The 143,450-nt window shown below is 35.3% G+C and overlaps 9 protein-coding genes across 16 annotated transcripts; 4 read left to right on the forward strand and 5 right to left on the reverse strand.

Annotated features, from left to right (window-relative positions):
• Positions 1-773: 773 nt before the first annotated feature.
• Positions 774-1,465, reverse strand: LOC127795591 (auxin-responsive protein SAUR78). Its single transcript, XM_052327371.1, has one exon. It carries the CDS (start codon positions 1,442-1,444, stop codon positions 1,097-1,099), a length of 348 nt encoding a protein of 115 aa, XP_052183331.1. The 5' UTR covers positions 1,445-1,465; the 3' UTR covers positions 774-1,096.
• Positions 1,466-8,680: 7,215 nt separating this feature from the next.
• LOC127794557 (17.4 kDa class III heat shock protein) lies at positions 8,681-10,859 on the forward strand. Its single transcript, XM_052325738.1, has 3 exons — positions 8,681-8,845; positions 9,342-9,554; positions 10,157-10,859. Exons 2-3 carry the CDS (start codon positions 9,366-9,368, stop codon positions 10,406-10,408), a joined length of 441 nt encoding a protein of 146 aa, XP_052181698.1. The 5' UTR covers positions 8,681-8,845; positions 9,342-9,365; the 3' UTR covers positions 10,409-10,859.
• A 52-nt stretch (positions 10,860-10,911) lies between these two features.
• On the reverse strand, positions 10,912-34,399 carry LOC127794556 (protein SLOW WALKER 2). Of its 2 annotated transcripts, none has more exons than XM_052325736.1 (16): positions 33,667-34,399; positions 32,119-32,194; positions 26,058-26,177; positions 25,716-25,791; positions 17,301-17,369; positions 17,104-17,184; positions 16,732-16,803; positions 15,729-15,821; positions 15,362-15,517; positions 14,609-14,692; positions 14,316-14,463; positions 13,275-13,360; positions 12,987-13,069; positions 12,532-12,897; positions 12,132-12,354; positions 10,912-11,881 (listed from the first exon to the last, which is right to left on the reverse strand). In XM_052325736.1, exons 1-16 carry the CDS (start codon positions 34,325-34,327, stop codon positions 11,279-11,281), a joined length of 2,997 nt encoding a protein of 998 aa, XP_052181696.1. In that variant the 5' UTR covers positions 34,328-34,399; the 3' UTR covers positions 10,912-11,278. The 2 variants fall into 2 exon arrangements, with proteins under 2 accessions (XP_052181696.1, XP_052181697.1); XM_052325737.1 differs by having other exon boundaries at positions 13,275-13,364; positions 14,320-14,463; positions 33,667-34,398.
• A 470-nt stretch (positions 34,400-34,869) lies between these two features.
• On the forward strand, positions 34,870-37,553 carry LOC127794558 (40S ribosomal protein SA). The gene is made up of 5 exons (XM_052325739.1): positions 34,870-35,089; positions 35,819-36,081; positions 36,255-36,452; positions 36,653-36,872; positions 37,258-37,553. Exons 1-5 carry the CDS (start codon positions 34,954-34,956, stop codon positions 37,374-37,376), a joined length of 936 nt encoding a protein of 311 aa, XP_052181699.1. The 5' UTR covers positions 34,870-34,953; the 3' UTR covers positions 37,377-37,553.
• Positions 37,554-43,545: 5,992 nt separating this feature from the next.
• On the reverse strand, positions 43,546-60,438 carry LOC127794559 (phosphoinositide phosphatase SAC2). 2 transcript variants are annotated; one of them, XM_052325741.1, is made up of 16 exons: positions 59,959-60,438; positions 58,751-58,955; positions 58,502-58,667; positions 57,657-57,879; positions 57,129-57,205; positions 56,550-56,737; positions 56,371-56,468; positions 56,086-56,219; positions 55,872-56,000; positions 54,566-54,917; positions 53,413-53,534; positions 52,773-52,886; positions 51,889-52,080; positions 45,256-45,432; positions 44,185-44,296; positions 43,546-43,986 (listed from the first exon to the last, which is right to left on the reverse strand). In XM_052325741.1, the coding sequence occupies exons 1-16, from the start codon at positions 60,052-60,054 to the stop codon at positions 43,915-43,917; spliced, it is 2,457 nt and encodes an 818-aa protein (XP_052181701.1). In that variant the 5' UTR covers positions 60,055-60,438; the 3' UTR covers positions 43,546-43,914. The 2 variants fall into 2 exon arrangements, with proteins under 2 accessions (XP_052181701.1, XP_052181700.1); XM_052325740.1 differs by having other exon boundaries at positions 54,566-54,923; positions 59,959-60,437.
• Positions 60,439-65,276: 4,838 nt separating this feature from the next.
• Positions 65,277-87,642, forward strand: LOC127795951 (GDSL esterase/lipase 1-like). Of its 5 annotated transcripts, none has more exons than XM_052327937.1 (6): positions 65,279-65,575; positions 74,297-74,335; positions 86,368-86,489; positions 86,575-86,802; positions 86,905-87,166; positions 87,323-87,642. In XM_052327937.1, the coding sequence occupies exons 1-6, from the start codon at positions 65,353-65,355 to the stop codon at positions 87,583-87,585; spliced, it is 1,137 nt and encodes a 378-aa protein (XP_052183897.1). In that variant the 5' UTR covers positions 65,279-65,352; the 3' UTR covers positions 87,586-87,642. The 5 variants fall into 5 exon arrangements, with proteins under 5 accessions (XP_052183896.1, XP_052183897.1, XP_052183898.1 ...); XM_052327938.1 differs by lacking the exon at positions 74,297-74,335 and adding an exon at positions 81,950-81,988; XM_052327940.1 differs by lacking the exons at positions 65,279-65,575; positions 74,297-74,335 and adding exons at positions 73,942-74,104; positions 81,752-81,988.
• Positions 87,643-92,569: 4,927 nt separating this feature from the next.
• On the forward strand, positions 92,570-95,088 carry LOC127795412 (GDSL esterase/lipase 5-like). Its single transcript, XM_052327072.1, has 5 exons — positions 92,570-92,928; positions 93,075-93,202; positions 93,967-94,197; positions 94,316-94,571; positions 94,669-95,088. The coding sequence occupies exons 1-5, from the start codon at positions 92,637-92,639 to the stop codon at positions 94,902-94,904; spliced, it is 1,143 nt and encodes a 380-aa protein (XP_052183032.1). The 5' UTR covers positions 92,570-92,636; the 3' UTR covers positions 94,905-95,088.
• A 250-nt stretch (positions 95,089-95,338) lies between these two features.
• LOC127795248 (uncharacterized) lies at positions 95,339-97,305 on the reverse strand. Of its 2 annotated transcripts, XM_052326804.1 has the most exons (3): positions 96,172-97,305; positions 95,679-95,768; positions 95,339-95,588 (listed from the first exon to the last, which is right to left on the reverse strand). In XM_052326804.1, the coding sequence occupies exons 1-3, from the start codon at positions 96,763-96,765 to the stop codon at positions 95,526-95,528; spliced, it is 747 nt and encodes a 248-aa protein (XP_052182764.1). In that variant the 5' UTR covers positions 96,766-97,305; the 3' UTR covers positions 95,339-95,525. The 2 variants fall into 2 exon arrangements, with proteins under 2 accessions (XP_052182764.1, XP_052182763.1); XM_052326803.1 differs by having other exon boundaries at positions 95,339-95,768.
• A 144-nt stretch (positions 97,306-97,449) lies between these two features.
• Positions 97,450-100,269, reverse strand: LOC127795247 (ethylene-responsive transcription factor RAP2-12-like). The gene is made up of 3 exons (XM_052326802.1): positions 99,805-100,269; positions 97,870-98,816; positions 97,450-97,720 (listed from the first exon to the last, which is right to left on the reverse strand). The coding sequence occupies exons 1-2, from the start codon at positions 100,076-100,078 to the stop codon at positions 97,918-97,920; spliced, it is 1,173 nt and encodes a 390-aa protein (XP_052182762.1). The 5' UTR covers positions 100,079-100,269; the 3' UTR covers positions 97,450-97,720; positions 97,870-97,917.
• Between the last annotated feature and the right edge of the window lie 43,181 nt (positions 100,270-143,450).

Consider the following 143,450-nt stretch of genomic DNA (forward strand, 5'->3'; position numbering starts at 1 on the left):
TTATGATAATCTAAAGATGCATAATAATTTTTTATTTAATTATTTTTTGTAAATAAAAAGTTCATTAAAAAAATTACAAATCATCTACAATTTATATTGGAACATATCAAGAGCAATACGATAAAAAATATATTTAAATTATCAATTTTAAAAAAAAATGTTCTTTGTATAAAAAAATATATACAAATATATATAAATAGTAAAAAAAAAAAATTCAAATATCTTTATTTTAAAATTCAAATTCGCGACCTTCATTTGTATTTAAATAGATATTGAATAAATAAGATTTCAACTAAAAATTTATTAGATGGCAACTGAAAATTACAGGCTATTTAGTTTGTAAACAAAATTTAAATAAAGATAAGATTTAATGAGTTGTAAAATAGGATTATTTTAATTTTAAGGTCATGAATTTAAAATTTATTGATATAATTATTTTTTTAATTTAAAATTATTAAAAATATATTATCAAAATTTAACGAGATTACAAAAAAAAAAAGGTAAAATTATTATGAACGAACTAACTCAAAGTTTTAGTCAAATTGAATATCGAGCCTCGCTCATTTGCTACTTTAAAAATTATTATGAATCAATTTCTTTTCATCTAAAATATAGGAGAAGGAAGAGCTTAATATTTTTTTAATAATTAAAAAATATTATATTTATAAAAAATTAATATATACAAATAAAAATTTAATATTTTAATTATTAAAAATTATTATTTTTAAATTTTTATCGAAACATTAACGCGTCAATAAATGTATCTCTTTTTTCGCGTACCACACTGTTTTAAACTTTGTTTAGGGATTGTAAATAAATAAAATCTGTGATTAAAACAATTTCCATGATCACATTGGTGAATTGTTGCCAAAAACAAACTACTGAAGCACTGCAGTTGGAATTGGGATCACATGCAACATATAGAGCGACGAATCGTCGTCGACGTCAAGATCAACCTAAGCTCAACGCTAAATCGCTAATTAATCAGATCTCATCACCATCATCATCATCATCATCATCATCATCATCTCCATCTCTACCTCCAAACTACTGCAATTTACCGCGAAGAAGATTCACGTATATAATTGATGGATAATCAATAGCAACTGTAGAATTCGACGAGCTCGTCCGTTGAGTCCAAACGCGAGTCACCGGCGGTCTCCAGCATCCAGAGCAAGTGATCAAAAAGCACCACCTCGCACGCCACGCTGATCACTCCGTCGGAGCCGTCCGATCTCTCCACCAGGACTCGGAACAGCGGGTGCTCCATCACCTCGGACCGGATGAGGTACCGTCGCCGAGACCTCCCGACGTACACGGCGTGGAGGTTCCCGGCGACCCTGGCTTCCTCGGTGGTGGAGTCGGAGACGGAGCTGTCGACCTTTCCGATGGACGCCCGCCTCTTCAGTGCAGACCTGAGCTTTGTGAGCTTCAAAATCTTCATAGGGTAGAGAGAGAGAGAGGGGAGAGAGAGAGATCTCAGTGCGGGGAAAAGGAGGGGATGGCGCTGGTATAAAAACAGAGGGAGCGTAGGGGTAAATTTGGAAATTTAGACTTTGAAGGTGCGGGGCCCAGTTTCTGGATATTTTCGCGGGCAAAATACTTGCGGATTTTCGATTGACAAAGTCGGTCGGGGGGAGTTCGGATTATGCACTACATTCATAGTTATAGGATTTTCTGATATATGACCCCCTTCTCCTTCTCTCCCTTCTACCTTTCCTTCCCATGCATCAACAACTGATTTTCTTGTTGCCCAGTCACCTCTTGCGACTATATCCTCCCTCTTATAGTCGTTGTACAGAGAAAAGTGTGTGCAATGACGGTGAGAGGGATAATGCAGCGACGAGAGAGAATTGTTGGAGCAAGAAAATGAGAACGAGGTATTTTATAATTGAGTGAAAGGTATTTTTCTCATTTAAGTTTTGTGTACGCCAACCTGTAATGTACAAATAACAAAATTTGGAGAGTTAAAAGTTAAACCCATGTGGCATCACACGTAAGAGAGAGCAAAAGTTTAGTTTATCTGAATTAATCGAATTAAACTAATAATTTGTCAATTCGGTTCAATTTTGATTTAGTTTGGTTAATTTTTTTTCAAAAGTTTGATTTTTCAATTTTTAGTTCAATTTTTTTTATTAGAATAACCAAACTAACTAAACTGATCGAATTTTAACATGATATTTTGATATTTATAAAATGATGTCATTTTCGTTAGTTTTGTATGTTTTTTATCAGTTACTTCTGATTTTTTTTTTCTTCAGTTCATATGGTTTGGATTTAGTTTTTTTACTTATCAGTTAATTCGATTTTTCGAGTTAATCGATCAATTTGATTCGATTTTACTTCTCGATTTAGTTTAATTGGTTAGTGGACCATTCGGGCCCAATCTCGGCCTTCTCCTTAGATTGGGCCCTCTCCTTAGGTCTAATCTTGGGCATTTTATTAGGCCCAATCTTAGTCCTCCATTTAGGTCCAACCTTGGCCCAGTGCCAGCCTGCCACGGCATCATTGCGACTCTCACTGGGTATTCACGCGGTCGCCTCAGACCCTACCCTCATTAATGGCGGATCCCATTCACAATAATGAGGGTCCCGTCGTCACCATATTTTCACCTGGGAACCTCCACCGGCACTGGATAACTAGTCCCATCACTTGCAAACGCATGACGCATGCATGCAGAAAGACATCTCCTCATCCTATATCAACCAGCTCTCTTCAGAGTCAAGGTATGTTCTGACCTCTGAAATGTTGATACACTGCTTCTCATTACTCATTTACTCACTCGAATGTCAGAGTGCTTGCAGGTGTCAGCCGCCCCTCGGATGGACCCGTCGCCGGAGCCCACGCCCCGCCTCCTATCGTCGTCTCTTGGTTAGGAAAGAACATCTGGTGCCCACCGTGGGGCTCGGTAAAACTTACCTATCCCATAACTTCATAAGAGCCTCTTAACCCAACCCCCTTACCTTGCCATGGTGCGAGCCAAAAATGCCTTTGCTCAGGAGCCAAACAACACCAACCACCTCCCGCAAAACCTAGCTATTATGGAGGTTCTTCTCTGTCCAACAACTTCAAAACCAAGTCATTAAGTTAACCAAAAACCAACAGCAAGCTCCAAGACTTCTGTTAGGAGCTCGAGATCCACCAGGTCTTCACCTTAGTCGAACACTCGCAGACCAACAGCCAAGTAGAAGCCGCTAACAAGGTTATCTAAGCCGGTTTAAAAAAGCGACTTGATGGCTCCAAATTCACATGGCCAAAAGAACTCCCCATGGTGTTGTGGTCGTATCACACCACAGCTCAAACCTTGACCATGGAAACACCTTTTTGACTCATCTATCGGTCAGAGGCCATGATCCCTGTAGAGATTGAAGAACCTAGCCCCAGGAGACAACATTTTCGTGAAGACACCAACGATGAAGAACAACGAGCCGACCTTGACCTTATCCAGGAAACTAGAGGCCAAGCCCAAATCCACGAACATGCTACCAAACAAAGAGCAGCTCGAAATACAACAAAGAGCAGCTCGGTAACGGAGCTTACTACTTAGTTGAACTCCCAAGAAGGCCCTTGCCCAGGTCATGGAACGCGGCTAGCCTATGGAGATATTATAACTAAGCAACTATTTCCTTACTAGATGTAACGTCGGCCACTCTTGCTAAAGATAGCCTTGTATCAAATAGGCATTGGCAGACCTCGAGCTTCCTCGGTCTAGCCCCGGTCTTGAGTAACCTCGACCACTCTTGCTAAAGATAGCCTTGTATCAAATAGGCATTGGTAGACCTTGAGCTTACTCGATCTAGCCCCGATCTCGAGTAATCTTGGCCACTCTCGCTAAGATAGCCTTGTATCAAATAAGTATTGGCAGACCTCGAGCTTCCTCGGTCTAGTCCCGGCCTCGAGTAACCTCGGCCACTCTCGCTAAAGATAGCCTTGTATCAAACAGGCATTGGTAGACAATAGACCTCGAGCTTCCTTGGTCTAACCTCTGCCTCGAGTAACCTCGGTCACTCTCGTTGAAGATAGCCTTGTATCAAACAGGCATTGGCAGACCTTGAGCTTCGTCAGTCTAGCCTTGGCCTCGATAGAGTAACCTCGGCCACTCTCCCTGAAGATAGCCTTGTATTAAACAAGCATTGGCAGATCTCGAGCTTCCTCGGTTTAGCCCGGCCTCGAGTAACCTCGGCCACTCTCACTGAAGATAGCCTTGTATCAAACAGGCATTGGCAGATCTCGAGTTTCCTCGGTCTAGCCTCGCCATCGAGTAACCTCGGTCACTCTTCCTGAAGATAACCTTGTATCGAATAGGCATTGGTAGACCTCGAGCTTCCTGGGTCTAGCCTCGGCCTCGAGTAACCTCGGCCACTCTCGTTAAAAATAGCCTTATATCAAATAGGCATTGGCAGACCTCGAGCTTTCTTAATCTAGCCTCGGCCTCGAGTAACCTCGATCACTCTCGCTAAAGATAGCCTTGTATCAAACAAGCATTGACAGACCTCGAGCTTTCTTGGTCTAGCCTCGGCCTCGAGTAACCTCGGTCACTCTTGCTGAAGATAGCCTTGTATCAAACAGACATTGGCAGACCTCGAGCTTCCTCGGTCTAGCCCTAGCCTCGAGTAACCTCGGCCACTCTCCCTGAAGGTAGCCTTGTATCAAACAGACATTGGCAGATCTTGAGCTTCCTCGGTTTAGCCCCGGCCTCGAGTGACCTCAGTCACTCTCGCTGAAGATAGCTTTGTATCAAACAGGCATTGGCAGACCTCGAGCTTCCTCGGTCTAGCCCCGACCTCGAGTAATCTCGGCCACTCTCGCTGAAGATAGCTTTGTATCAAACATGCATTGGTAGACCTCGAGCTTCCTTGGTGTAGCCCCAGCCTCGAGTAACCTCGGCCATTCTCGCTGAAGATAGCCTTGTATCAAATAGGCATTGGCAAACCTCGAGCTTCCTCGGTCTAGCCTCGGCCTCGAGTAACCTCGGCCACTCTCCCTAAAGATAACCTTGTGTTAAACAGGCATTAACAAACATAGAGCTTCCTCAGTCTAGCCCCGGCTTCGAGTAACCTCAGCCACTTTCCCTAAAGATAGCCTTGTATCAAACAGGCATTGGCAAACCTCAAGCTTTCTCGGTCCAGCCCCGGCATCAAGTAACCTCAGCCACTCCCTAAAGTTAGCCTTGTATCAAATAGGCACAGCATAAACAGATCTCGTGTCACCTCGGACTCACTCGACTCGCTAAATATAAGGTAGCTAAGAATTTTTCATTTAATTACTCGTAACTTATTCAATATAAGTATTAACAGGACTTTGGGCACCGCCCCATCATTGCTCTAGGGCTTCCAGTTTGCCACAGCCCTATTGAGCCACGCCTTGTATCAGACATGCGCACAAGACCTCGAGCCCGCCTCGGTCCTCTATTTGCAGTGCTCTAGACCTAGGTCGACACAGTCAGTCACAAGACCTTGAGCCCGCCTCGGTCCTCCATTTGCAGTGCTTCGGACCAAGGTCAATATGGTTCGTCACAGGATCTCGAGCCCACCTCGATCCTTTATTTGTAGTGCTCCGGACCTAGGTCGACGCGATCCGTCACAAGACCTCGAGCCCACCTAGATCGTTCGCTAGCAGTGCTCTGAACTTAGGTTGACGCGATCCGTCACAGGACCTCGAGCCCGCCTTGGTCCTCCATTTGCAGTGATCCAGACCTAGGTCGACGCGGTCCGTCATAGGACCTTGAGCCCGCCTCGGTCTTCCATTTACAGTGCTCCAGACCTAGGTGGACGCGATCTGTCACAACACCTTGAGCCCACCTCGGTCCTCTATTTGCAGTGCTTCGGACCTTGGTCGACGTAGTTCGTCACAGGACCTTGAGCCCACCTTGGTCATTCTTTTGCAGTGATCCAGACCTAGGTCAACGCAGTTCGTCACAAGACCTCAAGCCTGCCTCTGTCCAACTTCCACTCTAAAGTCGTACCTTGTACCAGACAGGCACGCCGAACCTCTTGTCTACCTAGGCCTGACTCCAAAGTCGTGCCTTGAATCAGACATCCAGCTTTCCAAAACTAGCGTATGCAACAAAAATCGTCCAGACTTCCCATTCTTTAGCTTGAATGCTCACTTCTCGAACATCTGACCTAGGGGTTGTGGACTGTCTGGGCCCAATCTCAGCCATCTTCTTAGGCCCAATCTCGATAATCTTCTTAAGCCCAATCTCGACCCTCTTCTTAGGCCCAATCTTGGTCTTCCCTCTGGACCCAGCCTTGGCCCAGCGCCAGCCTGCCACGACATCATTGCGACTCCCATTGGGTATCCACGAGGCCACCTCAGACCCTGTCCTCATTAATGGCGGATCTCATCCACATTAATTAGGGTCCCGTCGCCACTATGCTTCCACTTGGGAACCTCCACCGGCGTCGAATAGCCAATCCCATCACCTGCAAACGCACGACACATGCATGCAGGAGAACATCTTCTCCTCCTATATCAACCAACTCTTTTCAGAGCCAAGATATGTTCTAACCTCTGACCTGTTGATACACTGTTTCTCCTTACTCCTTTACTCACTCGGTCGTCGGAGTGCTTGTAGATGCCAGTCGCCCCCCGAATGAACCCGTCACCAGAGCCTGCGCCCTGCCTCCGATTGTCCTCTCTTGATCAGGAAGGAATAGTTACTATATTTGGGTCGATTTGGTAACCGAACCAACCATTTTCACGCCCTACACATAAGTTCAAGTGGCATCAAAATTAATCTTAAATGTTATTTATATATTTAGAGTAATTTTTAGCATATTATATATTTATATTGATTCGATATATAATATAATATATTAATATAAAATTAATATTTTTGAGCATTCAAGTAATATTTTTTAAAACCTAGATCTCCACCACCTTTCTTAAGACTAGCCCACGAGGGATTTCACCTTGCACCCAAGACTAGCCCATGAGATAAGATCAGTTCACTTATGTGGCATGATTATGGCCCTTTATTAGTTTTACAATATGTTTATATAAAAGTACAACTTTCAATGACTAGGTATATCATTTATTGCATATTGTTATTTTGTTTTGTTTTTGTTACTAATATTGACTTAATCATCAAATATTGTATGGCGAGATTGAGTTTTGCTCTCTTCTTACATGTCAAATAAGGTTTGTTTACAATACTAAAAAAATATTTTTAGTTTGTTTTTATAATTTTAAAAACGTCTCAAGACTATTTCATAATATTAAAAAAATATAAGAAATGCATTTCTAATCACAAAGTGATTAGAGATGGAAACATTTTATCTCTCACTCTAATTCAAAAATTTTAAATTTATTACTTGTATTATATTTGATTATTTTTTATTTTTAATTAATAAGTCATGATTCATAATGATAAGAGTTTATGTTTATTTTTTAATTGAATAATTATTTTTTTATATTAAAAATTATATTTACAAAAGTATTCTTAAGCCCGTTCGCATTGGCCCGTTCGGCTGTTTGTTTAATTTTTATTTTTTGTTTATGGTGGGCTTATTGGGCCAATGTTCAGCCCGTTCGCATTTGGGAGGCCATTTATGGGCTCAAAGCGTTTAAGAGATTTATATTAAGCCCATATCAACTAAGAAATGCACGTTGGGTGGGTCATATTGGGCCTTGGACGGTTAGGGAATTAACTTCGGGAGAATCAACGGGCCGACTGGCCCAAAATGGAACTAGGTGAAGAATCGGCCCAATCAAGGCTGGTCGGGGTAGCGGGCACTCACCCCCACAAATAAAAGGTCACGAAACTTTTTAATCTTACAGTTCAGCTAGACCCAAAACGTTAAATTGATCCGGTCTAAATTTATATTTATATTTTTATATTTTTGTGACATAATTATTTAAATTTTTATTATTTTAATTACATCTATATAATTACACTTTTCACTTAATTTAATTCTTATATTTTAATTTTTTTTATAAAGAATATAATTAAAATTATAAAATGTTCGAGTGATCATAAGAAGTCCCTTAAGATTACCCTAATCGTCAACAACAAGGTTGGATGGTTGGAATTCCCAAGTTCAAATCCACTCCTTGCATAATCACTGTAGATCAGACTTAAATTTATCTCTCATGCCAAAAATTATAAAATTGAGCGATAGGAGTCCAAAGGATATTTTATAAAAAAAATATATATAAAAGTACAGAGATAAAAAATACATACAAGTTTGGCTAATCTAATTAAATTCACAAATTTGATTCTATTGAAGACCAAATTGTTCTATCTAAAAATTTTAAAAATTAATATTTAGTCTAAGCCAATCCTAAACTCCATAAATAGGATCAAACTCACCATCTTGTAATATTCTAAATTTCTTAGTGTGTGTGACAAAGCAAGTGATGTTAATTTGCCCCGTGTTTAAAAATTATGAATTATTTAGCATTTTAGATAAAAAAAAATAACATGAATTATTTTTTGTGAAAAATTAATTTTAATTAGTTTTTAGTGAGATTAATTTTATAAATTTAATTTATATATAGTTTTGTTACTTTTTATATATATTTTTTTCTCTGAATCGAACTGATATAATATAAGCGGCACCCGAGGCAACCTTTACACGTGGCAAATAATAAACCCCTTCACCTTTGGTGATCATAACGTGGACGGCTGCGATCAAATCTAAGGTGTGAGCATTCCCTTACAATGCCAGAGTCTTCTAGACATTTCCCTCAGTGCAGTAATGTTCCAAGGATAGACTGCCGTCTGCCCATTACGAAGTTGCTCTTCTAGTTTCCTTCTGAGCCCCGTAATTTTCTCGCCCGTTTCTTGCGAACCAAACAGCTCTTCCTTCTTCTCTTCTGCAGATTATTTTACCTTTGAGAGGTAAGTTCGGCAGGTCAATTCCCCCCCCCCCCCCCCCCCCCCCCCCCCCTTTTTCTTTCGTATTTGCTAATGTCATGCTATGTCTGTTTAGATGTTAAAGAGAATTCTGGGATCTTTTCACTTGCCATGCAAACTTTCTCGTAGTTTCCTAGCGTTTTCCCGGCAGCCAAACAGGGGATTTGGGGGTTTCTGCCATCAATTCTGGGAATTTATAGAAGAAAACGAAATAGGCATTAAAGTGTCTCTCTCTGTTCTTTGGTCTTGCGTACTTCCTGCATTCAACTCATATCTCTGATTTATTCAGCTTTTTACAGTGAGGCCTTATGTGAAAGGGATGACTATCATCTCATGGAGAAAGAGAGAAAAAGAAGAAAAAACTAGATAGCTCCAAATTTATTATGTTTCCAAAATTTTTCTCTGTAACTGTTCTAGGGAAACAGTTTCGAGAGTCGTATTTGCAATTGGGTTGCTAAGAAAATACTGTAATACCATGCAGAATCTGTTAATTTTCCCGAAAAAAATGAGCTCTGTGGTGGATTTTGATCACCTGTTAAACTTCCCGGAGAGTGTGGGGAAACTTGTATTTCCTTCAGGGGTGAATGAGACAGAGAACAGGGGAGTCTATGGCATCCCTGTTGACATTATGGACACTCCCAAAGAGTACATTTTCTACATGGATGTCCCCGGATTATCCAAGTCTGAAATTCAGGTATTCTTTTGCTTTCCTCATTCTGCATTAGCAAATTGATCAAAATTCAGTCTTCCACCATCACTATAGCATTTAGTCTTCTCATCTGAATTGAAATTTGGTTCATTAATCAACAGTTCGGTTCTAGTTTCATTTTTATGCTTTCTGAGTTATTGGATTTAGATTTCGTGATGAGTTATAAGGGTTGTTAAAATGATTAGTGAATTTGAATTTTTATATCCAACAAGGCATGGTGGGATCAACGATTGATATGATGATGTTGGCTTTAGATTTCATGATTGGTGAGATATAATCCATGTAGTCGATTCATCTGGTGGAATTGAGACCTGATATGTTAATTTTTTTATTGGCTTTAGATTTTGTGTTTGGCAACTTTAAATTTGATATAGCTGACTCACTTAGTAGCATTAAGACTTGATATCTTATTGTTTCCCTATTAGCCTTAGATTTTCTAGCACCATTGCCACTTTTGGATGGAAATGCGAACAACTGGATTCAAAGTGCGTGTGCTAATGGGTTCTTAAATTTTGAACTGAGAATGAGAGTAGATTTTGGCAAGCCATTTGGTGTTGCTAAGGATTGGAGATGTGCAAATGATACAGGTCACTGTTGAGGACAACACCCTGGTGATCAGGAGCCATGGAAAGAGGAAGCGTGAAGAGGATGAAGAAGGCTGCAAGTACATCAGGCTTGAAAGGCGGGCACCCCAGAAGCTGCTAAGGAAGTTCCGGTTGCCCAACAATGCCAACAACTCTGCCATCAGCGCCAAGTGCAAAAATGGGGTGTTGACTGTGGTTGTGGAGAAGCTGCCGCCGCCACCCAAGCCCAAGACTGTTGAGGTTGCCATTGCCTGAAAGGACTAGCTGCATCTCCAAGTTATCTGTTGGTTCAACTCTCATCATTATAACTTATTTATAGATAGTAGAACTTATTTATAGATGGTTGTCTCCTTTGGGAGTTATATTCAACTCTGTTGTCGGTAGGACTTATTGGTAGATAGCAGCATCTCCTTTGGGAGTGTAGCTGGATCTGGCTCTAGTTTTTGGGATCTGCATGGTGCTTTGGGGATTGTTTTGCATTTGCAAAATTCAAGATGGCTACCTTAAAGATGTTCTCTACCAAGACTAAGTGACATTTATCTCTCTCTTGGCTATTGATGTGAACTCATAAATACTTGTAAACTTATTCAACAGTCCAGTGATCATGCCAACCAAGGGTGTTGGATGATTGCGTGTTAATTTACTCTCAAGGGAGATTTATATTGTGATCACAGGAGACTATTATAACATCTCACTACTAGGTCAATCTCGATTTGTCCCTGATTTTTTTTTAATGTTGGGATCATGGGAAGAAACGATTTAGAAATGGGGGGATTCACTGCAAATGCCTCTTCCACTTGAGAAATGACCAAATGGGGTAATCAGTCAAAACAAAGTTCTTTTGTGTTTCTTCTAAAGGGATTTAGAGTACAAATTACAAGTCTTACATTACACTAATTCCCATGAGTGGCAGCTTTCACGCACAAATGGCCAAAATTTTGGAGACCTTTAAACCCACGATGGTCTAATGGTCGGCAATGTTAAACCCCAGGAAATCTATTTCCCTTTTCCCCCTTCCTTTTCAGGCAAGTAAAAGGATGCAGTAGCTTACCTGCTTAACAAGCTTGATTTGACCTGAAAAATGGGAGCCCAGGCAAGCCAAAGCGGTGGGGAAGTCTCTTTCAATTACTTCTTTCGCTTCTTTGATCTCGAGTTCTTTCTTCCAACAGACTTGTTCTCTGTTGCAGTCTCGTCATTTAACAGATGCTCGAACTCTTCAAGACTTGCAAATGGAGAAGCTGCAGAGTTCCCGATGGACTTCCGCTTCCTTTTTCTTTTGCCGGGCACATCTTCACCATCACTTCCACCGTCATCTACTCCTACATCAACTTCTTCATCACCACCATATCCATTGTGATCATCCTTTTCGTCGGCAATATCTGAAAGAATGTCCATCTCTTCATCACTGACATTACCAACCAAGTCATCGTCTTCCTCAATAGCAACATTGTCCAAATCATCGTAATCATAATCACCATTTGCCTCCAAAGAAGGATCAGCAGCGTCCAGCATGTTCTCAATCTCTTCGTTGTCACTCTCATCGTCACCAGCATATAACTCTTCAGCAGCAGCATCCTCTGCTCCTTTCTTCTTTTTCTTTTTCTTTGGCTTCTTTGAGGAACTCATTTTGTTCATATAGAACTTGTGGAAGACAAAATCTTCAGGGGGTACATCCAATTCCGCCAAGGACAAGATCTCTGACCCAATCAACTGGTGGTTCAGATCAGGCTGAAGACAGACAGAAAAAGTCAAGCAATCTCAAATCAATATGGCAGACCAAACACATGCCAAACATACTTGATTGAGGCAGAATAATCTATTCACATGCATCATAATTGCTATATTGGACTTTTACCAGCAAATTACAATGGGGGTATAAGACCATAACACAGGTCAGGTTCATTGCAAATGACCTGGAGAAATAACATCCGGAAGCTTCATAGAGAAAACAGGAAAATTTGTTGTGCAAATAACAAACCTTTTTAGCAGGCTCAATCTCGGAACCACCATGCCATGTGCTCTGCTTAGGCTTCTTCTCCATGAACTTGTCCAAGAAAGCAGTTAGTGAAAGGTCATTTAATGGGTTTCCATTGTACACTATGTTTGCCCCAGAGAGAAGGGTTCCGGCCATGGTAGCGACTGATGGGTGCACATGTGAAGCCAGTACTGTCAGCTCCCACCAGCTTACTCGATCTGCGTTGCTGTTGATACATCAAACAGAAATCAACAAAATATTTTTTATGGAAAAATAATTTTGTGATAAAAGGAATCTAAAGGATCTAGTTAGAAAATGAACCAGTGTTGCGTATACAAGCCCAAAAATGTACCAATTTTGAAGCGCACATATTCAAATGCAATACCAAGAAAGATGAAAGTACCAATAAGAAGGCTCCCTGTGCCGTGGGTCATATCCTCCCGGCAATGAAGACCTCACGTCAGACACTTGAGTTTCCTTCCTACTTTGATCAGGCATTGGTTTGGCTTCCTCAACATCCTGTAAAGCTTCTCCAACAAGCAAGTCATCTTCTTCATCTGAAACATCACTTTTGGAGTCGGAAGAAATAGAAACACCTTCATCTTGCGAGGAATCACTGTCAACACTGTTACTATCATCAATGGGGACATTTTCAGTAGCATTGTTAGGTTTATTGAACTTGGTGGTAGTTTGATCTTCGGTTTCCTCCACAATATCTTCAAAATGCTCAAGATCTTCATCAACTGACTCATTCTGAAGCAACATGTGCCTGAAGTGCAAGAGTGTAGTGTTAAATGAGTCTGAAAAGTTATGTCAAGCACGACAAGACAACACTTTGGAATGTGGCAACCCTGTTACCATAGAGGTGGCCTTGCTTTAAGGACTTCAGAGAGGAGGAAAAGACAAGCACAGGCATATTGCGGTGGCTGCTGAAGGGCAACCTGCAAAGATTTGAGCCTGTCAATATTCTGAGCGGAAATGGGACAAAGTCAATACCTTGACTGGAGTGGCATATTGCCTGCAAGTACTTTAGATCAATAATTGCTGATTTACCATTTGCTTAAAATTTTCAAAATGCTTTGAACAGGGGCAAAGAAATAATTCTGAAACATAGCAAAAAAGGCAAGAATTCATTTCATCACTAACCTGCAATAAACGCTTTGAGAAGGCTGCTACTCGCTTTAAATTAATATCATTTTTCATAGCCCTCAAGAGCAGCCCAATAAACATCTCTTCCTGAAAGGGAAAAGAAGGAAAAATAATTAGAACATTAATTGGCTTCTTGAATGCCATTCTGCTTGTGTAAAAGAAGCATAACAAAGGAATTTTAAATAAAACATGAGAATGTGACAACCATGCCTAGTGGAAAATCTATTTCGTAACTTGGAATGAGGTAACTACTAGTCTATACCTAAGGAAACAGCAGCCACATCTCAATACTAATACAATGAATGTCTTTGTATATTAGTATTAGAAAGAACAAAGATTTGAGGGAAGTTTACGTGATCCAAGCCCTCTTTTGATAGGTAATGATAAACTTATTGAACAGGAACTAAGAAAGCAATGTCCATATATGTCTGATAATACACCTATACCAGATATACAGCCACCAATCCATAAAATCAATCAAATTCAACAACTGATTCATGTATGGGTCACAACCACCAAAGGTCAAACTACACAAAACAGATTGTTCATATTGATGTACCGTACCAACTCCAGAAAGTGATCATCATTCAGCCTTTCTATTAATGGGTGCCAGTAATCACAGAAGAGAAGGGGTTTAGAATCAATAGTGAAAGCAAAAGCTTAGAGGTATGGTTCCACATGTCCAAACAGAACAGTTCTAAAAACTCTAATCTGAATCCTCTCTTGGTCGATATCGATATAAGCAAAGCATCAAAATAGTGGATGTGGCAACTCAAGCCGGAGAATGGAAAATCTTTTGCTTACTTCCATGCTAAGTTATGTTGAGGTATTCGATGTTATTGAAATCACTAGGAATAAAAAGGGTATATACTATGGAAGGCAGCTCAGATTCTTATTTGATATAGTTAGCAAGGAATTCATAAATTCTAAACAGAAACAGTACTTCCATTGTAGGCATGAAGTCCTTTGCCATGTATACTTCCAAAGCCTAAAAAGCACATGTCCCTGCAGTATATTCAAACAAATAAAACAAACAACTTGCCTTCGAAGAATTCATTGCAGCTGGAAGCAGAAGTTTCGAGTACAAGGCACGGTAAAATCGATCACTAACAATCTGATTTTTGGATGAGATCTTATCAAGAAGCATTAAGGCTTGAACTCCGACATTGAAGTTCTTCGAGTGAACCTGCAGCGTGGATGATAATTAAGAGATTCAGATTCTTATATGACCTTGAGCCATGTTAAATTCACACCTCCAGTAGCAAATTGCAACATACTATAAAAGAGAACTTCCCATACACCTAAAGCAAGCAAATTAAAAAGCAGCTCACCAGCCTGAAGAGCATTGGAGTTTGCACCTCAATAATGTCATCAGCTTCAATACTAGAAACAAAGGGAAATGCTCGATTGACTCCCTTAATGACAAGGAAAATGAACAGCAGTAAGTCTTAAATAAGTGTCCAACCAACGTTTCTTACAGCAAAGTAAAACACAACAAATAAAAAAAAAAAGTAAAATACAGCAGAATAATGTAAAAAGTGAAATATGTGTAAATCTATCATCATATGACAAAGACATACTGCCATTTATGGGCCTTTCCATATTATTACTTTTTTATAACAAGCAGCCTCATCCTTTAAGGCCATATGTTTATGGTTACCAGATCTCTCATCATAACCCTTAAAAATGGCACTAGCAGGGTTGGGCTCGCCCTGCAGAAGTACAACCACCGCAGAATGTCCATAAACAATAACCCTTCTCAAGCCAAATTCCTAAGTTTTAGGTTTCTACTTTTAAATCATAGATCTCTAAGCAATTAAAATTTAGGTAAAAACTATAGCATCCAATGAACATAAATCATCACAAAGATGTTAGAACTCATTTATATCAACCTTTAAGAGAGGTGAAACAACTTGTGAAAGATAAGAAAACATCACATGGCTGCATGTATACGTGGGCGAGTGCACCTGTGCTACTTAGGATGGTAAATATTTTTTTTATAACTGAGCAGCAACTTCAAGCATTGTTCATAGATTGCACATAGACAAGTATTTTAGGAAGCAGCAAAAGTCTGTTGGACTGACTGTCAGGAGAGCTGTTAGCAACCGTGAGTCCATTTCAACATGAGATTCTGATGACTGACTTTTCACTTTGCCATCTTTGGCAGAGCCCAAAGCTCTTCTATCCTCCTCTCTGTTTTTATCTGTCTTAAGAGCCCCGCCAGCCTCAGAAATAAGTACCTGAAAGGGAGAGTTGAGACACTTTCAGAAAGCAGCACAGCAATAATGAACTTTGTAATTGTGTTCCATAATAGGCATGTTCGGATATTGAGACGGGGTAAAAAAAATTTCACTAGATAAAAATATAGAAGTGATTGGGTATAGAGCCATACGCCCAACCATTAAAAAAAAAAAAAAACTAGCACAAGAAAGGTATGGATTCACTCAATACCTTAAACAGAGCAAAATAAACATCAATTAATCGCTTTGCCACCTTGGGTCCATCTCCTTTGTGTCTGAGACGAATTTGGCTCAAGAAGTTTACCTTCACATGAACAGAGCAAAATAAACGTCCATTAGTAAAATATCCATGGTTTACAACAAAATATTAATGACATCAATAGCCATTACAAACCCATATTTCTCAGTTTCTCCGTCTAATATCAATAGAATATCTGAATCTTAAAAAGGAGAAGATTTTCTTCTCAAGGAAATTTATAGCCTTTTAAACTTTCAAAAATGTACACATACTAAGAATCCAACATAACAGCATTCTTGATACTCCTCCTAAGTGTTATGACACGATTCGTTTACACTGCTTCCAATGACAGGATAATAATAATCGATTTATCTTCTATCATCTTAGCTAGAAATAATTATTTCTGCTCAGAATAAAGATATTGTAATCAATACACTAGCATTTATTTGCTACAGATATCTTATGGACGAGCATATAGAAATTCTTCATTCCCATTGTTCACCAACAAAGAAATTCAAAAAGTGATCCACAAAGTGGAAAACCAAGGTAATTTGTTCATGGAAACTTTAATGCAAGAAACAGTATATGACATGGCTTCTTTGAATTCAGTTAGATATGCTGTATTCAGAGCTTCAACCAAGTTTTTCCTATTATTTTTTTATTTATTTTTTGAAATACAATTACCTTAAAAACCCTTCCTGGATACAAGAACAAGAAGAGGTAAACTACTGAGATCATATCTCTGCAAATCTTTCCTCTTCTTTTTTTATTTTTTTGGAATAAGAAAATCATTTATATTACAATTGGCTTTAATATTATCTCCCCCCCCCCCCCCAAAAAAAAAAAAAAAAAAAGAAAACCACTAAAATTCATGTAGCCGACCTGGATACGTTGTTGTTGTTGAAAACCACTAAAAATTTCATTATCCTAAAGACAAAAGGCAAGGCAAAACTAGCTGTAACTGATTTAGACATACAGCATGGTATTTAGCTCGTAATCCCAGATGAGGACGAAAGAGAAAAGTATCAACTTCGTCAATCACCACAACCTGCACAAAGAGAAAGAAATAAAGCAGTAAAATTGCAATTTTCTTAGCAGAAAAACATCACCAGACAACACCTTAAACAACCTATTCCTTTCTCAGTAAGCCCTAATTGTTGGACAGCTAGCTTGCCTAGTACTACAAAATAGTTCTGATTTCTAGCTGTCCATGTTATTATTATCCCTATAACAAGTCAAAGGAGTGAATTTGATACTCTAAACAGTCCGCACCAAAATAAACAAAAGATATTTGGTTGTTAAATAAAGGACTATAAAAGATACAAATGTAGCTAAACTAGATACTTACCTTCATATTTGGATGATCAGTCAAAAGCTTCGATAAATGAAAGTCAGCATTAGAGGCAGCTTTATTTTCAGGATCCCCAAGCTGCAGTCACTTGAAAAATGAGTTTAAAGAAGTTAAAAGAGTTGACAGAAGTTCAACTCACAATGATAACATGACAATCCTATTTTCGGGCAAGACAAGTTTCAACAATGACATACTTTGTTAACTAGTGCAGAAAGTAACTTGCGCTCTTGCTCTGATTTACTCCTCAGCAACGCATACATGGTCTGTACACGCCAAAACATAAGAAAGCTCCAAAAGAACATGTTTGATCTTAAATATACAAACAGTGAGAGAAATGGAACAACACAAAATCCAAACTGTTGAACTTCAGATATACATGACAGTAAGCATGTGATTTCAAATTGAATCAAAGAATATAACGATAAGAAGTAATAAGAACTGTTCAGGCTTCCCAGCAAATAAAAAAAAACTGTTCAGGCATTTCTAATTTCAACCCAAAAGCCCTAATGGGTCAAAAAATGCAAATTAAAGGAAAGAGAAACTAATGTAAAGCAAAATATCTGAGAACTACAGTAAGAAATTGTTAAGAACCTGAATATACAGCTCCATCTAAAGAATTTACCTACCACATGTATTTTGGGCTAATCATAGATAAGATTCAAGTATCAAGACCTTTCTGAGTAAAAAGCTTTTTAAAAAAATAGCATGGAAGTCCAAATTGAAATAATTATTAGGCATCCTGTTAAATCATTTGTCTTAAAAGGAGCAGGAGGATATTGGTCAGGGATGTATTCAATATTTCAAGGGTTAGTTTCTAGAAGGTTGGTTAGTATTTTAACAGCTATTATAATGGCCGGTTTGTTACCTTGTAATGTCCGCTCCTTTTGTATTATAAATAGGGGGTCGGAGGGGTCTCATTTGAGACATTGATTTTTCTATCTTGAGCGAGAAGAGATTGAGTATGTGTTGTGTGTGAGAGAAAAGTAGTCTGGCTTTGTAATCTCAAAATTTTGTACAACTTGCGTGTATAGGGCTATGAGAGAACTGTGAGCAACACATGTAATCATCTACTGTGTTTTCAAGATAGTGGAAGAAAGGCCAAAGGCAGTCTGAATGTAGGTTCTTCATTTGGAGAACTGAACCAGGATAAAATCCCGACTTCTTGTATGTTTGTTCTGTCTTTATTCTTTTCTATATTCTGTGTTTTCTCTTTCGTGTGTGGAGTGTTTCCTATTGTTCTTGTGATTGAGAGATTGATTGTGTGAGGCGGGAGAGTGGGATTACAATTTGGTATCAGAGCAGGTGTTGTCAACTTTCAAGAAATCAAGAAACTCACGAAAAGGGAATTGATAAGGGTAGTTGATCATGGCTTCTTCTTCATCTGTCTCAAGACATGACATTGAGAAGTTTGATGGGCAAAATGACTTTGCCCTCTGGAAGATAAAGATAAGTGCTCTCCTTGGCAATCTTGGCCTTGAGGAGGCACTGGAAGGAGAATCTAAAATGCCCAAAACCTGCACGGAAGAACAGAAGAAGGATATCCTCAAGAAGGCCTACAACACGATGATTCTAAGCCTCGGAGATAAGGTTTTAAGGGAGGTGTCCAAAATGAAGACGGACACGACAATGGAGATTTGGCTCAAGCTGGAGAGTCTCTACATGACAAAGTCCCTTTCCAGTTGTCTCTACCTAAAGGACAGGTTCTTTACTTTTAAAATGCATAATAATCAAAGACTTCAAGATAACATAAATGAGTTTAATAAACTCTGTTTTGATCTTGAAAACATAGATGTCAAATACGATGATGAGGACAAGGCTTTAGTGTATGGAGCTCAATGAAGATATGACAAAAGACAGAAATACATGGAAGTCTAGAATTCATGTAGCCGACCCCACATAGTGGGATAAAAGCTGGATATATTATTGTTGTTTATCTTGAAACATGGTAGAGATGGTTTAACATTAGAGGATGTGATAGGTGCCCTAAATTCTAAGGATTTAAGGATCAAGGTGGAGGGGAAATCCTCCGCAGGGGATGTCCTAACTATAAGATATAGAAGCTTTAAGAGAGACCCTAGAGGTAGGGGAAAATTTAGGTTGAGGTCTAGGACAGGAAATAATCCTATAAGATGTTACCATTGTCATGAAGAAGGCCACATTAAGAGACATTGCCCCAAGAAAAAGGACTTTCTCAATAAGGAGAAAGCCGATGGGGGTGTAAATGTGTGTGAATTTGGGTATGACAGTGCTGATGCACTCGTAGTTTCAAAAAAAGCTGAGTCTAATGATTGGGTTATGGACTCTGATTGCTCTTACCACATGACCCCTAAGAAGCATTGGCTGCTTAATTATCAAGAAATAAATGGGAGAAAGATCTTGCTAGGCAACGACCATGAGTGTAAAGTATTATGAATTGGTGATGCAAGGCTGAAAATGCATGATGGATCATATAGAACCCTTATTGCAGTGAGGCATGTTCTAGAACTCGAGAAATTTAGGTGGTATTCTCTTCATGTTTTAGTTTTGAGTTTTGAATTCATTTTCAATTTTGTGTTTTGAGTATCTGTTTTGAGATTTTTGAAAACACGTTCTTTTTATTATTTTGAAAAACTGTTTCTTAAAATAGAAAACTAGAAAACGCGTTTTCTTTGAAATTTTGAAAAAACTTATTTTATGATATGTTATTCAATGAATTTAATTGTTAAATAACAAAATTAACTCTTTTTAATAAAATTCTACTATTAAAATAAAATAATAAATTTGATTAATAAATTACTGACATACATCTTAACAATAATTTATATTAAATTATACACTTAATAATATACTATATGTTATCTTATATTTTTAATTATAATATAGATATACTACATTTTTTAAATTTTAAATAAATATATAATTTTATTTTCAAAATTTAATAATATATATATATATTTTTTTCCCTTCTATTAAGATTAGGAGCTCTTTAGATACTCAATCAATACTTTATTTGCCAATTCACTCACCACGTTTCACCCGAAATCAATCAATAACATAAAATATAGATTGTAAAATACAAGAACATTATTTAACAATGAAAGGAATGAAAGAGATACAACCAAACCAACACAAGAGGCGCACAATGTATCCAAGTTCAGGCCGCAATCACAACTCTACATCCAACCACAAGTCCCAAGAGAAATCCACTAGAAATCCAGAGAAAACAGTTTACAAGAACCCTATCCTCTATCACACGAGTACACTGCCACACAAAGAGATTACAAAGAACTCTTCTTCTCACAAAGCCTTTCTTCTCTTTACAGCAATCTCACTCGCATTCAGAGACCAAAATGAATGATAGTTTGTGATATATTCGACTGCCTTGCCAACGTCTTCTATTTATAGACTGTAGGAGGCATTATTTACAAAGTCTTTTAATTTAGCCTACACAAAGACTAAACTAACCCTTATAATAAAACATCTAAGTTAACTTCTCTCTAACTTAGAATTTCCAGTCGCATTTATTCACTTAAGGGATCTACTGTCTTCTTAATCTTCTAGACAGATTCCTCAATGCAAAAACCCAACATCTTCATTTATTTTTTTCCTTTTCTTTTTTCTTCTCCATTGGCGCCCTGCATCTTCTCCGTCGCCAAAGACCACTACCGGTCAAAGATTCACACGATCAGAGTCTACCATTAGAAACTCCAAGCCAAAGGGGTTAACATACACAAAAATGGGCCAGATTTAACGGTTGGATTTTCGTAGATCTAATTTTTAATTTTCAGCCACAAATGAAAAACGCACTGCCAGTTGCCACTAGCCACCGTGGCCGGTGGTTTTTGGCGATTAAAGGCAACCACTCGACACCCAAGGGCCCATCGACCAACATAACCAAAAACTAGCAAGATCTAACAGCCAAATCTCCTTAGATCTAAGCTCAAACATTCGACCCACCCGCCTATATACGCATTCCTAGTCGCCACCAGCTATCGTGGTTGGTGGTTTCCGACGATCAGAGGCAACCACCAACACCCAATGGCCCATCGACCAATGTAACCAAAAACCAGCAAGAGAAGGAAGAGAAGAGAGGAGACAAAACCAGCAAGATCGAACGCCGGGGGGCGGTTGACGGCAGCTTGCGGCGGTGATGGTGGAGGCAGGCGAGGTCGACAACGACTTGTGGCGGTGATGAAGATGGCGGGCACGATCGACAATCGAGGCTTGAGAAGGAAGGGAATAGAGGAGAGATAGAGAGAAGAGATGAGAGAGAGACGAGAGATCTGGGAGATTGGGGGGAGGGGGGGGGGGGGGCTGTGTTTTTCGCATTTTGGGTGTTTCAGTGTGTTTTGGCTAAAAACACCTAAAACATTTGTTGTTTTGGGTTTCTTTCACAATTTTTTTTCTTGTTTTCGAAAATGCATTTTTGAAAATAGCAAAGTAAATGCATTTTCAATGTTTTGGAAAAGTGGAAACTCAAAATGAGCTTAAAACAACAAAGAGAACACAACCTTAATTTCTCTTGGTAAGTTGTATAGGAATGGCCTTAAATTTAAGAGCGAGGGTGCAGTATTGAAAATATCAAAGGGATCCCTAGTATGCATGAAGGCAGTGCTGTAGAATGGCATATACCTTCTGCAAGCAACCACCTTGAGTGGTGAAGTTGCAGTGGCAAGCAACAATGTCCAAAAAAGGCAAGGTTGTGGCATCTACAGATGTCACACATAAGCGAGCAAGGGCTCAAGGAACTTGCCAAGCAAGGTATTTTAGGGCATGGTCAAGTTACCGGACTAAGTAAATGTGAGTCCTGTATCTATGGCAAAGTTGCCAAAGTAAAGTTTAGCAAGATAGCCATTCATTCATCTAAATCACCTCTAGATTATATTCACTCGAATTTGTGGGGGCTAGCTCAAACCCTAACCCATGGTGGCTCTGAATATTTCTTATCAATCATTGATGATTACTCTAGAATGTTATGGGTTTATGTCTCAGAAACAAAGGATCATACCTTTGAGGTGTTTAGGGCATGGAAAAAGATGGTAGAGAACCAAAAGGGTAGGTCTATCAAAACCATAAGAACTGATAATGGGCTTGAATTCTACAATAGGGAGTTCAACCAAATGTGCAAGGATAGTGGGATTGTTAGACACTTGACTGCCCTGGGTAACCCTAAACAAAATGGGTTGGCCGAAAGAATGAATAGGACCCTATTGGAAAGGGTAAAATGCATGCTCTTCCATGCAAATATGCCCAAGTCATTCTAGGGAGAGGCAGTTTCAACTGTAGCCCATGTGATAAACAAGTCACCATCAGTTGCCATTGAATTTCAAACCCCTTATGAAAGATGGATAGTGCATAAGCCAAGTCTAAGTCACCTTAGGGTATTTGGATGCTTAGCTATTGAAGTTTGCACTCAGGTCATCAAATCAAAATTAAAGGCATAGAAGAAACTGGAGGACTGTATGTTTTGTTTTATGTTTTGTTTTATGTTTTAATGTTGTAACGGTAACCAACCATGTAACAGTTAGTACCGGTCTTTTTTTTTTCCTCGGTTATTTCCTTGTAAATGTCGCCTCTATCTTCTATAAATAGAGGGCCGACCTATGTTTTTTAAAGGTCTTCTTATCGTGTACAAGTGAGAGAAAAACCTAGAGTTGTTTTAGACTTTGTAATCTCGGATAGGATAGCTTATGAGAAAGAGGGTTGTGCGATTGTACCGATTGTATCTTTTTGTGAGATAGTGGACTGTGTTGTCTTCCTTAGTCTGGACGTAGGACCATTGATTTATTCATGGTTTGAACTAGGATATGTTTTTTTTGGCCTCCTATACATTCTGTTTTTTTTTTTTTTTTTGCGTATTAGAGTGTGAGATTGTTGTAAGAAAGGCGATTCATCACTCAACATTAGCCTATGCTCATGTGAAACAAGGCAAGTTGAAAGCTAGGGCCAAGAAATGCTTATTCATAGGATACCCCACTAGTGTAAAAGGCTACAAATTATGGAACCTTGAACTAGAAGGGCCGAGAACAATAGTCACAAGAGATGTGACATTTGATGAAGGTTCTACCATGAAAACAAGAAATAAGGAAACCCAGCCAGACTTAGGGAAAAATGCTAAGTCATAGATGTGGAAATTAAAGGAGTAGTATTTGAAAACACCTAAGAAATATCTGAAGAGAATTAGGACCAGGACTTAACTCAATATGAAGAGAGTGAAGAAGGTGGTGATGCAAACTCCAGCCTAGGAGATCAGCCAGACACATCTAGATACAGTGTGGCTAGGGACAAGCAGCAAAGGAGCCGAAGCCCTCTCTAGAGATATGGTTTCTCAGACTTGTTGGCATATGCACTATCAAGTGCATGTGCATCAGAAAGTGTAGGAGATGAACCCCTCACCCGTGAAGAGGTAGTGGCCTTTAAAGAATTAGGAAAGTGGATAGAAGCTATGAAGTCAGAAATTGCATCCTTAAGGAAGAACTAGACCTGAGATTTGGTTGATAAGCCAAAAGGATAGCGTATAGTGGGCTGTAAATGGCTTTACAAAATAAAGGAAGGTGCTGGAGATAACCTTAAATCTAAGAATAAGGCTAGGTTGATTGCTAAGGGCTTTACCTAAGTTCAAGGAATAGATTGCAATGAAGTTTTCGCACCTGTTGTAAGACATACCTCAATCAAAGTGCTGTTGGCCATCACTACTCACTTAAACCTAAAATTGGAGCAAATGGATGTAACAACTTTCCTTCATGGAAACTTAGACGAGAGAATTATAATGGATCAACCTAAAGGCTTTGAGTCTAGAGGAAAGGTGTGTTTGCTTAAGAAATCCCTTTATGGGCTTAAGCAATCTCCAAGACAATGGTATAGAAAATTTAATACTGTTATGATGAAACAAGGGTATTCCTATGATTGTTGTGTTTACTTTAAACATATCTCACCTAACATCTCAATCTACTTACTTCTCTACGTTGATGACATGCTCATAACAAGTCAATCTGAGCAAGAGATTCAGCAATTAAAGTTGAGACTAAAATTTGAATTTGAGATGAAGGAACTAGGTGAAGCAAAGAAAATTCTAGGGATAGGAATCTCTAGAAGCAAACAACAAAGGAAAATTTATCTATGTCAAAAATCCTATCTAGAAAAGTTGATATCTAGGTTTGGAATGACAAATACAATGAATGTGCCATTTGCCTCTCATTTTAAGTTGTCCTCGGATCAATTTCCCAAGGATGAAGAGAGTATGAAGGAAATGGAAAATATTCCATTCTTGAATGTTGTGGGAAGCTTAATGCATAGTATGATGTGTACTTGGCTTGACTTAGTTTATGCAATGAGTGTTGTAAGTCGGTTTATGGCAAACCCAGGTAAAACCCACTAGAATGTTGTAAAATGGGTATTTAAGTATCTAAAGGGCTCATATAATACTGTTTTGTCTTATGGTGGAGTAAACATAGGAGAACCTGCTAGCATCATAGGGTTCTCGAATGCAGATTATGCTGTTGATTTAGACAAGAGGAGATCCACAATTGGGTATGTATTTAAGTTGTGGAACTCAACAATCAGTTGAAAATCAAGCCTCCAATATGTGGTGGCTTTATCTACAACCGAAGTTGAATACATAGCTGTATCGAAAGCTATAAAAGAAGCTATGTGGCTTAAGGGTCTAGTTAGCGAGCTCCTAGGGTCAGATGTGAAAGCCACTTTGATATGTGATAGTCAAAGTGCCATACATTTGTCAAAGAACTAGGCTCACCATGAAAGGACTAAGCATATAGACATTAGGCTCCACTTCATTAGGGAAATAATTGAAAAACAAGATGTTATACTAACCAAAGTTTCAGGTGAAGAGAATACAGCTGACATGTTTACAAAAGTTGTACCTATCACAAAGCTAAAGCATTGCATGAAGATATTGCAAGTAATTCAAGATGCTGAGTAAAGAAGAGCATGGCAATATGGGAGGGTGCAGGTAGCAATTCTGAGGAAGCCTAATCTAACTCAAATGGGTGAAGAATTTGTTAAATCATTTGTCTTAGATTAGTTAAAAGGCTCAGGAAGATATTGGTTAGGGATGTATTCGATATTTCAAGGGTTAGTTTCTAGAAGGTTGGTTAGTATTGTAACGGCTATTATAACGACTGGTTTGTTACCTTGTAATGTCCGCTCCTTATGTATTATAAATAGGGGGTTGAAGGGGTCTCATTTGAGACATTGATTTTTCTATCTTGAGCGGGAAGAGATTGAGTATGTGTTGTGTGTGAGAGAAAAGTAGTATGGCTTTGTAGTCTCAAAATTCTGTACAACCTGCGTGTATAGGGCTGTGAGAGAACTGTGAGCAACACATGTAATCATCTACTGTGTTTTCAAGATAGTGGAAGAAAGGCCAAAGGCAGTCTGAACGTAGGTTCTTCATTTGGAGACCTGAACCAGGATAAAATCCCTACTTCTTGTGTGTGTTTGTTTTGTTTTTATTCTTTTCTATATTTTGTGTTTTCTCTTTCGTGTGTGGAGTGTTTCCTACTATTCTTGCGGATTGAGAGATTGATTGTGGGAACCGGAGGATTGGGATTACGCATCCGTCCACAAAAAAAATAGAAATGCAAGGCATGAGATATAAATAGATCGCTGACCTTCAGTGCTTTGTCTTTCAATATAGGTAGCATATCTCTAGATGCTTCCTCAAGTGCAACAATAAAGCGTTCATACCTGCAGTAGCCAATTACATTCATGCATGAAAGGGCTTAATCTTATACGACGGAACCCACAATCCAGTTTCATATTGCACATTCACATGAATGACAACAAATCAAGGATTACTCCACCATCATTTCTGAAGTATAGCTTCATAAAGCAACCAATTACAAAGGTTGGACATCTGACACCTAACTACAGGTTAAGAAGTAAAAACAAATAAACAGATTTGGAAATACCTACGGTACTTTATTATCAAGAGAAGAAGGGTCCAGAAATACCTCTGCTTTAAACATTCCTCCCAATGCCAAAATAGTAGTAAAGAGTAACCATCTTTTGTCTCAGGAAGATAATTTAAAGGCCGCTGGAAAAGGGTCTTCAATTTGCAATCAGGCAATAGACTGGCAAGAAAAAAGTAGCTGCAGTGAATTCCTGGATCAACGATATGTACAACTTTAGATCTAAGAGAAAACCAGGTTCCTACTACTGCAAATCTACCCGTGTGCAAACCAAAGAATCACAGATCAGAGAATGTCTGATGCTGCCAGACATCATGTTGGACACCTACCTGCTTCAAACACTTGCTATATGTATTGGACACCCATCAAATGTATTCTACGGTACTTTAACTATCCTTTTGGACACTGGGGGGTTGCCTATGCCCATGAGGGATAGGGAGTCACCACTTGAACAAATTAAAGCCACATGTTTTGAATTTAAGTTATATTGGATATCCATCATAAAATCCTTCAAGCCTTTTAATTTCGACACCATCATTTGTTTGATACTACAAACAACAATATCATATCGTATGCTATCATTTTTAGTTTTTACAACCCAATACCTGGAAGTTATGCACATTATTGTGTTAATATGCATATTATACCAATGAAACATAATGCAACTGTTAGAATCCCAAAAATCTCTCCCAGAATTTCTATTCTAAATTTGTAAATAGCTTTAGTTTAGGGAACTATCTCTTTGATTTGATTTTCTAATTTGATACTTTCCTTGTATTTAGATCTCTGTCTATATTTAGAATAGATTTTCTTCTATATATTGTACAGCTCTTTTGTTAATGAAATACAAAGAATTCCCAGAAATCCTTCAGCAACCTTAAAGATGATAGCTTGGAATTTGGTGACCGAATAAGGAAAAAATGACTTTCCACCTATAATTTTCTCCTTTCAGGGGTTTCATTTTAATTATTATAAAACCATCACTTCCAATTTCTTAATAAATGAAGCATATAAAACAAAATATTGATATCATTCTTTTTGTAATTACTTTCCCTTATAAATAAATTTTCAATATTTTCACAGTTGCAAATAGAAGTATGCGTATTCATGTGTTGTCTAACGCATATTCTTTTTACTCTCTTTTTCTGTTGATTTAGACTTACTGGTTTAGGCAAATTTAGATGATCTAATCTCTCTCAAATATTCTTCTCAGTTCTCACACTCTCGGATCAACAGAAATAAATGTTAATGGAAACAGAAATTAAAGAATTCACAATACAAGACATAAATCAGAAAAACAAACCACAAGAAACCGATTTTATCCTGGTTCGGATTGCAAGTGTTGCAACCCTACATCCAGCAGTCAAACACCCCTCGAGCAGCTTTCTTTATTCAGTATGAACAATCAGTACACAGCTAGTTCCCTTTCTTCTATTCCCGAGTACATCAAGCCTTTGCTCCCCAAGATTACAAAGCTATCTCTCAAACACTAGCCTCTCTCTCTCGGAACAAACATTACTTGTTACAACAGAAAAATGAGGACCCTCTTTTCTCGGCTACCCCTTGCCCTCTATTTATAATAATGGGTGGACATCCCAATATAACCGACTGGGATTAGATAATTACAGTTTTAACCCCCTGAACATTTCGGTATTATTTCTAACTGTCTATTTAACCTTAGCCGACATAAGCCTCCACTGTCTTCACTGATCTTCTAGGATAACTTGAAGCAAACATATCAACATTTTCAAAAAAAAATTACCATGTTGACCAGTCCATATCAGACTGCATCCATGACACTTATCATATTTTTTTCTATTTCAATGACTATTCTAACTACAACACTACCAAGTTAATTTTGTACTCAAATAGCAGCAACTCGGAATTCTCTTTAAAACAGATTCACAAATGGACACTTCTTAGGGGTTGCTGTGCCTGGGTTGCCAGTCTGACACGTTGACACACCATTGAACATGTATGAGGTGTTTGATACTTTTTAAATTCTTTTTAAAGGACATGGATGGGAACACACATAGGACATGTGTGTCCCCTTTGAGGACACTTTCAAAAACACAAAAAGAAAATTCCCCTTTTCCGCATTTTCATCACAAGACTCTTCAGTTTTCATACTTTTCATGCTTACCATCCTCTTTGTCTTTGAACATCAACTGGCTTTTGTCATGCTTGTATCCTCTTCAGTTTGCATTTATTTATTTCCTAGCTCTAGTCTTTATTTTCTATGAATCATAAATACTTATTTTGGACCTTATGATGTATCTGAAATGTGTATTCATTAATTGTGAGTTGGTTGCTAATTAGATTGAAAGTTATTCATTTGAAATTTTGAATTAAGAATTTTAAATGCATATTTATGAGTTTGGAATATAGTTTTGATATTTTATTATACAATTGGAAATATAAAAATTTATTTTATTAATTAACATATCCCAACCAACTCCGCCTAGGGATCTTATCCACTGCCGGTCCCAATCTCGGATAAAGAAGGAGGGTTGTGTTAGGTAGCCGACAGCCAACGTAAAACTTAGTCGGATCCAAAACATGAATTCTAGACAAATTATGAAAAATCGTTTGGGCGTGGGCGTAACCTTTCATAGCGACGCGCTATACCGCCCGCGTGTAGTGTCAAGTGAGCTAAGGCTACTACATCGGCGCCCGGATGTAGTGACAAATGAGCAAGGGATCCTCGCATTTGCTTGGACGGATGTGGGTAAAGAAGCTAGTCCAAAATCAAAATCAAAATCAAAAACAAAATCAAATTCAAAGTCAAGGCCAAAACCAAAATCAAATTCAAAGTCAAGGCCAAAAACAAAATCATAGATTAAGGATTGGGTCATAGAACATAGGAACATTAACAAGCAAAGCTATGGAAGTGGTAGATGTGATGATTAGGAGAAAAATTAATATTATGTGCCTTCAAGAGACGAGATGGGAAGGGAAAAAAGCAAAAATTTTATCAGAAACTGGATATAAAATATGGTACACAGGAAATGATCAAGCAAAAAATAAAGTGGGGATTATTATGGATAAAAGCTTAGTAAATGAGGTAGTGGATATAAAGAGAATAGGGGATAGGATTATTATGGTGAATGTTAGTCTAGAAAGAATGACCATGAATATCTTTAGTACATATGCACCACAAGCGGGGTTAGGTGATGAGATAAAAAGCAAAATTTGGGAGGACTTAAAGGGACTCATACAAATGATACCAAGAGAAGAGAAAGTGATTATAGGAGGTGACTTAAATGGGCATGTGGGTAGAGACGGAAACGACTATAGAGAGGTACATGGAGGGTATAGATTCGAGAAAATTAATAATGAGGGTAAGTCTATTCTAGATTTTGCTATGGCATATGGGCTCATCATAACCAATACTAGGTTCAAAAAAGGGGACGAACACTTAATCACATATAAAAATATCACATCAAGCACCCAAATAGATTACTTCATCATGAGAGAAGAGGATCGGTTATGTTGTAGGGATTATAAGGTGATACCGGGAGAGTGTTTGACTACTCAACATAAACTTCTAGTACTAGACATCCAAGTAAGAAATTGGAAGAGAAAAAATCACATAAAACAAAATCCAAGAATCAGGTGGTGGGATTTAAAAGGGGAGAAACAACTAATCTTCAAAGAAAAATTAAGGGTAGAAGGGAATGAAATGGAGAAGGACAGATAAACCAAATGTGGAAAGAAATGGCTAACGCCCTGAGAAGCATAGCAAAGGTAGTCCTTGGAGAGACAAATGATAGAGCCCCTAACCTTAAGGAGTCTTGGTGGTGGAATGAAGAGGTACAGTTGAAAATTAAAAATAAGAAAACTTGCTATAAGACTGTATATCAATGCAACAATGAAAAAAATCAAAAAAATTATAAAGAAGCAAAAAAGGCAGCAAAAAGAGCTGTTAGTGAAGCAAGGTCAAAAGCATATGAGAATCTATATAAACGACTTGAAACAAAAGATGGAGAAAGGGATATATATAAATTAACTAAAGTAAGAGAAAGAAAAACACGGGATTTAAATCAAGTGAAATGCATAAAAGATGAAAATCAAAATGTATTAGTGAATGAAAGAGCAATTAAGGAGAGATGGAATGAGTATTTCACAAAATTATTCAACGATGTGGCGACACAAGAGTTAGGTTGGGACATCTTAGTAACTCTGAAGAGAACACGAGCTATACATTTTATTGACGCATAAGTTCAAATGAAATAAGGCAAGCATTAAAAAAGATGAAAAATCATAAGGCATGGAAATGCATAGAAGCATGGAAATGCATGGGAGAAGAGGGCATCTCTTGGCTAACACAATTATTTAACGCAATCATTAAATCAAAAAAGATGCCAAATGAGTGGAGGAGGAGTACTTTGGTTCCTATATACAAGAACAAAGGAGATGTTCAAAATTGTGAAAATTACAGAGGAATTAAGTTAATGAGCCATACCATGAAATTTTGGGAGAGAGTAATAGAGCAGAGACTCAGAAAAGAAACAAAGGTCTCGGAAAATCAGTTTGGTTTCATGCCTGGTAGGTCAACAATGGAAGCTATATACCTACTGAGACGCCTAATGGAAAGGTATTGGGATCATCAAAAGGACCTACATATAGTGTTGATAGATCTAGAAAAGGCCTATGATAGGGTCCCTAGAGAAGTATTATGGAGAGTTTTAGAGAAGAAATGAGTCAAAATAGCCTATATACAAGCCTTTAAAGACATGTATCACGATACAGAGACAAGGATCAAAACATGCGGAGAGGATACTGAACCGTTTACAACTACAATAGGACTGCATCAAGGTTCTGCACTAAGCCCATACCTATTTGCTCTAGTAATGGATGAACTCACTAAAGATATTCAAACAGATATACCATAGTGTATGCTATTTGCAGACGACATAGTGTTAGTGGATGAAACAAAAGAAGGCATGAACACTAAGCTTGAGTTGTGGAGAAACAATTTAGAATTTAAGGGATTTAAATTAGGTAGAAAGAAAACAGAATATATGGAATGTAAAATTAGTAAGAATGCAAGAGTGGATGATGTTATAATAAAATTGGAAGACCAAATCTTACAAAGAAAAGACCATTTTCGATATTTGGGATCAGTGATTCAAAAAGATGGAGAAATTCACGAGAATGTCGCACATAGAATTAAGGCAGGTTGGCTAAAATGGAGAAATGCTTCGGGGGTGTTATGTGATGGTAAAATCCCATTAAAACTGAAAGAAAAATTCTATAGAACAACTATAAGACCAGTCTTGATGTATGGCTCAGAATGTTGGGTAGTCAAATACCAGCATGAGCAAAAGACGAGTATAGCGGAGATGAGAATATTAAGATGGATGTGCGGCCATACAAGAAAAGATAAAATTATAAATGAAGTTATTCGTAATAAGGTAGGAGTAGTGCCAATCGAGGAGAAAATGAGAGAGACTAGACTAAGATGGTTTGGTCATGTGAGAAGAAGACCAAGAGACGCTCCTGTGAGGAGAGTTGATGAAATGGAACAATTAGTAAAAAAAGAGGTAGAGGCAAATCCAAGAAGACTTTGGGAGAAACATTAAAGTTTGATATGAAGTGTATAGATCTAAATGAAGATATGACAAAAGACAGAAATACATGGAAGTCTAGAATTCATATAGCTGACTCCACATAGTGGGATAAAGACTGGATATGTTGTAGTTGTAATTAACATATCCCAACCATGTTTGTGCTTCAGAGATTCATATTTTCCCACATCCACATTTTTGGAATAAGGAGGAAATTCGCTAAACAAATATGTCTTAAAAATGTTCTCCAAGTTTTAGTTACTTTTATAAATACCATATTTGGTTGTATATAACCTAGTGAACTCCATTTACCATAGTATTAATGGACCATAATTCACATATCATTTACTGATTTTGTGACCTTTGCTAGTGATTGGAGAAAAACCAAGGTAGATCTAGTTGATGGAAAATCCAATATTATTCTATCAGCATTAGGCACATTCACACCTAGAGGAATAAGCATGAGATAAGAGAATATAAAAGTTATGAGTTAAGCAAAACACTAAAAAGCATAAAAGAGCTAGTCAGGGAACCTTGAAATAAAGAGTTCTTTTAGTGCTTCAAAGCCTGTTAGCGCATGGCGCTTTCCCACTTTTGATGTCACCATTCCTGCAATACATGGTTTATTGCATTAACAGAAAAAACTGGGACAGGATGCTGTAAACCATCCATAATACAACAGAATTGGCAGTAACTGATGGCCAAAAAAAGTAAAATCAGAATATTTTATTAAAAAAATAACCATGAACACAGATGTAAAGTTATCTTGGCATCAACTGCCTAAAACAATATCTAGAAGGTAGAATGAATTGATCCCCCAAAAACTTTAACCAACTTGTACCTTCCAAGATGACTTTGTGTACTTAGTTCTCCAATAAGATGTAATTAGAAAATATTACTAACATGTACCATTACTTGCATTTTTGTTGAATAGAGAAAACTTAAAAAAGTTTTGGACAAATCAAGAACTTAGTTGTAACACTAGCATGCAAAGAAAATTCCAAAAGGGCCAAATTTTGGTACAGTTCAACAAGAAGTAAATATTTATTAAATATAAATTTTGTAAATAACTAATTTAAATTAATCCACATAGTTTTCATGATTCAAATTGACAAAAAGACCTTCCTTGACCAAACTAACATAAACAAGATGCAGAAAGCTGATGACCACCTACTCCGCTATTCACATCTGGTCCATCAGTGCACGTGAAACTCACCATAGCCATCCTTACCCCTCCCTCACTATGCTCAAACCTCCACAACCTCCCACAAAAAAAAAAAAAAAAAAAAATGAACCAACACAAATTAACAAATACTACAAATGTCAAGCAAGGAGCACTGTAATGTAGCAGGACCTACTCCACTTCGCCTAATCATTCTAGTTTCAGTTAGTTACACAGAAAAATTCTCTAGTATAATCCAGTATCAATTAACACCATCAATTAAAAAAATTACAAATTAATCCCCTCAATTAGGACAACACAAATGTGGTTTAACATTGTTAACAAAAAAAAAATGAAAGCCTGTTTTTAGCATTAACTAGTAACAATTCAAAATGGAAAGAAGGATAGCTTCCAGTTGCATGTCACATTCTTAATTTTTTAAACAATAAAGGGAAAATTTCCCTGGAAGGGCATTTTTTTTCTAAAAAGCATTTTTTTTTTTTCCTTTTTTGCTTTTTGGTCATGAGCAGGTCAAATGATAACATTTTTAAATGAACACCTAAAGGAAGGGGTAAACAGATGCAAATTCAATCATATAGATTCATTACTGAGGACCTCAGTGTAATTAACCCATCTGTTGCGAAAACGGCCTCTTCTTGCTCTATTTTTACAGAGCCAAAATTATTTCATTGGACTTCAGAAACCTATTAAACATCCTTATTAAGTTAAAACCATGGTCCAATGCTAGTAACTCCCAGCATTCTCTTCAACTTTTAAACAGACGCAGGACAGCTAGAACAAAACCCAGAATCATCATATAAAAAATGACAGTTACTACAAATTGAGAATTTAATGGGGGCAATTAACAGCATCGAATTGCCCACATCGTATGAAATGCTTAGGGTAAAACGAAAAATACCTAAGAGTGCATCAAGTGATCTGATATTAGCAATTGGATTCTCCCCAACCATGACTGAAAACGCAGACACCTTGTCTGCCGCCGTCCCCGACCTCTGTGTGGCGACCAGCATTTTGACGTCGCCGCTCTGGCCTCTGGATGATTCGTAGTCCAGCGAATACTGCGCCAACAACCTCTCAGCCAGCTCCTTCTTCTTCGCAACCAATTTCTTCCACTCCTCAACGTCCCGAAACTCAACCTTCTTCTGCGCTTCGCTTGCTATCACTCTCCCTTCCAACTCGGTCGCGTCCACGTACCACACCCCCAGGGAGCTCGCCTTCACGAGCGGCATCTTCGGCAGGTTCCTGAACTTATCAAAACCCCTCGAATTATCAACCGGTTGAAAAGCCCTAGCTTGTTTCGGCAGTCCTTTACTGCTGGCGATGCTACTAACTTTTTCTTTCTGTCTCTCTTTTGCAGGCCCATCGGACTTGGCCGGCGGCTTGATAGGGCCTGTTTTGCGGAAGTCGGAGTCGTCGAAGCCGGAGACGGCACCGGCACCGGCACCGGAGGTAGAGGAGAGACCGATTGAGGAAGCGAACGATGCAACATCGGATTTCAAAAGCTCTAGGTCTTCTGCTTCGGCGGTGCGTTCGGATTTCTTGGATTTTGAAATCGCCATTGTTTCATGCCAATCAATGTCTGAGCTTCACAAGAAGGGCCTCTCTCTCTGAAACTACTAGTAGGGTTTTAGGTAATTCGCGGGTCGCGGCGATGTTGTTTCGGGCAACCGGGGCGAATGATAAAAATATGGGCCTCAAAGTTTGGCTTGGAGGAGGCCCATGACCTTAACTATTAAATGGGTCCAAAAGTGGGCAAATCCTATGAACAGAGGGGCCCAACTGTAACTGTAAAAAAAATATTATTAGGGACCACACGATAGCTAGGGATGAGTATTTGAGCCTTTTGAAACTAAAATTTGAGATAATTCATTGATTTTTATTATCTAAAATTAATTAAAATTTGTTCTAAAACTAAAATCATTAAATTTTTATTTGATAACTTGCTCAGTAATTGAAGGATCCAATATTGGGCCCATTATTCTTAATTTAAGCCCAATGGGCTTTTGAGTTGATGGGGATATTCTCGAATAGCAGGGGTAGTTTGGTCAGAAAAGAACCTAGGGTTTTTACATACTAGAGGTGCTATAAATTCCTTTCGTCGCAGGCTTGGAGAGCCCATTTTGCGCTGAAGAGGAGCACCGAGAAGCCAAAGCGAAGCGCTAGGGTTTCGGAAGAAGCTGCGACGATGGCGACTGGAACTGCGAGGACTCTGACGACGAAGGAGGCCGATATCCAGATGATGTTGGCCGCCGAAGTCCATCTCGGCACCAAGAACTGCGACTTCCAGATGGAACGCTACGTCTTCAAGCGCCGCAACGACGGTTCTTTTCCTTCCTCCCTCCTTCTATTCTCGAACAACCTTCAGCACTCGTGTGTAATTGATGTATCCATGAGTGCGATTTCACTGCGTGTTTTTTCGTTTTTATGAGGATTCAAGCGAATTCCGTGTTTCGGTACTAAGTGATGGTAGATCCGGGGCAGAAGGATGTTGAGTTAGGGAATACGGTCTTTGGTTTGAGTCTCTGGAATGAATGTGTTTTTAGGCCACGAGATCATCTATTTGGTATTTGGACAAGTACTTGGAAACTATGTTCCTGAAATCGCTATTTTATTTTTGTTTACGAAATAGAGCAATTACAGAATAATTCATTTAGTTCACTAGTCAGGAATTAGTTAATGTAATATTGTTCCGTTTATAAGTTGGCTGTTTCTATTGGTTTCTTAGCAAGGCTTCTGATGCATATTTGACATTGAATCAAAATGGCGGCGTTTGAGGAAATAAGTATGCCGTGTCTAAGTTCAGTTTGATTATTCAGTAAGTTTGTGTCTTTGTGTTCCACTAAAGTTGGGGGTCGTCTAGAAAATTTTGATTCAATCGAATTGGATCTTCCATCACTCAAGGTAGTGCTATATGAAGACTTTTTTTTTTTTTTTTTTTTTTTTGAGGGGGGGGGTGGGGGAGTACTACCCTAACTTCAAATAAGGCAATTGAATCTGAGGGGGCATGTCATCTATTTTCTCAGATTATTTGTTTTCGTTTTGATGCTCAGGAATTTACATAATTAACCTTGGGAAAACATGGGAGAAGCTTCAGATGGCTGCCAGACTTATTGTTGCTATTGAGAACCCCCAAGACATAATTGTCCAGTCTGCTAGGCCCTATGGTCAGCGAGCAGTCTTGAAGTTTGCACAGTACACTGGTGCTCATGCAATTGCTGGTCGTCATACACCCGGAACATTTACTAATCAGCTCCAGACTTCATTCAGTGAGCCTCGTCTTTTGATCCTCACTGACCCGAGAACTGATCACCAGGTTAATGCTTTTTGCCTTTCCTTTGATGTTGGATTGATTAATAATTGGAGTTGACATTGTAGGATTATGGTCAGTGCACTTGGTCAACATCTACTTAAAGAAAGAGTAAACTTGTTTTCAATATTCTTTTATGTTTCAGCAATTTTAAGTCCTCCAACCTTAACTGTTTGCAGCCTATTAAAGAAGCTGCTCTGGGAAATATTCCAACCATTGCTTTCTGTGACACTGACTCCCCAATGCGGTATGTTGATATTGGCATCCCTGCTAATAACAAGGGGAAGCACAGCATTGGCTGTCTGTTCTGGCTGCTTGCAAGGATGGTTCTGCAAATGCGCAACACAATTCCGCAAGGACATAAATGGGACGTGATGGTAAATAGTGTTTGAAACATATACTGATGTTGAATTCCTCAAATTATTCTTCCTTGTTGGTGGAGAAAGAAAAGATTTAAGGGGGTTGCTGCTAGAAGCATTTCAGTTTGTTGATCTTGTTACGTTCCCTGCCCTGTTTTCCTTCCCATTTGCAGGTTGATTTATTTTTCTACCTGCCCTGTTTTCCTTCCCATTTGCAGGTTGATTTATTTTTCTACCGGGAGCCTGAGGAAACAAAGGCACAAGAAGAAGAGGAGGCACCTGCTGTCCCAGATTATGGAGATTTTAGCACAGCTCCATTAGGTGGTATCGGCGATCAATGGGGTAGCCAAATTACAGAAGCCCAGTGGGCTAGTGATGCAGTTGCCCCTCCTGCCATTCCTGCAGTTCCAACTGCCACTGGTTGGACTTCAGATGCAGGTGGAGGTTACTCTCTGGTTTTAGCTTTTATTGATTGTGTTCTCTTTAGTGTCTGTTTACCCCTAGTTGCCTATCTTAACCCAATGCAAAGTACTATTACGGTCAGTTTGTTGCTAGTGAGGTTTGTTGTGCTGGAGTCTTTCCCAACTAAATTCTCAATTTGGGACTTGACTTGTAGTCTTGTACCATTCTTCATTTTCATACATCCTCATCATGTTTGCTGTAGGGTTAACTTGGTACATGCTCATTTTATTCTTTTACAACTATGTTGATTTTTTTAAAAATTCATTTAGCAAAACACCGGTTACTCCAATCTCAGTTCTCCCTATCTATGCTGTTACATCAGTTTCTCTAATTTTGGTTGGACTGCATTTTAAAACTGCAGGGCCAGTTCCTGCTGATGGTTGGGATGCCGCAGCTCCTCCTCCAGTTCCCGGGCCAGTGCCAGTGCCCGTGCCCGTGCCCCCGCCAGAAGCTGGTGGATTGGGTGGTGGTTGGGAATGAGCGTAGCTAAGAACTTTTACTTCAGCTTTGTTCTAAACTATTTTAGGATTTATGTTATTTTCTGGTTGCTTATAATTTTGTCATTGGTTCAAGGGATTTTTTTGAAAGTTTTTGTTGTAGTTCATGAGTAAGCCCTATAAAATTTCGAGATATGTATGATTGTGCTTTGTTTTGTCATGCTAGAATTTTGTCTTTTTGATGGTTTCCAGTCTTATACTGGCTGAGCTTGTTTTACTGCTACTACCAGATGGGTTATTTCCTAGTTCTATCTCCACACTCAAACCACCTGAATTGGTTTGGATGCTTTAGTTAAGTCTTGTTGGAGCCTACTTTCACCCAAGTTGCCTGAACTTGGGAGTCTAGCTTTGTGAACACCTAACAGACTGCGCTTTGTCATTATGATATTTTGTCCTGCACATATTTTGAATATTCAGGATGCCTTCTAATCCTTTTGTTTTGGCATTTCGTTTTTTTATTGGGTCGATGGGGAACCCGGAGCGCATAGGGTATCCAAATGAGGCTATTCTGTTGTTTCCTGGAAGGGTATACTGGGTTCCTGCATAATCCATACACGGGCTGTTCAGGCTAGATGTAGGGTTGTGCCTGCATAACTATTTACAGGGGCACTCAATCAAATTTGGACATTTGGCCTTGTATTAATCTGGAGTGAAATCTATTGCGAGAGTCCTTGATAGCATAAAAAATCTCTATCCTATTGAGGACTGGAGACTGTATAATCAGGAAACAACCAAACTAGGGGAAGCTACTCACAAAATTGGAACACTGGGCCTCATGGGGACAAAACTGAGTTTTTCTAGAAGTACCACTATTTACTGACTAAGTTCTCAATGTAACAGGAAGGTGAAAATTGTGCTCATCGTTAGGGAAGTTCGTATGCCCCTTATATCTTTTGTTTCTATTTGAAGACTGGGTGACTTCTTGTTGCTGCCCGTTTGCGCGTCCAGTGGAATGCATGTACTGCCACATGCACAATAAAGTAGTAGTTCGGAAATTGTGATGTTTTTTAACGATGTAGAAAGGAAAAATGAATTAATTTAAAAATTTATTGGAAATCTACTGCCGCCTTTGTAGTATTATAGGTTCTTTATCTTGTTAAGCTTATAGTCTGTATGGCTTAGATGCCATTTAGACGAGAGAGAGAGAGAGAGATTGAAATCAGCATCAATACTTGATCTTGAGAATTTAATTTATCATTCACTATTATTAACTTAAACCCCATTGACAAAGTACTGTGAATCTGAGTTTTGAGTACATAACATTTGAACTTAGTGAACAGATAAATTTTTATATAAATGTAGTTTAAATATGTTAAGATAGTGTTTGTTAATTAAAATATAGAATGAAAAAAAATGAGATAAAAAATATTTTGAATAAAAATATTTTTTAATATATTTGTTAAATTTATTTAAAAATAAATTATGTAATTTTTATGTAAGATTTTTTAAATAAATTTATTTTTTTATTTAAATATAAATTATTTTAAATCTTATAAATACATAATTTTAATATAAATTTAAAAGAAACAATTTCCTTCTGGTCATTTTTAAATATTCAAAAGAAAAATTCTATTCGCAGTCACATTTTTAATCTTCACAACCATATTTTAATGTACCTAAAATACTCTTTTTTAAAAATTCATTTTACCCTCACAGTCACTTTCTCCCTCAGCCAGTCATACGCAACCACCCATCTATTCATATTCATAACGAAAACAATGCAACAAAAAAAAACACACCAAATTCGATACTAAAACGAAAAGATAGATAAAAATATAATAGTAGAACACATATATACACAAACACATATATATATTGAAAATCATGTATGCACTCAATACACAAACATATATATACACACACATACATACATATATATATATATGCAGAGGAAGCGACGGCCATAGGAGCAGCCATGGCCGTCGGAGGTGCACACCGAACCCCAGCGTTCGAGGCGCACTGAAGGCCCCGAACCCTAGAGTTCGGGGGGATTTGGCTCCCCCGAACTCTGGGGTTCGGGGCACACTTCCGGCGGCCATGGCTGCCCTTATGGCCGTCGCTTACTCTGTATATATAAATATAGGTTCGGGGCACATTGAAGGCCCCGAACCATAGAGTTCGGGGGGATTTGGCTCCCCCGAACGCTGGGATTCGGGGCGCACCGCTGGCGGCTATGGCTGCCCTCATGGTCGCCGTTTACTCTGTATATATATGTGTGTGTATGTATTAACTATAAAATTATCAATTACTTATAAATCATACAGTGACCTCTTCACTCAATAAAATCTCATTAACATATCTAATTAAAAGTTTAGAATAACTTATTAAATAAATATTAGACCATCAAAAGAGAAAGAAGAAGGAAAATTAAAATACAAATACACAAGTTCAAAAAAATGTCATTATCCATTTGAATTACTTGCCACAGCAAAGTGATAAATTTGTCTCTCTAACAATTATAAGCATGACATGCAATATAGATTTAATAAATTTTTATCAATAAATATAAATATTAACTTTAAAATTATCAATTATTTATATACTTACATCTTATCTCACAAACATATCTAATTAAAAGTTCGAGAATAACTTATCAAATAAATATTAGACTCTCAATTATTTTTAATCTTAATAATAATAATACTTTTAATCTTATTATTATCATAATATATATATATATTCTATACATATTGCACCTACGTGCAACATTGTATAATATTACAATGTGTAATATTATATATTCTATACATATTGTATAATATTATAATATGTAATATTATATATATATATATTATAAATTGAGAGCCTCCCAACTCCAGCACCTCCAAACTTTAAGGTTAAGAGGTAATATATATTATGTATAATATTATAATGTGTAATATATATATATATATTATGATATAGGTGCAATATATATAATATATGTGTAATATTGCAATGTGTAATATATCATATTATATATAAAGTGAAAATTGAGAGGCTCTGAACTCCAGAGTTCGAAGGCAGCCAACGCTTTCGAACCCTGGAGTTCGGAAGCACGGGTCGTCCTCCCTCTCCACGGTTCGGAGGCTCCCAACGCCTCCGAACTTTAGGGTTCAGCCAACGCTTCCAAACCCTGGAGTTCGGAAGCATAAGTCATCTCCGAACTCCACAGTTTGGAGGCTCCCAGCGCCTTCGAACTCCACGGTGGGAGGCTCTCAGCACCTCCGAGCCCTGGAGTTCGAAGGCGATGTTGCCTTCGGGTTCCGTAGCGGTGATCGATTCGAACGCAGGGTTCGGAGGCCGCTGGAGCTGGCGCCACCACCGCCTCCTAACCAAGGCAGCCACCGCCTTCGCCTTTCAAACCGCCTTGCTGGGAGGTGCACTGTAATGCCCCGTTTTTCGAGCGCGTTATAACTCAGGACAATTCTGGGATAAATTTTTTTTTTTCTCATACTACTAAAACTAAGACTAAACCATATCATTGCTCTTATACATCCCAAAATTTCCATTCATTTATCTCCAAGGAGAATTATCATAAACATTAAATGTGGAAATTAGAATCGAACCTAACATCATAACATTAATCATAAATCAACTCTTACATCACGAGAACATAAATTTCTCAACATGACTTAATACATAACATAAGTTCTCAACTAACATTAACCCTAAATAGGGTTCTACATCATCATTTCTCAAAATGTTCAGAATTCAAAGTAGCAAAACTTAAATACATGAGCAACATAACATACGTTCAACTGATCATACAACTCATCATGCACTTTGCTAAGTGCCATTACATGCCTCATTCATCCTCATTTCTACTACTATCTTCATCTGGAACGTTTGAATATTCTAAGGGTAAAGTCCAAGTTAGATGATGAATCATCTAAGTAAGGATACAAAACATTTAATGTTCATGTATGCAATGCACATAACATCATAACTCTCATTTTAGGTCGACTGCACCTCAAGATTACCTGCCATTTTTTTAGTCTTCCTGCTAGACCGAGGTGTATGGGTGCACTCTTGGCAAAGTAATGGAATCAGTACCTAATCTCAAACCTATGCAACGTATGACCGTGAATCTCATTATACTCATATGCATATTTCATAAATCAAACATGTAAATGCAATCTACATAACATACTCACATCAAGTCATGACAACATGATAAGATCATAACACTTAGTCTAGTTGGGAAATACCACTTACCTTGCAAAAAGACAATTTTGCCCCTAACATAATCTTGTCTCAAAATTCGCGTCGGACTTCCAATCATACTCAATTATGAACCTTGGCGTACCCTTCCCGCGGAGCGATTTGGTATTCTTCAATATTGCGATGAAACCTCGATTTGCATATCCAATAACGCTTTTTGCCACAAATTTTCACACAAACTACTAAACCCAGTTTATAGGATTTTTTAGAAATTTTTTGGTATTTTTCTCTCTATATATTTTTTTCTTTTTTTTTTTCAATCTCTCTCTCACTCTCAAATCTTTCTTTCTTACAATATTTCTCCTTCTAATCTAAGTCCTCAAACCTTTCAAGTTTTCTCTATTTATAGAAGATTGAGTTAAGTTTAGCATAATTGTAGTGACCCACTATCTTTAATTATTTTATCACATTTCTTAATTATTTTTCACTAAATCTCACTAAAAATCTTTAATTATTTATTCACACCTTACTTTGTCTCCCACATTTCTCAATTATTTCACTAATCATCTTTAATTATTTTGTCATCTTTCTTAATTATTTTCCACTAAATCTTACTCATAATCTTTAATTATTTGTCCACACCCTACTTTATCTCCAACATTTCTCAATTATTTCACTCATTATCTTTGATTATTTGTCAACACCTTAATTTGTCTCCAACATTTCTCAATTATTTCACCCATCATCTTTAATTATTTGTCATCTTTCTTAATTATTTTTCACTAAATCTCACTCATAATCTTTAATTATTTATCCACACCCTACTTTGTCTCCAATATTTCTCAATTATTTCACCTACTATATTTAATTATTTTGTCACCTTAATTATTTTTCACTAAATTTTCTTCTAAATAGATTATTCTTTTATTTAATTCATTAATTTTAAATCTACTTTCTTAGCCTACTAATTAGCCCATTTACTTAGGCTTTTATTTTTTTTAACTTACCCACTAACTCTAAACCCATTTACTTAGTCTTTATTTTTCCAATTTAACCCACTAACTCTAAGCCCATTTACTTAGTCTTTATTTTTTCAACTTAGCCCAATAACTCTAAACCCATTAATTTTTTTTTTCAATTATAATCTCTAATTGATGTTAAAAATATTTTAAATACAAAATTAATTATTATTATTCTCAAAATGCTAAGATATTACATGCACTCTCCGTCTCCAACCTCTAAGTTCAATCCAACCGCAAAATGTACAAATTACCTGTAATTTCTTAGTGAGATGAGGTAGACCAGTCGTACAACAGAGACGCAATGGCTATAGAGAAGGCGATGGCTAGTGGGGGTTGCAGAGAAGCAAAGGTTGTAGAAAAAAAGACGGCGATGAGTGGTTGTAGAAAAGGTGACGTGCGGGCAATGTATGAGATGTATGGGATATATGAGGGTAATTTTGGAATGTAAGTGGCTGCAAAAAGTAATAATAATGGCTGTGAAGAGTAATTATTAAATTTATTTTAATTATAGCTACAAAGAGTAAAAACATAGTTGCGAATAGAATTTCCCTCTAATAATGAGCCAAGTGGGCCGGTCTCTATAGATAACCCAGCATGGCACAGGCCCACTCGGCAAGGTCTGTTTGTTTAATTCTGGAATCAAAATTAAATTTTCAGAAGGATAACCAAAAGAAACGACCCTAGAAGTTGTCTAAGTTGGACTGAGCGTAGGCCTAGAAATAGAAGCTGCTGGATGGCCAAATCCAGATGAAACCAATTCACGAGCCTTTTAATGATCCAGGACTTCTTGCCATGGTTGCTGCAGTACTTGCAGGACAAGTCCCCAAGCCTAGGATCTGAAACTAGTCCTAAAAATTGTTCAGTAATCACAGAACATAACTTCAATAAGGAACTGGTAATCAAAAGACTACCCTGCTGTTAATGAGGTTCAAAAAACGAAACCAAAAAAAAATAAAAAATGTAAATGCTTTACAAGACAAAACTCCAGAAAGGAACTGACTAATAGAACATGCTTATTAACGAAAATATTTACACGATGGTTACAACTTCCAAACTAGCTGTCTCTTGTTACCTTCTCCTCACTCAATGATCCAAAGATAAATGCTGCAAATTTACATGAAAGATCTCAACAATTCTTGTTTAGAAGAATCAGTCTTTCATGCTAACGCTGGTTTCTTTCTCTTTCTTTCTTTCTTTCTTTCTTTCTTTTTTTCTTTTCTTTTTGTTTTCTTTTTTCTATCTTCGGTGTGCTGCAAATATGGTATTTTTGAGAAAACCGCATCCTTCGGATGGGTAGATTTAGTGAAATGGTGGTCGCCGAAATAAGTAAATTTGATATAGAACCTGAGTAGAACTTCAACGGCAAAACATCTCCCCATGGTTGACCCAGTGCACGAAGCTATCAGAGAATTCGGCAAGGTCGGAACCCTGCGCAGCAGAACAATATTAAGATCGGTTCTAGTATGTTTCCTCTCAAGAGTATAGGAAAGGCATGCCAACATGAATTAAGTAAACAGAAAGAGAGAAAAATGGACTCTTCAATACAGTAAAGGCAACAAGCAAACTACAGTAAATTCACCTAGTCATGATAGCGTTATTAATAGTAAGATTCAATAGATTACTCACCTTCATACCGGATCCAGACTCACTTGCAGACGCAGTGGATTCTATGTTACTTCCAGTTACAAGACTATCCAATGAACCACTGGCGACAGGTGAGCTCATGATGAGTGCAGATCTGCAGTCAGTACATCAGGGTCCAAAAGTCAGAACACGGAGATGACTTTGTTCCTAGAAAACTTGCAACTTAAAATTAACCAAGAAAGGGCATCCTTGATGCATAAGACTTTGCAAGAGTAGGGGAACCGTCGTCTTTGTAAGTAGTCTTATTCTTACTTTGCAAAGATGCTGTTTCCATGACCACCTCTATCAGTCACAAAGAGTAACCTTATCATTGCTACTACAGCTTGCCATCTATCTTAAAATTAAACGAAATTAGAAAAAAAATAATAATGCAATATCACTGTCCCACAAATTCTTTAAGATCAAACAAATTTTGATTCCAGTTCAAGCACTAATAAGAGATGCAAGAAGAAATTCTTTGGATCTTTTCTGGGCAAGGCAGACACATCTGTTTTCTATCATTAAAGGGTAGAATAGCGTACAACTTTTTTCATATATAGAGTAAATCATTCCTTGGCTTCAGTTTAATTTTCTGTGTCTGGCTACCATTGTGCCACCTTCGCTTTTTTTTTTTTTTTTTATAGTTTTATGAATCATTATGTTTTCTTTTCTAAAGTACGCTTGAAATAGCCAATTGATGCTTTCATAACGTATGATACAAATGGTTAGTACCCACATTGATATACACATCTGATGACAACCACTGCAAACAAAGGAAGACAACAAGGTGAGTACCCTATTTAGTGTAATTTATCTGAAAGGAGTATTATTTCTTACTGAAGATACACAATTATAGAATGTTAAGGTGCAGAGTTGATGGCTGATGGGGGGTCATGCCAATGGGGTGTCAGTACTGATATTTGATACGATCTAAGGCAGGTAATGAAGCCAATAGCAGTCATAGGAAAGAAGAGGGTGACAGCCAAGTGGTGCCAGAGATGAGAGCAATTAGAAAATTGAAACTTTTCTTCTAAAAAATATTTCAATAACCATTCTTGCAATCTTTAAAATCACCTTTCATATGCATCTTCTTCACATGAATTTCCAGATGAAGATACCCACTCCACATCTAAAAAGTTGGAGCAGTCGCATGAACCCTGGCGTTTGTCAAAACAAGTACAATCGCTTAATAGACTTCGGTCCAGCTGCATATCTGGGAAAAGCTGCCTAGAAGACATTGAGGGGGTATACCTATGCAAGAGTCAGGACATCCAATAAGAGGTTGCTGCAAATATTAAAACCGTATAATTCTATAATATGAGATTTAGCTGCCTCCTAATGCTTGAGCCAAGTGCATCATTCAAAGGATTTCTTTAGTAATTTCATAGGAAAATGAAGACAGGAAACAAAGATTAACTTCTTTAAAAAAGATAAAATAATGTGTGATAACAATTCATGGAACATGAAGAGACTGTTAGGAGGTATGTATCTACTCAACATATATTTGTGTGTATGTATGTTAACTAGTCAAAATGAAACGTCATTCTTATCTAATTACAGTATCACTTAACAGATAGATAGGTATGAGTCAGAATGACAAATCTCTTATGCTTAACGAAACAAAGGGCATATGTCCAAGTGGAGTAATGGGTAATCCATGTGAAGCACATAATTCCATCATGTTACGAGCTTTTAAGGTGGTAGTGTTTTAAAACCCAGACTGAACTGGCCAAATTTAACCTCTTGAACTGCTAATCAGTCCAAAATAAACCTATAAACCTGTTTTTGCAAGGAAATCAGTCTCAAATTGAACCCGGTGGCCTCCTTTTAGAAAGTTACCAGTTCTGTGGAATCGGCCGGTTATTAACAAGTATGAAATGGGGACTAAACTTTGCCATTTAGTCTCCAGAATTTACTCATACTTTTACTTATTTGTTTTTCTGAACACAGATCAGTCGAAGAGAGAATACCAGGGAGAAAGGGAATCACTTTTGGCCAGCAAAAATATGAGGAGCTTTCGGTTTCCAGAATTTTCTTCCAATAAACACTCTGGTTGCTGCCGCCTACCACACCTTCCATGGTGATCCCAACCTCCAATATTTCTTGGTTTCCCCAGCTTCCAGCAAAGAACTGTCTGCTACAAGATCAAACCCACAGTTTCCCTGACCAAATGAGATGGAACCCACGATTGCAAAGAGATCCCAACAGAGGAACTCCCTCTTTTGTCTCTTCCTTTATCCCAAGCCTTGGCTTCTTCCTCCACTGTTTTTCCCTTTTCATGTGCGATTTGTGTGGCTATTGTGCCATTTTTGTTTGAAAACACTGGGCAGTATTTGGTTCCTTTGCAATTTTTGTGATTTTTTTTTTTTTGTGTGTGTGATTGGCATTTGTTTTGAATTTGCACTTTCTGAACTTGCATGTTTCCTATTGCATTAAATTATAGTTATTTTATCAATTAAATTATTAAATATGTTTAATTATTACATCATGGTTCAGTTCCAGTTCAATTTTGGTTGAATCACCCTGTTGAACTCAACAGTCTGGATTTCAAAACATTGCAAGGTAGATAAGATTTTGTATCACATGAACATCATTTGACGCATAAAGAGGGACCTTAATTTCCCAGAAGAGGCAAACAATTTTTCATGCAAAATTTTGGTAGAAACATGTACTCCATAAAAGACGAAAATGATACAACCTTCAACTTCAAAATTTGATTACAAATGAAGGGTTCATTTTGTATTTGGATCAAGTCATCATATTTCAAAAAAGAGACTAAATTGTCAAGCAAAATGTTACTCCTTATTCATTTATCATGCCAATATATATACATGGATCTAGGTGCATTACAGGACTTGTACCGCAAAGTATAATAATTTAGGATCATGCTACATGTACACCATTTTTGTACATCTTGGGCTACACAAGGGGTATTATGACCAAAATACCCTGCGCCTCTCCATGAGCCTCACGCGCCTCTATGCGCCTCATGAGGGGTTTTTTGTCATAATACCCCATTTTGTAGCCCAAGGTGTACAAAATGGGTGTACCAATAGCATTTTCCAATAATTTAATGTACCAAATAAAATAAAAGTAGAATAAAACCTAATAAACTAATACAAATATTTAGAAAAATATAGAAAACTAAAAATATTCTAACACTCCCCTCCTCAAGCTGGGGAATATAGGCTAACCATCCCTAGCTTGCTAATAAGTTTCTGGAATATTTGACTAGATATCCCTTTGGTCAAGTAATTAGCCAACTAGTTTGCAGAAGAAATATGTGGTACGCAAATCAACCCACTATCTAACTTTTCTCTAATAAAGTGCCGATCAACCTTCACATGCTTGGTATGATGATGTTGAACCAGATTGTGGGCAATACTAATATATCTGATTTGTTATCACAATATAACTTCATAGAGCCGTCCCACCTAATCCTGAGATCATCAAGTATGATTTTGAGCCAAAGTAACTCACAAATTCCAAGTAGGGTTGCAATTGAGCCGAGCGGCGAGCGGCTCAGCTCGACTCGACAAACCTGAGTTCAGGCTCGAGCTCAAGTAAAGCCTAAAAGCTTGACTCGTCAATTCGGTTGATGAGCTGAGCTCGAGCTCACCACCACTAAAAGAGGAGGTTGTGTGGCGACAGCAACAAAAGGAGAGGTGTGCAGCAGAGGAGATGGAGGATGCAACGACGATCAGTAGTGAGAGGTGAGGCAGTAGCGAGAGGGTCAGCAACGGCGAGAGAAAGGTGGTGAAGGGAAGAGGAACAAGAAAATAAAGACTGCTAGAACAGAAGGGTAACAGGCGGGGAAGGGAAGGAAAAAAGAGAGGAAAGCGGGTTTCTTGGGGAGAGAGACCCACCAAATTTAATAAATAATATAATGATAAAATGTATATATATGTATATATGCCAAATAATATATTTATAAAATATATATCTAATATATTATACATACATATATTATCTATCCATAAAATAATATATTTATAAAATTATGAATAAATCTATTAATGTATTTATAAATGAGCCTATTTTCACAAGCTAATCGCAAACTTTTAATCAAGTTTGCTTGTGAGCCTCTAATCAAGCCAGCTCGTGAGCTAACAAACTGAGCTTTATTGAGCTCAAGCTCGACTTGTTTACAAATCATGTTTCAAAATTAAGCTCAATCTCGGCTCGTTTATTTTAACGAACGAATTCAAACGATCTTTTATCGAGCTAAACATCGAGCTGCTCACGAATGGCTCGGCTCATTTGCAACCCTAATTCTAAGCGCCATTGACCTAAATTCCACCTCAACACTTGATCTGGCCGCAACAGATTGCTTCTTGCTTCTCCATGTAACCAGATTCCCTCCAACAAAGGTACAATAACCAAATGTCGATTGTCTATCTGTAACGGAACCAGCATAGTCAGCGTCAATGCATGCTTCTAGAGTTATATTGGAGCTCTTTTTGAATAAAATTCCTCTGCCCGTATGTGTTTTCAAATATTAGAGAACACGATACACTACTCAAAGGTGAGTCTTCTTAGGGTTTTGCATAAACTGGCTCACAATGCTAATAGTATAAGCAATGTTAGGTCAGATGTGTGATAAGTAGATCAATTTCCCAACAAGTCTTTAATACATTCCCTAATCAATAGGCTCATCACCAATGGCATCACCAAGCTTGTGATCAACCTCAATTGGAATGTCAACTGGCTTGCACCCTGTCAAACCAGTCACAATAAGGTCAAGAATATATTTTTGTTGTGATATGAAAATTCCATCCTTAGACTGTGCTGTCTCAATTCATAAGAAGTATTTTAGTTTTCCCAAGTCCTTAATTTCAAATTCTTTTACTAAGCACTCCCTCAAGTTTTTTTCTTCCTTTTCATCATTACCAGTAACTATTGTATCGTCCACATAGACAAAATGGAAAGTCACACCCCCTGATCCTGTGTGTTTCACAAACAATGTATGATCCCCTTGGCTCTACCTGTATCCCATTGACAACATTGCTTTTGAGAATCTACCAAACAAAGCCCGGGGAGATTGCTTTAATCCATAGGCTACCTTTTTAAGTCTACATACCTTCCCTTTTGCACAATAATCGTAACTCGGTGGACAAACCATGTAGATTTCTTCTTCAAGGTCCCCATATAAGAAGGCATTCTTTATGTCAAATTGGAACAAGTTCCAATCCAAGTTTGCCGCCAATGATAATAAGACTCGTACAATATTCAACTTGGCTACAAGGCCAGATGTACCATGGTAGTCAACACCATATGTCTATGTATAGCCTTTTGCGACAAGCCGGGCCTTATACCTTTCCAATGATCCTTTTACCTTATACTTAACAAAGAACGCCCACTTGCGGTCAACCCGTTTCTTTCCTTTAGGTAAATAACCACCTCCCATGTCATGTTCTTTTCCAAGGCTTCCATTTCCACATTTATGGCATGCTGTCATATCTCACTTTCTAGTGCCTCAAACAGGGTTTGTGGAATCTTAATCGAGACAAGATGGGAAAGGAAACTCTTGTGAGAAGGGGACATTCAATCAAAGGACACAAAGTGAGATAAAGGATGTTGAGTGTATTTCCTACAGAACTAGACGACTAATGAGATCCAATCTCTTCCCTGGGCTGGTGCACTTCTTTTGATACTGACACATTTGCTTGCCCTTTCCGTTGTCCACCAAATCTCTGATCAATCCCCTGTGGCTTGCCATGAAGCTTGTAACATTCATCTTTAACTTGTCCCTTCTTCTTGCAGTAATCACATACCAGATTGGATTTATTTGGTCATCTCTTATCAGGCTTCTTACTTGTTGGAGGAGAATCATTAAGCTTAGTTGTGGGAGTACCCTTGGTACCCTGTATGGCCAGTGCAGAACCCTCTAGCCCTCAATCCATAAGCATCACATTGTGCTCGCTTTCCTCAGCCCTAACAATAGCAATTGTCTCATTTAACGATGGTAACTCCTCCTTTCCAAATATCTGCACTTGAACTTGATCAAATTCTGACCTGAGACCAGCCAAAAAATCATAGATACGGTCTTTTTCAATATATTGATGAAATATTGCAGCATCCTCTTTGTCCCTCATAGGAAGAGAATGATAGTGGTCCATTTCCTGCCAGAAATTTTTCAGTGAATTGGTATACTCTGTAACATACAGATTACCTTGTTTAGCAGCCATTAGTTTAACCTTAATTTCATAGATCTGAGCATAATCATTTTTCTTGGAATAAATCTGCTAGATGGTATCCCAATTTTTTTTTGTAGTAGACAGGAACATACATGTGTCACTAATCTCTGGCTCCATGGCATTCCAAAGCAATGCCATAACCATTGAGTCACGCTCATCCCGTGCAGTAAACAGTGGATCCCCAGATTGTGGTCCAGTACCTAGCAAGTGACTGGGCAGTCCTTTTCCCTGGTTCATCCATAAGCACGGAATTACAGGGACTGACGGCATTGAAAGATGAAGGGTCAGCCATGGTGTTCTAGGGTTTAAGGTCAGCCTTGGTTCGGAAGCTGCAGTAGGAGACGACAGCCCACAAAACCCAAGCAGTGACAGACTGTCAGGGGAAGCCACTCCCGGCAGAGTCCAAGGAGACAACCACGGTGACACCTGGCAACAGTCAAGATTGAGGCAGAGGAAACGATGAACAGGAAGACGAACAAGACTGATACAGGAAGACGAAACGGTGACTGAGGAGACAACCGGCAACAAACGACAACCGAGGAGACGAAACGGCGACTGAGGACCGAGGAGACAAACGGCAACCGACGCGCCAACCAACCGGTGACGAGGCACAGAAGTTGAACCGTGAACTAGAAACCCAAAAGGCGACGCCGGAGGACAACGAGGACGGGAAGACCACAGGACGCACCACACAAAGATGGCACACCGACTGGCTGGAACAAGAATCGACACCGGCAATGACAGACCGGCTGACAATGAAAACCAGCGTGACTCGTCACCAAGGGAGGCGGGACTCCAGTGATGGCTATAACCAACCGGCGGAGAAAAACCAGCGAGGAGAACCCGGAGACCCCTAGGATTGGAGCTCTGATACCATGTCAAGCAAAATTTTACTCCTTGTTCATTTATCATGCCAATATATATACATATGGATCTAGATGCATTACAAGACTTGTACCACAAAATATAATAATTTAGATGTACCAAATAAAATAAAAGTAGAATAAAACCTAATAAGCTAATACAAATATCTAGAAAAATACAGGAAATTCAAAATATTCTAACATAAATGGTGATCAAAATTCTATTCTCCTTTTCATAAATGTCATGTTTTACAGTATCAAATTCACACTCATATCATCTAGGCAGATCATCTGATGACTTCTGATCACTCAGTAAGCTACAAACATTAGGTACAGCCAAGCTTCTGAATTTATCAACTTTTCGTTATCTTGCCAATGATTCTTAAAAGAATGAGATAAACCATTTTGATTGTCTAGCACAGTATAATGGTCCTTGACGGAATATCCTGGAATTGGGAAGACTGTATCTTACCAGTCTCCTACTTTATTTTTCGAAGAGTTTTGCAAATCAGATTGTTTAATTGTCAATTATATAAGTTTCGGTAGGCCAAAGAATGTAAAGCACCAATTGCAATAGTTGAGAATCAAAGTTAAATAATAAAGGAGCTCATCAAGGTGACAGATTATGAAATGTTATGTAAGCTCACCTGGAATAAGATAGTTCATTATCACAAATTGAAATTTCTGGTGTCGACTCTGAAAGGCCCTTATTACCAGCTTTTGCATTACCAGGTGCAGACTGGTTGTCATATTCATCAAGTCCAACATCAGTGGCATCAATAGGCAAGTTACTTTCACAAAGGATGTTGCCTTCTGATCGGGATCGCTTAAAAGATAACCTACACATACAGAAAGTATAGACTTATGACCGTTTCAGAAGAAACCTCATTCTTTCATATAATTGTTTAAGATATCACATCAGTGTATCCAAGAAGCAAATACAAATTTCTAACTAAGGAAAAAAATGATAAGAATTGTTTTCCTACTTAGCTTCAACCAGGCACATATAGAGTGGTCAATATTAATATCTCAAAATCATACATTAATTGATGGTTAAATTAAAAATGGTTTCTGGCGAGTAAAACAGTTAAACCTCAGATCTTTTCCATGTCTCCAGCTGTGATTGAAGTTTAAAACAAGTACTCTTACAGAAGAAAGGAAGAAAGGGGTGTGTTTGTGCGTGTCCCCTCGAGTGCACAAGCACGTGTGTGTGTGTGTGAGAGAGAGAGAGAGAGAGAGCGAGAGAGAGAGAGAGAGAGATTTAATGGGGAATTGAATATCAACATGACTACAGAATTCTTTAACAAACAATATCATAATCATCATTAAGGCAAATATATTTACTATTTAACAAACAATAAAAATAGGAAATATATTTGAATTTCCCTTCTATAATTTCCATATATTTATTGTTAATTGATTATTATTAGTGTTAATATTGTTATGATCCATACATCAATAGCATAATCATAAAATCTTTGCACTGCTTCAGTATCACAGAATGACCACACCAGAAAATGCTATTCGATACCTTGCATTTTCATCCGCAAGATCTGAACCATGCTTCCTAATATTGTAATGCTGATCTGAGTCCAACTCCCAAAGGGCTGGTTTACCCTGTTGTGGCTGGAAATGCCCCAGGAACCTGCTCAAACATCAAGGAAAATGCAGAGTGGGGATTAAGAACACAATTAAGACAATGCCAAATACTTGATCGTAGAACAGGGATTATGCTCTACCATAAAGGCAGTTTGTCAGTTTGCCAGTTTCTAACATAATCCTTTATTTTGTCCTTGTACAAATATTAATTCCTTAAACAGGAAAGAGTAGAAAAAAATGGGAATTCAAGTAAAAGGGCAAACCTAGTGAACAAGGGTTCCTTCCATCCAAAGGTAAGCAGAGGGTCTCTACTTTGCAAAAAAAGGTTGTTTCCATAGTTCAAACTTGTTACCTTCTAATCACAAACAGCCAACCCTAGCATTGCTACTAAGGCTCCCCCTCAGAATTGGGAATTCAAATAAAATGAAATAATACAATAAAACACTAATTCTGAAATAATACAATAAAACGCTAATTCAATGCATCCTTGTGGCCTATTCACCAAGCAACCTCCAAAGTCCTGATCTTTGCAACAGAACCAGGCAAGGGAAAGGGGAGTACTCTTGACTTACACATTGATGGCATCTTGCTTTTCTGCATCCATGTAAGCATTATTGTAGTAACGCTGTAGAGTTCTGAAAAACTCCTGGGACTGAGTTGCTGCTATCCACTGACCTCTTCTCTGTGAGAATATCTGCTTAGCATTAAAAATGTAAAAGAATTATGGAGAGTGCTACTGATTTAAACAACAGTGCAAGAAGAAAGAAACATAATAGAGCCTGGAATCACTCTGAATTGTCATGCATGTGTGTATCCTGAGTGTGCCATGCTACAGATGTGGTAAAAAAAAGGACATGTTGTGAATTTGTAAACCCTATTCGGGGTCTTGAAGTGAGCTGCTTACCCACTTCATGATGCATGACATAATTGAAGAAGGAAAGTTATTCAGAGTGTTATAATTGAGAATTAGCATATTGTTTGATGAAAATTAGTAGCTGGACTGGAATAATTAAAACAGAAAGGAATCCAGGTTCAAACCATGTTCAAATTTCTTTTGTTTTTATTTTTATGTTTGTCCTCTATAAAGGTATAATGATTTCATAAGGGTTTTTCTGCAGCCAAAAACTGTCCAAAACTTCAAAGTAGTTGTATAGTTTCTGTGCTCATTTCTTAATCTTAAAAGGGGATATTGTATAGTTTCTGTGCTCATTTCTTAATCTTTAAAGGGGATAACAAGAACAAAAATCTTTGGAAACAAACTACAACTTCATGTCATTGGGCCCTACGTCAGTTATGTATGTGTAAAGCAATATATATTACCTTTTCACCATATGGGTCTTTCAGCAAAATGTTACCAGAACCTTATAATGATTTATATTAGCATAAAATAACTACCTTCAATGAGTATAAAATAATTTGAAGTATTTAAGATTTTCACTATTAAAGTTAAAATACAAGCTCAGTATTCCAAGATGTGCACACAATGAACTGAGACAAAGGACCTAAGGCTGTACGGCACAAAATATAGAATAAACCACTCTATTGCAATTTCTGATATAATTCATCACATGACTTTTAGAGCAGAAATAACTTGGAACAGTGGCAGAGTGGCTCAGTTCCTGGAATGCAAATGTTTCTGAACATAACTCTTTCTCCCTGAAGCATCCATGTAGTTCATTTCAGGAAGCATAAATATCACCAAATGCTATTGTTTAGAAAGATTACCTTGTTGTGTGCTGCTGATCCACCATATTGTAGGGCAAGTGTGTCACCCATTGTCTCATAAACCCTCATCAAATCATTAGCCAAAGGTGAATCCATATCAATATTTGGGTCCTCTATAAATCCTAAAGCATGCAGCTGATGGCCGAGAGCAACTAATCCATAAGCATATTGAGCAACATTTGTGCGATCTAAACAGTCTATGCAATTGGTTCTAAGGACCCCTTTCTGAAACATTGGGGGTTTGACAAAGTGATGTCCACCCTCATTAATGCCATTATTATTATCTCTTGTTTCCGCATTGGCTTCCTTTTTAGTATCGGAAAGGTTTGGTCCAGGGGGATCACCATTATCACTGTTCCTGCATCAAATTACTCGAAAGTGTTAATAAGCAATATCTGCAAGCAAATTAGTAAACATGCAGCATGGAGAGAGACTGTCAACAAATGAAGATCTCAATGGCATTTGATAAAATTGGAACATGATGCAGCTCATCCTGGAAAACAACTCTCACCAATGAAAACAATCATAACATCTGAATTGTGGAACAATCATCTCATTTTGGTTTTTGTTCCTTTTCTTCTTCCCTTCTTAGAAGTTATGACTTACAATCAACCAAGTAGAACCAAGTTTTAGTATCAAGAAGTATCCTGTGAACCAACATGGCTCTGGAGCATTCATGCTTTATCTTCTAACAAACTAATAACTGAACAAGCTATTATTGGCACACAACTTGCCCAGTTCAAGGGCAAGCAATGCAAAAACCTAATAGAATGGACAATATGGCCAGTCAAATAAAACTCAATCTGCAATTAAGATGCCAAATTTAAACTCAAGCTTACATGGCCAATAGAAATTATCACTAAGGGCAGTATCATCTGTGCTCTTTTCTTATCTGATATAATCCTCCCTTTCTTTCCATAACTAATGGTGGTCACTTGTCATTGCTAATGATAAATAATCGACATTTGTTTAGTTGGAAATTGTTGCATAAAGAACCAATAATAATATAGGTCTAAATATAACACTACATTTGTATTATTCAGTATTGCATAGCATCATTAGCACACACCAAATTATGCTAGGCTTGCAACAGGCCACAGTATGTATGCAATCTTATCCAGTTGTCATATTTCAAGCAAAGAGCAAACCAAGATCTAGAGTTTTCTCTTTCAGTTGGTTCCAATTTACTTTAGTAACAACTAAGGTTAAGCCACACAGGCCAAGATCAAACCAACAAGCAGGCTACAGAAAAGTAGCAAAAGATGATACTGTGCCATAAACAAAACTGTCTTCATGTTGAACTTACTCTAAGCATGACAAATTTGGCAACCCCTTTGTCTCTGAAGTTGGTGCTACTTGACAATAAAAGAAGCTTGTTAAGTTCAATGCATATGCTGCCACTTTGCGTAAAAGCAACAATACGTCTGTAGATTTTCTGGAAATACAATCAGATCACACTCATATCAATGATGTTTTTCAGGCAAGTGTCAAAAATTGAACAAAAGGAGAAGCTGATGTACCTTTTTGAATATTTGTTTAAATCCCAGTGAAGAAACTTCAAGCGATTCTCCTCAGCTAAATCTTTATTAATGAAAGCAATAGCATTGGCAAACTCCGCACGCAGAATAGATTCTCGAGGCTTCTTCTCATAAGTCTTTTAATCACAAAACATTACAACAGAGTAAAAGAAGATTGAAGAATCAGAATATAGACTTGTTAACTTTCTGATGAGTGAAGAACATAAAACATATTAAGAATCATGAAAATCTTGTAGGTTGTCCGGCTGTTATCACACAGGGGCTAACCTTTAACAAATTCAATACAATAATTGGATTTCCATATCGCTTGACAAGGTTCTCAAAGTGAAGCCTAGTAGCTTGGTACTTATGGTCCTTCTTTGACACTGGAAACATAAAAAGTTATTAGCAAAACATCATTGAACACTATCATGTTAAATATAACTTTTCAGTATGATAAATCATACATGTGATGTCTGGTTTAATATTCAATCTTGATGATTCCTGTGACCAGAAAAGGGGTATTGAACCCCGGTTCTGCACAACAGAACTTATTTGCATATGGCATTCTTCAGGAACATCCTCAAACACAATCTGTTCTGTTTCAACATCATTAGCTACTCGACCCTTCTCATTTACCCCTCGTTTCAAATATCTAGATCAGGAAAATAACAGAAAAATAAAGAGTCAGCATGAGAAAATTTCTTTTAGATATACGAGCAACCATTACATGCAGTATGCAACCAACAGGTAATCCAATGGAACCTACAAGATGATGAACTTTCTGGTCTAACACCATTGACTGGAAAAGAAGCATGGATAACACTTGAAGAAAAGGCATTACAATCATGGCCTCACAGATGAACATGAAATTGTAACAACTAACATGATTCGCCATTCCTTGTTCCCCTTGAGTTGAACAAGAAGTGTGCTGGGAACTAAAATATGCAGCATTTATAGTGAAAAAGACTTTACATGCATTATATAAAGCAAAGTGTCACATGTCACATAAACAAGAGATGTAAGTAGTACAAATATTTTCAGACCTGGTACCAGCATAGTGACGCGATCTTCTGGCAATGAGGGTCAACTTGAACTCCCTACCAGAAATTGAAAGTTTGACCTGGTATTACAAAACATCAAAACAATGTCATTACACAATTTCGAAAGTTGAAGTCATAATTCAACTAAGAAACAAGAGACATTCAAATCATCATGAAAATTTTTTGATTACAGATTCACAAGCGCAAACAATATATCTGGACAACGTTATCCTTAAGATTATCTCGTTTCAATAAGTGGAAGACAAAGAGAGAAACAAAATAAAAAGAATGTATGATTAGCATTTTGTTAGAACCATCGTACAGATAGACTTAAACTTGGCCTGTTAAAACAATCAAATTAGCGACTTAATAAAAAGCATTCTTCTACATCACAAGAAGTCAAAAAGCAGGCACACTGCATAAGTTCTACTCTAGCAACTTAATTCATAGCAATCTCAATTCAGAAGAGACAAGAGTAAAGAACTAAATAAAATAAAAAAAAATCAAAGCAATCATAAAATATACCAACACCTGTTTAAAGAAGCCATATACCAACGCAACGGTCCAGAGAGTATTCTTGAGGTGATAGCGTACTCCACGAGTTAAGAACTCATTCCAGACAAACATTGTTTCATATGGTATTTGACCTATCTCATGCTTACATAAGTTCTTCTGAAGACTACGCATGACATGATAGGAGTAGCTAAAAAAGAAGTCCTTTGTAAGATCCACCGAGCATAGGAGCTTCTTGTATCTATGTCAGGAAAGAGAAGGCAAAGGAAAATCATTTGAGAACATATCCAGCAATGGTCAACAAGGAAACAAGAACCAAATAAAGCAACTACCTACTCATAATTTCAACCAGAAAAAGTATAAAGGAACTAACTTCACCCTGAAACCCAGATGATAACTTCTCTCATTTAATATGTTATATTTACATCACAGCAGCAATGGATTTTGCCCTACGCATTTACCAGGAATAAAGTAGAAACAGTCCTCTCTGAACAAAATTAACTAAAGAGGACATATATTAAGGCATTTAGCCATCACAAAAGATGAATGCAAATCCTGATTAACATAATATTACATTAAAGTGAACAAGCCTACTTTGTTGATACAACAGAATGGTGTAACCACAAGAATAGTATAGAGATTACATCCACTGCATGACATACTTGTTCATTATAAGAATATGACTTCCAAACTCATACAATCTTTGAAGAAATTCAATTGGAATAAAGATAAAACAATCACATTAGAAGACAATTTTCATCAAGATACAAATGTTAATATTTGAGTTCCAAATTTCTGATAGCATTGGTCTGCTTAGAAGAATCGGGAACATTTTGCATTTACATGCAGAATTGACAAAAGACCTGTTCTCATCCTTAGAATTATTCAAATTGGACCACACAGTAGAATTTGGAACTGGTATCATCCTGCTCTTGGCAATGGCATATACTGCATGACCACGGATTGTGCCAATCTTCCTTCTTTTTGTTATAAGCAGCATGTAATAAGGTCCCAAGAACTTTGTGAACCCTAAAAACAGATACAACAAAATGAGATATACTGTAAGCACAATAAAGCTCATTAAGGTAGAAGACCTTGCAGATGTGACATACCAACAATTCCATAACATGTTGAGATAAATTTAAGCCCACCAGTTGACTGGTTTCCTTCATGTATTCGTCTTAGTAAGTCACAGCATTCAGTTTCAGAATATGTTGTACAATCTTCAAGAATATTTAGTTCAGAGGGCTCTAATCTGTCAATCTTCAAGACTCTCCAGATGCTTCTGCTCTTATCCCGTCCAATCATATAAAAGTTCTGATACATGCAAGTGGAAGCATAAAATGTAAAAATATTGTGTACTTAACAAGAAAATCTCATAAGTTTTAAACTAAGAAAATGGGAACAAATGTAATCTGAATTACCTTCTAAATTAAATTATCACTGACAGTGGATGGGCTTATACAGAATAGTTGGAAACAATTTATAATGGAATGGAGAATACATCCACGTCTGATGCGCGCCCCCCCCCCCCCCCCCCCCCCCCAAGCATACTCCCCTGGCTTATACTAGTTCTCCAATGTCACAGAAAATCCCTCATTTCAGGAGCTCCGAGCTCCTTTTTCTTGTCAATTATTTGCAGCAAAGGAGATATGTGCAGCAAAATATATATATATATATATATATGAATGAAAGGAAAATATGATTTTGAAGAAAAAGAAAAATTCTGGGAATGGTTCTCAAAGAACATAACTTATTATTGGCAATATTTGCTACATGTAGTGTGTGTGTGTGTACGCAGAGAGAGAGAGAATGTAACCCTCAAGTCAGCATAACAAAAACAAGCAACTTCAAGAAATTAACTTTAGGAGTGAGGGCGTGATATTCTAAACGAATATTGAATTCAAAGTACAGCTGGCAAACCAAAAATTCGTGAATGCAAGGAGCAGGGAGATCACATTGAACACAGAACTCAAACTCGAAAAATAACTGTAGTTCCGATTTCTGAATCACTCCACTTAATTCATCATCGAGCGCAACTTAATTTTCTGAATTCAAAAGATTATTTTCTCCTTTCAATTAAGGAGTTTCAAGCCGCCGCAAATATTCGACACTATCAGCAGCAAACGGAAAACCTAATCTCAAAGTTGAAAAGTAGACGAACCAAAGAAGAAGAAAGCTTCTTCGGTAGAAAAACATAAAAACCGCCACATCCATCAACGAACAAGCCGCAGAAACAATGTGATTAAGGAATCCAATATAATCAAACCAACAAACGAAATAGAACAGTTGACAAACACCACAGGCGGTCGAGACCTACCGAGCGAGTCTCGTAGAGCCTGTATTTCTGCAAGTACGGATGATTTGGCTCGGCCACCTCTGCGATCCATCCATTTTGCTCCTTATCCGCCGACATGGTTCGAATCCCAAGCCTCAGGCCCGGGCAGTTATATCAAATGCACATACAAACACAGAGAAAGAGACAAGAGAGCAGATCGCCGGTCAGCTCAGAGCCTTCTGTTCGTTGCTTCAGATATACAGTTCTTTCTGCTAATTCGTGAAGTGCAGAAGAGCTAGAACGCCAATCCGAGCACGCAGAGTGCGCAACGAGATTGAAGCCTAGAAGCTCCAAAATCTCAATCCTTGCGCAAGCGAGATAGAGAGACCGAGACCTGGAGGCTCCGAGAAAACTCTGCAAACGAAGCTGCTCTGCGCTGTAGAGAGAGAAAGAGAGAGAGAGAGAGAGAGAGAGAGAGAGTGCTCCGGCGACCGCGTACACACACAATAAGAATATACGTGGGGAAAGCGTTAGTTTTAACTTTCAAGTTTAAGCAATCACAGAAGGTTCTAATTTTCAAGAGTCGCGTAAATTCAAACGAAGGCTGTTTTGATTTTTTGGTTATGATATGATATTAATTAATATAATAATTTTATTAAGTAATTAAATAATTTAAATATAATATACTTATTATTATTATTACCATATTTTAAATATCTAAATCTATACTTTTGTTCTTATAATTTTATAATTTGTTCATTCCAATTTTTTTGTTATTTTAATTATATTTTTAAATTATATTTTTTTAATAAAATTTATTCATGTACTTTAATATTTTTTTAGTTTAACAACTAAAATTTTTTATTATTTTAATTATATCCTTAATTTTGTATTTTTAAGTCAATTTAATATTATATTTTGAGGTAAATATAGCCTGACATTTACTCTATTCTATTATCTTATTTTATTTTTTCTTTACGTATAAAAATACAAGGATTACATTGAATTATTATATAAAAAAATCAAAATATATAGGTTAAATTGATTGGAGAATCAATTTCAATAGTATAATCAAAATAAAAAAAATTCATATTATTATATGAAAAAAATAAAATATAATAATTAAATTAATTTAAAAATTAAATTTATAAATATAATCAAAATAATAAAAATTAATACGATCACACGAGAATAAACTTAAAAGTTAAAAGGTAAAAATATGGGTTTGGTATAAATGGCCAAACCTAAGATAAATTATAAAATGAGAACAACGAGATTAAATGATAATAATTTTTTAAATTAAATTATTAAATTTATTTTGTTGACGTAATATTAGTAAGATAAAATAATGAAGCATGATTTTGGCGGGGGACACGTAATCCTCCATGGACTGAATCAACGAAAAATATTATATAAATTGAATATTATTAGTTAATTATAAATTGTTGGTTAATAATTAGTGTTGATCGGAGAGTGAAGCTAATGGAAACTATTTTTTAATTGTTTTATGGGTCAAAAGGAAATGCTAGGAATGTGGAACGAAATAGCAGCTAAGTTGGTCACAACCAAACGCGAATATACTTAAATGCCTTTCGTAGGTGACTTCCCTTACGCGTCTGTGCTCGTTTAAAAATGCTATTTAGTCGCTTAATTCAACAAAAATTTTCATTTTGTTGAGCAAAAAGATTAATCGAGCACCATACTACCTGTTTGGTTTCAATCTAGATATACTTTTATTGTTATTTACAAAAATAAGGATAATTATAATAAATTTGAGTATACTTATTTTTGTTTTGAGACAGATAAATAAATAAATAACAAATCAAATAAATTGTATAATTTATAGATATTTAATTATCTTTATCAACGAAATAATTTTATCTAATTAGATAAGGTCAGTTACACGAATCTAACTTCTTCTTGTTGTCGTAACACAACAAGTAATAATTAACGAAAATGAGAGAGATAAAGCACAACAAAAAACAAGCTGCTCGAGTGTGTATACATTAGGAGAGAAATTGTCAGCTACTTATCTAGGGAAGAGTTCGATTTATTTTCTAAAAGAACTCAAGTGTCAATCTGATAGAGAAATTAGAGATCTTGAGTTTTTTTAAAATAAAAAAAATAATTATTAAACTTAAATAAACAATTCTAGAAGCAAAAGGAGAAAAGAATGATAATTATCCGATAAAACTATTGTTGTTGTGTTGGGAGACGTGATCAACAAGGCATCAACAATCAAAAGACACACAACTCCGAATCGAAGTGTTTTGATTAATATTTAAATTATTGTACTCGTGATTCTCAAAATTTGGCCATTTAGGAAGATTCAATAAAACCGTGTGGAGCAAAGTACAAGGGGTCAAGAAAGACAAGAAAAATGGGTTGAGGCCACAAATGGGAGGAGAGGCCTAAATAAGAGCAATGATTGGGGTTGCAAGCAATGATTTAATAATGGGTCACGTTAGACATGTTGCGAGGGATTATCAAAGCCCCACCAACCAATGGCATTATTGCAAGACCATGGGCGCCCCACTTAATTGATAGCGAGACCTTATGGTGCCTTCGCTCGTCTGTCGTCGTTGTCTTAATATTAAGAAAATATTTTTTATTTAGAGTAAATTATGTGTGGTGTCTCTAAATTTGGTCAAACAAATATTTAATATTAAAAACAGTATTATTTTTAAAAAAAATTACATTTCTGTCTACTCTTTTTTCTGAATTATTGTTGTGACTAAATGATAAAAATAACTTCATTTTCTATCATTTCTCCTTACCTTCCTTATTCGTTAGATGAAATGACCAAAATTTAAATAGTTCTTTATATAAAAAGAAATTAAGAGTGAACAACATTTTGATTAAATTAAAATAATTGAATTGAACAAATTGAAATTGCTGGTTTGATTTTATTTAAACTGGAGATCGATTTAATTCGGTTTTCAAGTTTGACAATTTTAATTATTTTAGTTTAATTCGATCTCTGTATTGAAAAAATTAAAATAACCGAATCAATTAAAATGTCAAAAATAATGTCATTTTTGTATTTTATTATTTCAATTTTTTTTCGTCGATTCAATTTTCCCAAATTTTGTTTGTTTTTTTTAATTTTTTTTTAGTTTAAAAATCTATTTAGTCAATTTGATTATGTTTTTAACACAAGTTACACTATTTAATTTGAGTAATTTAGTTGATTCAATAACCAAATTAAATGAATGCTCAAGTTTGAGTATTTTTGTCATATTAAAATTTTTAACATTTATGAAGTAATTGTATAATAAAGTGTAATTAAATTTGTAAGGTTGGAGGGTGATTTAGTCAAGTGTCTCTCTTTTTATCAAATATTAAGGATGTTGAGTGTTATTTATCTTTTTAGTTTGAGGGTTTAATTTATTTTTTAATAATTAAAGGATAATAAATATATCTTATTTTTAAATAAAATATATTTATTAATGTTTATTTATTATCTTAATAATAATGATTACCGCTGCTCTTTAATTATAATATTATTATTATAATTCATATATATTAATATAATATTATAATTTTTAATATTGGAAAATAAGTATTTTTTTTGATAAAAGAAAATAAGATCCAAACACGTAGGATTCGGAGATGGGACGACGTGGACATTGGGAGACAGCAGAGACGTTGACGTGGACGAAAGCAGATGTTAGGTGTGGACCACGTGAAACCAAGCATGTTGTCTCGTTTCTCAAGGCGATAGGTATGCCACGTGTATTATTTTAATTTTTTTTTCTTTTTCCCTTCTCGTGGCCATAACAATTAATTAAATTGTGTTGGTGTGCTTAATTAAAGTGGACAACCTTAAATTGTGATAACGGGGCATTGTTATAAAATCCCAAATCATCTGATCTAACTCTAAAGGTTGGGTCCAAGAAAAAGAAGTCTCAAAGGACTTAATTAATTGATATGTTTAGATTTTTTTATGAAATTTTTTGTTTGAATGATATATATATATATAAATATATATGTGATTTTTTTAATTTTATATTAAAAAATAAAAAAATAATTAGGACCGAACCAAACTAAAACATTCAATGCAGTTCAATCCCAACCTCAACAGATTCCAACCTTGATTCGAATAAACACTTATTATTATTATTATTATTATTTGTAAAATGAATATTTAAATTTTTAACATGATTAATCCTATAAGTCCATGCAAATCGTCCTACTCTAGAGTCAAATGCAACTCTATCACATAATAGATTGGCCTTACAACAACCACAAATGACATATAGTGTATGCACAAATTCCATTTCATATTGTGATGGAAGAAACATTATATTAACCATACACAATAAACTTTATCATGTATCGTGATAAACATAACCCCAACAATCTAACTTAAAAGGCTAAATTCATATTTTTTTTATTGAATTTTATATGAAAAGTTTATTATATCGCTAAACTTCAAATTTGACTTATTACATACTTAATATTTATATTTATATCTATTTATTACTTAATTTAATTTAAAATAATACATGAGTTATACATGAGGTGCGTTGAAAGGATAAAAAAAGAAAAATAGAAGAAGAATCAATTGAATCGATCATTCCTTTCATCTTTCCTTTCGTTTTTGGCCGTCATCTTTACTCCCATATCTCATCTTCGATTAACTCAAATAGAAGAATTGAGTGTTCTTTTGGGCATTGTGATCTTGATTGATCCTGACTATTCTTCTTTGCTTTGATTGTCAACCCGCAAGGCATGACTAATCCATATTTCTCATTTTTCAATCGGCAACACACAATGGATCCACCATTCTCTCTTATCTTTACTCTGATTGACAATTCGCAACCAACCCATCTTTTCTCATCCTCTTTACTCTGATTAATGACCCACAATTTATCTATTGACCCGTTTGTAATCTATAGGCTACTGAGTGTGACGTTTTATTTTTTTGCTTTGTTTTTTTATTTTCACGTACTTAATGATGCATCTAATACACATTTATTGTTAATTAAATAATTAAGTAGTCAATAAATATAAATTATAAAATTAAATATTAAAAAAATAATAAATTTTTCATGTAAAGTTAAGGGGTTTGGTCAACTAAAAATGCCTTTTATATTCTATCAATAAAACTCAAATCTGTCCCCAACAACTCCAAAATCTAAGAACAAAGTTGAATTAACTCGGAGCTTTCGTCTTCTAGTAGTTAACTCTATGCTAGTGAATTACAGTTATAAAAATATCGTGCTTAATGCATGCTTAATGTTTTATACATAAAGTACTAAGAAAATCATTTCTTGACGGATGACTGGAAATAATTAAGTAAAAGATAAAGATATATGTCATCTCCATTACTTAATCTATATTGATTTGCCCTAGCATTACAAAGTTCGTATAAACAAGGGGAGCTAGGACAGGTACTATCCACCAGAAGCTTTAACAAACCATCGGCCTTCAATGGCCAAGCACTCAATCTTCCTGCAAATTCTTCTCTTCGTTCACTGCACATTCTTCATCGTCTTCCCCGGCCCCGGCGCCGGCAGGCAAGATCATCGCGCTGCACTATTCGTCTTCGGCGACTCGCTCTTCGACGTCGGAAACAACAACTACATCAACACATCCACCACTTTCCAGGCCAATTTCTGGCCTTACGGACAAACCTTCTTCAAGTATCCCACCGGCCGCTTGATCCCTGATTTCATCGGTAAGAGAACATAAATCCCGACGCACTAAATAAGTAACGGGAGAAAGTGTTAAATAAATTGTTGTGTTTTTAAATTTGGAGAAAATGTATTTGATTGTTTCAAACCCAAAAATATATTTATGCCTCTAAATTTTTGGTTTTTTTTTTCTTTGAAATTCAAAACTTTTTGTGATTATAAATCTACTCTTAGTCGTACAAAATCACTTATTAAAACACTTAACCAACAAATGATAGACTATTGCGCTAACGTGACAGTTTTTTGGCATTCCTTAACTCTTTCTCTTTCTCCTTGACGACATCTCCTCATCTCTCTTTTTCTTTGGCATCTTCTTAATTTCCCATCTCTCTTTGATTGCGTCTTCTCTCTCCTTGTGATGCCTATTTTAGTTGTCTCTTATAAGAAATGCTACCCCTAAATTAGGCTCATCTTTGATCCCCTCACATGTCAAAATGATTATCGACTCGAATACGTCAGTGACTTATCTAACCCAATTGACTTACGCAGCCCAACCAAAGGAAATGTAAGAGACGTCGAAGAAATAGGAGACAATTGTAGGAGATGCAACCGAGAAGAGAAAGAGAGTTGAGTAGACACGAAAAATTACTATATTAGTGTGAGTGCATATTATTTGTTATTAATGTATTTAAATGAGTGATTTTGCATAATTTAAAGGTATATTTAGAATCATGAAAAATTTAAAAGTATAAATATGTCTTTCACCAAAATTTAAGAACACATTTAAAACTATAAAAAAATTAAAGTTCTATCAGAAAAAAAAAAAAAAAAAAGTTAAGGAACCCAAATACAGGAACAAAAGTTTTGGCAATTGTTTCAAATTAAGTAAACAGACTTGCCATAGTTCATGAGCACGCAACCCTTCCACTTTCTCAACACAGGGCTTTAATTTTGGTGACATATATGCAGCTGAGTATGCAGACCTTCCATTGCTTCCGCCATATAAGCATCCTGGCAACCATCGATTTGTTGGAGGCCTGAATTTTGCGTCTTCTGGGGCTGGCGTTTTACCTGAAACCTACCAAGAACTGGTAATTTGATTTGTAGTTCTCGTATGCTTGATTTATTTGGTAATATCGATAGTTCATTAGGAAGATCTCGATATATTATTTGGTCATAAGTACAAGGAATTTTAGTTTGGTCCTTGATTCATATTTTAATTTTAATCAATTTTTGATCGGATTAAACCAAATGACCCAATTTAATTTGAGATTCTTAGAAAGGCCAAGCCCATATTTTATCTCCTAAACTTTACATAAAATGTCTAACACCCTCAATTTTAAATTTGACCCATTAAATACTTAATATTTATAATTTACACATATTGACTATATATCTTAGTTTAAATAATACGTGAATTACACGTAAGGTGAGTCGAAAAGAAGAAAAATAGAAGAAGAGAAGAATATAAGAAGAACCGATTGAATCAATCTTCCTTCTGCCTTTCTTTTCGTCTTCAACCATCATTTTTATTTTCGTCTTTTATTGATCAAAGAATGAGTCTCTCGTCAACTATTACTGTCTTGATCAATTCTGACCATTCCTCTTTGTTATGATCGGTGAAACTTAAGAGAGTAATAGACTATTTATGTAAAAATATGGATTTGGCCTTCTTAGACATCTTGGTACTAATCTGATAGGGCCTAGGATCTGTCTGAACGAGGGTAAATACATAATTCACTTTTAACTAACATTCTTGAGAAAGGACCCGTGACATTACAAATATATACTTTGGTACTAATTTATTTTAAGGGATAATATTACTGAGTATTTGTCTGATTAGACCTTCATTTGCATTCTCTTTGCGTTTAATTAAGTGTTAATATGTTGTTTAAGTTATAATGACATGGTGGGTTTGTCATCTTGCAGGTGATTGACATTCACATGCAGGCGCTCCACTTTAAGAAAACCGAGGAGTTGTTGGAGCAGCAGCTCGGCGGCGGCAATGTTGAAGCCAAGAGAACACTGTTGTCAAGGGCCGTCTACTTGTTCAGCGTCGGAGCCAACGATTACGTCTCCCCCTTCTGGACCAACACCGCCGACGGCGTCTTTCACCGGTATTCTCGGGAAGAGTACGTCGGGATGGTGATCGGAAACTTGACACTTGTTATCACAGTAAGTTTCAGTTTTATTGGAAACAAATAATTACTATAAAATATAAAATTCAAAAACTAACCGTGTAATTTAGCATATCAAATTCATATTTTTATCTTTATATTTTTATATTTTTTATATAATTATTTAAATTTTTTGTTATTTTAATTATACTTTTAAACATAATTTTTGACTTAATTTAATTCTAATATTTTGATTTTTTCTTTTATTATCAACTTAAATTTTTTGTTATTTTGATTACATTCATAAATTTATATTTTTAAGTCAATTTAATTCATGTATTTTTATGTTTAAAAAAAAATAAAGTGAGATGAAAAAGTATATGTCATATTTTGTTCACGTTAAAATATAAAAGTTAAATTAATTCGAAAATATAAGTCTAATTGTGTAATCAAATAATGAAAAGTTCGGATTGTCGTATAAAAAAAATCAAATATAGAGGTTAAATTGAATCGAAAATACATGTTCATGACTATAATCGAAATAATAAAAGGTTTGAATAATTATAAAAAAATATAAAAATATATGGACAAAAATATGAGTCGGAGAAATAACTAACAGAGAATCAAATTCAAATGGGATCTTGGTTTGTTGAATTTTGCAGGAAATACACAAGGCGGGAGGAAGGAAATTTGGTTTTGTTGGGCTGGCCCCAATGGGCTGTGCCCCAATGATGAGGGCAGTTAGCCCAACAGACACAGGCGATGATAGCTGCTATGAAGATGTGAATGCCCTTATAAAGCTGCACAATGCTGCCCTTTCACAACTCCTCAGAACCCTAGAAAGCGAGCTTCAAGGATTCAAATACTCACTTTTCGACTTCTATACTTCGGCCATGGAGAGAATCAACAACCCATCAAAATATGGTATGTCTTTCCACATTTTCTATTTTAGATATTTTATACATATAATTCGAACTTGCAATCTCATACTTATTACAAAAAGTGAGTTATTATCCGAATTATCTTTAAACGACTTTTATATATCGTCTCGAGTTTTTGATAGATCTTTTTTTATATATGAAATTCAAACTCATAATTTCATACTTACTATAAAAAGTAGGTCACGAGCAAAACCACCTCTTAAACGACTTGTATATATTATATAGGGTTTTTGATAATATGGGTGTTTTGAGAAAGGTTTCAAGGAAGGGAAACATGCATGCTGTGGGTCAGGACCGTATGGAGGGTTTCTCAGCTGTGGAGAGAAGAGAGGATTGGAGTATGAGTTATGTGGCAACCCAAGCGAGTATGTGTTCTTTGATCTTGTTCATCCGTCTGATACTGCTTATGAGCAATTCTCTGAGCTCATGTGGAGTGGGCCTCCAAGTGTTGTGTGGCCCAACAATCTTAGGGCTCTGTTCGAATCCAGTGTGGAAGACTGTATGGTCCCACCCAGTGGGGTGTCGGTTGAATTGTAATTGGAAAATGCCTGTTGAACACTATCGTGATATTTGTATATTTTGCATTACATTTTAGGTGAAATTAAATAAATGTATAACATATTAAAAGGTCAATTTATCCGTACAATGTGTCATCACTTGAAAATGAGTTCTTATTTAAAATATTTTATATTTTAGTACTTGTATATACATAATACGAGTCTCATTCTCACATACATACATACATACATATATATATATATATATACAACTAGAGTTGGCAATGGTTCGGTTTGGTTTCAGTTTTTGTCAAAACCATAACCAAACCAAACTTAAATTATTAAAACCAAAACCAAACCATTACCCATTTGATTTTAAAAATTTAAAACCATAACCAAACCATTCGATTTCGGTTTGACCATGATTTTTTTAGATTAATCTATATCAACAAACAAAGATAAATAGCATTCATAAATTTTTTTGATAATTTCACAACAAACAAAGATAAATTATAATAAAGTTACCTTATTCTTGCATAAAGTTACAAAACTTATTGGATATAAAATCACATTTCCAAACCTACAATTGTTAAAATTAATAAATTAATATGTACATAATTAAATTGTAATTTAAGCTAAAAAAAATTAGCTACGAAAGTTAATACCTTCATCAACATTAATATATTCTTCGTAAATTGATGCATATCCATCTGAAATGAATGAGCCAACTCCATCTAATAAAATTATAAATATAAAAAATGAATTAATATGAAGAGAGATGAGGCAGAGATCGAGGGCGAGCGAGAGCAAGAGGGGCCGAGCCCTAGCGAGAGCAAAAGAGATTTAGTGAGGGCGAGTGAGAGCAAGAGAGATGTAGAGAGCGAGTGCGATTGGCGAGCTCGCGCGGAGGAGCAAGAGAAATGAGGCAGAAAAGGTGAGAGAGATTGAGGGCAAGCGAGAGCAGGGGCCGAGCCCTAGCAAGAGCAAGAGAGATCCAGCGAGGGCGAGCGAGAGCAAGAGACATGCAGAGAGCAAGGGTGAAGGCGGGCGGATGAGCGAGAGACAGTGAGGGTGAGAAAGAGTGAGAGTGAGGTTGAGAGAGGAAAGAGAAGAGAAGGGGAAAAGGGTTTGCAAGCAAGGCAATTGGGTTGGGGTGGGCTAGCCTCAGGTGGGCAGGGTTGTATATAATATATATTATATATACATATTATACATATTATATTATATATATTCGGTTTGGTTCGATTACCCACCATTCGGTTCGGTTTCGATTCGGGTTTTGGTTTGGTTTTAGTGAAAATCATAATCAAACCATACCCATTGAAACAGTGTTCAATTTTTCTCCGAACCAAACCATTACCCAGTCAAACGATTTTTAACCGCGTTGACTGGTTCGGTTTCGGTTTGATTCCCCACGGTTTCGGTTGCAATTGCCATCCCTATATACAACTCAATAAAATATGAGTAATATTATTTATCTAGTTTCTAATCTAGTTGGTATATTTTTATTAAAAAATAAAGAGATGCAGATATATAGATTTTTAATAAAAATGTGTCAATTACACTGGAGATTCATCTACAGTTTAGATAAATAATATTACTCCAATAATATTTATGTTACTTGAGAACCAAATTTATGTTACTTGAGAATTGGTTCGTGGCCTCAGCTTTACTTGATCTCGGCCCACAAAGTATGCCTTGCTCAATCTTGATACTCCATAAAAGGTCTTTTATGGCCGGAACAAAGATACTTTTGCAAATCTGCAAATAAAAATATTTCGCTCAAGATTAGATTTCTTAAATGTGGTGATTAATTTAGATCTCAAAAAAATTGGGATAGACATTTTCTCTTAAATCTTAGGATAATGTTTTACAAAGATAATCCTAATTCTCTTAATTTATTTGGAATAACAATTCTAAGTTATCACCAAGTTGGGGATCTAATCCTAAGCTAAAGGTTAACTCCACATGGCTACAAAAAAGAAGAATCATTCCTCCGAGATAAGCATTCAACTCACTTCTAGTATCACGCTCTTTTTCATCATCTATCTCCTTTCATTCTTCATCTGATTTAAATATTATAGTGGCTTTCTTATTTAGGCTTGAGTCAATCTCATCTTTTTTTTTTTTTTTTTGTAGCTTGCTGACATTTTTGCAATTAGAGTAAAGTTTTTGTCATTTAGTGTGCTTCATTCTTATTAAATATATTAGGGATAAACTTTTAGCATCATTATGATCCGAATATTAATTAAGAGGTAATAATCAATGACCATCCTTTATTGGAACAATTATAGTTATTAGTTATGTGTAATTAAGTTTCTCTTAATTGCAAAGATTATCCTTCTTATTTTAATAATAATAACATTAAATCTCCTCATTTTCTCTCTTTCCTATATCATTTTTATGCAGTCTATATTTTTTTTTCTAAATATACATATATGATCTAAAAATATTATATATATATATAATTTTTAAAAATAAAAATAAAAAGCAAAAGGTTTTTTTTGCAAATTTTTGTCTTCGATAACGTACATTTGTTAGTAAACCTCATCATTTATGGGTTTCATGAGGTTTGACATTGGAACCCCTTCGGCAATGGAATGACGTTTCAATAAAAAAATCCTATCAATTGATGGTTTTCAACGCCATTTAATATAGAAAAGGTTATGTGGTGTTTTCTTTGTTTTTAGTTTTGAATTTTAAATTTTGAATTTATTTTTATTTTTCTATTTTGAGTGTCTATTTTAAAATTTTTAAAAATACGTTCATTTTGTCATTCTGAAAAACTATTTCTTAAAATAGAAAATTAGAAAACACGTTTAGTTTGAAATTTTGAAAAAATTTATTTTATAATATTTTGTTAAGTGAATTTGATTTAAAATAAATTATAAATATTTATTAATACATTATAAATTTGATTCAAAGACTTTAAACTATAATTCAAGAAATAATTGATAATTTAATTTTAAAAATAAAAAAATATATAAATTACAAAATAACATAACATTATCACATGTATAATACAAAAATTTAAAAATATTTTTAAAAAATTAATACAAAAAAATTATATTACATATTTAATTTAATATTTAAATAAAATAAAACAAAAGAACAAAAAAATCAAATCACAAAAGAGAGAGGAGTCGTAGCAAGCAGGAAGAAACCATGGTAAAAGCGATGCTCGGCCGTTCGGCGGTGGGCGATGGCGGGCGTAATACTAGGGTTTCGGTCAACTGTGGTGGGCGGTGGCGGGCCAAAAAAGAAGAGAGGAGAAAGGAGATGGGGGGCGATCAACGACGGTGGATGGTGGCATCGATCGCGATGCGAGGGTTTGCGATGGGGTGGTCGTGGTAGTGGTGCCGTAAATGGTCGGTGGCGGTAATGGCGGTGGTGGGTCAGAAACTCAGAGAAGAGAAAGGAAATAGCGAGCCAGAGGCTCAGCAATGGCTGTGACGGTCAACGGCCAAAAAAGAAGAAGAAAAAGTGGAGAAGATAGGAGAGAGATGAGAGGTCTGGGTCTGCAGTCAGTAGGTGGGTGGGGGGTTGGATGCGTTCTCCTTGTTTTGATTTTTTCAGTGTGTTTTCACTTAAAGCATTCAAAGGAAGAGAGAGTGAGACTATTAGAAAACCCACACAGATTCCACTGACACTAAAGCAACTAGAAAACTCTGCCTTGCCATTGATAAGTCACTTTGGCTAAAAAGAGATACGAGTTCAATGATGTTGCAAAGCCAACTCTACTAATGAACTTAATTTTCTTTATTTTTCTTTATCATTTTCATCTTCTTCCATCATGCTCATTGATGATGAAAGTGAAAGAAAAATAGGGAAGAAGATTGCCAGTGAACTTCTCTTATGAACTTTATCCGCCATTGTTTCAGTTCGATAGAGAAAGGGTCAAAGAAGGAAAGAGTTAAAAAAAATAGTTTTAAAATATAATGTATTTTGGTCATTTTAAAAATCTTAACTAGGATTAACTAAGGGTAAGAGGAAACTATAACAAAGTATTAGCGATCTAAGGAAGTCATTGTATTTTTTCTCAAATATCAGACATATTATCTGCAATTACCATAAACATCAGTGCCACTAAGTGCAATTTTTTCCTTTCAAAAATTACACCAACCACACCTATCCTAATTTTTAAATTGTCAAAGTCAACCTTATAAATTAGGGTCTGCTGCAATTAAGTACCATATTCTAATTTTGCCCATGAAGTTGTGTTTTCTCGTAATCTCATGCCTAGATTTTTAGAAAAAGTGAGACCCACAAAATTACCAATCAATTGGTAGGCTATCTATGATGAAAGAATAGGGTGAAATTACTAAATTATATAGAAAGAACAATCGATCTCGACCTCTCATATGTCCTTATCTATAAACCACTTTAAACAATAAAGTGGTGACACATGTCCCCCTATTTAATCTAAATTCAAGAGATTACTTAACTAATTCAAATCTTGGATTCTTATTCTCAATGATTTAAAATGTATTTGAGAAAATCATAATTATCTTAATCTAACTTGACAAATCATTCATCAATCTGCAAGAATCTTAAAGATAATTTCGAATATTCTATCTCACCTAATCGATAGAAGGAGAATGACTCGCACACGCAAGAATATCTAATTCTCGTTATTCACTTCACATTTACTCATATTCCATACTATCTTCAGTGTGGGAGAATAAATTAAGAAATCTAATACAGATTAATATTGAGATAAATTTGATACTCAATCCGACCATCATTTACGTACACGTAATTCAAATTCATTATAATAGAGGAAATGATCAATGGAACAACACACGTGATGAAAGGGAAAGATGACTGCAGCTTCAACTCAGCCGACATGAATGCCTGGGGATGAGAAATCGATGGTTCAAATTAATCCAGGTACCAGGTGCTGGCTTCCACAGACTGCAAAACTTACGTTTCCAACTAAGAAACCAATAATTGGCAAGCAAGCAACTGTAGAGCATAAGCTACCATGACAAACCCCTTCTTCTTCTTCTTCTTCTTCTTCCCTGCAGCAGGCAGCAGCCATAGCCATGATCTTCAAGATGGCCCTGCTCTCTTCTTCTTCGGCGATACCTACTTCGACGTCGGAAACAACAACTACATCAACACGACTACTACTCTGCAGGCCAATTTCTGGCCTTATGGACAAACTTTCTTCAACTATCCCACAGGCCGCTATTCCGACGGCCGCTTGATCCCCGATTTCATTGGTAAGATAATATGAAAATGACATTGGATTTGACATGCGTCGAGTGCACGTTTTCTTATACTTTCCTCGTATTTCTTTTTTTTAGTTTTAATATATGATACACGAAAATATCTCGTTGGATCCATTTTTTCGTTTTCAAAACGCTTCCTATTTTCGTTTCGGATCTTATTTATGCTTATTTTTAAAAAAAAATATTCATTTCCATATTTTCATTTCTTATAAAAAACGTTTCTCGTTTACATTTTTGTGCAACATAAAGGATCTACTAGCATTCTTATTGTATACTATCGATCATGTCATAGACATCTTACACTTGTTTGCTTTAAAATAAGAAAGGGTAATTTCTTGCAACAGCATTTCCATTATTGAGGTTAATTAATTTAGTTAATAACACCGATTATATACTTTTGTGTTTTTAAAAATAATACACTTGATCGAATTAGGTTTGGTATAATGAATGACATCACACATCTGAAAAGGAGATTCAATTGGGTGTTTGAGAAATTAAAATTTTTTTAGGAGGTTTTGAAAGACAAATAAGAAAACAATGGAGCACAATTAAAATAAAATGAAAGAGAGACACAACTGATTTATAATGATTCGGTTAAACCAAACCTAATTCACTACCTTATCTTTTCATTAAGGATTTTCAAATACTTCACTAAAACCTCTTACCAAACTCAGTAGGTCCTCTAACATAAACCATTAGAAATTACAAATCTATTACTTATATACAAATAGATCATTTAGCTACACAAACTGATATAAAAGAGAGGATATGAGAGTAAACACTCTCAATTACAAGATCTCTCAAAGATTAAATACAAGGTTTGGAATAAATTATACAAATGATAAATAAAGCCTTTTGACATAAAAATGAAAATACTATCAATATTGAGAAGTATAAATGTAAGAGTAATAAGTTCAAATCATTTCATTTCCATCTATTAGTCTTCTCAAGTTATTCACTTTATTGTATTTATTAGTTACACAAAAGTTTGAAGCAAAGCTAATTGTTTGTGACCATTTGAGCTTGCAAAACTAACTGTTAGAGGCAAAAACAGTCGACCATAAATGATGCAGTAGCAATCGACCGCACACAATCGAGCTCTTGCATAAAAATGGTCAACATGTTAAGAGAAAACGATTGACGTGCTTGGAAAAAATAACTTTGACTTTTTTTCAAAAACGATTGATATGTTGGATTTGAGATTTAAAATATGGATTTGATATGTTGGCCTTCAAAATTAAAATATGGATTTGAGATTTAAATGCAATATGGCCAATTTTGATATAAAAAAAATTCTTTTGACGATAAAAACTTATTTTTCAAAATCAATTGCCATCGAGAATATTGAACACAAGATTTTTGGCAAATGATGAAATTGATTTTCATGATTGGTGCTTATTGAACACAAGATATCAAGAATATGGATGTCTATTGATTTTCATGATTGGTGCTTGAGATTTTCATGATTGGTGCTCTTCAAAACCATAACAAAGGCAAAACAACAGACATCCCTTTGTTTGTGTATTTAAACTTTTTGCTCACTCCCTCTTTCTTTCCTTGATTTTGTGCATTTTTAGTATACTCGATTTTGGATCGCAATCCTGATCAAGGTTTGATCAAGGGGTTGTTTTCATTTTAAACCCAAATCAATTAAGATTTCGATTTGGAACCTAGATAGATTGTTAATGGATCAGAGCCCAACAAGGCTAATTTCAAGAAATGGTGTGTATGTGAGAGAAAGAGAATGGGAAGCTATAGCGAAATTGAAGATGAATTCTCGATGATTTTCTTGTGGCAATTAAGTAAAGAATGAGAGAGATGGGGATATCTGAAAAATTGAGGGTAGTTTTGTCCTCTTAAAAATTGTAGTCAACAATGAACATCATCTTAGGTAGAGGAGAACAAAAGTTCGGTTTACCTAAACTAACTAAATCGAACTTGTCGGTTCAATTTGGTTCAATATTTTCTTACATGAATTCAGTTCGATTAATTTTTCTTAAAAGTTTGGTTTTTGATTTTCGGTTTAGCTTTTTGGTTAGAAAAACCAAACTAACCAAACTTTAAAACGACGTTGTTTTGATGTTTATAAAACAACGTCATTTTTTTCAATTTTTTTGTGTATTTTCTATTAGTTATTTTATTTATTTATTTATTTATTTATTGCATTTCTTTGGTTTAATCAGTTCAATTTATTCAGTTTGGGTTCGATTTTTTTTGTTATCAGTTAATTCGATTTTTTAGATTAATCAATCAGTTCAGTTCGATTTTACTTCTCGATTCAATTTAGTCGGTTAATGAATTTCAATCAGTTAAAATACTTGAGCCAAGTGTTCTATACATGATGCTTGCTAGAAGGTTGACACATGCTATGCACGTCCAATTGAAAAAAAAAGAAAACTATAAGAACACTTATATTGAAAGGTTATATTAAAGGTGTCAATTTAGTTATATTTTGTTTCGTTTAAATAAATTTTAGTAATGATGAGTCTTGGTGTAATTACAAGGTTGTTCTTATTTTACTGTAACTTAGAGATCATATATTAAAGTTAGGAAATAAATTATTTTAACTGCTATTCTTTTTTTTTTTTTTTAGCAAAACATATAGAATCATATTAGATGTACATCATTTTTGTACATTTTAGACTACACACAGGGATATTATGATCAAAATATCCCTCACCTTCATACGCCTCACGAGGGATATTTTTGTTATTAGTACACCTTTATGTAGCTTAAAGTGTACACAAATGTGTACCACTAACATTATTCAAACATATAAAACATTTTTTGCAAAAATGGAAAAACACTTTAGCTATGGATATACCAAAATTGGACATAAATGATTGTTTACTAGGTGGAAGCCTTATACCCATCATAACCCTAGAAATGTTTTTTGTTTCCCATGTCTAGGCGACACAAATAAATTAGAATTGTTAAATATTGCTTAAGTTGAGTAAAACAGTATCCCTACTTATACCAAAAAAGTTATGATTTGAGATAAAGATAACATCTATCATCACTATTATCTATCTATCATCAAACTTCTACTTAGGCTTGGCAACAGGTTGGGTTTGGACAAGCCTACCTCATCCTCGATGCCAAACTCCAATACCCTACCCTGTACCTCAACCGGGTAGGGGTTTTCATTTTATTCCTTGCCTCAAGCAAGGTGTGGGGCATCTCCAACCCATTCTTCCATAAGATTTGACAAGGGAGGGAGGGAGGGGTGAGGCCAAATGTCTCAAACCTCAAATCTATATAAATGTATAGAATATATAATATTTTTTTTTATATTTACGTTTAAAATAATAGATAATATATTTATATATAAATATAATATAGAGGCTAGGCTGGGTAAGGATGTTAAATACCAACCCGACCTGAACCAAGATTGAAACTTAATAAAAAATTTCCCCCAACCTTACCCGTCCTTGATCAAACAACCTTTGATCTTGTCTCAACAAGAACAAAACAAGTTGGGTCCCCATCAGTTTTGGGTAAGGATATAATTGAGTCGAGCATTTTGCTCAACTCAACTTGTTAAGAAAAAGTCAATCTCAACTCAACTCAAGTTTAAAATTTTGTTTGAATTTGTACTCGTTAAGAATTTATTGAGCTTGAAACAACTCGTTTAACATAATAAACGAGGTTCTGGCGAGCCAAGTTTAATCTCAAGCTCTAGCTCAAGTTTGATAATAAAGGATTAGTTGAGGAACTATTGCACTTACAACAAAATAGCGTTGCATCGCAAATGACTAGTGGAGACGGTGACAATGGCAAGAATGAGACTTTGACTATGAAGGAGATGGATGGCAAATGTGGTGGCATCAACGTTGATGGCGATGGGAACAGATGATCCAGGCAGTTGAGATTCAACCTAAGGATATAATCTAACATAAATTCTCAAATCGACAAATAGAGAATAAATGAAGAGGTTCAAGATTAAACCCGAACCAAGCATAGAGATTTTTTTTATCTCTACTTCTATCTTTGAGACAATTTTTTGCTGGGAGAAGGGAAACCTTTGTCTTTAAAACATCTTTAATTAAAAAATAATATTTTAAATAATTATAGAAACAATTAGTCTCTATTTAAAAAGATAATATTAAAATAATAAAAAAAATATTTTATTTGTGAGTCTATTCATGAACTTGTTTATGAGTTTTATTCACAAGCGGCATTGAGCTGAGTTTTGCCTTTTTCAATAAAAAAAACCTATCAATTGATGGTTTTTAATGCCATTTAAAATAGAAAAGGTTAAAGTGGTGTTCTTTTTATATTTCAGTTTTGAGTTTTAAATTCATTTTTAATTTTATATTTTGAGTGTTTGTTTTGAAATTTTTAAAAATGCGTTCTTTTTGTCATTCTGAAAAATTATTTCTTAAAATAGAAAACTGAAAAACACATTTACTTTAAAATTTTGAGAAAATTTATTTTATAATATTTTATTAAATAAATTTGATTCAAAGACTTTAAACAATAATTCAAGAGATAATTGATAATTTAATTTTAAAAATAAAAAAATATAAATTACAAATTAACATAACATTATCACATGTATAATCCAAAAATTTAAAAATATTTTTAAAAAATTAATACAAAAAAATTATATTACATATTTAATTTAATATTTAAATAAAATAAAACAAAAACATAAAATAAAATAAAACAACAAAAAAATCAAATTGCAGGAGGGAGAGGAGTCATAGCAAACAAGAAGAAACCATGGTGAAAGCGATGCTCAGCCATTCGGCGGTGGGCGATAACAGGCGCAATGTTAGAGTTTCGGTCAACGGTGGAGGGCCAGAAGAAAAGAGAGGAGAAAGGAGATGGGGGGCGTTCAACGACGATGGGCGGTGACATTAGTCGTGATGCGATTGGCGGCAGTAATGGCGGTGGTGGGCCAAAAGCTTAGAGAAGAGAAAGGAAACGGCGGGCCAGAGGCTCAGCGATGGTGGCGGTGGTCGACGGCCAGAAAAGAAGAAGAAAAAGTGGAAAAGATAAGAGAGAGATGAGAGGGGTGTGGGGGGGGGGGGTGTTGGATGCATTCTCCCTGTTTTGATTTTTTCAATGTGTTTTCACTTAAGCATTCAGAAGACAGAGTGAGACTATTAGAAAACCCACTCACATTCCACTGAAACTAAAGCAACTAGAAAACTCTGCCCTTGCCATTGATAAGTCACTTTGGCTAAAAAGAGATGTGAGTTCGATGATGTTGCAAATCATGCTCATTGATGATGAAAGTGAAAGAAAAATAGAGAAGAAGATAAATAGTGAAGGAAAGAGTTAAAAAAATAGTTTTAAAATATAATGTATTTTGGTCATTTTAAAAATCTTAACTAGGATTAACTAAGGGTAAGAGGAAATTATAACAAAGTATTAGCGATCTAAGGAAGTCATTGTATTTTTGCTCAAATATCAGACATATTATCTGCAATTACCATAAACATCAGTGGCATTAAGTGCAATTTTTTCCTTTCAAAAATTACACCAACTACACCTATCCTAATTTTTAAATGGTCAAAGTCAACCTCATAAATTAGGGTCTGCTGCAATTAAATACCATATTCTAATTTTGCCCATGAAGTTGTGTTTGCTCGTATCTCATGCCTAGATCTTTAGAAAAAGTGAGACCCACAAAATTACCAATCAATTGGTAGGCCATCTATGATGAAAGAATAGGGTGAAATTACTAAATTATATAGGAAGAATAATCGATCGCGACCTGTCATATGTCCTTATCCGTAAACAATAAAGTGGTGACACATGTCCCCTATTTAATTTAAATTCAAGAGATTACCTAGCTAATTCAAATCTTGGATTCTTATTCTCAATGATTTAAAATGTATTTGAGAAAATCATAATTATCTTAGTCTAACTTGACAAATCATTCATCAACCTATAAGTACGGGTGACGATTCGAGTTGGCGTGTCATGATTATGTCGTGTCGAGACACACGTATAATACATATTAGGCTAATCCGAACATGACCCGTTTAATAATCATGTCAAATTCCTTAAACCCAAACACGACACGTTTATTAAACGTGTAACACGACACGACCAGTTTAACCTGTTTAATTAAACGTGTCGTGTCGTGTCACCTGTTAAACATGTTATTTAGTTTTAAACGTGTTATTTCGTGTATAATTGTGTTAACGTGTTCAGATCAACCCACTAACCCATTTAATTAAACATGTCATCTCATATATAATCGTGTTAACGCGTTCGGATCAACCCGTTAACACGTTTAATTAAACGTGTCATTTCGTGTCTAAATGGGTTAGACGGGTTGACCCGCCTAAGACACGAAAATAATCATGTCATAAACGGGTTGACCCGTTTATGACCCGAACCCGATTAACCCTAATCCTAACCCGCTTAACTCCGTATTGTGTAATCGGGTAGTGTCCAAAATTGCTAGCCCTACCTACAAGAATCTTAAAGATAATTTCGAATAGGAAAATGCTATTTGTACATAAACTTGGTTACAGAAAATGTACAGGGATGATATATCGTGAAATATCGCGATATTTTCATCAAAATATCGCGATATTTTGAGTTCATCCCCTCATCCCTCTCTCCCCTCTCTCTCCCTTTTTCCCTCGCCGCTACAATCTCACCTACGGCCGTTCTTCGCCTCCGCCTGGTCTCGCCGCCACCTCGCCTCGCCTTGCCTCGCCGCTGCAACCTCCACCCCCTCGCCCCGTCGTCTCTGCCGCCTCGGCTGCCTCGCCGCTGCCGCTGCCGCCGCACCTCGCCTCGCTGTTGTCGTTGCCGCCACGCCTTGCCTCGCCGCTGCCTCTGCCGCTGGAGCCGATGATGTGAGAAGAAGAGCGAGAGAGAGATAGAGGGAGAGAGACATGCTGCATTTGGGGCATTTGGATTATTAATTATAGGGGCAAAATAGATATTTTGGTTATCCTATAAATTTTTTTGTAAGATTTATTCTGTACAAATAGTATGACCATTTTGAATATTCTATCTCACCTAATCGATAGAAGGAGAATGACTCGCACACGCAAAAATATCTAATTCTCGTTATTCACTTCACATTTACTCATATTCCATACTATCTTCAGTGTGGGAGAATAAATTAAGAAATCTAATACAAATTAATATTGAGATAAATTTGATAATCAATCCGACCATCATTTACGTACACGTAATTCAAATTCATTATAATAGAGGAAATGATCAATGGAACAACACACGTGATGAAAGGGAAAGATGACTGCAGCTTCAACTCAGCCGACATGAATGCCTGGGGATGAGAAATCGATGGTTCAAATTCATCCAGGTACCAGGTGCTGGCTTCCACAGACTGCAAAACTTACGTTTCCAACTAAGAAACCAATAATTGGGAAGCAAGCAACTGTAGAGCATAAGCTACCATGACAAACCCCTCCTTCTTCTTCTTCTTCTTCTTCTTCTTCTTCCCTGCAGCAGGCAGCAGCCATAGCCATGATCTTCAAGATGGCCCTGCTCTCTTCTTCTTCGGCGATACCTACTTCGACGTCGGAAACAACAACTACATCAACACGACCACTACTCTGCAGGCCAATTTCTGGCCTTATGGACAAACTTTCTTCAACTATCCCACAGGCCGCTATTCCGACGGCCGCTTGATCCCCGATTTCATTGGTAAGATAATATGAAAATGACATTGGATTTGACACGCGTCGAGTGCACGTTTTCTTATACTTTCCTCGTATTTTTTTTTTTTTAGTTTTAATATATAATACACAAAAATATCTAGTAGGAGTCATTTTTTCGTTTTCAAAACGTTTCTTATTTTCGTTTTGGATCTTATTTATGTTTATTTTTTAAAAAAAATATTCATTTCCATATTTTCATTTCTTATAAAAAACGTTTCTCGTTTACATTTTTGTGCAACATAAAAGATCTACTAGCATTCTTATTGTATACTATCGATCATGTCATAGACATCTTACACTTGTTTGCTTTAAAATAAGAAAGGGTAATTTCTTGCAACAGCATTTCCATTATTGAGGTTAATTAATTTAGTTAATAGCACCGATTATATACTTTTGTGTTTTTAAAAATGATACACTTGATCGAATTAGGTTTGGCATAATGAATGACATCACACATCTGAAAAGGAGAGTCAATTGGGTGTTTGAGAAATTAAAATTTTTTTAGGAGGTTTTGAAAGAAAAATAAGAAAACAATGGAGCACAATTAAAATAAAATGAAAGAGAGACACAACTGATTTATAATGATTCGGTTAAACCAAACCTAATTCACTATCTTATCTTTTTATTAAGGATTTTCAAATACTTCACTAAAACTTCTTACCAAACTCAGTAGGTCCTCTAACATAAACCATTAGGAATTACAAATCTATTACTAATATACAAATAGATCATTTAGCTACACAAACTGATATAAAAGAGAGGATATGAGAGTAAACACTCTCAATTACAAGATCTCTCAAAGATTAAATACAAGGTTTGGAATAAATTATACAAATGATAAATAAAGCCTTTTGACATAAAAATGAAAATACTATCAATATTGAGAAGTATAAATGTAAGAGTAATAAGTTCAAATCATTTCATTTCCATCTATTAGTCTTCTCAAGTTCTTCACTTTATTGTATTTATTAGTTACACAAAAGTTTGAAGCAAAACTAATTGTTTGTGACCATTTGAGCTTGCAAAACTAACTGTTAGAGGCAAAAACAGTCGACCATAAATGATGCAGTAGCAGCAATCGGTCGCACACAATCGAGCTCTTGCATAAAAATGGTCAACACGTTAAGAGAAAACGATTGACGTGCTTGGAAAAAATAACTTTGACTCTTTTTCAAAAACGATTGATATGTTGGATTTGAGATTTAAAATATGGATTTGATATGTTGGCCTTCAAAATTAAAATATGGATTTGAGATTTAAATGCAATATGGCCAATTTTGATATAAAAAAAATTCTTTTGACGATAAAAACTTATTTTTCAAAATCAATTGCCATCGAGAATATTGAACACAAGATTTTTGGCAAATGATGAAATTGATTTTCATGATTGGTGCTTATTGAACACAAGATATCAAGAATATGGATGTCTGTTGATTTTCATGATTGGTGCTTGAGATTTTCATGATTGGTGCTCATCAAAACCATAACAAAGGCAAAACAACAGACATCCCTTTGTTTGTGTATTTAAACTTTTGCTCACTCCCTCTTTCTTTCCTTGATTTTGTGCATTTTTAGTATACTCGATTTTGGATCGCAATCCTGATCAAGGTTTGATCAAGGGGTTGTTTTCATTTTAAACCCAAATCAATTAAGATTTCAATTTGGAACCTAGATAGATTGTTAATGGATCAGAGCCCAACAAGGCTAATTTCAAGAAATGGTGTGTATGTGAGAGAAAGAGAATGGGGAGCTATAGCGAAATTGAAGATGAATTCTCCATGATTCTCTTGTGGCAATTAAGTAAAGAATGAGAGAGATGGGGATATCTGAAAAATTGAGGATAGTTTTGTCCTCTTAAAAATTGTAGTCAACAACAAACATCATCTTAGGTAGAGGAGAACAAAAGTTCGGTTTACCTGAACTAACTAAATCGAACTTGTCGGTTCAATTTGGTTCAATATTTTCTTACATCGATTCAGTTCGATTAATTTTTCTTAAAAGTTTGGTTTTTGATTTTCGGTTTAGTTTTTTTGTTAGAAAAACCAAACTAATCGAACTAACCAAACTTTAAAACGACGTTGTTTTGATGTTTATAAAACAGCGTCGTTTTCTTCAATTTTTTTGTGTATTTTCTATTAGTTATTTTATTTATTTATTTATTTATTTATTGCATTTCTTTGGTTTAATCAGTTCAATTTATTCAGTTTGGGTTCGATTTTTTTTGTTATTAATTAATTCAATTTTTTAGATTAATCGATCAATTCAGTTCGATTTTACTTCTCGATTCAATTTAGTCGGTTAGTAAATTTCAATTAGTTAAAATACTTGAGCCAAGTGTTCTATACATGATGCTTGCTAGAAGGTTGACACATGCTATGCACGTCCAATTGAAAAAAGAAAAAACTATAAGAACACTTATATTGAAAGGTTATATTAAAGGTGTCAATTTAGTTATATTTTGTTTCGTTTAAATAAATTTTAGTAATGATGAGTCTTGGTGTAATTACAAGGTTGTTCTTATTTTACTGTAACTTAGAGATCATATATTAAAGTTAGGAAATAAATTATTTTAGCTGTTATTCTTTTTTTTTTTTTTTAGCAAAACATATAGAATCATATTAGATGTACATTATTTTTGTACATTTTAGACTACACACAGGGATATTATGACCAAAATATCCCTCACCTTCATACGCCTCATGAGGGATATTTTTGTTATTAGTACACCTTTATGTAGTCTAAGATGTACATAAATGTGTACCACTAACATTATTCAAACATATAAAACATTTTTTGCAAAAATGGAAAAACACTTCAGCTATGGATATACCAAAATTGGATACAAATGATTGTTTACTAGGTGGAAGCCTTATACCCATCATAACCCTAGAAATGTTTTTTGTTTCCCATGTCTAGGCGACACAAATAAATTAGAATTGTTAAATATTGCTTAAGTTGAGTAAAACAGTATCCCTACTTATACCAAAAAGGTTATGATTTGAGATAAAGATAACATCTATCATCACTATTATCTATCTATCATCAAACTTCTACTTAGGCTTGGCAACAGGTTGGGTTTGGACAAGCCTACCTCATCCTTGATGCCAAACTCCAATACCCTACCCTGTACCTCAACCGGGTAGGGGTTTTCATTTTATTCCTTGCCTCAAGCAAGGTGTGGGGCGTCTCCAACCCATTCTTCCATAAGATTTGACAAGGGAGGGAGGGAGCGTGAGGCCAAATGTCTCAAACCTCAAATCTATATAAATGTATAGAATATATAATATTTTTTTTTATATTTACGTTTAAAATAATAGATAATATATTTATATATAAATATAATATAGAGGCTAGGCTGGGTAAGGATGTTAAATACCAACCCTGCCTGAACCAAGATTGAAACTTAATCAAAAATTTCCCCCAACCTTACCCATCCTTGATCAAACAACCTTTAAAATTTCTCCCAACCTTACCCATCCTTGATCAAACAACCTTTGATCTTGTCTCAACAAGAACAAAACAAGTTGGGTCCCCATCAGTTTTGGGTAAGGATATAATTGAGTCGAGCATTTTGTTCAACTCAGTTTGTTAGGAAAAAGTCAATCTCAACTCAACTCAAACTTAAAATTTTGTTTGAACTTGTACTCGTTAAGAATTTATTGAGCTTGAGACAGCTCGTTTAACATAATAAACGAGGTTTTGGCGAGCCAAGTTTAATCTCAAGCTCTAGCTCAAGTTTGATAATAAAGGATTAGTTGAGGAACTATTGCACTTACAACAAAATAGCGTTGCATCGCAAATGACTAGTGGAGACGGTGACAATGGCAAGAATGAGACTTTGACTATGAAGGAGATGGATGGCAAATGTGGTGGCATCAACGTTGATGGCGATGGGAACAGATGATCCAGGCGGTTGAGATTCAACCTAAGGATATAATCTAACATAAATTCTCAAATCGACAAATAGAGAATAAATGAAGACGTTCAAGATTAAACCCGAACCATGCATAGAGATTTTTTTTATCTCTACTTCTATCTTTGAGACAATTTTTTGCTGGGAGAAGGGAAACCTTTGTCTTTAAAACATCTTTAATTAAAAATAATATTTTAAATAGTTATAGAAACAATTCGTCTCTATTTAAAAGGATAATATTAAAATAATTAAAAAATATTTTATTTGTGAGTTTATTCATGAACTTGTTTTTGAGTTTTATTGACAAGCCCCGTCCAGTTGAGTTTTGCCTTTTTCAATCTCAACTTATTTATGAATCAAATTTCAAATAAAAGTTATTTGTGGAAAAAAATAAATTTATTTAAAAAAAAAATGGAAAAACTCAAGCACTCCTCTATGGCTGGCATATGTAGCTGAGCATGCAAAGCGTCCATTGCTTCTTCCGTACAAACATCCCGGCTACAACCAACACGCCGGCGGCGCCAACTTTGCATCTTCCGGGGCCAGCGCTTTAGCCGAAACCTTCCAAGGACTGGTAATTAATCCAAGTTTCATTTCAGTTAAGACAGATTAACTCCATAATTCATTAATTAATTGCAGGGTTTTGATGATAATAACAGGCGATTAATCTTCACACTCAGCTAAACTATTTTAAGGAAGTGGAGCGGCAGCTGGGTGGCGATATTGAAGCCAAGAAAGCACTACTGTCAAGAGCCATCTTTGTCTTGAGCATCGGCGCCGCCGATTACGCGTCCCCTTTCTGGACCAACAAAACCGGCTTCATTCGACGGTTCTCCGGGGAAGAGTACGTGGGCATGGTGATCGGAAACTTGACACTTGTTATCAAAGTATAATGGCTTCATTCATTATTATGTTCTGATCAAGAGAACTTGTTGCATAATTAGAGAGTATATTGAATTGGGTCTTTGTTTTTTTGAATTAATTTGCAGGAAATACACAAGGCCGGGGGTAGGAAATTTGGGTTTCTAGGGGTGAGTCCAATGGGTTGTTGGCCAATGTTAAGGGCAGTGAACCCCACAAACACAGGCGATGATGGCTGCCATGAAGATGTGAATGCCCTTGTAAGGCTGCACAATGTTGCCCTTTCACAACTCCTCAGAAGCCTAGAGGGGGAGCTTCAAGGATTCAAATATTCACTTTTCGACTTCTATACTTGGGGTTTAGAGAGAATCAACAACCCATCAAAATACGGTATGCCAATCACATTATTTTTTACTCTATTTCGTTTGGATACATAAAAAATGTCCATATTAGACCCCCAGTTATTAATAAAAGGGCTAGGCGGATCACCACTTAAACTACCCTTAAAAGACTTGTGTTTTTTATAATATGGGTGTTTTGAAAAAGGTTTCAAGGAAGGGAAAGAAGCATGCTGCGGGGCAGGACCCTACAGGGGATTTGACAGCTGTGGAGAGAAGAGAGGGGTGGAGTACCAGTTATGCAGCAATCCAAGCGAGTATCTGTTCTTTGATCTTGCACATCCATCTGACGCCGCTTTTAAGCAGTTGTCTGAGCTCATGTGGAGTGGTCCTCCAAGCATTGTCTGGCCTTACAATCTCAAAGCATTGTTTGAGTTAAGCTTAGAAGATCATGGATCTGATGAATTGTAACATGGATATGTATCTTAATTCCATGTTCTATAATAAAATAGTATCTTTATATTTTAATTAGTCTCTTAATTTGAATTGCAACGGTATTTGGGTAAGTAAAACAAAAATAATATTGGATATTTAATTATTATATTGTTGTTAATATTCGTGCATTAATATATTATTTTTTTTATCATATTAATGTTAATATATGAGTATTATTGTAAATGTCACAACTAAGTGTTCAGATAATATTTATGAAAAATAAAAATAGCAATAGTGCATGAATTGGTAACTGAAAATTTGTGCCCTTAATTTGCTATGATAATAGAATGCAGGTCCTAAAAATTTAAAGTGACATTTGTCCTAATTCTTATATATGGTTAGGTGTGTTACCATGATTCCTATCTCATCTTTTGGTTGATTGAGTTGACCCCCAATTTCAGTAATTATACATAATTATTTATATAATTGATTAGCTTGATTTTAGGTTAATTGATTAACATAATGATGAAAAAATATCAAAATATAATTTGAGTTGACCCCCAATTTCAACTCAAATTATACATAATTTGAGTTGTTACATAAAAAATATCAAAATATAAGAATTAAATTCACTTAAAAATTAATTCAAATCAAAATAATGAAAATTTTCAACTAACTATACGAATAAAACATAAAAATACAGAAAAAAATATAGATTTTGCCGTCATGTCATTCTCATCTCTTTCACCTTCAAAGTTCAAATTCAGGCCTCGCCGACGGCGACTGACCAACAAATCCAGTCTCGCCGTTGTCAGCCTGGTCCACCTACGTCTGCCTCTGTGTTTCCATCTTCGTCAATTCAAACCATAGCCGTACTGTCATCGATTACGCCTTCGTCTGCTCACTGCCACCACCGGTGATGGTGACCTACACCCAATGCCTGCCTGTCCCTCGCATGGCCTGAGTGAGCCACTGCTCCAAAATTCAACGCCATGGGCTTTCTGCCCCTCACCTTGCATGCATGCCTATTGGGGTGCCGCTATCAATGCCTAGGTTTATGCCTTGACGCACGAAAACTCTTTTTGAGGATATTGTTTTGGTATTTTTAAAATATTTTTATATTAAAATATAAAAAAATATTTATTAATCGTTTCTTAATTTTAAAAATATTTTATAATTATTTTATAATAATAGAAGAAGTTAGAGATGGCTTTTTTTTTTAAATTAATTATTTTTTAATTAATAAATTATAGTTCATGAATAATAAAATTTATATTTATATTTGTTTGAATGTGTTATAAAATTTATATTTATAAAAATCCCTTTATATTTTTTTATTTACATGCTTCTTTTACATCTTTCATCTTATTTTTTAAAAAAATATTTTTTTTATTTTCCTTTCAGATCGTATACGTCTCTTGTTTCTATGACAACCTAGATTTTATGTTGTATATTATAAGGTATAATTTTGTTTCAATTTTATGTCAAACATGATACATGTGTAAATAAATTAATCAATGTAGAAGATAAAATATAATTAAATATATTAGATGTAAACATAAATTTCCTCTATTAGATATATTTCAGCTATTTCCTTCCTTCTCTTTTGACTAAAGGCGTCATATTCATACAATACGGTTGGCTAAACAATCACTTTTGACAAAGCCAAATTTGACTAACTCCAGAATTGTCTGTGAACCCAAAATTCAACTATTTTATTTTTCTATTCAATTAATGAACTGTGTTTACCAGCCAAACTTAGAAAAACCCAACCAGTTGTTGATGAAACAGAAGCATTTTCAAATAAATGTTACTGTTAACTATTATTTTAATGATGATAATATTTATTATATTTATTGTGTCTAAAAAAAGAAACTCACGTCTAATGATAAGTTCAAATACAAAAAAAAGAAACTCGCAACCTCTAGAGAGACTTGATGAGATATCTCATTAAAAAACTTTCATCCGAGTGATAAAATAGTTGAAATTGATTGACCTCATCAATCAATACCTTAGCTCAAGTGACCCTTAGCCCGAGTGATTGAGACCGAGACCCAGTGACCTTACTTGTAAGTATAGTTATCTTTTAATTTTAACAAATTAGAGGGTTGGCTAGTATTTTGTACATGTAAGATAAATAAAAAGTTTTAAATAAAAGTTTATTATGTGACTTTTATAAGCAAAGTTATTTTAGAAGTTAGTCACTATTTGAAGATTATGAGTTTAAATCTTGTAAATTTTATTTTTAAATAAAATATGTAAAGACTATATTTGAAAAGCCAAGCTCGCTAGTTTCGACCGACAATGAACTTATCAATTAACTTAAGGTTGTAGAGTGGGTGGAGTGTGAGTTTTAAAGAAGATGAAATAAGTCTAGATTGAAAATTATCCGTAATCAATGGACGATTCAAGCTTCTCACGTTATAAAAAATAAAAAATCTATTTAAATAACATTAATCTAAAAGAAATGCCACCACATAACGCGTTAGTGATTGAATTTATCAATAATTATGCCTTTAATTAAACAAAGTCAACTACTTTTGCATGTGAAACCTTACATAACATGCGATTGTAACAGTTCAAAATTACGAGGAAGCCATTTGACCAAGAACGTGAATAATTATGACTGAAAAAAGATTAATTAATTTAATTTAATAAGCGCCCATCTTCACGTGACAATCTACTCATCAACTCCCCGCATATTTAATTTAATTTATCAATATTTATCTTAAAATATTAAAATAAATATTATTTATAAAAAAATTAATTTTAATAAATTCTATATTCATTTATAAATAAATAGAGTCTCATCTTAGAAAATATACATTTTTTATATTAATTTCAAAATGACTTTAAAATTTTTAATATTTGACTTAAATTTCAAAATATTTTTACAGAGATTTTTTGTACCCTTTAATTATTATTTTTTTCTATAAATTCAAATAACTTGACGATAATATTTTTACTCGATAAATTCATTATTATGTTCGAGTAATAAGACACCCACTCGAACGTTATTTGGACACCCAATTTATTAAGATGTTAGATATTTGTATGGATGTAATGTAAAATATAAGATATATTCATACATAAGTATCAATATATTAAACCGGGTCGGGTCATGTTTTCAAACAAAAAAACACTTCACACGGTGTGTCGAGATGAATTGAGTGACATCAATCACTTCTATCAGGAAGAGAAATGGCAAAATGATTGATACTGACTATTGTGTGAACAATAATTTCTTCACTGCCTAAACATCACTGAATAAATCAAAAGTGTTATTCCCATCTAAAGTTACAATAATTTATTTGACACTTAATATTGTTGCCATGTACATTCATTTTTTTAATAATGAATAATTTTACATAAAGTATTTAATATAGTTTTTAATGTTTGAGTTAATATAATAAATGAACAATAAATACGTAAAGTACACTGCGAGTTTGTTATTTTACCTGTGACTGTCCTAATCTTTATATAGACGAAATGAGCAAACATACTCGAATTTATCTATTGAACTATGAATTTTTTAGAGGTGATGTGACTCAAGATACTCACATTATGGTTGATACCCTTATATTTGATTTTCTCAAATTAATAAAAAAATTCATTAGACTAGATAGATTTAATTATTTTGGGATGATAACAAATACATCTAGTCCACTAATAGAGATCGAGTTCTTTAAAATTAAGTTTTGAGAGTTAAACTTTTTAGTACTTTATCTTTTAAATCTAAGTTAGTTGACTAGATACGTGTTGTTGCAATCCCATCCGTTTGAATAATGTTTAATCCCATCAAATTGGTTAAATCTAGAGGTGTTTAAAAAAATCAATAGATCGTGAAAACAACCTGCACTAAACCATGTGATTTTTTTAAAGAGACAATTCGGTGCAGTTTGAAAAACCATCAAAATTGTGGGGGGGAGGTTTCGCATCGAACTGAACTGCCCGATTATATTTTAATTATATTCAAAAAATATATATATAATAAAAATATAAAATGAAAAACACGACCGTCGCAGGTGTTTAACCCACTAACCCTAAATCCCCAAATCACTTCTCTCTTTTCTTCTTCGTCTGTCAATGTCAACGACGCACCCCTCGCCGCACAAGGTCTCTCATCAACATACCCATGCCCTCGCCAGTTGTCGTTGCCACGTACCTGGCCCTGACCCACCCACCGCACCCAGACATCGATCGAGAAGAGAGCGACGAAACTTGCCACGAACTGACCCATCCCTCTGTCGATCTCCACTGCCACACACATGGACCTAACCCACCCACCCACCTATCACACCCAAACACCGACCGAAGCGAGAGTAACAAAGCTTGCGACAAACCAACCCTCGTCGCCCACGGTACCAAATCGGCTCACGACGCCATTTCAATCAAGGTACTGCAATATCCTAACTAAAATAAGATGGGTTCGAAGCTTTTATTATTTGGAGTAAATCTTAGTAGATGAGCATGTGTGGAAGCTTGGTGATAATGAACTAGATTGAGAGTTATTGCATTTCCAGCACACTGCAGAAATCGAACCCCATCGCACCGCAATCTGCGATGCGGTTCGGTGCGATTTCTCCTCACCAAATTAGACTAGCAAATCGCATGTGAGGTTTTATATTTTTGTGTATTATTCGATTTTCTTATTATTTTGAATATACTCCTCAATGTGTATTTTTCAAATCAATTTAATCTATATAATTTTACGTAAATAAAATATAACATGCAATTTGTTATCTTACTTTACTTTTTTATTTTTTATACATAGAAATGCAAAAGTTACGTTAACTCGAAAATGGAAGTTTAGAGGTATAATCGAAATAACAAAAAATTTAATTTATTATAAAAAAATATTAAAATATAAATATTATATTAACTTGAAAATATAAATTTAAACATATAATTAAAAGAATGAAAATTTTCAATGGTCAGGAGAAAAAATATGGATTTGGCCCACCAAAATTCAATATAGTCCCATGTGTACAGGATGGCATAGTCCTTTCACACAAAGAAACTCTGGTCAAGGCTTAATTAGTTCAGATCATGTTCCATGGCCATGAAAATGCACAGAGCTTAGGCACATGGCAAGCCCACCATCTTGTGCCGTTCTCTGGACTCTGTTTTTGCTTTTGATCCCAACCGGCAGCTGGTTGAAGGGCGCCGAGTGCCGCTTCCGGCGGCAGGCCGAAAAAGATGTTGATTGGCCGCCGGCCACCTTCTTCATCTTCGGCGACTCTTACTTCGACGCCGGCAACAACAACTACATCAACACATCCACTCTCGACCAGGCCAACTTCTTGCCCTACGGCGAGACATTCTTCCACTTCCCCACCGGCCGATTCTCCGACGGCCGTTTGATCTCAGACTTCATCGGTAACACAACTATATATCCCTATTCTATCTAATCTGCATGTATCTGTATTATTAACACCCTTTTGAGATGTCAATTAGCGTTATATTAACAACTCTAATTTGATTAAGATAAGGTGTGATTAATGATGGTTTATTTTGGGTGGCAGCGGAGCAGGCGGGGCTGCCGCTGGTTCCGCCGTTTCTGCAGCCGGGAGCGGAGGAGAACTGCTACGGCAATGGAGTCAACTTTGCATCGGCGGGAGCGGGGGCTCTGGTTGAGACCTTTCAAGGTTGGGTACGTAAATTTCAATTTGACATCATGGGCAAAAGGGGAAATTTGGTTTTCTCACCTCCAGCAACTTCCATTTCCCGTTCTATGGGTTAATTAATCCGAGTAATGATGTGGGCCTAATCATCCAAAAGGCCCGGGATAAAGGGCCCTGTCCCATCACCACCATCCCACATTGCAGGTGGGCCCTGCCTTATGCACACTATTGTACAAGTGTTTGGATTAGTCACATGTATGATTATCGCTCATTTTTATCTATCAATTCAATCCCTAAACAACTCTTCAAATCCACATATATTGTTTGACTAGATATCTTTACGGTCAAGATTGGGCCAAATTCACATTTTTCTCCTCTAACTTTTATGTTTTTTTTTTTTTTTGTGTAAATATTTTAATTTTTTATTATTTCAATTATATGCTGCTTGTTTTCTTACCAAACTAATAATTTACTATATTATTCATTTATCATGAGATCATAGATATATAAATATTAATACAACAAGTTAAAACTTATGTCGATGTTTATAATTATGAATGAGATCATGAATGATTCAATCTTAATAAGTGATAAAAGAGTTGCTCTAACATAAAACTACTCGAAAATATTTAAAATTTTGGGCTTAAGGTCTGTAATTACAAGCAAAAATAGTTAAGATTTTGGATTTTAATTGTCAAAATTGAAACATTCCAATTAGATTGCAAAAATGTTAAAAATATTTAGATTTTTGCTGCTATTAGTCCAATTATTAAACTATAAATTTTTGTGTCAGGTAATCAGCCTGAGAAGGCAGTTGAGCAATTACAGAAAGGTAGAGCGGCTGTGGAGGCATGAATTGGGGAAGCGGGAGGCCAAGAGGGCCATGTCCAGAGCCATCTACTTGTTTAGCATTGGAACCAATGACTACTTCACCCTCTTTCTAACCAATTCGACCATTCTCCCCTCCTCTTCTCATTCCAGTTATGTTGCCATGGTCATTGCCAACTTAACCACTGCCATTACTGTAAGCTCCCAATTAGCTAGCCAACTTCTTACTATCTCAAACCTCACCTAGGGAGACCCTAAGATCACGACGAGCAGTTCTGGGTCGAGGTTGAATTGTTTGTTTGTTTGTTTGGCAGGAGGTGTACGGAGGAGGGGGTAGAAAATTTGGGTTCTTGAATCTGGGGCCGTTGGGTTGCCTTCCAGGCCTCAGGATCCTCCAACCAGAAGACAATGGCGGCTGCTTGGAGGAAGCTTCACGTCTTGCAGAGCTGCATAACGAAGCACTCTCAAAGATGCTGAGAAGGCTAGCTAGCCATTTGAAGGGCTTCAAGTACTCGCTCTATGACTTCAACAGCCATGCCAGGCAGCTAATGAACGAGCCCTCCAAATATGGTACATACATACAGCTAGATAGATACAGAATTTACATTTTCTGTACAAAAGTTGGTACATTTAGAGTCGTTTTTGTGATTTGAATGTATAAATGAAGGATTCAAGGAAGGCAGGACAGCATGCTGTGGGACAGGAAGGTTCAGGGGAGCATACAGCTGTGGAGGAAGAAGACCAGTGAAGAAGTTCGAGCTGTGTGAGAACCCTAATGAATATGTATTCTGGGACTCTTTCCACCTCACAGAAAGGGCTTACAATCATATGGCAGATCAAATGTGGGCAGGTGCCCCTCCTCTCGTCAAGCCCCACAATCTCAGACATCTATTTCGCAATTGATTAAAAGAAGATGTTTGTGCTAGTTATTCAAAGAACGTCATTGTTCATTGATTATTATTTATTGCCCCCTTATATGCTAAGATATTGTTTGCTATTCAAGATATAGTATGAAAAAGTGAGACATGAAAGAGTATTGTAGACAAAAATATTTTCTATTTTATTTGTTAAGTTTATCTCGTAATTCATTGAAAAGAAATCATAAGTCTTCTTGATAATTTTATTTCTTTTTTTTTCTAAATAAATTTATTTAAAATTTTACAAATAAAAAAAAATTATCGCATATGCCCTCTTATTTCATAAAACCCTCACCCCCTCCCTCTTCATCCTCATTTCTTTCATCTTCCTTCCTTTCTTCTTTTCTTTCATCTTCCTACTTCGCCTGTTATCATAGTCTTCGTCGCAAATAATTTTGAATGAATTTGAAAATAGGGATATTTGTTGCAAATAGTTTTAAAATCCTTATCTCGATACTTATCATAAGTATTTTAACAAAGATATGAAAAGAAAAAATGTAATTTTCAGTACATTTCAAAAAATTTAACAAACAGTCTAATAAATCTTAAAATATTTCCAATCTTATATTAATAATACTTTATTTTGGTCATGGATGAGAAATTGTGTTTACAGGTATAAAGCCAGCGTACAGTTCTTGGAGAATGCTTCTGTGTTGGGTGACAAAGGGGCCTGAAAAATTTCAAATTTCCCTGAAATGCATTGAAAGAAAGCAGCAGCGAAAGGCAAGAAAGGGAAGCAGTTAACGGCATCGCTACGTACAGTCTCATCTTTAAACGCTTTCATGGCGTAAAGTTGATTTGTGAATCCAAAGCCTCTGTAATCAATCCCTATGTCGCAGTCCAAAGCAACCTATATATTATACAGAGGAGGAGGACAGTTCAATATTTATATAGAAAATATTTCCATAAATTTCTAAAAAGAATTGTAAATTAAGAATAACACACACACACACACACATATATATATATATAGAGAGAGAGAGAGAGAGAGAGAGAGAGTTAATGTTTTTATAATTACGTGTAACCTCAAGAATTATCATTTTAATATAAGAACATTAATGGGTCGCCTTATTCATATTCAAAGTTATATTGTGTTTCGATGATAGAACAGAAGCTGGGCTTGGCTGGCGTGACAAGTGCTGGAGTGAGTGAGTTGCAGCTCAACTCATTTTGGCGTCTCTCTTGCATGTATTTAACATATATTATTCCAATAAAAATATTTTTTTTTTGGTAGAGATAAAGACAATACTAACCCTGAACTTGGGGAAGGTGACATGCAGCAGCTGCACGTGAGCTCTAATATCCCCCAAAATTTTCATCTGAACCGTACTTCTGAATCTGGTCCTCCTATCGTCGTCACTTGCAGAGGCTCCATTAATGAGTTGGCTGACATTCACATCTCGAAGGAAAACCCTCGCAGTAACGGTTGCGTTTCTGCTATTCGCAGGCTGACAAAACCTGGGGACTTTGATTTCTCCAATGGGGAGTCCTCCGTGAAGAAGACGAAGCCTCGAAGAGAGATACCTGATGCCAGCCCTGTTTGGGTTTTGGGCATTCAGGGTCAAAGAAACAATGCAGGAAACGACGAGGATTGGGCTCGAAGGAGACGAAGAAGGTTCGAGATCATAAGCATCCAATCTGACTGTTTTGAGGGAGAAGAGAGGCTCCCTGGGCTTCAGGACGAATATGATGATCGAAAGGACGAGCCCCAGCACTGCACCTATGAACAGAAAGTAGACGAAAACAAAGAAAGAACAGCTCTTGAGGGAAAATCCTCTGCCTCTGCTAGCTAAGCAGTTTGAGGTTTGGAGGATCCATTGGAAGATCAGGTTCTTCCTCTTCGTCATGGTGTGGAGATCACTGAAATTGAGTTAAACTGCTGCTAATCAATGATTCGGTAGCTAATTACAGTTAATTAAGGGTGGGTACTTGTGGATGAAGGAGGAATATGATGTTTTGCTTTTCCTTCTCGCATCCTTGTACCATTCTTTTCTTACAGTGATCAGCTTTCCGCCCTTATTTTCTTTTCGTTCTTTCCAAACATATAAATGGTACGTACTTCCAACGAAAATTTCGGGAGAGCATCGCTTTCTAGATTTCTGATTTTGGTTACGATCTTGGTTTTGGCCTTGGTTCCTTTAATGTTCCCCCTTCTCTCCTGTTTTCAGGAAACTGATGAAAGCAAATATGGGGCGGTGAGGTTTTTTGCTCTTGGGTGGCGGCAAAGAAAGGGCCCCGTCGACCATCTGAGTCGAACATGACCCAAGTCATCATTTATCGATAAAGACCAAGACGTATTTAACGACAATTTTTTACCTGAACTTGCCTGTCGAAGGAAACCCTGTTTTTAACTCCACAAGACTTTCATCCCACAAGATATGAAAAATAATTTAAGGAATCTAACATCTACATGGTGTCCAGTTTTCCACCTGCAGTGCACCACAGATGCATCCCAGAAGCAGTTTCTTAGAACAGGCATTCTCTGGGCATGCATGCAGTTAAAACAGTCGCATGCATACAACCCATAGAAATGTGAAGAGAGGTCCAACCTCCCCCCATGTAAACAGAGCACATCCATTATTAGGGACAAACAAACAAGTTATTCTGCAGCTTAAAGTTTTCACCACATTCCATCATCCATACAGACATTATATATAAAGACAAAATCATCATTCAAAGGTCTCAAACCAAGATAAAACCTAATTACCTATGTACTCTCCACATAACAATAACTCCTTCCACAGCACCTAAGGCTTAAGCATAGTTTCTTGTTTGTCACCGCCTCTTGCCAACAAACAAAACCTGAAGAATGAGAGCAGCAGACGATTAAAAAAAGGTGAAGATATAGCCAGAATACAAAATAATCGAATTTAAATGGACAAAATAATCGAATTTAAATGGACACAAATGACTGCTGGCATTTGACGACCTATTAAAGCAACAAAAATTACCAAATATGTAGCCTTATTTACAGAAACCCAGCAACGGGTGAAGGTTGCTCAATAGACTCCGGCTCCCACCATGGAAGGAAGATCATCAAAGGTCCAAAGATCCATGCAGTTTCCAGCATCCTGAGTTGCATCTCCTCCATTGAGGAACGGGAACACTGAAGCATCCCAGTTCCCATCAAGAAATGGGGCCTCAAGGAATTTCATTTGGGACTCAAAGGCTGGCTCTTCAGGAAATTTCTTTGCGGAGTTGTCTTCAACAATTTCAACATCAACAGGGTTGGATTTCAATTTCTTTGCAGGACTAGCATCTTCTGCAAGTTGGGCCTCATCGCTTTCTAAAGTGGCTGAAAGAAGAGATGATATTTCTGGTGTCATTGCATTAAATTCTCCCCATCCAAAGTCAGAACAGTCTAGAGAGTTACTGGCTTGGTCGGAACCAAAATAGAGGGTGGGACAGTCAGATGGCGAAAATGATTCAGAACCAGACCCACCAGTGGCAGCATAGGCATCCTTAGCCCCATATTGCTTGCTCAATGGTTTCTCTTCCTCAAAGTCCATGTTGTAGAAGGTATTGTCGAGGTTGCTTGCATAACTGAAATCTTCATTCAGACTAGGCTGAACAGAGACTGGCCTTTCCTTGGGAGGTGCTTTCTTCAGATTTCCCTTGATGCTGCGCTTTGAGCCATTTGAAGGAGCTTCATCAGGGAAATTCACCTTGGCTTTCTTGCCACGAATTTTTCGGGCTTCAGCATCATAAGCCCTTGCAGCTTCTTCGGCAGTATTGAAGGTTCCTAGCCAAACTCGAACCCCTTTCCTCGGATCACGGATCTCGGCAGCCCATTTACCCCATGGTCGCTGCCTAATTCCTCTGTACTGATTTTTTCGCTTTCTCTTCGCAGATTTTTCAGCCTGTCCGCCAACTTCCACAGATTTTGCTGATCTAGACCCTTAAGAAATAGAAAACAAATATATTCTCAAAAATACAATTTAAACACCAATCAACCACAAGGGAGAAGTGGATAATCAATATCAGCAACCATCAATCATAATTATAGGGTACTTGATGAGAGACAACAGAAAAGGATCGTGTTAATTTTCCATTTTGGTTTGTTCTCAAGGCCAAAAACACCTGCACTTCCTAAACTTCAATGTCTCAAAAAACCAAACTTCAACCATCAAGAACAATCAAACAACCAGTTTCCTAATTTTTCAGGTTGGTAAACCATGGATTAGTACAAAAAAATCCTCTAATTTTCCCCCTTTATATTTGAAAGAATATGAACAGATCTATTTAAAAACAAATTAATAAATTTAACCCATATAAACCAGATCTAGTCCGAATATAATCAGGTATTCATATACAATTTCTATTCTACGAGAAACGTTCGGACTCATCAACACAAAGCATTTTGCACATTCCTATTTCAGAATGAGATTTTTTATAAACGAAAAATTCTCCCCAGTTCTTTCAACACCGTGCTCATAAATCTTCCTCAATCCGGGACAAAGGATCACCTAGGATTCGGTACTTCTTTACAAATTCCTTTCAAACAAAAAGGAAAACATTCTTTTCTCGAAGCTTATCGGCAAATGATAGATTTTCCCCAAGATTACATGGGTTTATTTAGCACAATTTTATGTCCCAGAGCCGATCAAAAAAAGAAACTTTTCCAGAAAATACTTTCCCTCAGAAACAAACAGATCAGAAGAGCATAAAATGCATAATCAACTTTAAGCCAAGCTCAATAAAGAAAAAATATCCTATAAAGAACTGGGGTTTAAAGAACGATTACAAAAGACAAAAGAATCAATTCAAGACCAAGATCAAGATCAAAAACATATCGAAGCCGAGTCCTCGAGAACAACAAACAAGGAATCAAACCTAAACTGAGAAACACATAGAAAATGACGAATTAGACAAACAAGGGGTCTCACCGCGAGTAAGGCCTGACTTGGTGGCAGAGAAGGCAAAGGGCTTGACGTTAACGTCGTCGTCTTCCTCATCCTCGGAGTAGTCCTTGAAATCCTTAAAATCGGCCTCGAAATCATCGACCAGATCGAAGATCTGAGATCTCAAAGGCTTGGAGTAGTAATTGCCACTAGGGTTTTTCTTGTTCGCATCGGTGGCCGGCCAGAGAAAGTCGGCGGTAAGCCGGCTAGTGCGCGCCGGCGGCTGAATGAAGTCGGAGATGATGGCACCACCACACATCTCTCTTTCTTTCTTTTCCGATAAATCTCTTCTACCAGAGAGCAGGAGCGAAAATTATTGGATTCTGAGTAAAAAGGCAGAGTGGGTTTCGAGAAGGAAAATCAAGAGCAGATTTTCTTAGAGAATTTTCCCGAGAAAATGTTAGGGCAGGGGGGCAGAAAGTTTTGGTTTTTGTAAAAGCTAGCCATGGTTACTTTACTTTATAGCTTTGAGCAAAAAGAGGAGGAAGAAATCGGCCGGAACGAGGCAGCCCTGATGGTAACTGTACCAAAATGCCCTTCAGAGCCCGCCTTATTTACATCAACGATCTTATTTTACCTAAATGCCCTTCTACCGACCTCAAATTGCATATCGCCCATCCGCAGGGCCAAAATTATATCCAAATTATCAGAAAGTGTGAAACGTGTGTTTTTCTTTTAATCACACTAAAAATGTGTTCTTACGTTCAAATGCAAAAGGTTTAAAAATAAAAATAAATTATTAGACGTTTTTTCCCCTAGGCGGCACAAAAATTAATAATTTTATTATTTAAAATAAGTTTTGCAAGTTTATTGAGCATCGAGTGTCTTGTCCATCCTACTTCACTTGCATGCGCTGTCAATTAGCAATTCGATTAGTTGACGTTTAGATTCACTCAGATGTTAGGTGATATTTTTTTTTGTTTTAGTTTTAAATTTTTAATTTTATATTTTAAATATTTATTTTAAGATTGTTAAAAATACTTCTCTTTTTTATAACATTTTTTATATTTTAAAATTTTTGAGCGTATTTATAATAAAAATAGTTAAAATATTTTTTATTATTTTAAATTTTTTTATAATTTTTTTTATTTTTAAAAATAAATAAATAAATATATTTTTATTATTTTAAAATGACTTAAAAACAATAAAGAGAACAAGATCTTATCCTTTTATCACTTAAAATTAGATTATTAGGACAAAAAACTACAAGTCCAAATAATTGAACAATAAAGACTTACAAAATGTAAAGTCAAGTTCTTAGACTCGTTAATGCTACCACCTATTTTAAACTACCACATCGGTACGTTTTATATAATTTTAACGATTTGAAGTTATGTTGGAATTGATTAAATCCCAAACCCATAGCAACTTAGATTTAATTCACTAGTTCAATAATATAAGACTTGAGTACAGACTATTCAAACAAGGAGTACAAATGAGGGCTCAACCCCAAGCCCATGCCTATAGTTAGCTAACCTAATTTACCTAGAGGATCAAATTTGACCAATCATATGACTCTTTGATATCTTCATATATGACGTGATATTCTAAGAGACATGTATAACATTTATTACGTTATTCCTATAAGCGTCAAAGGATCCATCAAAGGATTAAGCCCCTCCCTTTTACCGAAAAATTTAGTACAGACAAATTCGAGCTAAAAAGTTATTAAAACTATTTTAGAATCGAGAAAAATCAAAAGATAACACAAATTAATGTCACACAAATTGGATGATAATAGGCTCTAAAACCCCATTATTGATTATTTACAACAAAAGTTCAAACTTCTTACATGACATATCGTCAAAAGTGACGGAGCATAAATATATAATTTTGTCTTGAAAATGAGTTTCCTATGAAAAATGAATAGTCTTTCTCTAGGGTACACATGATGCAAGATTATGTTTGGCTAAAACAAATCCTCTAGTAGAGAATAAGTAATAATACTTTAAAAAGAGGAGTGAAGATATGCTAAATGATGCTATAAGAGTATGGTCATGTCTTACACATTATATTATCCACTTTTATCCAAAAGTCTCTAAATGTCATTCCCAATTTTGTTTTATAAGAAGTCTTTTGTGGTGAAAAAGAAAATATCTCTTTATTTATAGGATTAATTATGAAAATAATTTATTTTTTTAATTTATAATTTTATCAAATTCTTTTAATTTTGATAATTAAGTTTAAATTGAACCAATTATATATAATTTTATCTATTATGTAAAATCGATTTAGAGAGAGTGTGTTTATGATAACTTAATATATTGTGTGTCATATGATAATAATATTTATAAAATTCATATATATATAAATAAAAAATAATAATATATGAAGTGTTCATATAAATTATATAAATATTATTATTATATGACATATGTCATGTTAAGTCAGCATGTATATATTTTTTCTAAATTAATATTACATGTTAAATTAATTCAATTTATACCTAATTGTCATAATTAAAAAAATTAAATTATTTTCATAATTAGCGCACATATATATATATATATATATTACAAGTCACACTTAACATGCACACATCATATTTAAATTATTATAAATATTCAATAAACTTATGGGATGCACGCCAAACTATAATCGCATATCAGGGTATAAAATCCCAGCTCACTAGAGAGATCTAATGGGGCGCACGTGCTACTTACCTACTACAGTGGACAAGTTGAAATGAACACGATTGCATTAGTTTCCAACCTAATTTTGGAAAATTAATGTCAATTTTGACAGTTGTAATTGATTCTCTCATTTTAAAATTTTCCCTAATTTGGATATGAACAACGAGAATTGGAGATTCAAGATAAAGATCTAACTTGAAATATATCGAGCCTAAATGAAATATTTAATTTAAAAAATTAAATTCATACCTAAATTTGAACTTATACCCACACGATCCCTCACTTATAAATTCAAATCTCACCCTCCACATGGTATGATCATAGTTATGCACTAGACTTGCATTTGATGGTGCGTGTAACACGATTGTAACCCTTGATCAACTCTACAATATATCTATGTAAGTGTGCGAATTTCAAAAATTATGTATCTAATTAATAACATCATTATTATGTCATTTTGTATCGGATCTTATGATTGACTTAATCTTCAAATGACTTACAAAATGATAAGAGTCGCTCTTTCTTTTTTGTAAGTGGAACAAACTTTGGATAAGCTCGAGAGTAAGTATAATTATGGATTTTATATTTATTTTTTAATTAATGAAAGTTTTAAATTATTCACATTAAAATAACCCAAAATACAAACCATATCAGCACATGGGACTATGGTTGTAAAAGTTAACCAATTCGGTCGGTTTGAGCATCAATCCATCAGCATATTGGCTCGATTCAAATTAAGGATTGGACCAACTGTACAAACTTGTCAAAAGCGCTCCACCTTTTGTGAATGGTAAGCTAAATAAATCAAATTTTTGTACACAATTACTAACTAGCCCCTAATTTTAAAAAAATTATGTTATTAATAATTATATTGTTTATTCTTCTCCTACGTATTACTCACTAACAACTACTTAATCTCACCCAAATATAGTTGAAGTAATCATCCTCGACTTTTGATAACCTACTCTTAGAATAATTTAATGGTCGAAATCTCTACTTTTGTTCTTCCCTTTCACTTCAAGATTATAATTGTAGTTTCGTTTTATAACAATATAGTCAAGAAAAACTCTTTTATGTTTGCATGAATGCAACAATTCAAGAAAAACAATAATCAACACAAGGAGGTGGAGGGAAGTTTGTTAACACTTTCTTAATACCTTTTTCGATAATATTATTGCTAAAACATTTGTTAATTATAGCACAAACATATATAACAAACACAAAGTGTTTATTAGATGATTTGGCCAGACATTAAACTGTTTTTTCCTAAGTGTTGTAAAAGTGTATTTTATAGAAATGATTCTCGTGACAAGAAAAATATTATAAAGACGCCTAAAAAGTATCGAATGGGTTTAAATTTATGAGGATCTACACAATAAACATGTTTATTTATCGATATTAAATATATATTATTTTAAGTAAAAATTTTAACTCATTGATTATTTTTGTGTCGAGTTTGCGTTGATCGCAATTCCCTTAATCTAAATATTTCAAAATTGATGTTATATTATTTGTAAAAATTTAAATTATTTTATTTTAATAAAATTTATGATTCTTCAAAAGACGTGCAATAAATTCAACAAACTCCAAACAATTGTTCTATAATTTTCCCTTGTTTGGGAAATAATAAATAAAGTAACTCCCCTCAATATGTTTCATAAGAAGCTCAAACATTCAACAAAAGACTAAACAATCGTAACAAAATTCGTTACTTTAAACAATTTATAAATTAAGTGCCGTCAAGTTTGAAAAATAAACCATCCATATACCCATAAAAGAGTAATGCATTAGTCAAAGTCCTAAAGTACCTAAACATATTGCAATCCCCTGTCCTTGGGAAGGAGAACGACCCATCACAAAACACCCAACTCAATCAAAAGGACCCTAATATATCTTGACCATGACCACATATGATCAATGCACCAAGAGTCCATGCTCTCTAGGTCAGGCCTTACATGATAGAGTTGGCTTTTGGGAGGCCTATTCTATGCTAATATTATTGAAAGCAATTGCATCAAGCATCAACCTAATTTGATTAAGACACAAAGTATGTTGAATCACCTAACGTTCATTTAATTTCTTGTGTTTGAAAGTTTAATCCCTTTCTTCTCTAGTATCTAATTATAGGCCCTTGGGCCTCTTCAATCACGGAAGGTATTCTGACTTTTTTTTTTTTTTAATTTTATAATATAAATTAGAATTTTTGTATAATTATTTAAATTTTTTGTTATTTCGATTAACCCTTTATACATGTATTTTTAAGAGAATTTAATTTATATATTTTAATATTTTTTTAAACGACAGTCCAATTTTTTTATTTTTCGATTACACCTCTATATCTACATTTTTAACTTAATTTAATCCCTTTTATCTTGATGTATATATATATAAAAAAAAAAGATAAGATAAATGAGTCAACACTTTGAGTTGAAACTTTGGCCACAATTGTCTTCTTTTGTTCTTGTATTTTCTTTTTTTTTTTTACCAAACATATTATGATCTTTTGAACTTAATCAGTCAAGTGTTAATCATCTCATTTTATATTTATTTTAGGTCAAAATATAAAAGTTAAATTAATTTTAAAATATACAAAAAAAATCAAAATATATAGATTAAATTTATTCATAAGCAAAGGCCATTAAAAACCCAAGAGCCCAAAACGTATTTTGGGCTGAAAGGTACACATTTTTCATACGCAAAGGTCCCACAAAACGTGCAAACAAGATAGTTTTGATATCCGAAAAGTTCTACAAGTAGATAATCAATTATTCATAAAAAATTTCAATTCTAAAATAATTTTAGAATATTAAAATAAACATTATTTATAAAATATAGATGTCATCTATAACAATTATAGTCTCAGCCAAATTAGAATTAATCAAAATAAGAGTTATCTATAAGGATCATAATTTTGTTACACTTTAAATCACTTTATATATCTCTATAAATAAATAGACACTCATTTCTAAAAAGATACGACATCTCTTATATTAATTTTAATACAATTTATTTTATCATACTTAATGTTTGATTTAAATGTTGGAATATTTACGCGAGAACCTCTTCATTTATTTTTATTATTTTTTTATTTTTATAAATTTAAACAGTTTGACGATAATATTTCTAATCAAATAAATTTATTATTGTAATAGGATAATAATAAAATATATAATTAAAATAACAAAAAAAATTATATAACCATGCAAAAGAAGGTAAGAATACGAAAATAAAAGTATAAATTTGATGAAATATTATTTAAATGCTCATTTATGATACATACAAGATGCCGCGTAGTCAATACAAGATCCCAGAAACGATCCTCTCTGTTCATCAGGTGGACAGTAAATTTTGGGGAAACAAGAAGTGAAGGGTAAATATGGAAAGACGATGTCGAGGCAATTTATTAAAAGGTCAAAAAAAGGTGAGTTTAAAGCGACACGTGGGGGAGGGTAAATGGGTAAAAGGAGAGGTGCGTGCACGGGGAGGCGAGGTGGGGGAATCTGCCGTAATTGCGGATTGAAATGAGAGAGAGAGAGAGAGAGAGAGAGAGAGAGAGAGAGAGAGAGAGTAACGACAAAACAGATGAAGGCGGGACCTACATAGTGGGGCAGGGTGGTTCGAAAGACGAGGCTCACTCAGTCTGCGTGCACTCGCGTACACGAAATCAGTTGGACTCATCCCCGCCACCTACTACCACTTGCTCCTTGTTTTTTTTTGGTCTCTTCTACCTTGTTATAATCCAAACTTATAATGCGAAACGTGGTGTTATTTCCGTATTTTTGAAATATTTTTATTTTTAAAATTTAAAAAATATTTTTTGCCTATTTTTTATTTTAAAATAATATTTTTAAATTATTTTTGTAATTTGAGACATTAACGAAAAACTCTAACTCAAAATTTTTAATTTTTTTTAAATTTGATTTTAGAATTTGTTTGAATTTTTTATGAAATTTATATTTATTTTTAAATTAAATTACTATTTTTTATATTAAAAATTATATTTACAAAAAAAATCTCTACCTTTTTTTATTTACTCATTTCTTCAGTTTTTTTATTTTTTATTTTTTAAAATTATCGTTTTTTTATTTTTATTTTATATCATATTCACTTTTAATTTTATTTATGTGCACCTTAGTTTCAAACGGTGTGAATTTTAAATTTTAAATTCTAGTTTCGAATTTTGATTTATTAATAAAATTATTTATTATTAGATGAATTATAGTTAACACTCTCGATATTTGATAAAAATAATTTTAATAATTGAAAAAATAATAAAAATTCATTTTAACTTTATAACTTTAATTACATTTCATTCTTTTTATCATTTCACAGATGTTAACAGTCTCAATGCGATGAAAATACTCTTATATTTTCATTGCATCTTCTCTACTATTTATATGGTGAATTTGTCTGAATTTAATTATTTATCAATCTTTTTATTTGTCGATGATTTAACCATTGCCAAATTAGAAATATAAAGAAAAAGAGCAATAAATTTTCAAATTTTACCCAATTCGCTAAGAGGACGAGGATAAAAGAAGGTGAAGATAAATGTGAAAATACTTTTGTTATATTAATAATTTTATTAATAATAAGAGGGAAAGTCCAACTACGATTATAAAATTGTAAAAGATTTCTATTGTTTCTCAAATGTTGGATATTTCTATCTCTTACCTAAATCTCGAAAAATATTTATCAATTAAAAGAAATCCACTAATTTTGACCAATTTATATGTATGTCCACCTTTTTTTTTTTTTTTGTTAGACGATACAATTACTTGTAAGTAATTCATGCTACAACACTCAATTGTTACTACGTGTGCTTGTGTCATACACACTTATTCGATATTATTCTAAATTTTTTCTTTGTTATAAACAAATTTTATTAAAAAATGTAGGTATTCCCGAAAGCCATCACGTATGGCTTCCAACTCCAAAAATAGGCGCACGCAAAAGAAAACAACAATGATGACCCATAAAAAAGACAATCGAAACGAGGACTAGAATAAACATTTTTGCTAATATAAGTAATCTCTCACTCACTTTTTTTCACATGAATGATGTCAAAGAAGTGGTCCTTAATACCATCAATTACATTGTAAAGTACTAACCCTAACAAAGTCGCATATGTCCAAACTTATCTTCTCCATGAATTCATGATCCCGAGAGTGTGTTATCTAACTTTATCGATGGGTTTGAATAATTCATAATTTAATGTTATCAAGGAATCTTTCTCTTTTCATGAAAAATAAGACAAATAAATGTTATCGATTTAATGTAGTCTTGTATAAAAAGACACAATTAATGACAAAATATTACAATTATATTATATTTTAGATATGGGTTGACAATTCTAGTAGGTCATATATACCTGAGAGATAAGAGTCTCAATATTTCTTTTGTCAAAACCTTAGCGAGTAAACGATGTCGTAAGCTTGAATTGAGATCCTATTCAATGCATGCATCTAATACGTCTTTGTCTTAATTATTATTTTGGCTTCATTGTGGCTGTCATCAATCGAGTCAACAACCCAACACAAAATAATTAAAAAATAAACTTTGGTGTGCTTAAATATTATAATAATAATAATAATAATAATAATAATAAAGATGAATTGGATGATGCAAAGGAAAACTCGTACAAACAAGTTGCCAAGGCGGACGGACTGCATCCAGGCGCTTCATCTGTACTGACAGCTGAATAAGGTCATGTCGGCTATTTATTTATTTATTTTATCTAAATTATATTATCTTTATTTATTTAATATTATTTTAATTATATACTCGAGTCAGATATATAGTATCGGTTCTCATCCCACAATTATAGAATCTAATTTTGCTAAGAATCTATATATTGAAGGTTTAACTTATATAAACGATATAATTTTTCCTAGTACCTATTGAAGGTTTATCTTTTTATTATATTTATTTTATAATAAAAAGATAAATATGAATGCACTCTTAATCTTACATAACAGTTCGACGCTTGCCCCTGCTCTTTTTCAAATACTATTTGATTTTCAAAATTTATTGGAGATTTAGAATTTTTTTTTCTTTTTCTATAAATAAGAGGATATTAACAAAATAAAATCGTCAACAATTTACGGTAAGATATCCCCAAACAAACATAAAAAGAAAAACAAACCAAAAGATGACATGAAAGGAAAAAAAAAAACAATCTAACACAATACTAACTTAACAACATGTTCTAAGAAAACATAGAGAGAGAAGTAGTGGTAGAGTCAAGAGTCAAGATTTTGAGTCGAGAGGTATTATTTGATTGCCCGTCATTTTTTTTTATTTTTGAAGAATAAGTGTTAGAGGATATAATAATTTATATACATAACAACATTAAAAGGTTAAAGAGCAATTTTAGAAGCTGAGAAAAAGGGTGTTACGTGCATTTTCTGAACCGTCGATGGGACTGCTATGGACCGAGGATATCCCAATGAGAAGGACCAACCTCTCAAAACCCAATAGGCCCAAGACCGAAGTCATCCCTGCGAGATCGCATAATTGTTAAAGCGCGAGCTCTGAACACGATAACAAATGAGCTCCTGACAATGACTCTAGCTCGTTGGTCAACCCTATCAGCTCACAAAAAAGACCACGAAGCAGACTAATCGGGAATGAGGTCTGCTTATCTTGTTCGTGGTCAACCAGGTCTCAGATGGTGCGAAACTTTTTCCCCCGATTTTATGTAGATAATAAGGATACATTGTCCCTCATGATGTGGCCCCACCGCTTTGAATTTTGTGTAAATTGTCAATATCTCGCACTATAAATAAAGGGTAAAAAACTATTATACAAACATGATAGAAAATACATATTGTTACTTTGCCAAAATGATCAGATGATAGTCGTGGACTAGGCACCGTTCCGGCCGAACCACATAAAAAATTATTGCGTACTGTATATCAATAATGTTGTTTTCTTCCCATCGTATTCATGATTATTGAATCAGTACGGCCCGACGAATCTCGATCGACTATCACTGATCGTCGACAGAGGAGGGGAGAGAATTGTGCACCTCAATTGTACGTAGCTCCGCTCATGTGTAGAAGAAAAAAATCATCAAGTTAGATCAGTAATAAGTGAACTAAGCAGATTGGAACCTTATTTTGCTCGCTTAAGGGTATTTTTTTTTCTTTTTTTTTTCTCAATTGAGATTTAAATTTCATGGAACATATATAGGACTGGAGTCATTTGTCCTATCAGATGTGGAGTCTTTCTTTTATTAAATTTGAAGTCCAAATGATAATAATTTCTCTTAGGAAAAATAAAATAAAATTAGAACTTAGTAAGGGGCCGGGTCAACCATTGAACCGTTACAAGATTGAATAATCATAAAATCTTTGATCAACGGTTAATCTTAGATTCCGCGTTGAGAATCCGAAGGCCGTGGCCAACACGGTTCCATTCCAATACGACATCGTTTCTCCGCCTTATTTAACACAAATTTGACTGAATATATGTATTCATATGGTAAGTTTATTTCTAGAATTAGTGTTCCAATTAATTCGTTAAGTTTTCAACTCTAGGTTTAATTAAATCACTAATCACTAAAATAGAATTAAAAATATGTTTGTGCTTCAAAATTTAAATTTGACTATGATTAGTATTGACAATTGAAGATTTATTTTTTTCGTAATTCATCTTCTAATTATAATATAAATTTATATAAATATCTTTTATATACATTAATAGATGAATTGTAGATGTATAAATATGTACTCAGTACTTTAGAATTATTATAAAAGTATTATTATAATGATATTTTATTTTTTTTCATAATTTTCTCAATTTTGATTTTTCACATAAAATTTGTATCTTCATTAGTGTGTTTAATGGTTTTCTCATGATTTGTTTTTTATTCTAAATTTGTACAAAAAATAATTTTATTTAAATGCTAACGAAAATTTTATTTAAACACTTGATTTTGACATTTTTATTGACACTTTATGATGACATACTTATTCGTACGAATATGGTGACTTAATTATTTGTAAAGATATTTTTGCAAACAATAGACAACTAGGTACTATAGGGGCCGAGTAGGTACCCCAATGTTGTTATTTGGGGGAGGCAATTGGCCTTACATGAATGTATATGGCCAAGTTTAAATGCTAAGATATTTATTAGGTGCTGTCCAGATGAGAATGAATTCCTTTTCATCATCCAAAACAAAATATTATAAAAATGATGGCAAATTACTCAAAATTGAGTAAATTATTAAGGATTAACCAAACTCATCATGTAATGTATTTTTATTGACATATAATAAAAAAAATGACACCTATTTTTTCAAAATACCTACTTTGTGAATTATTTGAAGAATTTGAATCTATCTTTATATATTTGGTTCTAGAAATAAGTCTTCACTTCAAGATTATCGAGATCAAGAATTTTAAAGATGATAACTTTAAATATGTTGTTCCCACTTGTCTCTATAAAGATATGGAACCTTCATTTGTAGAATAAACAACTTTGGATACTTAATAAGTTTTATTACTCATTTACTTTACTAATTTGATTGTCAAAAATTATACAAAGAAAATTAACCCTACTTTATAAGTACTCCAATTGAATCGAGATAAAAATTATAATAATCGCTCCTTTACTTCATGGTCAAAAAGTTTTATAAAAAAGTTGTATCAAAGTTGCATGGAATTTTTTAAAATATATGGAACTTAATATCTTTCCACTAAGTTATATTTTATAAATAAATAATCACGTAAAACAAAGTTAAAAAAGTCTCTTTGGTGAGAAGGTAAAAATGTGATTTTTTAAAAATAAAGTACCCTTTTTGAAATTTTGGTGATCTTTGACCAAAATTAAAAAAGTAATTTTTATTTAGTATTTAGACCTTCTCCTTCTTATAGTCAAATTTCATAATCTATTATATATAATTGGTTTTTATTTTTGATTAATTTAAAGAGTATGTTTGATGTGTGAGTTATTATATTACGCTTAGAAGAGCAAAAGATCTGTGAGTTATTGGTCCCGTTTATTGTAACTTAATTAAAGAAATTATAGTTTCTAACTTCTTAAATTATAGCTTTTAAAATTTAGAATAAGTTGTGAACTTATTTGTTACAACTTCTTAAAAGTTATAGTTAAACAATTGTGGTGTTTGATACCATAAGTTGTAAAATAACTTATTTTTGTATAATTGTCCATAATACTCTTAATAGTTATAGAATGATAATTTAAAAATTAATTAATGTATATGTATAAGTTTCAAGTGTTATAAAAAAAATTAATTAGTGTATAGAGAGAAAAGGAGATGGCGAGAGAAAAGAAAAGATTTGAAAATGGAAATGGCGGTGGAAAAGAGAGGCCCTTGATTGCGTGGAAAGAAGAGTAATTCTTTGTTAAAAACAGGGACAAAATTGTCAAAAAAATGTAACTGTTTAATCAAAAGTTATAGAAGCTAAAGTACCCCGATTTTGAAAAAGTCAACTTTTATTCATTCTAAAAACTAGTAGAAGTTATAAGCTAGAATTCTAAAAATTAAAACAAACACTACATACCCACTTTTTTAAAACTAGAAGTTAAAAGTTGCAGCTTTTAAACTGCAACAAACAAATCCATTATAATCTTATCGACGCTTGTCCTAACTCTTTTTCAAATACCAACTTGATTTTTAAAAATGATTTACAAAATTGATTGGAGATTTATAATTTTTTTCAAGTATAAGTATATTAATAAAAAAAATCGTAGAACGTTAATAATTTACGGTAAGACATCCCCAAACAAACATAAAAAGAAAAACAAATCAAAAGGAGACATGAAAGGAAAAGAAAAAAAAAAATCTAATACAATACTAACTTAACAATATGTTCACAGAAAACATGTAGAAGTAGTGGTAATGTAACACCCTACTCTTTTAAAGCGTGCGTTAATTTGAGATTTTGAGAATATTTTTCTTTAACATACACTCAATATAAATTAAATCCCGATCTACCTTATCAGCGTATCAACTTAGAGAAATGAGTTAAGATAAGTAATATCATCACATAAGCAGAAATAAAATCGAAACTTCAATGATACAAAATCGTAATTTCTCTATTCATAATATAGAATCCGTACCATTGTATGACATGATATTTCAAAACAAAATACATAAAGACTCATCTCTTAACAACAACTACTAAAACTTTGATCATAGAAAAAATATATACTAAAAACAACAGCTATATCCAGGGCCGGCCTAAGGCCTAGTGGGGCCCTAGGCGATAATAAATTTTTTGGGGGAGGGTTGGGTGTTGTATTTTTGAGGCTTCCAAATTTATTTTTTTTTTGGGGGGGGGAGGGACCAATTTTTTTTTTTTTTGGGGGGGGGGGGGAGGGACCAATTTTTTTTGGGAGGTGGTGAAGGGTGCTTTGTTCTCTGTATTTTTCTTTTTGGGGGGGGGGGGGTGTGCTATATTTTTTTTAGGGGCCCCAAAAGGGGGGGTTATTGTATTTTTTTGGGGCCCCAAATTTTTGGGGGCCTACTATGCCTTGGGCCGACCTGGCTATATCTCGAAAATCTCATTTCCTTTGGCGTCGTTGCTTTCACCTAGAACGTTTGAATATTCTAGAGATAAAATTCAAATTAGATGATGAATCATCTAAGCGACAGTTCAAAAACATTTTCATGAATATATGCAAGATCATGAAACAAATCGACATATCCCAACCCAAGAAAATTCCATATAGCACTTAACTTTAATTGAGAAAAATATAATCTCTCTAAAGGCAACACAACCAACATCGACACATTGGCATAACACAATTTTGCTGAAGAGAGACAACCTTAACGCATGAATCCAAGTACCACCCCATTATCATGTCAGACTTTACGCTTCCACTCAAAAGCATTTTGGATCTCAACACAACCCTGGCCACAAAAGGATCAACACTATCCCTGGAATCAACATCCACCTAGACAATAATGCTATCACTATAAGGAACCTGTGGTGGTGTCCACTCTCAATCCGTTTCAGCCCCGTCCCAAGTGAGTCAAATAACATTAATCCTTGGCACGCATCTCGAGTGCTATCACTCGAGTACCATACACAGGTTGATAACTCACATCCCACATGGACAACACATAAACATGTCAATGCCGCAACACATAACATGCATCATATAAAATTAACATTTCAATGCATGAATTTATAATGCACGAGATTCAATGCACATGTATAAAAAAATTTGGTACGAACCTTTTACATGAACCCAACCTATCGCAGGTCAAATCATTTGTACAAATAAATCAAGTATAGGCTCAAATTATCTAAAATAAACCAAGTTTCAAATAAAACTACTCACAATAAATCAAGTTTTTAAGTAAGAACACTCATCTTGAATGTATCTCAGACCACCTCGGTTCTCGTGCAAACCTCGATTTCTGTATTATTATTCAACCTCGAGCCTCAACGATGCCTAAAGATCATATTCATTGAAAGAGTATCATCATCATTTTTTTTTTCAATAATTTTCTCATAATTTCTCCTTATTTTCTTCTTATTTTATCCTCAAAAATTTCAAAATAAATATCTCCTCAATGTTTTTCTTGAATTTTTCTCAACCATAATTCATAAATTATTTTTCTCAAAATAATTAAAAAAAATTCAGAATTACCTGGACTTCACGCGTTGGCGCTTGGGTTCCTCGTGTGCTCCTCATACGTGTCTTCTTCTCCGAACAGTTTTTTCATCTACCAGCAATCGAAAAATGCTCCGATGGTGGTTTTTCTCCCACCTTTTGATCCTACTTCTTAGGGCGACCTCAATGGTACCCTTTGATGCTTAAAACAATGGCCGAAAGTCCCTCAAAAGCATGCTTGAAAGGTAGCATCCGACGAAGCTTCGATTTTTCAGTGACCCTTCCAATTCTAGTCAAAACCACACCAAATCGACCCGAAACTTTTCAGAACTCATCCTCTCAACACAGGAACAAAAGCCCCTTAACCATTTCCTTCGAATCACTCTCGAATGAGAGAAATTTGATGCCTCAATTCTTCGAAAATCTTTGGCCTATTTATAGGCAAACATCGACCTATCTCTAGTCAATCAACGACCATAGCTTTGCCCACACGCTTCCTAGGCCCATGCTCAACCATACCCTGGCAAGATCTGATCATCCCATTGCCGATTTAGCCCATGTGTGGTGGCAGGTCGACAGCTATGCTTGCTGGGATTTTACACTTTGGCTCCCTTGTAAATTTCTTTTGCATTTTGACATTTTCCTTGAAGCCCATGAGTTATCCCATAATTCCATTAGGCTTCATAAGTTCTAAACCCTTCATATCAACTCCCAAAGATTTAGAAAAAATATTTTTTCGACTTTACTGGCAAAATTAATAAATTACACTTAGGCTCGAATAAAATAAGATCGTGTTTCGATCAAAATTACTTTTGTTTATTCCCAAAACTACTTAAGGGTTACTCTTTATGCTAAATATGAACCTACTTAAGATTTCATTGACTTCCCGAAAGCCTCTTACGATCATTTGGTTTCATAGTCTGAATCATAGTTGTACTGAAAATCGTCTCTGATTTGATTTCTTTCAGAGCCACAAATCTTGCGTCGGGATGCTTGTTACCGAAGTACTATTTTCTTTAAACATCTAAGCTCCAGGGTACTCTCTGTAGTCGATTCGACGACTTATTTTTACTATCACGTCAATTTTTAATATTTTAAATTCACTTAAATTACGTGACAATCTCATGCCAACTATGGGGTATTACAAGTAGAGTCAAGACTTTGAGTCGAAAGGCATTACTTAATTGTCTGTCATCTTTTTTTTATTTTTGAAAAATAAGTATTAGAGGGTATAATAATTTATATATACAACATTAAAAGGCTAAAAAGCAATTTTAAAAGTTGAGAAGAAGGAGAATCGCGCTCCCTCAATTATATGTAGTTCTGTCCCTGCGTAGAAGAAATAGAATCATGAAGCTAAATCAGTAATATCTAAACCAACTACATCGGAACCCTATTTTACTCGTTTAAGGGCATTCTTCTTCTTTTTATTTTTCAATTGAGATTTAAATTTCATGGAACATATATAGAACTGAGAGTCATCTCTCCTATCAGATATGGAGTCTTTCTTTTATTAAATTTAAAGTCTAAACGATAATCGTTTCTCTTAGGAAAAATAAAATAAAATTAAAACTTTTGTATTCCTTGATGTATTTAATGAATTGCTCGTGATTTATTTTTTATTTTAAATTCGTATAAAAAATAATTTTATACCTATTGAAAATATAATATAATTATTTTTAAATGCTAACAAAAATTTTATTTGAACACTCGATTTTGACATTTTACTTTACGATGACTTATGTATTCGTACGAATATGATGACTTAATTATTTGTAAAGATATTTTTGCAAACAATAGACAACTAGGTAATGTAGGGTCCGAGTGGGTACCCCAATGTTGTTCTTTGGGGAGGCTACTGGCCTTACATGAATGTATGTATATGGCCAAGTTTAAATGGTAAGATATATATACATTAGGTGCAGGTCGAGATATGAATGAATTTCTTTTTATCATCTAGGTTAAGAAAAAAAATATATTATAAAAAAGATGACAAACTACTCAAAATAGAGTAAATTATTAAGAATTAACCAAACCTGTTACGTATTTTGATTGATAAGCAACAAGAAGATAATATGTGTTTTTTTTAAATTTTGAAGGATCAGCACTAGGATCGGCTCAAGTGCTTAGGGGTCCTAAGCCATCATTAACTTAGGGGTTTTAACCCTTAATGAAAAATTAAAAATTTATTAATTTTATTTTAATAATAAAATTAAAATAATTATATATTAAGTTGATGGGTTGGGGCCTCAAGCAATTGTCTCACCGGGCTACTCCATCAACCAGTCCTGATTAATACCAAAACTTATTTGTAATTAGTCTAACTAATAGCCGTCATCTCAAGAAAATCAAAAATCCCAAGAAGGTAACTTCAGACATACCTTAACTTTGACAAACTCAAAGATACACCTACTCTGATAGATTCTTCAAAGAATTCAAACCTATCTTTATTTGGTTTGAAAGATAAATCTTCATCTCAAGATTATTACAAATCAAAAATATTATTTTTAAAATTTAAATTAAGTGGTTGAATCACGATAAATTAAGATTTATACCAATATATCATGAATTTAATTCTTTATCTTATACAGTAAAACAAAATCTCCACATATAATTTACTTTCTCAACTAAAATTGAGAACACGAGTGATGGGAGATCGTGTAAGAGCGATAATCTCAAGAATTTTAGAGATGATAACTTTGAATATTTTTTCCCTCTAACCTGAATAAAAATGTGGAACCTCCGCTTGTAAAATAAACAACTTTGGATACTTAATACATTTTTATTGTTCATTTACTTTGTTAATTTGAATCTCAAAGAAAAATTAACCCTACTTTTATCTTATAAGTACATGAATCGAGATAAGAATTATAATAATCGCTCCTTTACTCCATCGTCAAAAAGTTTTATAAAAGAGTTGTACCAAAGTTGCATGGAATTTTTTAAAATATATGGAACCTAATATCCTTCCACTAAGTTATATTTTATAAATAAATAATCACGTAAAGACGAAGGCAGAACCGTGGAAATGTTGGCACTTCCTTCTTTCTTCCTTTCTTTTCTTTTTATTTTTTCTTAAGAGATTGCCTCGTTTGTTGTTTGAATAATCTATTTAAATTTAAATTTATTTTTTTTATAAAAAATAATTCATAATCACTATTTATTCAATAAAAAATTAGTAAATTTTGAATTCACGTAATTAAGGTATGCAAACGGTTGGTTCCAAAATCCATTAATCTATTAAATCGAATCAAGGAGTAAAATCGAACCGAATCAACCGATTAATTCGAAAAACTGAATTAACCGATTAAACTGAAAAAATATAAAAAAAAATCAAGAAAAAATCAAAGTAACGAATAGAAAATACATAAAATAAAAAAAAAATTAATGTCGTTTTATAAAAATCAAAACAATATCATTTTAAAGTTTGGTCGATTCGGTTAGTTCAATTCTTTCAACTAAAAAATTAAATCAAAAACTAAAAATAAAACTTTTGAGAAAAAATAATTGAACTGAACTAATACAAGAAAAAATTGAACTGAACTCACAAATTTGATCGGTTCAATTAGGTTAGTTCAAGTAAACTAAATTTTTACTCTTCTTAACGGGACATAATAACTCATAGATCAAACATATCTGTTAAATTAACTAAAAACAAACTAATAATATATAATAGATTATGAAATTTGACTATAAGATGGAGTAGATCTAAATATTAAATAAAAATTACTTTTTAAATTTTGGTCAAAGATCACCAAAATTTCAAAAAGGTACTTTATTTTTAGAAAATCACATTTTAGCTTCTCACAAAGAGACTTTTTAAACTTTGTTTCTAGAACTAGCCCTCTAATTAGTTCAAGTTGTCAACTCTAGGTTTGAATAAATCAGTGATTTGTTTATTCTATATTGCCTATGTTTTGAATAAATCACTAATTTTTGGAGGGTATATTTTTTTGTAAATAAAAATTTTATAAAATTAATCAGATTAATCTATAACTCTAAGTTAGGACATATCTCAAGTTTCATAATAAAAGATCGAGAAAATAGCTAAAAGATAAAAGAATAAACAATCATCCTAATAATAAGAAAGGACAAAATGGCCCTCATGGAAAGGCAAAATTATTGTTAGAAGACAGCAGTAAGATTGTAAGACAAATCGCTCACATGAAGACAGGGTTATGGTGTATCCTGTTGCCCATTCGAAGGTTCCTTCTGCACGACATAAAAATTATGTCCACGAATAAGGTAGTCTCAAAATCTACTTCAAATGTATACAAGTTGTGATCGTATTTGGATTTACGTGAAAATAGAAACAAAAAAAAAATGTCATTTTCTCCAAAATTAGTCAAGCAAAATTCAAATACTTGGGTAAAAAAAAAAACAAAATGTATAATTTTTTTTGATAAAAATTTTATTAGTGTCACCTTCAAATGGAGGGTATATTAAAGGTAATAATCTTGCCATATTTTAATAATAATAATTATATAAAATAGTGATTAACGTAGAATGTGAATAATGTTGGCAGTTGGTACCCAGAGTCCGAGTCCACTTCTTATCCTCTCCGGCTGGTTTTGCCTTAGGTTTTGACAAGTTGTTACTATTTTAAAAGGAAATTATTGTTACACAATTGTGGGTGCACCAAAGACTTGGAATCCCCCTTCTTCTTGGAAATCACTAGTCAATATATTTACATTGATATGACATATAGTATAAAATATTAATAAAAATATTAAATTTAAATATTTAAATAATATTTTTAAATTTTAATTAGATTTAAAGAATTTAATGGATTTCCTATATATATATTTTAATTTTTATGATATTGTTAAAATGGAATAAATGTGGATTATTTTAAATAATATATATTTATTGTATCTTATTTTTAAGAATAAGGGGGTTTGAGTGCAATTTACAATTTTTTTTTCAATTTTATTAATCTTTTGATGAGTTTTTTGTAAAAATAAAATTTTAATTTTTAAATACAAAGTTACTCCTTTAGTTTAAATTTAACAGCGTTGAGGAATTGTTATGATTACAAAGTTTAAATATATATTTAATTAAAATTAAATTTATCGTATAATTGATACATGGGATAAAATTTATAAAGTTTTTAATAATTAATAAAAATATTTTACAATATGATATTTTAACCCATGTATAATACACTTTTAATTTTTACATTGCTGTTCTTTTTCTTTTTTTTAATCCTTTCAAATCTATGCCTTCTTTTTTTATTATGAAAAATTAGAGAGCTCCTCAAATTATAACCTGAGCAACTCAGTTGGTCAAGAAGGGGGCACAAAGTGCCTTTCGTGGTGAATCTTAGACCAAAACTGAGGATCGAATCTCGCAAGCGACAGTGTGGGGTATCTCTCTCTAAAGTGAGGGGGCTCTTTGTGCGCAGTGAGCTCGGGTCTAGTTACTGCGTCCGGCTGAATCACCATGATTAACCTCTCCCACGTCCTATCGGGCTAGGTGTGGGGGGCGCCCGAGGTGAGCGATTTTACCTTTTGGACCTAAAATATGTGAGTATATATATAAATATATAAATATTTTGGTTGAGGTTGGTACGGCCCGTGCCAGCCCCTCCTTCGATGTGTCACTGATTACGGTTAACGTTCGACCTAACTTATTTTACTTTTTTTAAAACTCATGGTCTACATTTTTTTCAACCTAAGGTGAATAAATAGTTTAATTAGTTAATTTATTAATAAATAAAAAAATATTATCTAAACGAGTAAATAAATTAATTTTGAAATAACAACGCTTAATTACTATTGCTATAAAACAAGCTCGTATTTTATTTTTTCTTAATAATGAGAAACAATTTAAAAGAACTGAGTCGACAGTTTGAATTATTAGTTTTGGAATTAGAAAAAAATAGTTTTAGTTTTTTTAATTGAATCAAAATTTTAATTTTGTTTGAAAAATTTGAGAATCCAGATTTGATTATCGTAGCGTAAGAATAAGAAAAAAAAAAACTTTTTATTAAAGATGTTAATAAGGTAAATAAATAGGTAAATGACAGATGAAAAAGTCTTGTGAGCTGAGTCATCTAATAGAGACAATTGAATAGAGAGTCTCTTATAGAGACAAAATTAAACGCATTCTCTTACGGTATTAAAATAGTTTTGATACAATGATTATTATTTGAGTTAGAATTTGGAGAAGTTGATGGAATGGACCAAAGCCAAAGCTTAAGCTTAAGCTAGCGTTAGGGCAAAGGACAAGAAACAATTTGCAGAATGATCTAATCTAATCTAAGATATTATTATTATTATTATTTATTATTTATTATAATAATAATAATAATATAATAATATCACTTGACATATAGTGGAAGGCAATTGAATAATTTATAATTTTGAAGTGGGGTGGGCTCGTGCCCGGCACGCTTTCGCTTTCTACTTTATTTATAGATAATATTAATTAATTATATTTAAGGGATATCTTAACGCGTGATCCACCGAGTGTATCTAATAAATTTTATTTTTAAATCAAATATAATAATTTTACATTATTGTTAATATTCAAGTATTTTTTGTTATTGTTGAAACATAATAATGAATTTATTAATTAAAAATATTAACTTAAATACTCTTATATTTAAATTAGATACTATAAACCTTAACACTTAAAAATCATATTAGAATCAGTATCATAAACGTATATTTTTAAAAAAAGTATAGAGTTTTCTTAAATGTCATAAAATTAAGATTCTTACAGATAGGTAATATTTATTATAATATTTCGAGATTCATTAACAAAACAAGATTTATCTTGATATTCTAGAATCTATTAAAATTAAAATATTTATGAATAATATTTATCCTTTTTATAAAACATTCGAATGAAGTTTCATAGGTCAGAGTTATCTTATTTGAGCTTTGTTCGAAAATCGTAAAATTACAAATTTTTAGTCTAAAAAATTATTTTACACTCTTAAACTTTTTTTTTATCTTTTAATTAGTTTTTGTATCCATCACATCAACTTTAATTAAGATAAAGTTTGAGAAACGCAATAAATTCTGAAATTTACTACAAATTCAGTAGAAATGACATAATAAGAGCATCTGAAAATAATGTTACACCTGTTGAGTGATGGTCCATCATACAATAATTGTCATAGATAAGGATTTTGAGGCATAGTTGATGGGTCGAAGAAAAATCCAACAAACAAGTTGTAAAGTATTTAAGGTCCCCTATCCAAACACTCGCTTTCATATAAAAGATCTATTACAATTAGTCTCCAAGAGAGGTCCCAAATTTGTATTGGGCGACTCCATAAATGCTACCATCAAATGGGTAAAATTTTTTTTATACAAAAAAGATGTTACGAAAGGTTATGTAATTTTTTACGAAAATTAAAATCTTATAAAATTTTGTCTATAATACACTTTTTGAACTCGCGCAACATAAGTATTTCTTTTTTTTTATTTTTGTCAATAAAAAAATATAAAAAATAATTTTAGACACGATTTCAAGTAACCCTTTGGAGTATTATTCGTCTTTTACTTAGAGTTGTAAATTACTCAATCGTAATTTTTTTCGATGTAATGATAAAATCTCATATAAGTCAAATCCACAAACATAAATGCCAAAAGTGATGAATTCAATTTAGGTTGACGCTAGACTACCACCTTGATGGTGACAAAATAAGTAATTAAAGATCATATTATTAAAATATTTTGTCCCACCCAAGGGCAAAAGAGAATGGGGGAACAATGTACTCAATGTGGTCACACCCCTAATTTTAAAAGCAACCTCACAACTTGACAATAAACTATTTATTCACCTAATATTCTATTCTTACCAAGAAATTAATCTCTAGCTACCTCAACAACCTAATTAGCTAGATGAGGATATTGGTGGCCAAAGTCATATATACGACGCTAGATGCTCTCCACTTTCACTTTACTCTTATTTTCTTTTTACTTTTGTAGATTTTGTCATATAATAACGATAAAAAATCATAAGATTCATTCGATTAGATGTTTTTAGTGCAGGACAAACATAAGTTCGTTGAATTTCTTAGGTATTGTTTGTTAAATGAGTATGATAATGTTATATTAAGATAACTTATCTGTAAAGTTTAAATAACTTATCTGAAAGAGAAAATATAAATTTATTTAAAAAGTTCAAAATAAGATTTAACATGACTTTTTTTTAGATAAATTTAATTAACAAATATAATGAAAAACACTTTTGTTCGAAATACTTTTTATATTTCACTTTTCTCAGTCTATATCTTAGTTAACAAATATCATCTTAAAACAGTAGATTTCGTAAACTTAATCTTCACCTCTTTTTGCTATGGCTGAGAAGACGGAGACTTTTGTATTTTTGCTCTTTTCAAAGTTAGTCGCAGGGAGTTTAGACTCTCGAAGGTTAGGTAAAAAAAAGAAGCCACAGCTTCGAGAGTTATATAGAATAAGAGATGGGACCAATTTAATCAACTAATTGATCTCTCACCATCCATCAAGGTATTAAAATTGGGGTCCTAAGATTTGAGATATGTGACCCATTATGTTATGTTCGTAAGACCTTATAAAACTATTATGGTATGTGATCCAATCAAATGGCTTTACTCCTCGTTGAATCCAACAAATAAAGGCCAAGCCATTTAAATTTTGACATAAAAATAAATAATTCCCCTTCATATTTTTCAAATTCCAAAGATGAATTTAATAGGTAGATACTTAATTATAATTTGTTGACATAAGCAAAATATAAGTTTTATAAGGTTGAGATTATAGCCTAATGAAATTTAAGCTCGAAACTATCAACTAAAGGGTAATGCTACGTCTTTATTTATTGGTTGCTAGCCATGAATTTTTCTCTTTAAAGATATAATAATGCATTAATATACGAGCGTTGTTTAAATAGCAGTTTTATTAAACTTAAGTTCTAAATATAAATTTATGAAAGGATAAAGGATAAACTTATCCTTTACTAAGACTTTGCCGGCAAGTCTGAATCTTTCACAATGTCCATGGCGAGTGCTGGGCCGTAGAAGAGAAATACAGCCTCAAAAGTTTGGGCTGGGCTTTAACTTGGGCTTTCCAATTGATTCTATTCAGTGCTTGATTGGGCTGGAGAAAATGGGCCAGCTTCGATCAAATTCATAAAATAGAATAGACGATTAATTTTATACCCATTTGATTGAAATAATTATTCTTTTTGGTAAGTAAGGTGAAGTTATTAAATAAACATAATTAATAAATATTTTATCGTTACATCTACAAATAAAATTAATATTATATTAGTGTTAACCTTGACATGTTTGTATTTTAATATTCATGCACATATTAATATAGTAAGGTTAATAATTAATATTAAGGTAAATTCAAGACCCTTTGTAGTTTCACTTTGACACTTTAAAAATAATTGTATTTAGAATATTGATTTTATAGACAATTGATCAATTTTTTTTTTATGATTCAGGTGTTCAAGTTTTGCCAGCCTAATCCAGGAGTAGACTGGTCTTCCTCTCTAGTTCAGCTTTTGGGTAAATTGAATGCGATCGCAACCTTATACATTCTTAAGTGGACATGAGGTCGCAACCTTATACATTCTTAAGTGGACATGCGGTCAGTTCCCACTAAATAAGATGTTTCTATCTCCATCAAGAGTTAATCCTCCGCCACTCTCAAGGAAACTTGAGAGTTTTACCACTTACGCAATGTCCTGGAGGCACAATCGATCATCTTTTTTTTATATATTTTTTTTATGACCCAGGTGTCTGGGCTTCGCCTATCTAATCCTAAAGGAGACTTGACCTTCCACGTTGATTCGGCCTCCAGGTAAATCGGATGCAGTTACAAGTTTATACACTCTCAAGCGAACACACCGTTAGTCCCCAATAAATAAGACATTTTTACCTTCACTAAGAGTTGATCTCCCATTATTCCTAAGAAAAATTGAGGATTTTACCATTTATGCCATACCTTGAAGGCACGATCAATCATCTTTAATTAGATAGTTGATGGTTAATAAGCAAAATGATTCAATCGAGAATCAAAGAAAAGAAAATTGTTTATTCCTCGTCTCGAGTAATCCATGGGGTGAAATTTCTTCTCCTTTACCACTCTTAGTATTTCAAAGAACAAATAATAAAATAAATATTTCACCCTATCCAATCACCTCTACGAATAATACGAGAGGAAAATGAGCATCGTCATCATCGAATAAAACAAACCAATCAAATTTATATATCTACTTTTTTTCTTTTTGTCGACGTTCGAAATTGGTCAACAGTGATTCGTTGGCCCGCATTGGTGTGGTGAGCGTGGATGGAGAAAATGGGATATCTGGTTCGATTTGTTGACCCGCCGGCCCGTCCCTGCAAAGTACTCTGATGCCCAAGTTAGTGAGCGAGTAAGTAAGTGTGCAACATATTCGTAAGTGAGCTGAAGAAAAAGCATACCATGGCTCTCAAAAGAGCTGACTGATATATAAGAGGAGATGTCCCCCTGCATGTGTAATATGTCTGCAGGAGATGGGACAGAATACCTGGCGTCGGCGAGAACATCCATGCAACAGCAAGATGCCGACAGAACCTTCATTAATTAGGATGAGATCTAAGGTGAATGCGCGGAAACCCAGACGCGATTGTAATGATGTTGTTACAAAGGGCCAGGATGGGATTGACATGGGCCAATCAGATGGGCCGAGAGATTGAAGCCAGGTTGGGCTTGCCCCTGGCCTGATACTATTCTCTGACGTATGACCTTCTCGTTATACAAGTTGATCAGCTAGGCCGATGAGCTGTAAGAGTCGCTGGGAGCTCGCTCGAAGCGTAGTTGAGAGCTCGCTCGAGGCATAGTTAGGAACTTGCTCGAATAGGTTGACGACGTAAAGGCATTACCGGGAGATCACTTGGCCCCGCAGTCCAATCTCGGGCTCCAACAATGTATGAGCTTGTAACACCCCACTTTCTCGGGCGCATTATAACTTGGGACAATTTTGGGATAATAATTTTTTTTTCTTTCAAACTAATGCTAAACCACATCATTCCTCGAATCCGTCCCAGAATTCCCATTCATTTTTCTCGAAAGAGAATTATTATACATATCAAATGCTGGAGCAAAGATCGAACCTGATATATTAACATTAATCAAAATTCAGATCTTACATCATCGTTCCTCAACATAACTTAATACAAAGTATAAGTTCTCAACTAACATTAACCCTAAATAAGATTATACATTATCATTCCTAAAAACGTTCAAAATTCAAAATAGCATAATTTAAATATATAGGCTACATTACATACATTTCATTCATCATTCAATTCATCATACACTTCGTTAAATGTCATTTCATGCCTTATTCATCCTCGTATCTGCTACAATCTCCATCTGGAACGTTTGAATATTCCAGGGGCAAATCCCACGTTAGATGATGAATCATCTAAGTAAAGGTACAAAATGTTTTACCATGCATGTATGCAATATCTTACTCATCGTAGGGGTCAACTGCACCATTCATGCTACCTACCATTTTTACGGCAACCTCTTTCGAAGCCGGGGTGTATAGGGGCACCATTGGTAAAGCAGCAATGCCAGTTCGTACTCCCAACGGATCCAATGCATGTGATCAATGATATCAATGTATATATATGCACATTTCATCATAGCATGTAAATACAATTTACATGACAAATTTCATATCAAGACATAACAACATGATACAATCATTTATTTAAAATCAAGTTTTTGGATGGAACCACTTACCTTCTCAATCTTTTCGAGCTACCTCGATACTCGCGCTTACCTCGAAATACGTGCATCTCCTCAATTTACATGTCAATCTCAAAATTCACACAAGTCACTTCAACTTAAGGCTCAAAGTATCCTAATCAACACATTTATTTAAATAAACATTAAAACTTATTTTTTCATAATTTTTTACATTTTCTTTATTTTTTCTCTATTTCTTCCTATTTTTCCTCAATAAATCTAAACTAAATATTTCTCAAATATTTCACTATGATAATTCATAAAATAATATTCCCGAATATTTGAATTTTTTTAAGAAATTTTACTTACCTTAACTTGGCTTCTCTGGCTTCCTCGGTATACGTGTCATATCCTCAAAACGCGTGTCCGATCCGTTTTCTCGCCCAAAATATCTAAAATATTAATAAATATTCATTTCCTATTTTTCGAAAAAAAATTCAAGAATTTTTCCTATTTTCCTTCTTTTTCTTTCTCCATTTCATCTTCTTCCTTGCTACTTCCTCCTCCAACACGACCTGCGCACGACCACCTCCACCCAGCCACTGCTCCGCCTACCGTCGCTACTACCAGCTTCACCGCCATCGTCGGCCTACACCGCTAGCCGCACCGCGCCACCCCCAGCTACACCTCGATTGCCCCCTACTCACTGGCCTGCTTTCTTCCACGCGGCCATGGCTGTTACTTGCGGCCATGGCTGCGGTTGTTTCCGGCTGCCATCTCAGCCATCAACTCGACCAACTAGCCATTGATCTCGCCATTTCTCTCTTTCAGCCACAGCTAGCTCCCTTCTTCATTTCCATTCCTTCTTCGATGCTTCCTTCTTCCTCACATCCTCTATTTATAGCCTTCAACTGCTCCCTTACCTTACTGCCCATACTTTCTTGAGTGAAAATTACTCAATTGCTAGCCACACGTTTGCAGAACATGGAGATTGCAGGCCATGGAGTTGTAGGGAATGACTAAATTGGAGGGGCCATCCCACGCTTACAGCACATATATACATATATATATATATAAATATATAATTATATATTATATAAATAAATATAAAAAATTACTCATTTAACCCCAATTTTCTCATAATATCACCTAGGTAATTCCCTTATTACAACTATGCTCTCAAATATTCAATTAAATTGAATTTCAATACCAAAAATGTAAAATTAATAACTTCAAAGTTACTCGATTTAGACGATTTTGACCCAGTGTCCTAACCAGGCTATCGCTTCATCCTGAAACCACTGAAGGGTTGATCCTTACGTAAAATTGAAGCACCCCTAAGGTTCCGTTGATTTTTCAGGAGTCCCATACAAAAATTCGATTTTACAGCCTAAATGGCAGCTGTATTTTAACTGTACCGAAAATTATTCCCGATTCGATTTCTTTCGATACCATAAATCTTATCTCGGAACGCTCATCGAGAACATATCATTTTTCTTAGACAATTTCACTCCGAGACATTTCCTGTAGTCTATTTGATACTTATAACTGCTATCAATCCAATTTTTTGGTATTCTAAACTTGCTTAAATTACGTGGTAACTTCATACAAACATGGGGTATTACAAAGCTCGCTTCAACGAGCTCAGCTCGACATCTACTGGATCTTCTGCCATCGAGCCAGCCCACTAAATTAAGTCCAGCCCATAAGGAGTAGAGTGGGAAATACCAATATCATTAAGCCCCCCAGCTTGCAGTGCGATCTTCGGACTAGGAGCTGACACATGCCAGCTATTCCAGCTGTTGATGCATCTTTCAGCTTCCCAACCAATCGTTTCATATTACGTCATTTCATGCAGCACGTCTTGTCTGCAGCACATTTAATGCTCACGTTTCCCATAACCGTTCAATCATCATGTTCGTGGGCCCTACGCTTTCGCGCACCGCCATTGGATCTAGGGCAGCTCGTCGATCTATTCATCCAACGGTGGAGTGCCCTAAACTATAAAAGAATATAAGGGTTTACCTTCTCTTCTCTTTACTGCATTATTTCAAAAATACTCCTTACTCCTGCAATCTCTTTCCTCTTGACTCTAAGACTCCATTGCCGTCGGTTCTAAAGCTTCTTTGCCCTCGCTTCTCAACTAGTTCCCTTCCTCAACTCTTGCAACAATAGATTCAAGAATAGTAAGTTCATCGCGTTCCTTTAATCTATCTCGTCTCTACTCCCATTCTTCCCATCGATTTCGTCTCCACGCCCTACCCCTTGGCGAGGGCTATGTGTCACCCATTTTTGGATTACCCCATGTCAAGCACGCTTAACTTGGGAGTTCTTTGCCTACATTCAGACCAAAAGGTATCTAGCTGGTGTTGTTTCCTTCCTTACTTATTCTCGATATATACTACCATTCTCTAGGCTCTTGAGGTATTACACACATCGTATCATCATGGGACCCACAGCTGCGAGTCAGCTCTCAACTATCGCTCTTCAACGACCAGGAGCCCCCACCGCACTTATGAGCCCCTCACTGGTTGCCCTCTAAGCAATCTGATGTGGGATTGAGAACCGATGCTTACAGCACCACCTCCAACCCTCCGCCCTGAGATGGTCCGCGCCCACGAGCGCCACCACACTTAGGAGGGGAAGGTTGGAGGTGGTGTTGTAAGCATCGGTTCTAGATCCCACATCAAGTTGCCCAGAGGGCAACCACTGAGGGGCTTATAAGTGCAGCGAGGCTCTTGGTCGTTGAAAAGCGATAGCTGAGAGCTGACCCACAATTGTGGGCCCCATGATGATGACACAATTTGTGTAATACCCCAAGAGCCCATAGAAGAATAGTATATATTGAGAATAAATAAGGAAGGAAACAACACCAACTGGATACCTTTTTGGCTGAATGTAGGCAAAGAATTCCCAAGTTAAACGTGCTTGGCCTGGGGTAATCCAATGATAGGTGACCCCCTGAAAAGTTCGCGTAGGTCCATCAGAGTAAATTGAACTGGACCTTCCTATCGCTCAATGCAGAGTATTAAAAAAATGTGTGTCAACTTTCTTTAATTAGACTATAAATTTATGTTCACCAAATGACTTTGGCAACCTAAGTTACACGGAAATAAAAATGAAAAACGGATACGATACGAAATTAAAATGAAATATAATATTTTCTTAAAAATAAAAAATAAAAACACGTTTTCAAATAGAAAATACATTTTCAAAATTTCAAAAATAATCTAGAAATATTTTTTAACGTTTCGAAAATTGAAACATTTTAAAAACACCAAAATGGTGCCCCAAAACATTTCCATGTAAGATAGTTGGGAAATAATATTTGCCAACTATGTTACATAGTTTACATAAAACTTTTTGCATCCAAATTGTTTTCATTGTAGGCGGGGGCGGAGCCATAAATTTTAGGCAAAGTGGGCAAAAATTAAATAGTATAACAAAATAAAAATAATATAATATTAAAAAAATATATAAATAAATTATACAATTGATACATTTTTATATTTTAATAACGTCGCCTAATAACATTATTATTAATTTTATTAAATATCTATTTTCAATATACATAACTAAATTATCGTTTAATAATTAATCTATAATTTGATTGTGCAACCGAGTCTTAATAAGTTTCATGATAGACTGTCATTTAATCATTGATCTCCAATTCAATTGCGTAATCGAGTCCTGACAAGTTTCATAATAGAAAATGAGAAAAAATTAATCCCTTTAATTAAACACAGTTAAAGAAACAATCAACGGAGGTTAACATACACAAAAGAAAAATAGCCTATATTTTCATATATCTTATTTTAATTTTTGATCAATACTAAAAAATGCACTGGCAGTCGCCACTAGCCACCGTGACTGGTGGTTTTCGGTGATCAGAGACAACCACCTGACATCCTTATTTCCATCGACCAACAAACCCAAAAATCAGTAAAATTTAATGGCCAAATTTTGTATATATAAGCTTAAACTTTCGGCAAACTCAACGCGAGTAAACGCATTGGCAGTTGCCATGGGCCATCGTGGCCGGTGGTTTCCAACAATTAGAGGCAAACACCCGACACCCTTATTCCCATCAACCAACATACTCAAAAATCAGAATTTTTTAAAATTTTAAGGTGGGTATTTATAAAAAAAAATTATTATATATAATAGAATTTTTCTTTAAAATCCATGATGGACAGTGCCTACCCTTGCTTGTACATGGCTCTGCCCCTGATTATAGGCTCCTAACTAGGGATGACAATTGCAACTGAAACCATGGGGAACTGAATGAAAACAGAACCGATCAACGTGGTTAAAAACCGTTTGACTAGGTAATGGTTTAGTTTGAAGAAAAATAGAACACTGTTTCAATGGATATGTTTAGTTGTGGTTCTCACTAAATCCTAACCAAATGTGTGGGTAACCAAACTGAATATATATAATATATATTTATTTAATATATTATATATACACATAATATATAATATATGTTGGTCCCTTAGGGTATGACCACTCAAGAGGGGTGAATTGAGTGATTAAAATTTTTCTCAATTTTAATAAATATTAGATGGTGTTTCCACACACATCTAATCCACTCTCCCAATGTTTAACCACTCTTGGAGTTCTACTAAATCAAAATCACCAAAGTTTCCACACTAGCTCACATTGAAAACTAGATACACACCTAGATTACAATGGGTTCTAGGCAACCACTGCACCAAGATTTTCTTCCTAGCTTACTTTAAAAACTAGATTCACTTAGATTTTACTAGTTCCAGAAAACCTATACAATCCACAATGGTAATTTAAATGTTACAAACAATTTGTCCACACTTGGACACAAATAAACAATTAAGAACAAATTATACAAGACAATAATATTTAAATAAATTTGTAATCTCAAATGGAGAAGTTTGAATTTGTCGTAGAAGAATTGAATAACTTTTCTCATCTTGCCTTGTGGCTCTTTGGTGGATGTACAATAATGCTTCGAGAGCCTCGGATTGTTTAGATGTTTTGCTTGAGAGTGTTTGAGAGCTTTCGGGTGTTTTGGATATGCAATGGACGTACTTAGATACTCAAAAAATGAGTTTGGAGGGGTGTATTTATAAGCATTTTAGCCACTAAAGAAATTATTAATATGAAGTTTGAAATTCGAAAAATGTTTATACTTTCTCAAACAATAAGAAAACATGTCTCACCTTTAATTTAAAATAAATTTACTTTTTGAATGAGAAATCAATATTTAAAAATTCAAATATAAGATTTTAAGACATAAATGATTAAAACAAGAAAATATGTCTAAAAGCAATCTCATTTAATTTAAAATAAATTTACTTTTTGTATGAGTAAGAGAAAATATGTCTAAAATCAATTATCTTTAATTCAAAATAAATTTACTTTTTGTATGAAAAAGAGAAAACGTGTCTAAACGTAATTCTCATTTAATTCAAAATAAATATATTTTTTGCATAACTAATAAAAATATTTATTAATAAATAAAAATTCAAATATAAACTTTTGAGACATAAATGATCAAAAGAAGGAAACATGTCTAAACACAATCTACCTTTAATTCAAAATAAATTTACTCTTTATACCTACTTTTAATTCAAAATAAATTTATTTTTTATATAAGAAAGAAATATATTTATATCATAAAAATATTTTTGTTAATCATCAAAACTTAATTAATATGAGCAAGTTGGCTTAACAATATATTATTTCAAGCCCCCAAGCCCAATCCCAAGTTCTCAACCCCCCTTCCCCCAAATATATTGTTGAGCCAACTTGCTCATGAAGAAATGGTATAAGCATTTTATGGGGGTATATTTATAAGCATTTTAACTACTAAAGAAATGGTTAATATAAAGTTTGAAATTCAAAAAATATTTATACTTTCTCAAATAATAAGAAAATATGTCTCACATTTAATTCAAAATAAATTTACTTTTTGCATGAGAAATCAAGATTTGAAAAATTCCAATATAAGTTTTTGAGACATAAATGATTAAAACGAGAAAACATGTTTAAAAGCAATCTTATTTAATTCAAAATAAATTTACTTTTTGCATGAGTAAGAGAAAACATGTCTAAAACTAATTATCTTTAATTCAAAATAAATTTATTTTTTATATGAGAAAGAGAAAACATGTCTAAAAGTAATTCTTCTTTAATTCAAAATAAATATACTTTTTGCATAAGTAATAAAAATATTTATCAATAAATAAAAATTCAAACATAAACTTTTGAGACATAAATGATCAAAAAAAGGAAACATGTCTAAAGACAATCCACCTTTAATTCAAAATAAATTTACTCTTTATACTCAATTTTAATTCAAAATAAATTTATTTTTTATATGAGAAAGAAATACATTTATATTATAAAATTATTTTTGTTAATTATCAAAACTTAATTAATATGAGCAAGTTGGCTCAACAGCATATTATTTTAAGCCCCTCAAGCCCAATCCCAAGTTCCCAACCCCCTTTCCCCCAAATATTTCCCAAGCCCAGCCCAACTCCTCCCACTATTCTTCTTTTCTTTCCTAGAATCTAGATTCTATTAAAATCCCCCTCTCTCTCTCTCTCTTTCTCGTTCATTCTCTTCCAAAGCACTTCTGTGAGTCATAGATTTTGTCAAATCTAACTATTTGATCTTGAATTCGACCATATTTTCACCATGAAAACAGTCTTGATCTACAAGAAGGTTAGTCTTTTAATTTTATCAACCTCATTTTCAGCATAGCATTTTTGCTGCCATCCACAGCATTTTTGGTGCTAAAAATGCCTCCATCATCTTAGCCCAGCTTTCTGTAAGAGACCGGTTCGGGGCAGCCGTTACATTCACTGTTGAAGCTCTAGCTCAGCTTTAAAATCTTGTTTATGATTATGTGTTCTATATTCTTACCCTCCAACAACAAATTAGTGATCTGCAAGGTTATTTAGTTTTATTGGAGGAATTTGAAAACTGTAACATCCCGTTCGAGCGATAGGAAGGTCCGGAACAACTTATCCTGATAGGCCTACACGAACTTCCCAGGGGGTCACCCATCCCTGGATTACCCCAGGTCAAGCACGCTTAACTTGGGAGTTTTTTGCCAACATTTAGCCCAAAAGGTATCTAGCTGGTGTTGTTTCCTTTCTTACACTATCCTCGATATATTCTAACTTCTCTGGGCTCTCGAGGTATTACATTCTCCCCCCCTTAAGCACATGACGTCCTCGTCATGCGACCTTACAACTGGTCCCAGACCTTCTCCCCTTGGGGGCTGCCATCCTAGAAGCCTGCCAGAAGCCGCTCCTTGTACAGGCCCTCAAGCCCCGGCGCCACTCCCCGCCCTCATCGGACCGCCTTCGCCAAGGGTCGGCTCTGATACCATTTGTAACATCCCGTTCGAGCGATAGGAAGGTCCAAAACAACTTATCCTGATGGGCCTACACGAACTTCCCAGGGGGTCACCCATCCCTGGATTACCCCAGGTCAAGCACGCTTAACTTGGGAGTTCTTTGCCAACATTTAGCCCAAAAGGTATCTAGCTGGTGTTGTTTCCTTTCTTACACTATCCTCGATATATTCTAACTTCTCTGGGCTCTCGGGGTATTACATTACCATTTGTAACATCCCGTTCGAGCGATAGGAAGGTCCAAAATAACTTATCCTGATGGGCCTACACGAACTTCCCAGGGGGTCACCCATCCCTGGATTACCCCAGGTCAAGCAAGCTTAACTTGGGAGTTCTTTGCCAATATTTAGCCCAAAAGGTATCTAGCTGGTGTTGTTTCCTTTCTTACACTATCCTCGATATATTCTAACTTCTCTAGGATCTCGGGGTATTACAAAAACTATTATGCATATCCTCAACCTGTTCCAAATTGGTCCTACCCACAACTTAATCCAGATCCTATTCCAGAACCTGATCTGAGCTTTGCCGATATTTTTAGACCCATTACACATGGATCATTACTCGTAGATGATCCAAACTCAATCGGGAGCTCTGAATATCCTATCATCCTCGAAAATGCCTTGCTTCCTAGTTTCCCAAAGACTATTTCTCTACCTTACCCCACTGATACTAGCAGTAGCTAGTGGCCACTCCGATACGACATCAATAAGGTTGGACCTGTCATGTTCGACAATCATTGTTGACATTGAGCATCGACAATATTTCAAACTATCAGTTTCTATGGTTTGACTTTTTTTTTTTTTTTTTTGTATTATCTCATGGTTTGATTTTTTGCAAATTTATTGAACATATTGAATGAATGTTATTGTAATATCCCGAAATTTTGGAGACGAAAATAATTATTAAATTTCTGTATTTGATGATTTAAAATAATCAACTAATAGTAAAAATAGTACCGTTAATAATAGCAAATGTGTAACTTATGTTAACTTAAATTAAGTTAGTGAATTAATATATAAATACATATATATATATATTCACAATAGTATTAAGGGAATAAAGCAAATTAATTTAAGTTAAAACAAATTAAATTTTGTGGCTGTGGGCGATGCTTGGAGGCTACGCCATTTCTGTCAAATGGAAAGCAAAGAAGAGCAGAGGAGAGACAGAGGGAGTGAGCAGAGAGTGAGAGATAAAGATCGGGAGAGGGAGAGAGATAGAACGAGGAAGAGAAGGAGCTGGTAGCCATGGAAGCTGTCGAGTGAAGCTTGGCCATGGCAGCCGAGCAACCAACAGCGGTGGTGAAGGCGGAGCATCGGCGGCAATGGGCTGGGTGGCGGCCGGGGAAGACGGCCACGATGGCCAGCGTCGGGCAGAGGTAGCCGAGGAGGCGGCTGGGCATGGCCGCGACCTGGTGCGGCGCCATGGGGAAGAAGAAGGAGGCAGCAGTCGCAGGGAAGAAAGGAAGAAGAAGGAGAAGAAGAAAGGAAGAAGAAGAAAAGAAAGAAGAAAAGGAAGAAGAAAGAGAAGAGGAAAGGAAAGAAGAAGAGAAGAAGGAGAAGGAGAAGGCGCTGGAGCAGTGGGCGCAGAAGAAGAAGAAGAAGAAGAAGAAGAAAAAGAAGAAAATAAAAGAAGAGGAAAAATATGAAAAATAAAGGAATTTTGGGATTTTTCGGCAAAGGAAGTGATCAGGTACGTGGGTAAAAATTAGTCGAAGCATGTCATGTTTAAATTATAAATTTTACGCAATTAAAATTAATTAATTTGGGTCCCGGTTGTGTTATTTGTTAGGAAATGATTTAATTTACCTCGGGAGCTTGAGAGAGGTCGAAATCAGCTAGTTTCAGGCAAGTTCCTAATCCTTTCCTGGTATTCCTTAATTCCCGTGAGAAACCCTATGATTTCTCATATTTTATACGCTCTCTTCGTCTATTTCGGCTCGTTTATTAATTATGGAATTTGGAGTCATTTAATTTAAATTTAATTTATTAAGCTGGCTTCGAGGATTTTATTAGCATGATTTGATTTAAAATAAATATGAGACTCGTTAAGATATTAATTGTGGTGCGCTTACGTGGGATTTTAGACGGCTAAATTAATTATATTACACGGTATATTTATTTAATTAAAGTCGCGATTTTATTTATTGCCAGCGAACGTTTTACTTCGTAACGGGAGTGCAAGAAAGAGAAGAAATGGCCATATAAAGGCAAGCTCTTAACCCTCTCTTCCTGATCTTTAATTCCCGTGGAAGACCCCGTAATTTCCTGTATTTTATCACCTCCCTTACTTTAATTCGGCACCTTGTCTTATTGGTTGAACTATTATTCATTTGTTTTAATTTAAATTAAATCCGAGGCTTCTATAATTTTATTCGTTGTGAGCCTACGGGGGTTTGTACCGCCCCCCATTCCTTTCGGAATGATGCTGAACTCAGTTGGGGAACTAGGTTCCTAGTCGTGCGGGTTTTATTTACGATTTTTCTCGGATTTACTTATGATTTGGTTAGAGCTGTTGAGCAGTGGGGCAGGGGTCAACCGTTTGGTGACGTTGGGGTAGACTATTATACGGCCCTGATGTGGACCATTGGGTGGACACCCCTAGTCACTGGCCGTTGACCGGTACCGGGCACTGCTGACTAACTCTGCTGGTATGTGAATTACTGCATGATTAGATACCTTGTATTACTGTTCATGATTTGATATGCACATGGGTACGGGATGCATGTTGGGTTATTCATTTATTGAGTATGCTTGGACACGGACATTCTAACTTGGTTAGGTTGCATCCAGCGCGGCATATGCATGGCGTGTGGTTTACTATGTGGGCGGAGCATGGCCTGATGCCTGGATGTATGGGCGCCTTGTATCACGTTGATGCTCACTACGTCATTGCATTTCTATGTGCAATGCATGGATACTGGTAGTATTTAGTTCTCGGACAGGAGTACCGTTCTGAGGGAGCCTATGGCTCGGTTGTCGGGAGTACCGACGGATACAGGTGACGGGAGTACCGGCCTAAGACAGCGCGCGCAGGTTTGTGGAGATATTTGTTGCCTTTCAGGGCAGCGGCAGGTTGGTATGGGACTTGGGTGCCAAGTGTCATATGTGGGCCCCAAGGACCGGTATGTGCTTTTATTTTATTATGCTACTGAGCTGTTGTGTTGTAGCGTCTAATGGCTTGTGTGTACCTGAGGGTTTATTCTGGGGTGAGATTTCTGGTTTTGTGTAGCCTTCTGCCTTTTCTTCCTTATGCTTGCTGAGTCTCTTGACTCACCTTGCTTTCCATCATTCCAGGTAGTGGCGGCGTGGGCCATAGCAAGGGAGTCAGCTTTAACGACAGAGTCGGTGTGGTGTACAGGCAGTCTCGTCAATCCCTATCCACTCTGATGTCTAAGTAGAATTTACTCTATTATTTCGTACTGTGCCAAGTCTTTTCTCGAGTCTTGTGTATGTCGGCACATGAGTTTGTGTTTATTTATTTATCTTGTGACCGCTGTGTTTGCGGGGTACCCATAGTGCATGCATGTGTTTTGCTTCGCTTCCGCTATTCTCATTTTTGTGTATGCATGCCAGGGTGGTCTGTGTCTCGTGTTTCATTATTTTTCTCCTCTCGTAGGCGCTCCCGTTCGGGTAGTCCGGGCGGCTGGGATATCCGGGCGGGGGTGCTTACATTGTTGGTATCAGAGCGTAGTTTGAGTCAGTTTTGAGGGACGAGTTCCTGTACACCAAGGTTGTCGAGTAGAGTTAGGGAGGTCTAGCAAGGTGAATCGAGTAGGGTCAGGCTGCGTCAAGATGAGTTGTTAATTCGTGTGAGAGATCGTGTCCCAATTTATGTTCGTGCAGGGGTGATAAGTGCACGCTAAGATAGGACTATGAGATGGTATAAGTGGGAATTATTTATTTAGGACTTGCGCCTGTCCTAAGTGTTTGGGTAAGAGGTTGGAATATATTTGCCTGATATTTGGTGGTTTTTACAGATTTTGAGTATTCCCAATAGGACCCAGAGGACAGATCCCGATGTACCCCTACCCAATTCGGATGCCTTCCCAGCATTGGATTGTTAATGGTGTCAATGGTAACAGGAGTTTGCTTCTGGATAGGGAGGCGGGCAAGACGAAGTGGAATACCGTGTGAGTCATATATATCGTCTTGATGAGTTGTTTCAAGAGTCGATTCATGAGATCTTTTGGAGATTGTCAGAGAGACAAGTCCTGTTCGCCCGTGAGCACATGAATGACGTGTGGAGGCATCTAATTGAAGTAATTATGAATGATGTGAGGCTTCGTTCCCATTATGATATTTTTGCCAGGGCTGTGAGGCAATAAGCTGCCATTTAGGAGCCTTACTAGGGATCGGTACAGAGTGTGCCCAGGATTGGAACACTACCTGACACCCAGTCAATCTGAGCCACTGTGAGGGTGTCGTCATAGCCACTAGAGGGACCCGTTGGACCCAGTTCTAGCATAGCTAGCAATGAGGACTTAGCGTACCTGGCAGATGAAGTTACCTCGGTTGCCAGGGGTGACGAGGGGAGTTTTAGTTAGTATGATTAGCAGGGGGCCATAATGTAAATGCCTGGTTGTAAATTACGAGTTTTGTAAGGATGAGAATTGTGTGGGAAACACCAGGTACAATGTTTGAGGGTATTATGTAATGAGATATATTTAGTAAGTTTATGAGCCTTGGGATCCTTAGGAATCAAGTAGTTATTGCTATTAGCAAAGAGTATCCTAGTGACCTGATGTGAAGAATCGTATGCACCTGGAAAGTCACAGGGTAGACCTGCGATGGACCTTTGGGTTGCGGATCGTTTTGGACGGAGTGGACCGGATACCAGATTTGTGGTGGATTTATTGGGTCCCTAACTATTGTCTATTGGCGACAGAAATAGATGTTTGGAGATTTCCTTGGTCTCGCCAGGCATTGTCGACGCCCGACAAAAGGCTTGCGTCAATCTCATGAGAGACGAGGTCGTGGTAGAATGTGATCTGGAGGTTCATGATTGAATTTTGCCATGAGTGGTACGGGAAGGTCCCACATGGTGGAAAATGTGCTATAGGAGTCCAATGGTTACTAGTAGATCCGTAGGTACCGAGATGTGTATAGGGTGTACTGAGATGGAAAACTGAAGGTTGGGTAGAGAGATCTGTGATGAGAATTTATTGAGGGATTATTATGGACTTATGAACTTGGAGTTTACAGTGGTTATGCTGTTTGGAGATTTAGCATCACGACCTAAATAGGGTATAGGTCATTAGTTCTCACAGGTGGAGCGGAGTTCAGGTGACGCCACGATTGGCGTGGCAAATGACTAAGGCTGTGAGGTTCTGTAATAAATATGATTAAGCAATTGTGGTAATAGACGTTTTGCACTGCCGTAGAACATTGGTGATAAAGTGGATTAGGAATAAGAAAATTCCCTTTAAGATTATTGTTGTGGGAGATACCTAGGTGTATGGCCAAGGCCGAAATTGGATACAGGTCTAAGTAACTGTTGGGTTCTGCTGCAAGGATAGTAATTGCTATGAGTACGTGCGGTGCTAATCACAGACCACATGCCCTAGGGTCGGTTATTAACCGATTGAGGGGATGAGATTTCTTTGGGTGCTGGTTAAGTGGTATGTCGGCAGAAACATGAGATGGCTTGTTATGCCATTCAGAAGAATGCTTAACCCACTTCAGTTATTTTTCGTTGTTGGGGAGACCTATGTGATGTCTTGGAGATTAGACAGTTACTAACACGGTGATGTGCTATCAGTCGAGTAGGCTACGGAGTTGATAACACTAGTTCTAGAGCTCGTGTTCTAGCTAGCCTATTGAGTCTTCGAGGAGCTCAGGATTCGTAATTAACGGTCAAGAAGAGGTACGGTCCAATTAGCTATTGGGAGTTAAGATCAGTAGCAGGACAAGACTGAGGGTTGGTGATCACCGAATGAGTTATAATAGGAACCCCTAATTAGATGTGCCGATTCCTTTAAGGAGTGGAGATTATCGGGTGACATCTTAGACCTCGAGATGTATTGAGTGGAGAGTGTTTATTCCTTGATAGTCCTGACTAAACGGCTACCCGTATTTATTAACGAGACCCCGAGCATTCGCGGCAAATTATGAGAGAAAGTACTGTCGAGAAAATGTTGTATACCTAGTTAAGAATCAGTTGGCAAAAGTCAGACTAAAGGATATTGCTGCTGAATCCTTGATTGAGTATGTCGTATCGTTTCCATGTTCCCATGGATTGTAAGTACGTGGCAGGTTTCAGTCACGCTATCGAGTATTAGCTTCTCGACATGCAAGGAGGTGGCTCTACTCCTGTCACTACCGGTTGTATCCGGAATTAGTTGCGTCTGCATTGAGCCTGGTGCTGCGAGTCAGTTTATCATTAGGATTGAATATCGCTGAATTTTGAGTTGCCTTTAGGTTGATATGTGGTCGAGATAGCTTTGGGGAACGGTTGAGTTATGGTGTGGTAATAGGAGAACCTTGTGGTTATGAGTAATATGATCAATGATGTTCCTTAAGCTGATTGAGGTATTAGTGGTCATAACGTGGTCCAATTGAAGTGCTGGATTAGGGAAGTGGTGCTGAGGTGACTTAAGTCAAGTAGGATACGTAGTAGACTTGGACTTGTGAGAATACTGGAAAATGATGATATGGAATGTCCCAGAAGTGTTGTTGAGTAATATCATGAGAATTGCGAGCGTATCTTGAGGACGTGGAACTGAGCGCGAATTTCGAGGACGAAATTCTATTAAGGAGGGGAGAAATGTAATATCCCGAAATTTTGGAGACGAAAATAATTATTAAATTTCTGTATTTGATGATTTAAAGTAATCAACTAATAGTAAAAATAGTACTGTTAATAATAGCAAACGTGTAACTTATGTTAACTTAAATTAAGTTAGTGAATTAATATATAAATACATATATATATATATTCACAATAGTATTAAGGGAATAAAGCAAATTAATTTAAGTTAAAACAAATTAAATTTTGTGGCTGTGGGCGATGCTTGGAGGCTACGCCATTTCTGTCAAATGGAAAGCAAAGAAAAGCTGAGGAGAGACAGAGGGAGTGAGCAGAGAGTGAGAGATAAAGATCGAGAGAGGGAGAGAGAGAGAGGGAGAGAGATAGAACGAGGAAGAGAAGGAGCTGGTAGCCATGGAAGCTGCCGAGTGAAGCTCGGCCATGGCAGCCGAGCAACCAACAGCGGTGGCGAAGGCGGAGCAGCGGCGGCAACGGGCTCGATGGCGGCCGGGGAAGACGGCCACGATGGCCGGCGTCGGGCAGAGGTAGCCGCGAGCTGGTGCGGCGCCATGGGGAAGAAGAAAGAGGCAGCAGCCGCAGGGAAGAAAGGAAGAAGAAGGAGAAGAAGAAAGGAAGAAGAAGAAAAGAAAGAAGAAAAGGAAGAAGAAAGAGAAGAGGAAAGGAAAGAAGAAGAGAAGAAGGAGAAGGCGCTGGAGCAGTGGGCGCGGAAGAAGAAGAAAATAAAAGAAGAGGAAAAATATGAAAAATAAAGGGATTTTGGGATTTTTTGGCAAAGGAAGTGATCAGGTACGTGGGTAAAAATTAGTCGAAGCATGTCATGTTTAAATTATAAATTTTACGCAATTAAAATTAATTAATTTGGGTCCCGGTTGTGTTATTTGCTAGGAAATGATTTAATTTACCTCGGGAGCTTGAGAGAGGTCGAAATCAGCTAGTTTCAGGCAAGTTCCTAATCTTTTCCTCGTATTCCTTAATTCCCGTGAGAAACCCTCTGATTTCTCATATTTTATACGCTCTCTTCGTCTGTTTCGGCTCGTTTATTAATTATGGAACTTGGAGTCGTTTGATTTAAATTTAATTTATTAAGCTGGCTTCGAGGATTTTATTAGCGTGATTTGATTTAAAATAAATATGAGACTCGTTAAGATATTAATTGTGGTGCGCTTATGTGGGATTTTAGACGGCTAAATTAATTATATTACACGATATATTTATTTAATTAAAGTCGCGATTTTATTTATTGCCAACGAACGTTTTACTTCGCAGCGGGAGTGCAAGAAAGAGAAGAAATGGCCGTATAAAAGCAAGCTCTTAACCCTCTCTTCCTGATCTTTAATTCCCGTAGAAGACCCCGTAATTTCCTGTATTTTATCACCTCCCTTACTTTAATTCGGCACCTTGTCTTATTGGTTAAACTATTATTCATTTGTTTTAATTTAAATTAAATCCTAGGCTTCTATAATTTTATTCGTTGTGAGCCTACGGGGGTTTGTACCGCCCCTCATTCCTTTCGGAATGATGCTGAACCCAGTTGGGGAACTAGGTTCCTAGTCGTACGGGTTTTATTTACGATTTTTTTCGGATTTACTTATGATTTGGTTAGAGCTGTTGAGCAGTGGGGCAAGGGTCAACCGTTTGGTGACGTTGGGGTAGACTATTATACGGCCCTGATGTGGACCATCGGGTGGACACCCCTAGTCACTGGCCGTTGACCGGTGCCGGGCACTGCTGACTAGCTCTGCCGGTATGTGAATTACTGTATGATTAGATACCTTGTATTACTGTTCATGATTTGATATGCACATGGGTACGGGATGCATGTTGGGTTATTCATTTATTGAGTATGCTTGGACACGGACATTCTAGCTTGGTTAGGTTGCATCCAGCGCGACATATGCATGGCGTGTGGTTTACTATGTGGGCGGAGCATGACCTGATGCCTGGATGTATGGGTGCCTTGTATCACGTTGATGCTCACTACGCCATTGCATTTCTATGTGCAATGCATGGATACTGGTAGTATTTAGTTCTCGGACGGGAGTACCGTGCCGAGGGAGCCTATAGCTCGGTTGTCGGGAGTACCGACGGATACAGGTGACGGGAGTACCGGCCTGGGACAGCTCGCGCAGGTTTGTGGAGATACTTGTTGCCTTTCAGGGCAGCGGCAGGTTGGTATGGGACTTGGGTGCTAAGTGTCTTATGTGGGCCTCAAAGACCGGTATGTGCTTTTATTTTATTATGCTACTGAGCTATTGTGTTGTAGCGTCTCATGGCTTGTGTGTACCTGGGGGTTTATTCTGGGGTGAGATTTCTGGTTTTGTGTAGCCTTCTGCCTTTTCTTCCTTATGCTTGCTGAGTCTCTCGACTCACCTTGCTTTCCATCATTCCAGGTAGTGGCGGCGTGGGCCATAGCAAGGGAGTCAGCTTTAACGACAGAGTCGGTGTGGTGTACAGGCAGTCTCGTCAATCCCTATCCACTCTGATGTCTAAGTAGAATTTACTCTATTATTTCGTACTGTGCCAGGTTTTTTCTCGAGTCTTGTGTATGTCGGCACAGGAGTTTGTGTTTATTTATTTATCTTGTGACCGCTGTGTTTGCGGGGTACCCATAGTGCATGCATGTGTTTTGCTTCGCTTCCGCTATTCTCATTTTTGTGTATGCATGCCGGGGTGGTCTGTGTCTCGTGTTTCATTATTTTTCTCCTCCCGTAGGCGCTCCCGTTAGGGTAGTTCGGGCGGCTGGGATATCCGGGCGGGGGTGTTTATAGTTATGTTTTGGGTATTTTAATGTCTATGATCTATATCCATTGTAATTTTATTAGAGTTTGTCTTTATTTATTATGGAGTTATCAAAAATTTTTATGAATACTATTTGCAAGAGTCTGTCTTTATTTGTTGGTATGGATCAAACTAAAAAAACTATGGTTAAAATCGAAACCGAACCGAAATCGAATGATTTGGTTATGATTTTTAATTTTTAAAATCAATGGGGTAATGGTTTGATTTTGATTTTAGTATTTTAACTTTGATTTGATTATAATTTTAGTAAAAATCGAAATCAAATCAAATCATTGCCAACCCTACTCATGGTAAAGAAATGTATGCCCTCAAGAGACAATGTAGCATCATTACGGCACCTATGAGGATTTGAGGGTTTTAAGTTTTGAGTGTCGATGGTTAGTTTGGTTTAAATAAAATAATTAAATCGGATATATTGAAATTATTAATTTAGTTCGATTTTAATAAGAGGGCTTGATTTGATTATCAAATTTGGTTAGTTATTTCGGTTTGATTTTTGTCCTAAAAAAAATTAAAATAATGGAATCAACCAAAATTTTGAATTTTTTATATTATTTTTTGAGTTGTTTGATGTTTTTGGGTTTTTGTTTTTGTTTTATCGATTTGATCGGTTCAATTTTTTTGATTTTTTTTTAATTTTTTTGATTTTTTTGGTTAATTTAGATTTTTTATATTTATTTATTTATTCAGTCAATTTGATTGATAACAAATTCCATCTATTTGATTTTTTTACATTTTAACCCAACCAAG

The sequence above is a fragment of the Diospyros lotus genome, chromosome 2 (assembly GCF_014633365.1).
Source record: "Diospyros lotus cultivar Yz01 chromosome 2, ASM1463336v1, whole genome shotgun sequence".
Taxonomy (NCBI): Eukaryota; Viridiplantae; Streptophyta; class Magnoliopsida; order Ericales; family Ebenaceae; genus Diospyros; species Diospyros lotus.

Coding starts and splice junctions, on each gene's coding strand:
- LOC127795591 (XM_052327371.1), bottom strand. CDS start 1,444: ATGAAGATTTTGAAGCTCACAAAGCTCAGGTCTGCACTGAAGAGGCGG.
- LOC127794557 (XM_052325738.1), top strand. CDS start 9,366: ATGAGCTCTGTGGTGGATTTTGATCACCTGTTAAACTTCCCGGAGAGT. Junction 9,555..10,156: donor TATCCAAGTCTGAAATTCAG/GTATTCTTTTGC, acceptor CAAATGATACAG/GTCACTGTTGAGGACAACAC.
- LOC127794556 (XM_052325736.1), bottom strand. CDS start 34,327: ATGGCGATTTCAAAATCCAAGAAATCCGAACGCACCGCCGAAGCAGAA. Junction 25,792..26,057: donor GAGGAATGTTTAAAGCAGAG/GTATTTCTGGAC, acceptor TGGCTACTGCAG/GTATGAACGCTTTATTGTTG. Junction 14,464..14,608: donor CTCCAATGCTCTTCAGGCTG/GTGAGCTGCTTT, acceptor TCCACGCTGCAG/GTTCACTCGAAGAACTTCAA.
- LOC127794558 (XM_052325739.1), top strand. CDS start 34,954: ATGGCGACTGGAACTGCGAGGACTCTGACGACGAAGGAGGCCGATATC. Junction 36,453..36,652: donor GACATAAATGGGACGTGATG/GTAAATAGTGTT, acceptor TCCCATTTGCAG/GTTGATTTATTTTTCTACCG. Junction 36,873..37,257: donor TGGTTGGACTTCAGATGCAG/GTGGAGGTTACT, acceptor TTAAAACTGCAG/GGCCAGTTCCTGCTGATGGT.
- LOC127794559 (XM_052325740.1), bottom strand. CDS start 60,054: ATGTCGGCGGATAAGGAGCAAAATGGATGGATCGCAGAGGTGGCCGAG. Junction 56,220..56,370: donor TTGTATTGAATTTGTTAAAG/GTTAGCCCCTGT, acceptor TGTGATTAAAAG/ACTTATGAGAAGAAGCCTCG. Junction 52,887..53,412: donor AAGCAAGATGCCATCAATGT/GTAAGTCAAGAG, acceptor ATGTTTGAGCAG/GTTCCTGGGGCATTTCCAGC.
- LOC127795951 (XM_052327936.1), top strand. CDS start 65,353: ATGGCCAAGCACTCAATCTTCCTGCAAATTCTTCTCTTCGTTCACTGC. Junction 66,647..67,484: donor CTGAAACCTACCAAGAACTG/GTAATTTGATTT, acceptor GTCATCTTGCAG/GTGATTGACATTCACATGCA. Junction 67,731..68,334: donor ACTTGACACTTGTTATCACA/GTAAGTTTCAGT, acceptor TGAATTTTGCAG/GAAATACACAAGGCGGGAGG.
- LOC127795412 (XM_052327072.1), top strand. CDS start 92,637: ATGGCAAGCCCACCATCTTGTGCCGTTCTCTGGACTCTGTTTTTGCTT. Junction 92,929..93,074: donor TTTGATCTCAGACTTCATCG/GTAACACAACTA, acceptor TTTGGGTGGCAG/CGGAGCAGGCGGGGCTGCCG. Junction 94,572..94,668: donor GAACGAGCCCTCCAAATATG/GTACATACATAC, acceptor GTATAAATGAAG/GATTCAAGGAAGGCAGGACA.
- LOC127795248 (XM_052326803.1), bottom strand. CDS start 96,765: ATGACGAAGAGGAAGAACCTGATCTTCCAATGGATCCTCCAAACCTCA. Junction 95,769..96,171: donor TCACCTTCCCCAAGTTCAGG/GTTAGTATTGTC, acceptor TATAATATATAG/GTTGCTTTGGACTGCGACAT.
- LOC127795247 (XM_052326802.1), bottom strand. CDS start 100,078: ATGTGTGGTGGTGCCATCATCTCCGACTTCATTCAGCCGCCGGCGCGC. Junction 98,817..99,804: donor CAAGTCAGGCCTTACTCGCG/GTGAGACCCCTT, acceptor CTATTTCTTAAG/GGTCTAGATCAGCAAAATCT.